Source organism: Lutjanus erythropterus, chromosome 8 (assembly GCF_056507025.1).
Source record: "Lutjanus erythropterus isolate fLutEry1 chromosome 8, fLutEry1.hap2, whole genome shotgun sequence".
Classification (NCBI taxonomy): domain Eukaryota; kingdom Metazoa; phylum Chordata; class Actinopteri; order Lutjaniformes; family Lutjanidae; genus Lutjanus; species Lutjanus erythropterus.
This window is the reverse complement of record NC_139324.1, coordinates 17,556,459-17,700,637: the sequence shown is the minus strand read 5'-3', so window position 1 is coordinate 17,700,637 and position 144,179 is coordinate 17,556,459. Positions and strand designations below refer to the sequence as shown.

Sequence of the window (144,179 nt, the reverse complement as noted above, 5' to 3'; positions counted from 1 at the left end):
GTTGCTGAGAAATATATAATTTCAGTTACTAATCACAATGTTGGTGAATTTAAAAGAGGTTGCATCCAGCGGAGGTCTGCTCTCTACTGAGTGACCTCTTCTAGTTTTTGCATGTGTATATTTATATTTTGAATGAGGTGGTTCCAGCTCTTCATTGAAGCTGTATGTGGTTTAAACTGTGGAGAATATACTATGTCAAGGCTCCATGTTTTTATGGCTTTGGACGCTTTTGGATAGAGATCAAGATTAAGTTTGTTGGGTTTGAGCAGCGTTTGGCAGCACAGAATGAATTTGTAATGAGTGGCCAACTGGTGGGCTGCTGCTACGCTAATTAATATGAAGTGTTCTAATTCACATTAAGTGTCTTAGACAGTGTCATGACATATAAACACATCTGTGACTGGGTTTTTTTTTCAGCCCAGAAACCCACCATTGAGTGTGGGTTCCTGGGTAACTGACGGCCTCAGTCAAACCCTCAATTTCTAAGCAGTCTATTGATATTTAAACAGCTTTGTGACTGAAAACACCATTCTGGAGACATTCCAGTCAGACACTGGGATGAACTAAACCACAGAAACCACACACAGCAAAACAGACATGCTGATGCCATCATTTCTGAGTATTACGGATCTATTATTGTGAAAATGTTGTGGTTAAGTGTGTCAGAAATATAACACTTAATGTGACTCAGTGCAACAAAGCTGCCTTCGCCCGATGCACTTCTCATTCTGCATGGAGACAATATACACAAATATCAGTTTTTACTTTCCTTTTTTCTTTTTCCTTTTTTCTTTCTTTTTTTTTTTTAAATAAATGAAATAAGTTTATTGCCTGTTATCTGTCACTGTCTGAACAGCCTCATGGTTGTGGTATTTGACAATTCTCCATGTTACAAACTAATGAAACTCATTACAGCAAGTCATTTGGGGGTTTTAAAGCCTTTCTATTGAGCTGAGGCAGATTTCATTTTCTGTTTGCATTCGGAGGCTGCTGCTGCGACTTCCACTGTGCACACTGCTATGTTAGATATAGTCAGTCTAATAAAGTCAACGATCACTCAAAGTTAAAAACAAAACCTTTAAAAAAAAAGCTCTGAAACACTTTTGGAGATTTTGGCTGTCTGTCTTTGGTGTGACGCACGTTTTACCACACAGGTACATCCATCATACGCAGCCATCTCTGCCTGTATTTGACCCAGAAGTGTTTTGGATAAAATATGAATCCAGGGTTCTTGAGGCTTTGAGCTTTCACTTGGAATTTTGAGATTCCAAATGTGACGGCAAACTGCCTCTAAACCTCCAGCACATTTGATCTCTTGTTCACAGAGTACACACTTTGCATTTTTATCCTTTAATCTTTTGAAGTTTTGCCCAAAAAGCTGGTGGCAGACATCGTGTGGTGTTAGCCTAATTTAGAGTCACAAGTTACCACACTAACTGTGTTAACGGTCTGATGTGTTCATGCTGCTTTGTGCTTGTTAATCAATTAATTAAAATGCTTGGTGTGCCTTTTCAAGGGCATATATAGCTTATAGCATCGTTGTTAAATTAATTTGAATTCTTCTTTGAACACAGGTGCATTTCTGGGGTGGCAAGCTGAACCTTTCCCAATACACTGTTGGAGGGCTGCATCTCTGTGGGCTGCACTGCCTGCAGTATTTTGCCTCTGGAGCAGAGAGTGAACAAAACAGTAAAGGACTGAAAGATGCTAAAATGTTTTGTAAAGCTGAGGAGGAACCACAAAGTCAGACAACATTTCTCTGTAGGTTTGTACCCAAACTGTCCCCTTTCACACTGCACTTTGACATCTGATCAAGTGTTAAGACAAGGATATTGATTAGAGCAGCTCTGACTATTCACCTGTTCATGTTTTACCACCTGCTGCATACCTCTAGGTAGGTGACTTTTGTGATTAGTTTGGAAGTGTCTCCATGTAGGTTGGAACAGAGAGATTCTTGACCTTGCAGACACTTGCCGAGGTCGTGGGAGAAAGATTCGAGTGAGGAAATGCGCTGAATGTACTCCTCCACCATTTAGCAAATTTGGTCATCTTTTTTTTATGGCTAAATAAATCAAAAAGCAGCTCGCCAATCCAAAAATGATAAGTACTGGGAGCTGGACAGAATTGCAAATATAAAGGTGTAAGAATCCTCACACCAGAAACTGCTCCTTAAAACATTTTCAATAGCAAATCTTAGATCTCTTAGGTTTTTTTTTTTTTTTTTTTTTACCAGATTTTCCCACATTGCAAGCTGTGCTGACATATTTATTGTTGGCTGAGGATGTGCTCCACCAGAGAAAAGGTATGTACATAAGAAAATTGGAGTCAAAGTGTAGACATTTTGAAATAGTAGTGAGAGCTTGAGATTTTCATGTCTACTTCATGTGCACCAAACAGGAAGTCCTCTATTTGTTTATGTTTATCTTGAATTACAATCTCTGTATGAAAAGTGTGTCTGCTTATAATCCTTACCCTTTCATTTGTATTCATGATGGACCTATCACTACTGGAAATATTGTATTAATAGGTAAATGTATAATTTGGCTAAATCTTAGCCAAACACCACAATTATCTCCAGAATAACCAATCCAAACACCTTTCAAATTAACCACACACAGTCAACACAAACAGTTGAGCAGTGGAATAAACAACACCCTACAGTGAAAATGGTTCAACAGCTGATTTAAACAGTGTCTCGGTCTGTCATTAAACTTGTTTTCACCCTGGAGACTAACCAACCCCTGCTTTGTTGCTGTCTTCTTCTTGCATCCAAAGGAGTCCAGCCAAGCATGAGATGGTTGTATAAATGTTATCTCACGTTCTGGTGACCTTTCTGGGGCATCATGCCAGGCAAACACTGCGGCTGAAAGCCCTGAATGGATCTGTGATGACCCATGTGTCTCCCCCCACCCCAACCAGTCGTCACACTTGGGTGAGTGCGCAGAAAGACCTTCTCATTCCAGGCAACTAATGGCTGCCTCTGGGCAGCCTCAAGCAGGAGGTCACAGAGATGCTGCAGAGAAAAAATGGATAAAAGCAAGCTGTAGCCTAGCTGTGATTTTGGGAATATATTTCCAAATGTCAGTTTTCCACGCTGCACGGTGTGTGTCATCAAAGAGCCTGAAATCAATCCGGAGAGAGAAAATGAGAAATCCAGGAGGCTGCAGCAAACTCCTACATCAAATGTAACCTCATACAGTACATTGGTGTCATGATTTTGTTCAGGAATGTCAGTGCACTGTACACTTCACCATATGTAGAGCATTTAAAGAAGTAGTAAGTTGTAGATGTTTTCACAGCTTGTTGTTTCAGTTAAACAGCTAGAAGAAATAAAGAGAAAAATAAACATGGTTTGGTTAAATATCTAAAGACCTTAAAGCAGTGGATAGAGGTTCAGGGATCTCCATGGGTCCATGGTACTCTGCCAGGGGCTTCATAACACTATTTTCTCTCCACAAACAATTTTATAGACCCTTTCTTTTCATGTTTTCTATGCGGCCTATTTTGTATTTTCTATTGTTTATATTTTACATATGTTTTATTGTTTAATATTTAAATCACCAGAATCTGCATTTTAGTTTATGTATCCACTATGCACTATGTTGTGGGTATTCAGTGTTGACCAGTGGTGGACAGTAACAAAGTACATTTACTTGAGTACTGTACTTAAGTACATTTTTTGAGTATCTGTACTTTATTTGAGTATTAGTTTTTTTGGAAACTTCTGACTTTCACTCCACTACATTTCAAAGACAAATATTGTACTTTTGACTCCACTACATTTGTAGGAAGGTTGTTGTTACTTTTCGACTGAGCTTTAAAGTCAGCTGTTGCTGTTTTTTATTTTCTAAAATGCAATTGGCCACACGCTGTGTTCCTCACAGAAGGAAACCAATCACAGTACCCGCTCTCAACTGGGACTGATGTAAAAGCAGACATACGTCCAGAAAGCGTAACAAGAACAAGCAAGCTCTCCCTCTTTCATTCAAACAAAACTCGGTAATGGCGACGGCAGGAGAAAGACATAATTAAATCTCAAGATGTTATTATAATTAGAAAAAGAGAAATAATTCCAGGTAGGCTTTTAATGTTGGTTTGTTTTTAACAACGTGAAAAATACCACATAATTACTGTAGACAATAGCTGTCCTTTTTGTTTTTGATTGTATTTCTATGGTAAAGTTTTTATAGGTGTTTCTATAGGCTTTGTGTAGCAGAGTGGTTCTACAAGCAGGTCAGTGCATCATTAGATGGTTTCAGAGAGTTACAAGCTTCTGTAGATGCATCATGAAAACAATACAGCATGTATTGATATTAGATATTGTACTTTGTACTTTTGAATGCTTAAGTAATTTGAAAAACAAGCACTCTGGTACTTTAACTTGAGTAAAATTTTGACTGAGCAACTTTCACTTGTAGTTGAGTAATATTTGACCAGGAGTAACTATACTTTTACTCAAGTACTGGGGTTGAGTACTTTGTCCACCACTGGTGTTGACACGATGCAAACATTTTTTATATATATCTAATATCATTGTAACACATTTTTCTTGTGCTGGTCTTTCACATAACAAAGTGAAAATGTAAAAAATAGACTATGTCAAATTATTCTGAGGGAGATACATAAGGGGTCGCTGATATATTTTTTTCTTTTAAGGGGTCCTTAGCTGAGAAAATATTGAAAACCTTTGCCTTAAAGGATAAGCCAACTGACATTTTGTATTTTTTATTGTAAATAAATTCTACTAACAAATACTGATTGTGCTGCTAAAGCCTGATTTACAGGATCTTATTCCTGTGTGCCATAGAGTTCTATTGTTGTCCAAAAACACGTCAGTGAACCGGACAGTTGCACTGAGTCACATCTTCCTTCATTACCAAGAACATGGGCTCTTGGTTTATTATGAGTCAGTCTCACATACACTGTGCTGCTTGCTGCTGCTCTAAATACTCACTAGCTCACTAATATGTGTTAATCCGTGGCTGAAAATACTCCGTGGCTGGGCACCACGAAGAAGGTAAGGAAGGCGAACAGTGCTGAGAGACTAACTAAGGCACTATGTTTGGTCTAATTATGAGATTTATTGACAACTAACCAATAAGGAAGTAGGAGGACTTAGACTGAGGTAGGATAAATATGATTGAAAATCAGTAGTGGACAATAGTGAAGTACATTTACTTGAGTACTGTACTTAAGTACATTTTTGTGTATCTGTACTTTACTTGAGTATTTGTTTTTTTGGAAACTTATGACTTTCCCTCCACTACATTTCAAAGACAAATATTATACTTTTGACTCCACTACATTTGTAGGAAGGTTGTTGTTACTTTTCGACTGAGCTTTGAAGTCAGCTGTTGCTGTTTTTTTCTTTTCTAAAATGTAATTGGTCACATGCTGTGTTCCTCACAAAAGAAAACCAATCACAGTAGTTCCTCTCAAATGGGACTGATGTAAAAGTGGAAATACATCATCCAGGCGCTCTCTGTAACAAGAACAAGCAAGCTCTCCCTCTTTCATTCAAACAAAAAGCGGTAATGGTGACAGCAGGAGAAAGACAAAATTAAATGTCAAGGTGTTATTATAATTATTAATTAAAGTTGGATTGTTTTATTGGGGCCGCTTTTATTCATTTATTTATTTATTTATTTATTTAAAGACATGTACTTTTAAATACTTAAGTATTTTTAAAAGCAAGAACTCTAGTACTTTAACTCAAGTAAAATTTTGACTGAGCAACTTTCACTTGTAGTTGAGTAATATTTGACCAGGAATATCTATACTTTGACTCAGGTACTGGGGTTGAGTACTTTGTCCACCACTGTTGAAAATACAGAGGTAGATGCAGCGCACAACAGTAACCAAAGTATAGAATAATGCCAGCCTCATCCTTTATAGCATTTCGAGTCACAACCCTCCAGAATAATCAGGATGGTGTTCATGACTCGACAAAAAATCCATACTGCAGAAAGTGAGGGTCATATTTCTGAATCTTGGTGGGAGCTTGAGGCTCTGCTGGAAACGCCTGCACGTTGTCAGAGGAATGTCCAAACTCCTGTTGGCTTGAGTCTTGAGCTGGAATTCGTTTTATGAGAAGTCACCGCTCCATTGTTTCATGTGATTTCTCATATAAGCACAACTGTGTGGCACCAAATGAAGAAGTTATGCGTGTGTATCCAATCACAACTCATATCCATATTCAGACCTGGTATTAACATGCATCATGAGTGACTCAGTCACAGAGGACATCTCTAGGTACTGGTCTGAACACACAGGACACATCTGAGACATCATTTGTTTCATTTCAATGCAAATTACACATGGGCTCTCTTACCTGCAGCAGATGTTTGTGAACACACTAGTAACCCCAGACTTCATTATAAAAAAAGTCACACTAGTTTGAAAGTTGTGTAGAGGGACTTTTCTAAACTTTATGAAACACTGTCTGTGACAAATTTCTAATTAATTTTGGCCTTCTTGTGAATTTGGCAAATGTTAAATATTAATTTAGGTCTGTCTCTGTGGAAAACAGATTATGTCTACGGTGCATATAGAGCAGGATATAGAGCAGGGGTGTGAAACAAACTCTCAATAAGCTGTGCCCTCTTGTAAATTCGGCATTAAATGCAACGCACAAAGTTGTTTCTTTCCTTCTAAAAAACCTTGTGTTGCTGAGAAGAGCAGATAGGAGACAGGCTCTGTGGTGCGCCGGGATGCACACCTCTCTGACTCTGTCATTAATGTCTTTCTTCATTATCTGTGATGTGAAAACATCAGTGTGTATCGTCCTGATCATAGTTAATTTAAAATCCCAGTGGACAACAGAGTTCCTCTCCTTCCAGGCTGCTGACATTGCAGGTAAAATATGAAACTAATGTCTGCTGATAAGAAATGATAAGTTTTGTTTGGAACTGAAAAAAATAAAAAACAAAGAATGAACTGCCAAATGGACACTAACAGACATTCAACTGACAAAACAGCCCTATTGTTTAATTTGAATATAGAAAAGAGAAGTGAGATCTGATCACAAGTGGTCAGTCAGACACATTATTATGCTACATGTGAACTAGTGTACTCAGAGCTGTCTGCTTGTGATCAGATCATCACAGAGGTCTGAAAGCCTCACAAACACACCAAAAAAAAAACCCTCTTCCAAGGCAAATTATATCAGCAGTGCACGTGATGTTATGTAAAAACCATTCCCCAGTTTAAAACATGCCTCTCATTTCCCATCATGCTTGCTGGACTGAGTTGTTTGTTAATTTTGCTATTTCATGTTGCAATTGCAAATAATACATTTTGTTAGTGTTTGTGTGTATGCAGAACACAGTAGTTTGTGTTGGTCATTTTTGTGATGGCTCATTATTTTAACAATTAGTGAGGTGGCCCGTTTTGCTGTTTCGCCCTTCTGCATTTTTGGGTCCACTATCTTCTTTTATTTTGACACACTGTGACAATTGGACAAGTGTTTCTTTATTATCATTTTATTATTTTTAGGGAGCACTGTATTTGTTCTGAGAGAGCAATAAAGTTGCAAACACCATCAGACGGTTAATAATCATTATTCACATTCAAATTCAGCATTCACATTCATGCAGACGTGTAAATGAAGACGCCGTTGTCTTCTCCTGCTGGTTATGCTGCCTCCCTGCTACACAGAGCTGTTCTGGCTGCCTCACCAGCTCAGCCTCCTCCTGTTCTGGTTTCTTATTGCCATGGCTCGCTCTGGCTTCTCATCTATTGTGCATTTCATCCCATTTCAGTGACACAAGTCTGTTGGGTATTGTTCTGTGTAGCAGTGGGAGACTCATTGTGCTCCCAGCTGAATCCTCCTCTGCTGATGGAATTCATTGTGGAGGAGCACCTAATTCACCATTAAATCATTTATGCAGTAAATGATGCAAGTGTCAAATGCAGGTGTTGGCTAGATTTGAGGTTTACCAAAAAATGACACAAGATTTCTTCTGCCCCTTCACATTTTTGAAATAATTTTTTACCCTCTGCATGTGTTATAAAGTGACTGGAGGAAGAAACTGAGACAGGTGATTTCTGACAAATGTCAAATTCAAATATAACCCTGAAAGTCACAGTTGGGCCCCAATCAGACAGATTGCATCTGTCAGGTTGCAAAGTGTGAGGTGAACTGTGCTGCCTTTTTTTTTGTTGAAGCTGTTGTTTTGTTTTTTTAAAAAGAGCAGAATGTTGTCAGGCCCTTTTCTGATATGAGTTGAAGTTTTTCAGCTCTAGGCGGTCAGCGTGCTCCTGCAAAAATGTGCTCCGAGCATCCAAACGTGAGGCGCTCAAGGCACATTAACAGTGCACAGGCCTAGTGCCCTCTAGCAGCGTAAGTGCCCTCTTGTGTACGCGCTGTAGTAGATATAACATGATAAAGTGCCCACTGGGGTGCCTTGAAGTGGAGAAAACAAAATGCAGAGCCGTATAAGTTGCCCTGCATGCTGGAAAACGAGTTGTCTACTTGTAATCTAAACAAGGGATTTTTGACTTTTTGCATGCTAATGCATCAACACATGCAGCTGATGCCCTTTTTATTTTTTTATCACCCCTGCTCTTCAGACAGCCTGAGTCTTTATACTGTAATGTATGTCCACTTCTAGAGTCAGTTTTACACGCGCAGGGCTTCGTGGTCAATGGCAACAATAATCAGGTGACCATGGTTGCATGTTGGTTAGGTACATTAATAAGTGTGTTAGTTGTATATGTTAATTTACATACAATACATGAATTAAAAAGAAGTCAACACTGACTCTGGTGTCACACAGGACAAGAACAGCAGTCTCCACAGGTGAAAGTCCTGTGTTTGTTTTACCCACTCATCCACACTAATGTCCTCCCCATGTGGATTTGCTCCTTATTCTATGTCATTTGAGTTTGATACTGTGTCAAAACGCTACAGGGACGCCAGATTTTAGAGATGACACTAGAGGGGTGCATAAAGTGTCAGAGTTTGAAGCACAGGGCCACTGACCAAGCTGGTGTATTTGACTCAGTGGGAAGAAGAACGGGCTGCACCAGAGGATGAATCCCACTTACGTTGGTGATCCTTTAATTTTCCAAAATTTCCAGTTATCCTGTGAAATATGTCAGCATCTACTGGATGGACTGGTACAACGTGGATAGGATTTAGGCTGGTTTACCATGAACTGGGCTAGTTTTAAAATACATTTAAAAAATACAGTATATTGTGTTAATATTTTCATGCATTATATTCCTTTAGTTATTCAAACCCATCCAGCACAACTTTTCTGTTGAGAGGAGATATGAGTTACCATCATTAATAACCACCTGCGCCACTGTTACATACAGTCAGGGCTTGTTGCAGTTTACCAAGTTCGATGAAACCTATTATTTCTAATATTAAAGAATGACTTTTTCAACTTTATTTTCAGGACAGGTAGCAGAATGAGAAAATATTTTTATAGTTACATTGTACAATATAACCTCCTATCTACATTGTAACACACTTGAATTGTTGTTTTATTATCATCTTATATTTTTAAAATGAACCACAGAACTCACATACTCTCTTACACTTTACATACTCACATTTTCTTCTGTTAAATTGATATTATTATCACTGGTGTTTCTTGTCATTGTTATCAAACGTTTTGTTACTATTAGTTTGTCATTGCCAGTTGTATTGTTTTTCTATTGCTCTGTATGTGTCTGTATTTTTTTTAGTTGTAAACAACTTTGTGAAATTTTTACTCAGGCAGAGGCTTCAAATAAGCCCTCTGGGGGGTTTTGCCTCTCCCTGCACTGTATATTATCCGTCATCTTTGCCTTTATGTGCATATTTTTTTAATTATGCAAAATCTAAAGCTAAAACAGTTGCTATTGTTAATTCATTCATTTGTATTGCTTATTATGAATAATATTTGGGCAGATTTTGAGCAGATATTTGCCTGGAAATCATCAAACCAATCTGGCAACACCGATCCCAGGCCATCGTGCTAAAACCAAGATGGTGACCATCGTCGACATCGTATCAGCTCAAAGCAGCCTCACAGAGTTACACTGAGTGTATCAGAGTAACAGAAATATGCAGTGCTTTTATAGGCATGCTGTTACCTCTTGTTATATCACAGCCTACATCATAATCATGGAGGTCTGTGAGGTCAGAGTTGGGGGCGTATCAGCTCTCAATGGTCATATGAGCATCATGCGTTCTTCATGCAGAATTAATGTGTTAGAGGCAAGCAGCCAGTGGGACTCAATCTGTTGTACCTTCCTAATTAGAGTAACAGCAGGAGACACAATTAGCTGGAGAAAACGGAACATTCACACGGACTTAAAGGCGTCTTGTGAGGCTTTCCTTTTTCTGAGCATGTGGTCAGGCTGTTTGTTATGCTAATGATGACAGAACAAGAATGAAATATAGAAAGTTACTGTGAAGCAATGTGCATGTAAAAGGTGTGTGGTATCTTGTCAGTTGTTCTTCATAGGAACAATGAACAACTATGGGACATATTGTCGGAACAACCGAACATACTTTTGTTCTGCGGAGCAAGATCACAAAGTTGTAATTTTCTGTAGTGATGAACATAATTTAAGCTGTGCTAGTATTTCGCTCTGGTATAAATAGATGTTATGGATGTTGAGCTTAAATCTGAATTCACTTCATTCCTTCTTCTGGGCAGCACGGCTAAATATATGACTGCCATCTAAATGCGTCCTATTACTGTCTTCCAATCTCTAATTCTGCTGAGCTAAATCAGTCCCTCTGTCTCTTTTAGTAGCGGGGAGTCTTACTCATTACCATTTCAAACCTCTAGTTTGGCTTCCATGTTCCCTCATTATATCTGATGGGGAGTCTGGCCAGTTTGGGGAGAAGGAAACAGGCATTCAGAGCCTACAGAGCTCAACTGAAATTACACAGTGCCGTTCTAAACCACACACTCATAAAGCAACAATAGTGGATTTGGTGTTCTATATGATGACAGTGTTTATGGATGCTTATGTGAGCGTCTTACTGTGGTTTTTGAATGCAGTTGATATGTTGCTTACATGTAAGTGATGCAAAATAAGCTGTGTTACTGCAAAATAATTACAACAGTGCTCTCTAGCAACACTCCACCACACTGGAAATGAATTATGTATTACCAACAACACTGACTACCAATTACATTGCACACGTCTGCTGCTTTACCTGTTGTGCTTTTCATGCTTCAGTATAACAAAATCAACTTGTGCTGGGAAATTATGCAAAAAGCAATTTCATTCAGTCCTCCACTTCATCTCATTAGCATTTCACGATATTTGTTTTGTCATGCAAATCCTCATTGCCCGAAACGGCTTGATGGATTAGACAGGTTCTTTGTCACCAAGGCTTACAGCACACAGCTGCATTACTCCAAGTGAGGCTACCTGTATCACAATATAATAAGGCTAAGCCTGTGGGAGGATCTCCATTATGGAGAAAAATTTTGGTCACATTTTATGTGAAGGGATGTGCATAAGACTGTCATTACACTGTCATAAACATGTCATGATACCTGCCATGAATGTGAAGGAGTCTTCATGAATGTTTCTGACTATTATTAGGTATCATTTAGTCAGTTATGTAATTCTTTTTAATGCAAAGTTGACATTGAGGTGTCTTTGTCTTTGTTATTGCAACTTGACATTAAAGGAGAAATCTGTAATATATTTAATATAATAAGTCATAAAATGACCATGACCATCTCATCAGAGATTAAGGTAGTCGAAATACTGACAACAATCACAGTTTGCTTCAACCACAGACTGTATATTAAATAGGATTTCAACTTATTTAACATACAGTCTATGGCTCCAACTCAATATCTGGACTGCAGTGCTCATTTTTGGTCACACAGTTCTTATTTCTCCTTTATCCATTTTGCTCCTTCAGAGATGTAATTAAGATAGAGATCAACAGATACTCTGCTGATTAAGTGGCCTAGGAACTTGGAGCATAGTAAAACAGCCACTACATAAAGGTTAACAGTTTCTTTAAGTCAGCTTGTCATAACAAAAGCCTCTCAAACACTGTCAACTTTGCATTAGAAATAACATAAATGCTCAGATGACACTAAAAGACAATGTTTAGAAACATTTATCTTTCACGTTCATAACTGGTGTCATGACATGATTATGACAGCGTAACGACAGTCTTATGCACTTGCCCCCCAAGCAAAGTGTTAACAAAATATTTTACATTCTGTGCTTAATGCAGACACACCTTGAACCTCAGGTGAGTGAAAAAATACATACTTTCCATCTTTAAAGTTTGATTTGGATTTAGCAGGCATGTAGGTGTTGGTGAGTGTGATCATGCTGCATAAAAACCAGGTTCCTCTCCGGTATGTGGGCGTGGGGGTCCTGCTCTTCTTGTGAATTGCTAACCAAAGCATATGGTGCCTGTGACCTGCAGGTGCTGAGTCGCAGGCGTGCTGAGAGTCCAACAGGAATGGAAGCACACTGTCGAACATACATTCACTCCGCTGCTATGTAATTACTGTTGGTTCAGCTATATTCTCTTTTGATGAGGCTGTGTTTATAAAAAAGTGAATTGTTAGTGGCTGTTTCTTAATAACCTGAACAGGAACCGGGTGATAACAACAATATGGTTTTAATATACTGTGCAGCTTGAGAGGGAGGATATGGGGAGAAGAAGTGAGAAATCTCATCCTACTCACACAGTAATCCTTTAAAGAGGGCTTTGCAGCCTCTCACTGCCAAACACTTTGATACATCCCTTTTGAAAATAACTGGAAAAAAGGCTGGAACAGAGTGATTTTAAGGGGATTCAGGAAGAGAGAGAGAGAGATTTGCAGTTATTTCACATTTCTTTTCAGCCTGAAAAAAATTGAAATGTCTGTTTAGAGGTAATGAAACTTGTCGGGGAAAAAAGAAGTTGCTCAGAGCAAATACTGATGGCAGTCTTTGAAATCTTTAAGTTTCACCAAAAAATGATGAAAGCCTTTTGAAACTGTTTTACACGTAAACTCATCATCTGACTACCAGAGATGGAAAGAGTAAATCTGCACTCAAATGCAAGTACTGTTACATTATTGAAATATTACTCAACTACGGGTGTCAAAAATACTCAAGTAAAAGTAATAAATTATTCTCCGACACTGTTCTGGTCAGTGGTCAGTGTCCCCTCTTCAAACTTGTGCCTGTTTCCAGTCTTTCTGTTTTGTTTTGGTGTTTTTTCATCCATATGTCATGGTTGTCATTGGCTCTATTGGTTACAAACATGCAGATGAAGGGTTTGGATATGAATTGAAATTGTAGGCCCACTCACTAATGACTTAGGATTTAAAACGGTGTGAACTACATTACATAGTGTAATGCATACTAAAATTTATTTGTAATGAAATGACTTGAAAAAAAAAACCACTCATAAAAGCACCTCCAAAATGACTGAATTAAAGTAACTTTTGCACAGTTGCAGTTCGATCACTGTATTGAGAAAATAGGAAAACAGTGTTGCACACTCTGGTCCCATGCATTTCTTTTATTTTTATTATGTTCAGGCTTTCAGTGAATCACAACTGTCAATTTCCAGTGACAAGAGCTACAGTCAATCAGATCACTTTAAATAAAATGACAAGAACTACTCATAACACAAAAAGAGATTTAAGTTTTACATTCAGTTATCTTGATGTTGGTAGATAGACATCTAAAAGATATACAGAGAAAGTTAAACATTAGGTCTGAATGAATATCAAAAAGAACTTTATCTGAATATCATATTATTAGAGGTACCTTACAGAAAAACACTCTCTATATCCATGACCATTAATCCATGAGGTGAAGTTTTTCCTTTTGGAAAACTAAATAAAACTTCCAGTCATCTTGTGTTGGGGTGAGGAATACCTTCTCAGTTATTCAACAAAATGTGCGGTTACTGGATAATTCTTTTTGCGTCTAATAGTGTTTCTGTGTTTGGCAATAGGCCTGTTCAGACTTATTGCTTAAAAAAATGTAGCAATACTACAATATAAACATACTTCACAACAGGTAAAAATCCTGCATTGAAAATTTGAGTAAGAGTATGTAGGATGTACTGTGAGTGAAAATGTACATCTGTACTGTATCTGTAATGCAGAAAAAAGCCCCTGTGAATGTTATAGTATTATAAGATATAAAACATTATTGGATTATAATGATGCATTAAAGGGATAGTTCATCTTGTTTGAAATGTGGTTGTATGAGGTACTTATTCATAATCAGTGTATTATTGTACCTACAGTAGACGGCAATCATCACAATCCCAGTTTGGAAAAGGAGAGAGGACGACCAGCATGGAAGCAATGAACTGCTGTAGTGTACACTGTGGAATATTTTCACCTCTTTACTTTGTTGTCAGACAGCCAAACATCGCTGTCTTTAAAGCAAAAAGACTCCTCTGGTAAAACAGTAACAGCACAGGAGCTGCCTCAATTTATTTGTGATATTGTGTGACTAAAGTGTTTTTAAAAAGTTAGTTCAGATTCATCCAGTAACACAATCACAAACTAACTAATAGATCAAGGCAGTGGTAGAGCAACTCCCATGTTCTGCAAGGTAAAGTGACTGTTATTCCTTAAAGAACCTGTTTTGGAGGTCGATATTTGGCTTATATCACAGCACTTTTGCATCAGAAAAAGGTGTCTGATGGATGGATGGATGTCTGGATCTAACTGAGGTCCTACTCAGTGAAAACGCCACACAGAACATAAATATGCAGAGCCATGCTGCAAGACACATAACAGGTTGCCATGTTTGAATCTGCTCTGTTTGTTTATATTCTGTGTGCTGTCTCATATGATGAAGCAAAATGTAGCAGACAAGCCAGATTTCACATCATGAGACCCAAAGTCTCATCTATCTGCACGTACTGTTCTGTGGATGTGTAGGATTGGATACAAAAAATATAATATAGGTGTTTGTACGTAAAAGTAGACACGCCGAATGAGGTGTGTGAATACAAGTGTTTGTTTTTCTACAGTAGCTTGGACAGTAAAAGCATCACAGTGCCTGTGTATTTACATGTAAAGTATGCGTATTCATTGTACATATTAATGAGTAGAGATGCTACATCCTGAGCATCCCGCTCAGATGACAGCAGAGGGTGGAAGCTCTCACAGCGGACCGGCCATCATACACAGACCTGTCCATCAAGTACTTGGTTGCCATGGAAACAACCTAGTTCCAAGCTTGCGCAAGGCGGGTGCAGATATAATGGAGGACCAGACAGAGCCGTGCCTGCCTGGGGATGTGTTGCTTTTAAAACGACCACCCTCATACTTGTCTTTTCCAGTTAGACAAAATGAGACTGGGGGAGAGAAAGAGTGTGACACAGTATCTGGCTGCAGCACACAAAACACGCACAGCCAGAAAACAAGCAGATGTCTGCACAATACAAACACACAGCACCTTTTTGAGTGGCTGTTTTTTCATTGAAATTAATACTTAGGCCCAAACCACATGACACTTTATCCACCGTTTCTCAGGAAATGATACTGAAGGTTTAGAGAGGTTTAAACAAGCGTTTCAAAGAGCTCAAGAAGGCTTATCTTATCAACAACATGTAATCATTAAAGGTATTACATCCAGCTTACATCAGTCAGATAAAAGGAAAGATTTACAAGCAGAGCCAGAAAATAAAAGAGAGAGTTTAAGAACAGGAGAAAAAAACAAAGTCAGAGTGAGAAAGATGGAACCATCTTTTTAAGGTGCTGTTAAAAATGGAACTTTAAAGGGAAACAATCAAACTTGCAGAGGTTATCATGGGATGGCAGTAGAAAGTGTGACTGAAACTTATCAATACAACGATGACTCATGCGATCAGACATAGAAACACTGCTGGTTTGAACCCCCACCAATGCACCAATTTTCTAAAAAAAAAAAGTGTTCTCTTGAATGCCTGCATGGTAGGTAAAATGTGATAAAGCGTTCTCCAGGGTGCCCCTTCAATGTAGAGAACATTATGCAGTGCCCTCCAGGGTGCCCTTTCAGTTGACGAAACGTGATAAATGCCCTCTAGGGTGCCCCTGCAGTGTGGAACGTTGGATGTAGTGTCCTCCAAGGTGGTCTTTCAATGCAGAAAATGTGATGAAGTGCCCTCCAGGCGCCCCTCTAGTCAACAAAACGTGATAAAGTGCCCTCTAGAGTGCCCTTCCAATGGAGAAAACATGATGAGAAAACATGGGTGCCCCTCTAGTGGGCAAAACATGATAAAGTGACCCATAGGGTGCTCTTTCAGTGCAGAAAATGTGATGATGTACCCTCTAAGGCACCCTTCCAGTTAACAAAACATGATTAAGTGCCCTTTTGGGTGCCTCTCCAAGGGAGAAAATGTGATGAAGTCCCCTCCAGGGTGCCCTTTCATTGTAGACAATTTGACGCAGTGCCCTGTAGGGTGCCCTTCCAATGGAGAAAACACGATGAAGTGCCCTCAGGGTGTCCCTCTAGTGGGCAAAACATAATAAATTGCCCTCTAAGGTGTCCTTATTATACAGAATCCATGATAAAGTGCCCTCAAGGCTGCCCCACCAATGGAGAATATTTGATGAAGTTCCCTCTGGGTGCCCTTCCAGTCGAGAAAATGTGGCACAGCGCCATATAGGCTGCGCTACATGCTAGAAACTCATATGGCCTTTAAATGATTGAATAGTTAATCGTCCATGTGAGTTTTTACTACAGAGGTGTAATAACTGCTGCACATAATAAGTCACATAATTAAAATATTTTAATCCAAATCAGGGATTAGAACGATTTCATCATAAATGCGTCATGGCGTTCAACTTTTCGCCTGCTGCATACAGCTGGTGGCCTTTTTATTTGTTTCCTGCCCCTCAGACAGCCTAAAAGGTTTGAGACCTGTGCAGAAAATAACATGGGGAGGAAATATATAGAGGAAAGCAAGCCTGAAGCCCAGGAGACACAAAGAGAGAAATAAAAAGAGAAAAAGGGTACTAAAAGTGACAAAAGGTGAGCTGATGGAGTCTGTCATTGCCGTATGTTGAAGCTGTGAGAACGGGGCCGCCATCTCCCAGGAAGTGACAGTTACAGTGTGAAGAAATCTCAGGGAAACCTCATGGGGTCCAACACTGCTGTGACAACAGCAGCACAAATGAATATAGCTGCAAGTGACAGAAACTGGCAGGTTCCAAACAATCTGTGGATCAACTGTGATAAAAATATACCTGGAAATGTGTTGAAAATTCCAAGTCGAAATGTTTCCATTGTACTGGCAAACTCAAATCTGTTTTCTGTTATCCTTTTTGGGTTTGTTACTTTAATGTGTTATTGGTTCATGACAAAAGGAGTTACTCACTCCTAGAAAATACTCCTCCTGGAGTGTCTCGAATGAGTAGTTTGTAATCCAGCCTTTGTTCTGTTACTTAATTATTATTACATAATATGCAGATACTTTGGAATGGGTTTAGGGTCTGTTTAGATTATTTGACATAGGGTTGTATGAGGTACTTATCGATAGTCAGGGTATTAGCTACAGTAGCTGGTGGTTGGCACGCACGCATTTCGCCAATATCACTTTCTCCAAACCAACCAAAGTCTATATGCAAAATCAGTAATTTTACACCGCAGCACACAGGAGTTGCAGATCTACCGCTGCCTCAACCTGTTAGTTTGTGTTATCATTCTATGTTTTATAGGGTTATTTCAGATTCACCAATATAACACAATGTCTCAAACAAAATAACCAATCATGGCAGTCAGAGTAGGCTGTCTGACCACAAAGTGGTGAAAATACTCTAAATATAGCACACACATACATACATTTTGTTGCTCACCCTGTCCACAGCAGTTCATTGCTTAGCTTCCTTGCTGGTAGTCCTCTCAGCTTCTCCATGCTGCAGGTGTGCCAACCTCAATCTACTTACTATATTGGTAATATCCCTCCCTCTTTAACCCGGTGAAGTTTCCAGCACTTTGGTTCTTTCACAGAAAAAGCTGTATGAGCAAAAGATGTTTTACATCACAGAACTTTACAGCTGCCACTGTGAGCTGCGCTGATGGATCCAGTGCAGCTCTATAATATTTTGATGTATTCACAGAGAGATTGAGGGGCAAGTCCATTTAAACATTTAAACACAAGCTTTACATACTGGAAATAAATAAGGCTTGTGAAGCTTAAATCCTTATATTTACTTCAAATGCGGCAGTGATGATACCTCATTTGCTTTTGTCCAAGATTTTCAAGGCCCATATTGCCAAGTCTCTCTGGCTCAAACTCAGCTGCTTACTCTTGCAGTAACATGCTGCATTTTTGCAGTTTCTGTTTATGTCTTTACATTAAAGGACCAGTGTGTAAGATCTGGTGGCATCTAGCGGTGAGCTGAAAGATTGCAAACACCTTGTCTCGCTTTTATCTCCAGAGAACCATCACCTTATCGTGGTGGAGAGGTTTGTTAGTCCCTGTGAACCTGGGAGCTGTGTTGTCTGGAGCCTAGTTCTCCTTGTAGGGACTCCCATGGCAAATTGGCCTCAGGCAAGGGTCCAGCCTAATAATGGTTCAAAAAGACCTCATACAAGAGTGGGAAAAAAGTAAAGTGACCCTGCCAGAGGAAGCCCAGCCCCACCGTTTAATGCCTGGTGTCCAGGCACGCCACGAAGACTGGCCGGGCACAGCCTGAAGAAGTGACATGGTTACTTTCATGTCCTAGAAAACCCAACAATTATGGGAAGAACTCCTGGGGTCGAGTGCATTGCCAGATAGGTGGCTGGGGAAAGGGAAGTCTGGGGTTCCCTGCTGGAACTGCTACCTCCATGACCCAATTTTGGATAAGCAGTTGAAGATGGATGGATGGATGGATAGTCTCACTTTCCCCTTCCAAGTGTGTAGGGGAACCTACAGTTGTTGCGAAACATACCAAAAATACAAAAGGCCATATCAAGAGCCAATGTTTGGCTTGTCAGTTTGAGGCTACTGTAGAAACATGGTGGTGCAACATGCTGGACTGTGTGGAAGATGACCTGCACCCTCTGTAGATATAAACGTCTCATTCTAAAGTAACAAAAACACAATGATTCTCATTTTCAGGTGATTAGACACCATTAAAACATGAATATTATATTCAATTTCTGTCATATTCTTCCAATAAAGGCAGAATATTCTGCTCAGGATGTTTTAACTGTTAACGATGATTAATATTCTTCTGTTGTGGTGTCAAGTATACAGAGGATGGTCAACAGGATGGTCACAGGATGGAGGAATCAAGAAGAATGGGGCCAAAAGCTACTCATAACTCCAAGGTTTGTGTGTAGAAACATGATGAATCTGCATTTACATCCATTTATTTTCAAGCATTTATTGTCCCTCATGAGCTCAAAGCTTGCCTAGTACATCACAACCAGGTAAGCTGTATAAAAGAAGCTGCACCAGTAATAAAAGGTGATTTGGCCAAGGGTTATAAGTGTGATTGAATTGTTTCAAGTAGCAGACTGTTGACTGAAGGAGGTTGGTTTATTAAACATGGCTGGACGAGCACTTTTGTTCACAGACCAAGCTAAAAAAAAGTATTTTTCTATATAACACTGGTTATTTTAAGGAGATCTGGGTCTAAATATGGGATAATGTTGCTTACTGCAAAGCACCGTGGGGTTCTTTGTGACATGTAGAGAGCATGGGGAGGTGTCAACAGCCTGCTCCTGTAATACTGAGAGCTTTTTCCTACACTGTCTCCTCTTGGGTCGTTGAGTTTATACAGCAGTGTTGAGGACTGGAGGAAACATGGAGAAGAGCAGGTGTAGCTGGTACCACAACACATCCATCATCCACTCGTCTTCCTAATGCACATGTAATATTTAGGGGGTACACGGTAGATACAGAAACAAAGGAAGTGAAAGAAAGAGTGCAGAAGACAGCCAAGAGCAGACCTTACCTTTGGAGTGAATTAATCTAAGAAACCTTTTTCTGTTTGTCTATTTCTGCCCGTTTGATAAGTTGCAGGAACATTTTCTCAGTAATGTGTTCTAGTCTTGACATTTCAGGTTTATCTTCAGCATTTTCATCCATGGTCACAGTGAGGTGCATCACTTTAGTAAGCAGTGTGGTTCTTCTTGTCAGAACAGAAGGTATGAAAAGTCAACAAATATATTAAAACACTAACAGCAAATGAAGCAGGCATAAGTAAGTCACTGAATGTTAAAGGGATAGTTTGGATTATATAAAGTTGGGTTGTATTAAATATTTATTAGTAGACAGTGTATTACCTACAGTTAATGTGACCAGATTTCAACAAAACAAATGTGGGCCAAAAGACCATGTATGTGTGGGACATGTTACTGACGCTGAAAGGTATCTAAAATTTTAAAAATAAACATTTCTGTTTTGCCCCTTTGCTCATAACATGTCTGTGCTTTGCCCTCTGGTTGAGTCAGTAGCACACAATAGACAATAAATAAGTCCTTTCCTTGTCTTAGTCATAGCATTTCCTTTTCTTTGTGGTAGTTGCCATCATATTTTACCTAAATCTGCATAGTTTGTGACTCGGTGGTGACTCACAATTTTCCCTGTTGGGTAGAGACAAGCAAAGACGGAGACAGGTTAATCTGCACTTCACCCACGTGTGCGCAGTTTGATTGACATCAAACACAGCCCTGTGATGACAGCCTTCCCTGCCTTCTTAAGAGCCACTGGATGAAAGACAGATTTTAGAAAATTATCTGTCTTACAGTTGTTTGACTTTTAAAAACTAGAGCCAATCAAAATGAGGGACATTGTCTCAATATATAGAGACAAAAACACTTTGCAGTCCTACATAACATGGGACACTTGGTCAGGCTACCTAGATGGTGGGTGGTACACCCCCCAGTTAGGAGAAGCAGAGGGTACCAGCGTGGAAGCTTAGCCATAAACTGCTCTGGTCAGCAACAAAAGGTACCTTAGTCAACAGCCTATCTGAAAAAAATTATTTTAAATGTATGCTAAATTTTGAAAATTTTCACGGCTTTTCTTTGCTGTCTGACAGCTTTTTCTAACAGGAAATGGCAATTACATAAAGAAATATCACTCTCTCCAAAGCAACCAAACTCTATAGATGAAATCAGTCATTTTGCCTTTCAGGTCACAGGGGTTGCTGGTCTACCACTGCTTTTAATTTGTTAGTTAGTTTGTGTTGTTGTGTGACTTTGTTCAATCTGAACTATCCAGTTAAAACACCAAAATCACACAATCAGCACAAACAAACTAACGTATTGAGGCATCGGCAGATAAGCAACTCCCATATTTTGCAAGGTAAAATTACTGATTTTGCCTATGGAGTTTGGTTAGAGGAAGAGATACTTGTCTTACATACTGGTGGTCTCCTGTTAGAAAAGGCTGTTTGACAGAAAAGTAAAGTGATAAAATCATTCTCAATATACCGTACACTTAATATTTATTTTTAGATGGACCTTTTTTAAGTGGTGAAAATACCCTCTGTTGCGGAAACTGTCCACAGCACTACTTTACTAAGCTTTCTGAGCCCCTCTGCTGCTCCAAAGTTGAGGCGTGGCAACGGCCATCTGGTGTAAGTAAAGCACCAACTATGGATAGGTACCTCATACAACCCCACTTTACATAAACTGAACTACCCTTTTAAGTAATTTTGTGTTTTGAAGTTTATACACTCGTCTTTTGTAAATCTGTCATACTGTGGACAGTTTGTGTTTATTAAGTCAGTGTGGTATCTGTCATCTTGTAGCGCTGGTGTCCTCATGGAGCTTTCAGCCCAAGGCTTCACTTTCAACATTTTCTATATCTCTTGGATGTTTTTGTGAGGTTTAAGTGGTTCCTGTGGACTCACTTGACTGTTGCCTCCTTCTGTTATGTCATTCTCTGATTCTCCAGCTACAGTCCCTCCGTAGTTCAGCTTTCTCTTTCTCGTGTGTCTTAGTGTTTGTTTTGTGCGGTAGTTGTGTGACAAGATCTACAGTAAATATGAAGGTGTGTGCAACCAATATAAAAATGCTTTATATTCTTATAATCAAAAATATTAAATTGTCCCTACTGTCGAGCCAACAAGTCAGGCTTTCACTTTATAATTTTCTCACAGGAAGTACTTTGCAGGATAAATATTTGATTATGTATCATTCATAAAACCACATCTCACCATGTCTAAAGGAGAAATCTGTAATATATTTACTGTAATAAATCATTCATTGATCATGATATATTATCAGAGATTGAGGAAACGTGAAACTGAAATACTCACTTCTCTGACAACACTACAGCCGTGCTGTTGTCCTTTCAAATTTCCATATCCTCTTGTGCTCCTGCAGTATGTTGGCTGCCTGCCTGAGCTTCCTCGAGTCAACGAATCAACCTCGAACAACTTGCTTTAACTATAGATTGCACATTAAATAGGGCTTCAACCTATTTAGTAAAACTTGAACTCATTATTTGGACTGCAGTACTCATTTTTGGATACACAAATGTTACACACTGCTCCATTAAGTCTAAACTCCCTCCTGTAAAGACGGATCATCATTACACCTGCTTTGCTTTTTCTTTGAACCAAACAACATCAGTATAATGCTGTCCAGTGTGCGATTTTAGAAAGCATCCCGGCATTTGGGAAGAAAAAGAGACATGACGTGAAACACAAACGCGATGGCGTCTAGTGTGATGACCGTCCTGCCAACTCACCCTTTTAACACACAGTGATTCGGCTCATTTACCACCTCCACTGCCGGCTCAAAGAACAACAATGCCCCCCACTCCATCTTTACACATTTGGAATTCCTGCCGTGAAGAGGCTGTATGAAAGGAACTTGAGATTCCTGTGACTTATGTTGACTGGCTGGTTGAAACCACAGTCTCCTGTTTGAGCCATCCATCCATCCACCCCACTTTCTCCATATGTGGACATTTCCTACATCCACCCCTATTGTTGCCTAACAATAAACCAACACATCAGTTGGAATAAGCTGCTTGCACATTCGACCAACACAACTGTTTTTTCTGGTGACGACACACCGGTTGATTATTATGTAAAGATTATTTGTTGGGCTTTCTGCCTTTATTTAGATAGGACAGGGGAGAGAGAGAGGGGATGAGCTGACAAGCAGCAAACGTGCCGCAGGCGGGAATCGAACCGGCAGCCGCTGCAGAGGACAGACAGCCTCAACACATGATGCACACGCCCCACCAACTGAGCTACAGGGGCGCCCCCTGGTTGATTATTTTGATCTTGTTAGGTAGAAAAACCAGCCATCTAACAGTCACCATCTTTTCCCCGTCTGAAACCCAGGTGGCACCGCTCCATCCTCTCAGTGGATGTCTGCACCACCCGAAGCTCAATCTCAACAAGAATGAGTTGTTCTTCCGTCTAGGGAAGGCATCTCATGTCTGGCAGGCTCTTGTCACCTTACACCTAGCACCTCTGCAACACTCCTGGCTGGTGTTCCTGTATTTCATCCAATCACTGCAGCTCATCCAGAATGCAGCAACCTTCCTCTTCAACTTCAACCTGCTCAAGTTCTACCATACTCCTGAGTACCCTGGACTGGGTACTGGTAGCTGCTTGAATTCAGTTTTAAGACACTGGTACTTGCCTACTGTCCTGTGAAGAGCTCGCCCTATCCTACATCCAGGACATTATCAAATCATACACCCCAGCCTGTGCACTACACTCTTCTAGTGCCAATCACCTTGCTATGCCCTCACAGTGAGGGGGGCCCAGCTACTCAACAAAATCTTTACTGTTTCCTGTCCTGGCTCTACAATGAGCTCCCCATTGACATCGGAAAAGCAGAAACTCTACACTTGTTTTGTCTCAGACTGAAACCTTCTTTGGTCATACTACACCTTGACCCATGATTAAAATTAGAGAAATGGGTTTTTATTTATTTAATCTCTTATTCTTATTGTTCTAACTGTAACATTTGAACCAATACAACATGTTTAATGCAGTCTGATTTACTTGATTTATGCAATTTTTGGGGTCGTATCCACATGGGACAAGACATTTTGGGAAAGGTAAAAGTCAATTAAATTGTCAGCTAAAGTTGAAATTGACATCTTCTTTGCTTTAACTTAGTTTTATGAAATAAATGGTAGTACAGTGTCATGGCTATAGATATATAATGTATACAATCCACATCTAGACTGGAAAGTTTCACTTTTTTCAATCTACCACTGGGCATGATTTTTTCTGAGAAATTTATGCCTCCATTATAGACTGAATGGACAAATAATAAATTTCAAATAAATATATCTTGATATTTTCCTATAATATTACTCCATCCCTATGTCAACCCCTCCTGTAATTACTTTTTTATGTGAACCAGAAGGTTAATGTTACTCAAACTAGGTTATTACATTGCAAGACACGTCATTACAAAAGCTTTCAGTTTACGACTTAAATGAGCACGATTCTGTCTTCTCTCTCATTTCCAAAGACATGTTGATCATTTCTCCATGAAGCTCTGTGGAAACAGAAAGCAATCAGGTGTTGTCTGCAGGTGCTATCTTTGCATTTCCATTTCAGTGCAATATAACAGTAACCAGCAGTGTTCATACTTTTCATTGAATCTATCAGACTGAATCCATCTATCTCACGTACTGTGTTCAACCAATCACATCACACAGTCATGGTGTTTATCCTGTCAGCAGTCCAAATCTTTTTACAACCTGTAAATGTAATTGCATTCACACTAGCCTCAGTTGTACTTTATGTTTAGTGCTAATTTACAAATGTTAGCATGCTAACAAGCTAAGCTGAGGTGCCAACGTCCCCGACGAACACCAGCATTTTATCAGTTAGCTCAAAGAACCACTGTCAAAGTGAAACCTCACAGTCTTCTAGCTTTGTTGACTCTCAGCACATTGGTATAACTTATAAACACATTTTCATTCAAATGTTTTTCTAAATTAACTTTTCAGTAATGTGTTCAAATGAGATGCACACTGTTGTAATCAAGTCCCAGCCATTACCAGCAGATCATTTGGCTTCTCTTTCTTATATATGCACAGTACAGATGAGCTCATCAGACCATCAAATGGCCTGCAGCCACCAGATGTAATGCTTTTTTTTCAGTCTGTGGGCTAAGTTGTTATTTCACTACATCATTTGCTGTTTACTTATCACCTTGTCGTGTGTGTGAGGATTGAAAATGAACCTAATAAAATGCTCTCAGAAGTATCATCCTTCAATGTGTCAACCGTTCATCAAACACCTCCACCAGTGTTTTGTTGACGTGAATGAGCCCATTAAGTCAGCGAGGCTTCTGTGATGTGTTGACTCTCGTAATTTCCAAATCAGTCGAGATATTGCGATTAGCAGAAACAGATGGCATGAAATGACCGGGATATTTAAGGCTCAAAACACCCGAGCACGTCAGTGTATCGCCATGGAAACGGTCACGCTCTCGCAGTTTTCTAATGACCACAATTAGTTGAGAGGAACAACAAAGTGGGGTAGATCAGAGAGATGGCCAGATGTTCAGATATGATTTTAGCGGTGGCACAAAGCTTTGACTGCTCTCTGATTCATCTTAATCACAGGTTATGAGTTTCCATGATGATTACGCAGGTAGTCATGATGAGGGTAGTGCTGGCGGTTGTGTTTTGATTTTAAAGCAGTGACAAAATCCTGCAGCAATGCACACAGAAAAAAAGCAGAGGGGATGTCATGTCAGTGCAGATTTACCTACCTTTTTCATAACAATATTACCTTTATTCTCATAAAAAGATTAGTTCAGCTACGTGTTCACAACAGTTAATTCAGAGAACTACTGCATCTTTAGAGGAATCGCATAAAGTTGATGTGTGTCTTAAGGAAAAGCAAATTAATTTAATTAAATACAACCACCTTAATTGTCCCAGAGGGGCAATTGCAGAGGCAGAGTGTAGTAATCAACAAGTACAGGAAACATAGTACAGGAAAAAGTTAATTATATGTTGTTGTTTTTTTAAAAGAAGACACAAACTGTAACTCACAGCTCATGCCTTGTATGACATATAGTACAAAGTTGGCTATATACAGTACATAAATATGGTGCTATATTTGTATAGTACTGTATACACACTATACGTACGGAGACTTAGTAGTTAGTTGTTTAGCAACTGTAACTAGACATGGCAGACTGACAAGCTTTCCTCAATTTTATCCATGCGATACAATATAAAACATTTGGAGAGCTCCTACCCTTTCAAAAACCAAAAACACAGGATCAGAAGTGTGAGTAATGGATTAAACAGTGTCTGTCCGGTCTCCACAACGCTCAGTACTGGAGAAAAGCTAACAGCTGTTAGCTGGTTTATGGTGATACCATTAGTGACCCATGTGTTTATTTGGCATTGATGATGGGAGACTTTGAAAACGCAGATAGTAGATACCACCTCCCCACCTGAACCAGGCGGCCAGTGGCAGGCTTATACCCAAAGTCTACATCTGGTAAGTCAAACTAGTCTGGTCTAACATAAGCTGCAAACATTAGCACGCCTGGTTAATTGGCTTAACTACCTACAGTAGTGGTATTACTTCAATAGCTTACGGACGAACTACATGGGGCACAGATGCAGCAGGTAAACTGGCCAGGGTGAGTTTTTTACCTGCTGCACAGACTCTATCATGGTAACGTGTTGAATGGCAGCTGTGTTTTCTGAGGAGGTTTAAAGTTAGTCACTTGTTTCACAGTGTGCATAATTTAGTCATGAGTTGGTCATTCAGGGTTTGGAAGCATATGCTGTATTAACTTAATCCTTTCTTTTTAACTACAGGATCATGGATACACATATCATGGATTTATTTATTCTAAACAAAGACACACAACGTTGCTTTTCTGCATCACATTGCCTCTGGTACAGGTTGTACTGTTTTTTATACAATTCTATTTAGTTTTTACCTGTTGGAGGGCCGTGTAGCCTCACATAAAGAGAACAAAATAGACCAACCGCAAGAAAAGAGATGACTAGCGCGATTCCCGCACAGCTGTATGCAGCATCTGTGGTTTGGGCAGCAGCTCCAGTTAATGGATGCTGCTGTGGGCATGCTACATGTCGCGGCATGCTGCATCTGTGCTCTGAGTATTTCAGCCTTCAAAAGCACATTTTTTTGTGGTTTAACTTTATGTCTCATTCAAAGAGTCACATTAATGTGTGGCATACCTACTGTGGGAACTGATAAAAAAACATGATAACTTACATAGTAATGATGACTCTGTCCTGCTCTGTATTACCACAGCCAAACACATAAGCTCCTGGGCTAGAATAGAATAGAATCAACAGCATTTATTATTATTGTATAGAATACAATGAAATTAGGAAACAAACAACTGTGCAATTTTATTTCTTTATTTCTTATCATTAAATACGGAGCTGCAAGGATGCCAACATTTTCCCTGGTGTATAATGGTGGCTGGTGCTTCTTTCTGGTGCTTTTAAGAACAGCTTGGAAAAATCTTACTGGTTCTACCTTTAAAGCAATAGTTCACCCAAAAATGAAATTTCTCTTAATATCTACTCCTTGACTTCGCAAACTGAAACTGAAAATGTCTCCATACTGCTCGTGTGGTGTAATCCAAGCCGTGACATTAAAATCTGACCCAAAAAGACACCATTTACACCATGTTTTTAGCCTAAATGTCAACTGTACCCTCTCAGACCTGATCCTCGTGCACATGCCTGAAGCGGGTACACAAGCTCTCGCCCAAGCAGCGCGGCTGCAACAAAGAAATTATGTTCCTCTTTTATGTCAAAGTCCTCTGACATTTTCTTCTTTGTTGAAAGTTTGCGAAGTCAACTGTGTGCATAACAAGTCACTGTTTCTGACCAGATCTCTTTCTGTTGTCTGAGTCACTTCCAGGTAGCATGTAAACACAGATGTGAAGGTATCGTGAGGTCTCGTATGTCTCGTGTTGTGACGCATGGGTGAGAGCTTGTGTACCCACTTCAGGTGTGTGCACGTGGATCATGTCTGAGAGGCTACAGTTGACATTTAGGCTAGGATTTTGTGGGTTTTTTTATGTTTTTTTTTTTACATTTTAAAACTGGTCACCATTCACTTCAACTGTACTGGATTTGGCTGCAACGCTGTTTTCCGCTGAGTGTTTGGTGAACTGGAGATCTTCACCCATCCTCACATCAGCACAGAGATGCGTAGATATTGAGTGACATTTCATTTTTGGGCGAACTATCACTTTAAGACCATGTTACAGGCTTCTTCAAATCAGCTCGAGATGTTTTTCGATCATCTCACAGAACAAACATTTATTACTATAGCTGGAGCTGATAATATCTGCCAGTGACAGTTGTCATTTCAGCCAGCAAAAATTGACAGCCTTGTAAATGAGAAGCTGCTTTTGCCTCCTCTTGTCTGAAATCAAAGATCCATTGTTTCAAAAAATTACCATAAACTCCAACTGGGAAATCTGCCATCACTATTACTGTAAACTGTATACATGCTAGAATGCTAGAATAGAAAGCTTGACAGTCACAGAGTCACTGGGGGAGTGGGACTTCATGAGGCGTTAATTGGTCCCTTTGATCACAGTGAGCTGCCATTTTCAAGGGAAAGAGCTCTGCAGCTGGGCTAAAAAGTGCAAGATAGACCTGCATGCACAGATACACATATACAGTCTTCTTTCATGCACACTCTTTCTCAAACCTTGTTACACACCTCTTTTCCTCATTGTGAAATTCCTTTTTGGTCATCCACTACAAAGGCAGCAGTATAATGAAGTGTGGCTGACTGACACGCACCTGCAGAAAGACGATAAGCACCTGAATCAGCTGTTGAACAAAGAGCTGCTGACCTGCTGGGGGGCTGCTGGGACAACTGTAGGAGACATTTCAGTACACAGGTCTTAACATATTGCTCTGGGCCATAAACACACTTCCCACAGCCCACTCATACTCTCCATTTTCAGTCATAGTCTCTGAGTACACCAGTGAGTCATCTGCCTCCAAAACGCCCCGTTATTGAGCCTCACTTTGAACAGAGAGAACAGCATGTGTGCAAAGGAGCCAATGCCTCTGGTTGCATTATTTCGAGGCAACATTTTTGGATATCCGTGCTACTCCATGTTTTCGTGTGTGTGCAAGTTTTCCACAGCTATAAGTGTCCCTCCACTGTTCTAAAGTGAGCTTCAGCAGCTAAAGAGGATCTATAAACGCAATGCAAGTTTACTTTCCAGTTGGTCTCGTGGTTCACCAATAGCTGGTTAGATCTCTTTGTGTTGTGATTTATTATTCATTGGCACATTTGGCTGTGCAGCAGTAATTGCAGCATGCAGCAGCAGCGCCTGCATCTGATGGAGCACAAATGAATAAATAAATCTAGATGGCTGAGCCATTTGAACGTTTGACATTTACTGATGAGGCAATTAAGAGAGCAGCACACAAACACACAACCTGCATCACACTGCCTGATCCTTGCCGGGCACAATAACAAACTACAAATTGCTCTCTCTCTCTTGCACACACACACACACACACACACACACACACACACACACACACACATTTATTATACAGAAAAAACCACAGACACTTCAAATGAATATGCATGTTTAACAGTTTCTTTGCTGCACCTAAAGGCCTTTACAGAGTGTAGTCAAAAAGTGATGGGTGGCTGCTCTGCAACAGACGAAGGCCATTTGACAAAACAGTAACATGTCTTGCTCCACTGCTTTTCTCTGTTTAACACACACATACACACACACACACACACACACACACACACACACACACACACACACACACACAAAGGCACAAACGGAAAAACAAAAAGGCAAACCCCGCACCAAAATTCAAAACACAAGCTTGGAACAGATCATAACTTCCAAAATTATATGAGGACTAAAAACAATAACCAGCCTTGCTTAATCCAGTTGAACTGAACCCTGGAGTATCTACCCCCCTGGTGCAGTTTTGTTTGGGTTTGTGTGAATACTGGACTCAACTTCTGGTGCAGCCCAAACAACCATTCTGTGGTCCTCCTTGAAAGGGTGGTCTTGTAATCCAAACTATTTGGCTTGACCACTGTCAAGTCAGCTCCGATGTGGTTAATTTCCGGTGTGAACGCCATACAAACTCATACTTTGGTTAAAAAGCATTTTCTTTTCCTGTTTTGATTACTGGTGAAGTAGTAGTGCTTTTGCTACTAAAATGGACAAACAAACAAACAAACAAACAAACCTGGACTCCCAATGAAGTGAGACATGCCTGCATTATTAAATTATGTAATATCTGCATTCTTATGAAACTTTCAAATGCACAGTCCTCTAAGATCTGCTGATAGCCCTAAAATCTAGTTTATTAAAGGGTTAATATTATTTGTAGTGATGTTGTATGAGGTACTTATCGATAGTCAGTGTATTATTTACACTTCAAAATTTCATTATTTACAGCCACTTTTATTCAAAGCAGCGTACATCTGAGAGCTGATACAGCATAAGCAAGGATTGCACGGATCATCTACTGTATTATCTACAGCAGATGCCGGTCAGCACGCTCCCAGTTTGAAGAATCAGAGAGGAAAACCAGCACAGAACTAAGTAATGTAATGCTGTGGACAGAATCAGCAACAAAATGTAAGGTCCACCTAAAAAAAAAATCAATATTGCTTTAAGTGTGCCCTATATTTAGGATATTTTCACCACTTTAATTTGCTGTCAGACAACTTTTACTGACCGGAAACCACTGTTATATGAGCCAAATATTGTTCTCTCCAAACCAACCAAATCTGATTGGCAAAATCATCATCAGTTATTCTTTTGTGTACAATGCTTAGCTTGTGTGCTGGTATTCCTCTTTGCTTTTCTAAACTGGGGGCATGCAGACCAGTATCTACTGCAGCTAATACACTCACTACAGATGAGCACCCTATACAGCCCTACATTAAATAATTTGAACTATCCCTTTGACTAAATTTATTCTTGACCTTGAACACAAACAGTCCCACCTCGAGGTCCATCAATTCACTGTTTTGGATTTACAAAATCATCACGTGGAGTTTGCGGCTGTTGTGGAACTGAAGCTTAGCTTTGTAGATTTCCATTTTTCTGGGCACTTCAACAGTTTGAGAGTTTAGGAAACACACTTATTCACTTTCTTGCCAAGAGTTGGGTGGGAGGATTGATACCACTGTCACAGTTGTAAATGCAAATTGCAAATTTTAGGCTCACGCCCGAAATCGCTTAGCTTAGCTTAGCATAGCATAAAGATTAGAGACAGCCAAGCAATGTCCCAAAGTAACAAAATAAACCTACCAGTGCCTCTTCTTCCTCTCTACTTTTGTAGTTGTCAAAGTCCTTCCTTCATTCTTTCAAAATGACGCATTTCCTCCTCAATCTGTAGTTACTACTGTAAATGTTCTGGTCAGTTGACCCAAAAGATTGCAGCAAAGCCTTTAACGAGACCAAGGGGACCAAATTACTCCACTTCTTGCCCCCCATCTTTGGATCCCTGTCAAAATTGAAAGTAACCTCTTCATATTTGTATATAAAGGACTGAAAGTCCAAATGGGCATAGTTTTCTGTACCCATATCACCTTGCAAGACATCTGAGGCCCTCTGAGAGTCATCTGTCCCCTGGTAACAGGGGATTCAGTTTCTCAGTTTTCAGTTTCAGCTGCCCCAAAGTAATGAAACTTGCTTCTTCTGTTTCATGATCTCAACCCACTGATGATTTAGTTCATGAAACCACATTAAATGAACCTTTACTCATTGGGTTTAATGGTGTCAGACTTGTTGCAACTGCATTTATCAGCTTGCAGGTTGAGAGTGTGACACTTGGTGTGTTGTGTGAGTGATGCTCATAAAATGTTCAGTTTTGGGGTGCCATGTCTGGGACTGGGGGCATGTTATCATGTCCCCTGTCTCTCTTTCCTGTCTGTCTTTGCCTGTTCTGTCAAATAAATGTAAAAGGCCAAAAAAGTCTTTGAAAACAAAACCAAATTTATTAAAGGAGAAGTGTGTGATTTGCAGCGGCATCTAATGTTCAAACCTTAGATTGCAACTAAGAGGATTTACCCCGACACCGCCCCTCTCTCACCATGAGTACGGTGGTCGTCAACGGACAAAATGGCGAGCGAAAGCTATCTCACAACAAACTACAATTATGTGTGTAGGATGAATTACCTGTCCAGCAGAAAACAGGCAACCTCGGCGTCACTGTGAAAACGTTTGTCCTCCATCAGCGATTTCCATCGTGTAAATGCAATGCCGATGTTGATTCGTGTTTTTGCCGTTTCCTGTCATGCTTGCGTTTACTTTCTTCGCGTCTCTGCTTCTTGGATGACGGGGATTCACTGTCCGCTGCTTTTTGTTCTGGTACAGTGTATGTATGATCCTCCATTTGTCAAAACTGTGCCAGTCAAGGTTCACAACGCTAAATGGTCTGCCAGCAATCACCCGCGTCTATCCTCCCGGTCTACTTCCGTGTTTACGCTGCGGCGTCTACGTAAGGTCGCCATGGGCTTCCCAAGAATCACTGTTAGTGCAGTTTGTCCGCTCTGCTCTGCCGTAGACGGCGCAGGATGATGATCTCCGTAAGTCGACCCGACCGTATGTAACTATAAATGGCTATTTCTGAAGTAACGGGAACATATAGATTATGAGTTTACGTTGATTGATAATAATAAATAACATACTTATATATAATATATCTCATGTACATAAATTCCTGTGATTATTATAAACTGGTCCTTTAAGTCTCTTTTCTTTCATAAATTTCCTATAAAGCACTCTGGATCAGTTAGTGGGGTTGAAAGTCCCTTCCAAGGTATCACAAGATGAATCTAGATGATTAATGTAACAAGAAAGTAGAAAAAAAGTTGTGAAATATTTGATCATTTTGCCTCTTCTGGCCTGAACTAATGATTCAAATGAAAAAAAGAAAGAAAACTTAATGCTCACAGCACATAAGCACATACAAGTAGTAGTGTAATGTGCATATTTTATTTGATATTTTCTTGTTATTCTCTGTGATTATATATATATTTATATTCTTGGAGCAAAAGTGACAAATCCCAATTTCTACCCTAAGGATCAATGTAGTATTTCTGATTTCTGAATTTGTGACAAGTTGCAACTCCTTCGGATGAGGGGTCACAAGCCAAAAGGTTGTGAATCACTGGTTTCAAGCCCCGCATAAATTAAGCTTATTTTGACTTTTTTTGCTCCCCAAAATCAATTATACACCACTGTGGGAAACCAAGCTTGTTGGCGTTATTGTAGAGAGTTCACAGTCACATTGGTTCAGTAAATATTAGGGTACCACCAGCATCATATTAGCTTAGCTTGGGAAAACTGTGAGCCTGGTTTTGTCCAGGGGTAACAAAATCTGCCTGCCATCACTTTTGACTAGTGTTGGGTAGTGTTAGTACACAAAGTTACTCGTTAAGAGTACTTTTGTGTTACCAGAGATGAAAACCCTAATTCCCTGAACATGTTGTTTACAGTGAAGTGGACAGGGGCATAGTACACTATAAAAACAATGAACCATGGGCTCGTTCAGCTCAAGACACATGCCTACATACAAGTAATAAAAATGTAAAGGCCTTTCAAATCATGCAAGTTCACCCAACCAGTGTAGTTTACTCTTTTGCATTGAATAGTCATTTCCTTCCTTCCTCCATCTCAAGACTCTCTGAGATACCCCATGATTTCAGTGTCTGCAGAGACTGTAGGCTGAGTCTGTCCTCTGTCTCAAATACAAAGATTCTCAGGTGCAGTTGTGTGTGTAGTTCCTGCAGTGGTGGAAATATGGTGAAATAGTAAAGTAATGGATTGCTAATTTCAAAATATAATTATATGCTGAGTATATGCTATAACTGAGTACTTGAACTGTAAAACTAAAACATTACATTGCTTGTTACAACAAAAAGTAAGTACATGTTCCAAGGCATGGGTCTTCAACAGGGGGTGGATTGTTTTGTAACTTCACACACAAGAGACTCTCACATACTCTCCACCTCAGAACAGGGTGAGCATTGATAAATGTAAAGATGAACAACATGAGATCTCCCCAAAAGTGAAGCCAAAGCAACTTGATTGCCCCCTGGTGGCTGGATGCAGTATAGGTCTCAAATCCTGTTGTTCCCAAAGATGGTTTCTGTCATTTTAAGTAGGTTTTATCACGCTGATGTTTGCTGAGGTTTTCATTTTTCTGATAAATTTGGTTTTAACTAGTTATTTGGCTTCATGGGTTTCACGCCATGACTGATACCTGAGCTCTGCTTGAGATCGAGCCGGTCATCTGTGTGGGTGGGAGCTCAAAATGGCGCATGTATCCAGGATATTTTGGCTTCAGCTTTGTACAGTGGGAGGAAGTGGAGCTGTAGCGTCCATCTTTATTTGTGTCAGTGAGGGTGAGGCAAGTGCTACATACGTAGTTATGCTACAACTGCTGCTGACTTAGCAGCTAAGGGTTGGCGCAAATGAGAGAAGACCTGAAAATATTCAGTGCAATATATGTAGTGGGGGGGGGCCCTGCTTTAGGTTGGGAGCAGTTGCCAGGCAACCAGCAGAGACACCAGGAACCCGGTGAGCACCAACTGGGATTTCAATGCTAATTTCTAGTTGAAAACTGGTTGATATTCAGTCTGAATGTCTAGGACCTCTTTTCACCCTCGTTTCAATCAGCTAAAATGCAGTTACAACACCAGTGTGTCACAAAACACATTTAAAAAAAAATCATTTTGATAACTTGTTCAGTTATAGGTTGAGAGAGAGACAACATTGATTAGTGTGAAGGTATTTCTCCACAGTCATATTTTACAGGTAGGTGTAATGTAGTCTATACAAAAACGTAATTTCAGTGCATTTAATGTTTCATTTAAATGTCATAAAGGCGAACTATACAGGCAGTGTTTTGCCAACAAGAAGCTTTGTACCATAATTTGAGAAGTTTTTAATGTAAAATAAAGATTTTGTGGCTCTTGCTGTAGCCAAATACACATGCGTATGTACATGGAAGTATTTGTCACAACTTCAACTGTTCTGAAGGTATATGGACCAGGATGTAGTATAAAGAGTGATGAAGATGCTCCATTAATCAGGAAAGTGTATTGGTTGAGTGGATTAAGTGTGGGACTTTCATCCTGGCCATTTTGGCTTGAGGCTGTCTTTTCTGGCTTTCCACTGAGAAATTTCAATGTAGTTAATTATTTTGGCTCCAAAATGATGTTACACGTTGATGTGCATGTTGTAGTGCAGTATTTTCAAACTTTGACACAATATTGTGACCCAATCCACAATAAGCCTTATCAATCAATTCTGGGAAGAGTTCATTGATTCATATATAAATTATAAGATAAATAAATTAATTTAGGCTACGTTAGCGGGCTCTCAATGTTTTTATTTCCTGTTATCAGGAAACCACATAAGACATCTTAGCCTGCTTTACAAATGAAACAAAATAAGTAAATTTAGACAGAATTAACAGGCTGTTGATTTTTCCTCTCATCAGTAAAAAAAAAAGCGACTTCATGAAAGGAGTATTGCAGATATAAATCTTAAAATTGCAGAATTTCTTCCATAGTCTTTTTATTATTTGAGAACCCAAATACCCGTGGGTCCTGACCCAGTCTTTGGGAATGACTGTTGTAGAGGATGAAAAAAGTCACTGTTGTGAATCCCGGTGAAATATAGTCTAAATGTGAACGTTCAAATGTCTTCAAATAGTTTTAACATCTTTTCACTGCTGACAATAGTTGTCCTAAAAACAGAAAAAGCTCGCTGAGGAAGTCACTGCTCCCAGTTTAGCCAAGCTAAAATAAGCTGCAGCCTTATATTTTGCAGAAGTGATAAGGGGAGTGGTGTCAATCTTCTCATTTAACTGTTTGGCAAGAAAGCAAATGATGGTATTCCCCAAAATGTCCAAACTCCCATTTGAACTGGACACACCTGCCGGGCAGTTATCAAATGTATACTAAACATGCCTCTCCCTCCATCCTTCCTTCCTTCCTCTTTCCCTCCTCTTCTGCAATTGACACACCAGCTGCTGCTGCCAGGAAGATATCAAATTCAATATCGATATATACCTATCTTCCTTCCTTTCCTTGCTCCCTTTCCTTTCCTCCTTTGTTTCCTTCCCTTCAGGCCAACGAGCCGCCGCGCTGCCTCTCCGTGCTGCCTGACTCCGCCCCTCAAACTCAGATGTGGATGAGAGGAAAAAGGCCAGCAACAGTGTGACGGACAACACAGCCCCTGCGCTCCGCTCGGCTCACGGTAGTAGTGGATGTCCTCGCCGTGAACGGAGAGCTGAGGCGAGTCGATCCGAGCCGCATGCTCCGCCGTGCAACAAGGCGAACAGGAGCAGAAATGGACCGGCGGACAGCAGCAGCAGCAGCAGCAGCAGCATCCAGCGAGGACCGACACAGTTTTTAGGTAAGGCTTTGTTCGCTTTCCGCAGCATTTCCATACAGATCTGCATTCGCTGCTCCAGAGCGCTTTGTGCAGGACACGGGGCTGCACAGGGGGGAGGATGTGCATGCACGATGTTTGGTCAAAACGACACAGCATTTCGGATTCATTTAGATCAAACCTGCGAACGAAGATGTAGTATAAAACCCTTTGTTCTTTCGTTACTTTGCGGGATCTCGCTGCTCATCACAGGGAGCTCATTTAACAGCAGCTCATTTAGTTTCTTCGCGGCGCTTTTTAAGGTTTAACACCACAAAATGGCTTTAATGAACATTTAATTACGAAGAATTACAGACAGATAGAAAAGACTGTGTGTGTATTGGTTGTTGAAGCTCTCCTGCTTGAGTCCTCTTTAATAGAATCAGGTTTGTCCACAATGAAGAGTTCATTCACAGCTCTCAGTGAAGCCAGGCCTGCCCTGCACGCTGCTCTACAACTTAAGGAGAAGATGCAGGGGTTAATTGTTCCCTTGACACTCTGCAGTTATTGTTAAATAGCTCCATGCACATTGTGTTACACATAACAGGAAACCCGTCCCATTTAACACAAACCATGTAGATTCCTGTAATATTACACTGATGAGGGAGATTGCATGCAAAGTCTGTCTCTGTACATGATGGAAATAAGCTGCTCTTGTGCTAAAAAGTTAATTTTTTTTTTGTCAGCGCTGTTGAAAGAAGCTGCTCCTTGAGATGTGTTCATTTCATATCACTGCACCTTCATATCCACAGCTGCACCGCTTCTCATCTGTAGCAGCAGGCTTTTGTTTGGAGCAATTTAATTAAGTGACAGATACCATCTCAGCTTTCGGACCAAGAAGTGGTTTAAATTAGACACAAAAGCGTTATGTTCCCTTATCGCCTTCACATCACACGATCTGAGGGCAATGAAAGCGTGTAAAAGAAAGGAGGGGCAGTAAAGTGTTTTTGTCTTGAAGCGTGTTGCCTTTTGAAGTGCTGCAAGTTGTCCTGATATCAACAATGTGTGTAAGTGGAGCTTTATCACTCCGTGCTGTCAGGACGTATCTCAATGTCACCTAAACACATCACCTTCAGGAGCAGCAGTGGAGGTCGAGAGAAGAACACTGAAACTCATTATTATAAGAACACACACATGCACACATACTTCAGTTTAGTCCACTGGAATCAAAGGCCCCAGTCTGTTCTTTGTAATTTTTCCTGTGCAGCATAAACAGCACAGGGAAGAAAATACAAAGCCTTTCACCAGGTTATAGTGACATTGCGTAAGAGAAGTGTCATGTAGTTTGTGTGTGCAGCTGCTAAATAATGATGTGCTCTCTGGTTTTCAAAGCTTTTTAGAGGTTGTGATGAGGACAAAAGTTAAATATTTCGGGCAGTGCTTTTAACCACCAGAGCCTGTAGAGGTGCGAAGTCCCTCATGGGGCTGTGATGATAACCGCGTTATTGCAATTCTGCAGTCATGTGATGCGTACCGCAAATTTTATTTTGAAGGGTCAGCCTCATGTTATTCCATTGTGCAGTGCACTCAAGATCAGAGCTTCACACGACAAGTCAGGAACAAAGCCTCCGATTGGTTGACACTTAACCCAAAGCATCATTGGGTTGGCAGTGGACGGCTAACAACAACGTCAACAGTTACTGTTTTCAGCAGGAGAAAATGGATAAATAACCACAGAAGACATTCAATGTTGCATTTATCATCGATGATTTTAGTTTGCCACATCTCCAAGAAGACACTTCACTTCAAGGCTGGATCACAAACCTTCTGGAAGGAATTCAATTGCACTGGAATCAATGTGGTACAACACTAGCGTTAGCATTAGTTTAACATAAGCCTTTATGGCTTAGTTTACTTCAGGCCTAACCTCATCACTTTTCTAGCAGTTGGGAAATAATAAACAAGACTTTTTTTCCTTGGTCTTGAGAAGGTGCAACATTTATTATTGACACACCATAATTTGTACCGTACATTTACTGCCAGAGTGCCAACTTACTGCTGAGTTTAAGCACCATCACTCATTAGCTGCTTGATCTCCTTCATTTGCACACTGCACGCATTTCACTCTGCCCTATTCCCTAAAGCAGCTGTGGTACTCTTTTAACAATATCCTTTAATAAAGTCGAATAAAATATAATTATTTGTGCAGTCTCTGTAAACCACAGTCCCATGGGACTTTTTCAGCATGTCAGAAAAATTCCATACAGTGACAGACCTAGCACCTCCCCTTCCATCGTGCCTCATGGGACCTTATTTCCATGAAAAATATGAATCGTGTTAATGATGAGAGACAAATATTTTTTTTGTTCTTTTTTGAATAGTGCCACAAAATTAATATCTGAGATTTGTTCATTTAAAAGTATGTTACGAGTTAAGAAGGTTGCAGTTTGTGGTAGGTTTGCTGTAATTTATTTTAGTTTGTGTGCATATGCTTGGTGAACTATATCTTTTGTCCCACACAATATACATCATATGACAAAGTAATGATTTCACTCAGGTGACTTTTGGGTGTGTTGTTTTTCTAATTCTTGTCTTTGAATTCAACTTTTCTTTGACAAGCTACAACTTTGTTCCCATGGTCCACTAGAAGGAGAGGGACTTTGCCTCTCTATAGCTGCAGAGACACAAATTATATAAAATGAAAGCATTTATTTTTTCCTTGTTAGAAAATTGTCTTGTATACTAAATGAACTATAGACATTGCTACCCACTCGAACCACTGCATTAAGAATGTGCTGATGGATACCTGATAAATGCACACACCCATCATCAGTGTGTGAAAAGCTTGCAGCTCTCACAGAACATCTGCATTATTGCTTTTACACATAACTATCTAATTACTGCTACACACTGGCTGGCACCTCTTTGTCTCTGCAGCTGTGTGTTTATTGTGTTAAATAGGGTGCCCTCCCTCTGTGTGTACAGACAGAGTACAGGTGTGTGTGAAAGCTGCTTTCTTTGTATGCACTAACAATGTTCCACTTTTGTCTGACCAAGGCGAGCTACCATACTGCAGACCTGCAGCTGCTTTCCACACGCACCCTAATTTCTCATATTTTCCACCAAATTTGAACAAAATGCAGGACTATCTTCACTACAGAGTTACTGGCATTTTCCTAAGCAAGTTGGTGGTGTTTAGTATTGGCCCAGAAAGCAAAGGGACTCTTCAAAAAATTAATGCAAAAGGAGAATTTTTTTTGCATCAAGCTCCCAAAATGTACATTTATTTTGATCCACAGAGACTTGGACAGGGAAGTCAGTGTTAACACAAAACAGGCTATACAGACAAAAATGACTGCTCCACCTAAAATTAGGACATCGCATGATTAGAAGTGACACTGTACTAAAAAAGAAATGGCACAGCAGAAATTACACATAATGTACCAAAGAAATAAATGTTGCCCATACAGGAGATATGAGATACACTTTGCCCAAAAATCAAAAACATGTCACAGAGAGCGTGGCTTTTTCAATATACGAAAGCTCACGCTGAGATGAAATGGTGTGTCTTCATGTTTAATTCTGAGTTCATCAGTTCCCCAACACCCTTTCTGATTGATTATGGTGAAATTGATGTGCACAGTGGTGCATGTACAGCCAGCTCAGAAGGGGTAACAAGGACAGATTAGATAGCTTTATATCTGATCTATTAGTAATGGTCAACATATAATAACTATATGAAATTATTTTATTCACGCTGACAGGTTTCATTGGAAACCACTACAGCAGTCAGGGATTTGAAAAGGACTCTTGGAGGTTGTTATTTTCCTTTTTAAGCCACAGCATGGCAGTGATGAAATCTAAAAATACTAAGTGATGAAGAGCATAATTGGTGTCAGCGATGATGACCCAGTAATGGAGTTAACTAGTTAGTCAAAACTGACTGCCCTGATTAGCATCGGACCAGAGAAGGTCTGAGAGCAAAGGGGAAAGGATTTTATGTGGAAGAGTGAGTGGTGACAATCTCAGCTTGAGTCTAGCATAAATCCCACGGAGGAGTATTAATTAAATTCCTGTGTTCACATTAGTTAAATTACTGAACAAAGCAAAAGAATTGTGAAACACTCAATTATTTTCTTACCTTTACAACATTAATGTAAAAATGGAAAATAGATTCCAGGACAGAAGAAGCAGGAGTTATGCTTCAAAGACACATTTGTTTACTGTTCGCAATTAGACTGCAAGGGGATACAGACTTTCTGTCTCTGAGAGACAGACATGTAGCGGTTGATCATTTCAGCAGCAGCACAATGAAGCACCTTTTTAATATTGCACCATTGCAACTTCAAGGCTGCTCAGAACAGCCTCATTGATTTAACCATAAGATGATAACGCCTGTCATAAGAATGAGGTAAGAAATTGCCAGCTTAAATGGGTGATAAATATGTTTGAACCTGCAATAACAGGGTTTTTGGCCACTTGGGGGTAACTGTTACAAGTGGTGAGTACATCACTGATATATCACCAATCATGGAGAAACATTATTATTCATTTGGAGCTGCGTTTTTAGCCACCTGGTGAATGTAAGTCTAATATTAACTCTTGTTTTAGCTCGGCTTTTGGTCTCCACCTACTCCTGAAGGGAAATGATTCACTACATTCATCAGCTGGGTCTTAACTGTGTCAGTTGTGCTGATTGTGCTTATTGAAAATTAAGAGCTAAACAAAGAGCTGCAGGTTCAGGTGATAATGATCTGCAGGGTCACCACTACAAACAACCCCTTTCAAACTATCACACAACCGCCTCTATCGTCTGTTGGTCCAAATGGGGGGCATTTTCAATCAGGTTGAGAAGAGTGGTGTAAACCTTTTGATAATTTGTGTAATTAGAAAATATTAGCGCCCGATAACCATAGAAACACTTAGTCCGATCATTTCTCTGTGGTTGGTCTAAATGTCTTTTTTCTGCGCATTCTTACCCCACATGGAAGTACCATTAGGTGACATTAGTTTCCAGGGAGGGACATACACATGACTGCAGCAAAACAAAACTGCTCTCTGCAGCTGTTACAGCTCTTTTTTTTTGTTGGAGGTCTTTAATGATTTAAGGAGGGTTAGTTTGACTCACCAGATGCACTCTGTGGTTATAAGCCTGCCATTGGACAACTAGTTGTAGTTGGCATTGTGGCATCTGCTTTCTACAGTTTCAAAGTCCCCAGGAAATAACAACCCCCGAGTTTGCAAACTACATTCTGAAAATGGTAAATTAGCACCTGGGAATCTAATGATACAAATGTAAAGAAGCTAACAGCTGTTACCTTTTCTTTTGCAGAGATGTAGTCATTTAAATGCAAAGCCTCACCTCCTGATGTGCAAATGTTCCACCATAACAATCAATTTATTTAGTATCTATATAAGCATTTAAGTTAGAATCTCTAATCAGAATGATTTTAGTTAGATTGAAGAAATATTGTCCATGTAACCACAGCAGTTGTCATCCGATATATTGCCATGTATTATAGATTTATTGCTGCTTTAAACATAGAAAATAATTTCTTCATCTTACTTCATATCAAAATTCAGTGCTCGGTTGTCTCACAGCCACACATGAAATGACAAGGCTTAAGTTTTAAGGTTGATACCTTAGCTTTTTAGTTAATCCTAAAATTCAGCTGAAGCCAGAGAGATATAGTTTCATTTTTATCTGTTCCAGACTGTATGTGGAGGCACGGTACAGTACAGTGCAGAGGAGGGGAGGGATTGCATGGGCAGGGCGCTCTGGGAAGGTGGAGGTGTAATTTCAGATGTGGGCTAACCGACCAGAGCAGCAGTTATCTGAGCTCAGCCTTCAAAAGACGGAGCGCTGGAGTCATCAAGACCAGCTGTGCCGCTCACTCCTGGCTGTGTGTGTGTGTGTGTGTGTGTGTGTGTGTGTGTGTGTGCGCTTGCTCACGCTCAGAGGACAGAGGACTCTCCAGGAGAAACACATGCATGTCCAGGGTTATTAACCGTCTTCACAAGATCGTAAACCTCCTGAGGGGAGTCGTCGCGTTGTTGACGTCTGGTGCTTTACTCCTTTATGTTGTGTCTTCTTAAAACAGTGACATGGGTTGTTTGAGCAGCTTATTGTGGCATAGCTTTCACAGTTGTACTATAAGTCTCTGATAGGCTGCTAATCTGAGTCTGTGTTTAGAAGCGAGTGTCCAGAGTTCAGAGAGATTATATAGAGGTTAAGCTGTCTCAAAATGGCTATAGAGCTGTAGATTAGTGGGCTTGTCCTCCGGGCAGTCAAACACGATTTCTTTTTTCCACAAATACTAAACTGCTAGTGTGTGAAACCCTGATACAAACAAATTCTGTCAGCATCTTTTTTTTTTTTTTGAAGCCTTAGCATATGTGTTTAACCTCTGAGATTTGCTGGTTCTAAGCCTCATCATCATCATCTTTGCTTCCTTTGTCCCAAACATGGATGAGCAAGCAGTTTAAATGCCACTGAATCAATCCCCACTTCAAAAACACATGGAGTGAGAGGGTCACTGTAGGTGTGAGGGTGACTAGTCATACACGCTGACACTACAAGCATTGTTATGTCCATTTGGCCTCCACCAGAAGGGGAAGGGACAGTGAAATGAGCTTTAAGTGGACTTTCTCTACTGTCTCACATCAAACGCTCGCCTGCTGTGGGCGTCAGCGCTCCCAGCTGTATTTATGGGCCATAATGTGAGGTGTAGAGCTGCATTTCCTTCATAGGACCTTGCTTTTGGCAGGCTGTACTGGAGAGGGCTCTGTGCGCCGTGAAAGCCTGTCATCAAGAAGCGCTGCCCTGTGTGATTTATCAGAATAGGATGTGCTCAGAAGGTCAGGATGATTCGATTCTTCCCGGCCACGAGTTTCCATCAGACGTCCTTTTCTTCTTAAAGTGGAGGTTCCTCTTTAAACTAAACATTGGCGTCATTTCTTTCCTTGCGACTGTGAGTTGTGAGGTGCTTTAAGTAGGGTGTTGTTAGGTTCAAACTTTTAAGTCTACCTCCTGTTTAGACGCCAGTGGATGTCTGATGGCTGATGACTTTCTCTTGTCCGTTACTCACTCGGAGTGAGTCACAGGCTTGTTTTCTCTCAAGGGCTGTGTCAGTAGTGCTGCTTTTAAATGAAACACGTCCTCTGCTCTGGTAATTACAAGGCGCATGAACACTTCACATGGTGCTGTGATAGAAAGAGAGGGGCTAATTGGAAGTGCAGCACCCTTGTCCAGGTGTGTGTGTGTGTGTGTGTGTGTGTGTGTGTGTGTGTCCAGATGTCACGCTCCGTGTTACGGTATGGATGTCTACACTGCTGTCTGCATAATTAAGGCTCATTGTGTGTGTGTGTGTGTGTGTGTGTGTGTGTGTGTGTGTGTGTGTGCGCGCGCTAGGGTTTTTCCAATACTAGGGGGTGCCACAATTTCGATATTAAATTGAAAAACTGAAGATCAAAATGTGTGAAATAGAAATCAAAGGCAGATTTGTGATTCTCCAAGTACTGTTTTTTTCTCCACCCTGGCCTATTGTGGCATCTGACTCATGTCCAAAGAAAAAACGGACAGCTTACTGACCATTATATCGCACAATCACAGAAGAATTTTAGTTGTCAGGTCAAACAACCAATGATCTGTTGATCTTTACAAATCAAGACTTGATAGTTTAACAGTGGCAGAGGCACCAGTGGTTAAAAAAATGTTTGAATTTAAAGTCAAAAGTCAAATCATAGATGTGGAGGCTCATGACACCTCTATCCTGTACCATTGTCAGAATGAGGAAATGCCTCAGACGCTGCCTAAAATGCAGAACTGAATGTTGAAATGGGACCCTGGAATTACCTGCTTTCCCAGGGCAAGTAAAATGCCATGATTAGCTAGTGATTCTAGCAATCACTTGCCTAACTAGTCAAGTGGTAAAAACTAATTTTATCTTTTAAACTATTTTGATAATTATTTAATTGGTTAAGTAATTTTTCCTGCATTTTTCAGCCTCTCAAATATGGAGATTTCATGCTTTTCTGTTTATTATAACATTAAACTGAACATATCTTTGGACTGACAAAACAAAACATCTCCTTGGATTTTCTAGATTAAGAATGACAATTAACTTTGTTGTTTTTGATAACCACTGATAAATAAATAGCACAGTTTGTATAGAGGCAAGTAAAACTTTTGGCAAGTACATTTCTGACCAACTTGCCTGATGGGGCAAGTGAAAAATCTATGTTGCACCCTGATACCTGGAGTATTGTGCCTAATCTGTTATTTAAGTCTGAGCACAGACACTGGTACTTCAGTATTTTATTTCTTATTTCAATCTTTATACACAGTAAAAGCCAGAGTTGACTTTTTAAATTATCTGTGTTTTGTGATTCTGAACTGTTCAGGGTTTGGTGTGGACTGAATTCTTACATTTTTTTTAAAACATGCACTGGTATTGAATGCGTACTCTGTATCAGATTGGCTAATATGCAAAGTTCAGGTGTCAGAATTGGTATCAGAGAGGAAAAAATACTATTGGAACATCTTGAGTGTGCACATGGATGTGGCACGGAGACCCCGTTGTCTTCCCTCTGCATTGTGGATCAGGTGTGAATTTTCTACAGCAGATGGACTGTGACAGGTGTGTGTGTGTGTGTGTGTGAGGGAGAAACTTCCGCCTCCCTGCACCTCCTGGCCATTACTGGGTGTAGTCGTTTCTTTAGAGCAAGATTAATGAGTGTCTAAGCGCGCCTTTGCAAAAATAGACATTTTTGCTCCACTGATATAATCGGTGCTGAGGTTGAAGGAGAATAGCTGGAGACAGGACAGAAGTAATCGGCCTCAGCGGGATCAGTCTTTAATGGAGTTAGTACTTTCTGGTCTGACCTTGCTGGGCTTGGTGTCACAGCAGCATGAAGCCATCCCTCATGAGTCTGCTACCACCGAGAGAGAATCAGAATGAAAGATGTCTGTTTTTTTGTTTTTTTTTTGACCATGTCACATAAATGAAGAACACGGTTTGATCCTTTCCTGTTTTTGTGTGTGTCTGCATCACGTAGGGAGGAGTAGACATCCTGTTTGTTTATTTTTTTACATATAAAAAGAAGATTCTCTCCTTTCAGCATGGAGTCAGTGCAGCCAAGGAGAGTGAAAAACTCTGACTCACACTGCTGAAAAGCAGATGTGTGACAGTTTTAAGGTGAACTAGTGGTCTGCTCTTTAGCCTGCCACAAACTTGTCTAACAACGGAAGCCCTCTTGGGCTTTCCACTGGCACTTTTTGCCACACCAAGTCAAATCATGTGGCACTGTGCTGCTGTTTGTACTTTCACGTATCTGCTTTATTTTACTGTTTCAGTTACTAATGATGAAACCCTGAATAAACACATTTCCTGATTGTGCTACTTCATAATAAAAGCATTTAAATAACAAACAATATGGGAAGAATTTAAGGAAACAGCATGTTTATGCCAGAGATGTATATGAACCATTTATCCACTGCTTTGCAGCAGCTTGACTCAAGCTTTATTGAACTTGTCTTCAGTTTACTGATGGGCCGACAAGGCTACTTGTTTCAAAGATCCAAAAATAAACTTAAAGTTGCCTCAGTCAAATTTTCATATTAACAATGGGTCAAATGCTTGTGTGAAATGTAATAATGATGAGCTGACAGTGAATTATCACCAACTCTGCAGTGACCTCAAGTCTTTATACAAGTCAGATATGTTCCTCAGTACTTAGTAAAGACAGAGCTGAAAAGAGTGTTAGACACGAACACGACTTCAAATGAAGGCTGATGTTGCTTCATGTCTGCTGCATGTGTCATTATTTAACAGTATGTACAGTATAGTTAGAATGACATGATTTTGTTTTAGGAGTGGTGCTAGACACATAAATTTGCTGGGCTAATAAATCACATTGCAGATACATCGAATTGGACAATTAATCAAAATATTATTGAAATTGCAGTGTGGCTATGGGCTTGATCCAAAACACAAGAGCTGCATTTATTTTCGATAAGGGTAAAATGTGTCACAACATAACATTAATGAAGGATTGTGGTGGTAGAGAGATGCCCGATCTATAAATCATATTCCCCAGGTGTGAGGGAACATGCTTGTTTGATACAGACTTCAGCAAAAATCACATCATTTTATTTTCAGTGAAATTCCAACTAAAACAGAGATTCATATTACAATCACAATATCTGTTAAAATATCACAAAATGTGTTTTTGGGCATATTTTTCAGCCCTACAGATGCATCAGTATCTGTGTATGTGTGTGTGTATATAGGCCATTAAGTAACAAATTGTTGTATAGAAATGCCTAAGATGTGTGTAAAGATTTTCTATTTGCTGCTGCAGCTTCCTCTGCCTCCAGTCCTACCAGCCCATTCACCACAGGGTCAGTCTGAAAGCCTGGTCGACTTACAGTTCCCTATAGCTAGCTAAGAATACTTCCCCTCTTGATCATTTTAGTAAACGTTTGGTTTATAAAATCTCAGAAAACAATGAAAAAATGCCCAGTTTGACATCTTGTTGGCTTGGTTCGTCTGAGCAACAGTCCCAAACCCAAAGGTTTTCAGTTTAGTGTTACAGATGTCAATTTTTGGCAAAAAAAATACTTTAGGCCTTTATTTTTGTGAAAAGTTTTCTGTGTTGCAGGTAGGGATGGGAATTGCAAAAATTTTATTTACACCAACACCATTATAAATTCTGCCTATTGGTCAACTTCTTTAGCGATTCTTTCATTGATTCCTGATGAATTTTCAGTGTGGGGGCACAAAGTGGGCTGACACAGGTTTTTAATGTCAATGCAAGTGTTTCACCTTCTCTGTGTCTGAGTACAGTGTAGAAACAGTAGGAAAAAAAGGCATGCGTGTGATTCAGGTGTGCTAAAGTGGGAGCTGATGGGCACGTCGAGCTGGCTGTAGCCTGAGAACTAGCTGTCCATCTGTCATCATCTAAAATGGATTTAACAAGATAATATTTGTACAGCATTCGTTTTTGTTTTGGCACTCATATGTAGCATGTCAAATTTGTGGCATTCCAGAAATTTAAGCCCATAGGGTAATATATTAATATTACATAGGATGACCATCTTTGATTTTGGATATCCTGATATGTCTTAGGTGTTGTCTATTCCTGGTTTGAAGGCTGGATTACAGTAAAGTGATGTAATTTTCTGAATTTAGCAGCTGTTCTGTTATTTGCCTTTACCAACTTAATTATTGTATCAATTTCACTGATGATTATTTATCAAAAATGTCATTGAGATTATTTTGTGGAAGCACAAATAGTCATCCCTAAATAATTGTTGCGATGTGGATATTGAGATATTAAGACAAAAGTTTTGTGATACTGATTTTGTTCATATTGCCCACCCATAGTTTTCCTGCAGTGTAGATGCATGAGTTTGAATTGATTGTTTTGCAACACGTTACAGACACGTACAGAAAAACACCCTGGCATCAATAAAAAGAATTGATAAGCTCGGTGGCATGCAATTCCGATGGATCAGGCAGTTTTGCATGGGCTCTCAACTGGAACCAGTTCTCGATTCCTGCCCTAAGCTGCAGGTGTGCTACTGTGTGGCTCATCAAAGCTCACTTTGATCTATTCGTTAACTGACAGAGGAGTATCTGCTTCATGAAAGTGAAAATGCCACAGTTAACCGTTAATAGTGAACAAGCAAAAAGGACTAGCCATTTTTTTGTGTCATTGAAGTGCTGAAAGCAGTGCCATCACACTGGAGAGTAACATTCATGTTGACCTGCGTTACATTCAAGCTCCTGCAAGTTGATTTGTAGTCAGGCAAACCTAGACATGTCTGCCTTTTTGTCTTTGTTGAACATAAGTCGCTTTATCTCTGTCTTCATTTAGTCTCCTTGCTTCCGAGAAGAAGGAACTGAAATTTAACCTATGTTTCACTGTGTTTTTAGCAGTAGCTTGAGCTCTGCTTAAGGATTCAGAGCTGCTCTGTATTTAGCTGTGTATCTGTGTGCGTGCGTGCAGTCATGCGATGACATGCTCTAGCAGTGTGTGTGATTGGCAGGCAGTTGGATGGCTGGAATGAGCTGTATCGCCTGCAGTGTGTTCTCAGCTCCACATGCTAGGTGCCAGTGGTGAGGAGCTGGTTGATCTACTGCTGGTACCAAGTCACATTTCCACACAAAGACTGGCAGGCAGAGCCTCAGTACAGTAACTACACACACAGATGTACACGCAGAGATGCAGTAGTGAATGCGATATTAATTCTGCTCTCCGCCTGTGTAAGGCATAACTCCAAAATCATGGACTTTAGAACAAACACATATAGACACAAACAGTCAGTGGAGCAGTGTCTGAGCTTACATCTGAATGCACAGCACCACAGTTAAATGTAGGTCACAGAATAAGTCAGATGTGGGGGAAGGAAAGAAGGTGAGCAGTGGAGGAGAAGGCAGGAAGCCTTTCATTATGTCATCATGTTGGAGCATTGGCAGGATTACGTCTTGGCAGGACATACAGGGAGAGTTTAACCCCTGAATTTTGAGCTTTAGCCTTGGAAATAAAAGGTAATAATTATTCCAACCATCAGAGAAAACAAAGACATCAGCCCTGTCTTGTTCTCCTCTCCTCTGTCCTGGAAACTGTTACAGAACGGTGTTCATTTCATTTACTAATAATCTTTGTCGTAGTTTTTGTGAACAACATTTTTTCACTGATGAAAATGAGACGATAACTGAATAAGAAATGATTTATGATGGTGGTCAAAAACAATAAAAACAAGATGAAAATGTAAGGTAGGGACAAGTGGGGAAGAGATCTAATTTCTGAGCTAAACACACGAGTCTCCTATTCTTTCTGTTTTTTTTCCCTCCAGTCTTTCCCTCCACTTTGTAGTGTTGCATGGTACACTGAAATTACGTTTTTTTTTTCCAATACTTTTTTTTTATTTGGTATTAGAATTTTCCATCATTCAGTTCTTATTGTGGGTCAAAACTGGAGAGTTCTTACAGAAAGTGAAGTGAAGTTTCGTCTCACACAGCACCAAGGGTGTGTGTCTGTGTTATGCTCAGCCTCTGACTGAGCTGCGCACTCAAAGACTCAGGTTCTGTCTGTTATTTCCCTTCATTTTTTTCCTTTTCCCCCTCGTCACTCTGTTTGTCTGTACATTCAAGAAGTAAAGTCCATTGGATTATTACAGAATCAGATGTGACTCATGGTATATTCATGTAATTTACGATGTTAACTGATGAATATTTAAATCCTTTTTTTAAGAATATGTACCAAACTGAAAATTGAATATCTTTATATCTTTGTTTTTTCATATATTTTTAAATATTGTTTGTTTGCAAATTTAGTGTAAACATAGTGTAGTGAACATAACGTCTCAGGCAAAAAGTTACTGGGCTGCTGGAGTTTTGTTTTTGTGGAAATGGTTTGTTGCTTTGGAACTATTCATAGAATAATATATGGGCATTGTGCCAGACAGGTCTTTCATAATGATGTATAGATTGTATAAATAATATTCTATGTAGATAATATGCACAGTATGTTAACATTTGGCCTATTAAGTATAACCATAGATTAGCACTTTGCTGTCATATGTATAAAATAAATCGACTAAAATCTTTTGATATTTAGTCGATTAAAACAATGTTAACAAAAATATGTATTGCATGTATGTATATGTATTTATATAAAGAAATACAATTTTAGTCAAAACATTGGCTAAAACTAAATCAAAATTTGCTGTTAAAATTAACACTGCTATAGAATTAGCAGCACTGGCAGCTGTGAAACATGGATGAAGTGAAATAAAACGGTTGCTTCTGGATTGTTTTACACTACGAGGCTTTAGCTTCGACATCCTCCTGTCTTCAGCTGCCCATTTATACAGCTTTAGGTAGCCAGCCATTCAGTCTACAGGCTATTCTTAACAGCTGCACTTTGGGGTTTCAAGATGTGATGAAGTGCACTGGACCCTTTGGAGCGCTTGGATGCTGGCAGTATAATTACACAGGGTGAAGTCTTGATGTCCTACATGGTAATAACCTCATTGCCTCCTGAGGCTAAAGCAGGCTGGACCTGTAGCAGAGGCTTCATTAAGTGAGCAGAGAGATGTGGTTCATTTGGTCTGTGCATATGCTTCTACTTTGAGCTCAGGTTTCCCTCCTCAGTTCAGGACTTCAAGTGACTTCTGATGTCCCCATTTCAGCCGGTCTTTGCTCTTGTCTGCGGTGTCTCATTTTTCTCATCTGATTTGCAGCCACACAAATTTCCATCTCTCTGTGACACGAGAAAGCAGAATGTGTTGTACAGTGAAATATTATGCCTTGTATTGGCTAAGTTTGGACAGTTCATATTACAGCAGTCCCTAAAAATGGCACAAGATCAATACCTGTATAAGTGCCTCAGCATTAATGACAGTTTTGTAACTGGAATGCTGTTTGTGAAAAATTATTTCCAGGATTAAATTACAGTCAGCAGTTACTTTTAGCTGAGAGGCACCTTTCAGAGGCAGTCCAAGAGTCTGAGGCATGTAGACGTATAAGTGTGTAATGAGGGTGTTAAAAAGATGGCTAATTTCCATGTGTGTGATCTGTCTTGTGCATAGCTGTTCAGATGGTGAGATGTATACGCTGTTTAGCTGCTTCACAAGTTTACACCTTGTCATGTAGCCTTGGGATTAATTTATGATTTCTTCAGTGGATACAACGGCTATACAGCCTCCCTGTTAGAATTATAATTTATTCAGGAAAGGTGAAGTTAAATTCACTCATGTGAAGTGGAACTTGTCAGAATTTCAGGAGCGGAGGAAACACAGACGACAGTATGGACTGTGTGGAATCAGGCAGACAATGAAGATGTCCTGTCCAATTTATTCACTTTAGGAATGCACTGTCAGTGTCTTCCTTTCCTTAAATTTCTGCTCAGGCAACTAAAGCACAATTAGGTTCAGGCAACTAGTTTAGACAGGTAGTATGCTTGAAACAAACTAAGTCGAAGTGTGTGGTGAAAAGCCTGCCATCATAGCTTCTTCCTGACTATCATATTGCCTCCCTGATCTCTCTCCAAAAGGAAATTCACACATACGGACTCAAACTCCAGACTGCCATGTATTGTAAATAGAACATCTAAAGAGTTGCCCGTCAGGTTCCTCCTGCGAGTCGAGACTCAAATGTCTAACTTGGTGCGACTTTGAGAAGTTGAATCATTTGCGATACCATACCGCTTCATATTAAAGTGATACGGAGATGCTTTATTAAGGTGATGCATTGTGGTGCACAGCACGTACCACTAGAGTTGGCACACGGCAATGTCCTCACCCGCTCACCACTGTAGCCGCTTCCCACTGCCACGCAGACAGAGCCTCCAATTGTCTCACTCCGCCAAGGAAACTCTGGCTACAATCACCAGCGAAGTAAGCAGGCAAATCAATTCTCACATCACCGCTGGGCAAGTATCCAACATACATCCCCATGCTGGGTTTTAAAGGGTCACGTCCAAAACTTTGTTGTTTTCAGCCACTGAAGCTTTAAACAAAGTTTGCTGGTTATCACATTAAGCCAATGAAAGAATAACTCAAATAATAACGGCGTTTAAAGAAACACAATAGCAGCAGCCTGCAGAGAGGAAACACAGCTGTCACCAGTGTACATTTGGGTTCGCTTAAGTGGGTGGGTTTAATAAGAAAATGATAATCGGGACATGGAGACAAAACATTGGTTCAATAACCAGCAACAACTGCTTGTTTTTATTTTATTTTCCTCATGTCAAAAATGTAACTTAGCCAACAGCTGCTGCTTTATGGCAGCTCTGAGGGGACACACTACCTCAGATACAGAAAGCTTTTAAATCATGTTACGATGGTGGTGTTTTTTTTTTTCTTTTTTCTTTTTTTTTGTGCACAAATACTGTCATACCATATATAGATGTGTGATAAAAGAGATGCCACCAAAGCCTAGTGAAGACCTGCGGGAGTAACAACCCAGAAACGGCCAACTGACCCTTCCCTAAACCCCGCCTCCAAACAGAACCTGTCCAATTAGCTTACATCAGCCAGGCATACATATGAAATCTGCTTGTGAGTCATTATTTTAGCCAACAAAATTCACTGTCATCAGCTAGAAATGAGATTCTGCTTTTGTTTCCTTTTTTGAGGATTCAGAGATTTCATGTTTCAACAATTACTCCCAATTTCAATGTTAAATCTGCCATCGTTATCACTGTAAATACAGTGTGAGAATGAAAATCTTGGCAGGCTTAGTGACAGTAAGGAGGGTGGTGCCTAGCAATGGGTCAGTTGGACTTTTTTTTTTTGATTTTCTCTGGAAACATAAGTTATAGCAGCTAAGCTGGTTCCAAATTAACTGTGGAAAAGCATTTTAACCAAATGTGGGAAAAGCTGGTCGATGCAGTAAACAGTTTCCTCATTTAACATGATATAATTTAATCAAGCCACTGGGACTTGTATTCAATTCTTTGATACGTTGTGTTTGGTAAATTAACTACTCTGTTTGAATGTGTAACGTGGTAATGAGGTAAACAGTATAAACACTGCATTCACATTACAAAATAATCCACCTGGAATGTATTCTCAGATTTATTCAGGTACCTTGACATGTGATGTCCTGCTGCATTACGGCAAAAGTTGAGCCAGGTTCAACTTTCGCTTTGCAACCCTGCATTGTTTTGCCAGACGACCCTCAGTTGGCTCCCTTGCTGCTCCAACAGACCAGCTAAATTCAAGTGAACAGTTACTCCTTGATTCCACTGAGCACATCATGTCTGCACCACGGTTTTGATTCTTCCTCCTCATGGCTTCATACGCCGCCAGCAGCATTTGAGAGGCAGAGCGTTTTTTCCGCCTGATCATCGCAAGTCTGCACAGGGTCATTTATTTTGAAAGTTGACCGGATTCTCTGACGTTTCTGTGTCTGACTTCCTGCCTGCTTGATCTGCTCTGTGCAGAAAGACACGGCATCCATCAAAAATAGACTTGAGTATTCTCTGAGGCGCAGAGAGCTGCTTCTGGGACACGCTGCTGTGCTTCTGAGGGAATCACAAGCGTTGTGTAGAATGGCCACAATCAGTTCTGTTGGCCGTGGAGCAGCTGTAATGCGACGCAACCGTGCCCAGTGAAATCAAGCCGTTACAGTATGATTTGGTTGCGTTAACCCAAAAAAACTCTCCACTTGAGCTCAAGTTCATAAATAACTCTGGGAAGCAGTAGTGAAGGTGCATACACCCACCACCAGCACCCACTTCTATTTCAAACTACAGCCTGTTTCTAATTGTGTCTCATGAAATACCTCACTGGAAAATCTCACTTTTCATACATGGAGCACAGACTGTTTCTGCATTTATTTCATGTTCTGTTCACCCAGTCCAGTGAGACGTGGCCTGGAATTTCACACTAGTTCATAAATGAAGTGAGAAATCTAAAATATCTCTTGAACACATAGTTCATGTTGGTATCTGTGGCTCAACAAATGCTTCGCCGACCTGGTGTTGTTGCCTCTCTGTAACCTCGCAGTGATGTATTAGTTTGTAGCTGCTTGAACTGCTGCAAGGTAAATATTAAAGGAAAACGGCTATATTTTTAGATTGAGAACAACTCCACTCTTGAGGCCTCAATATTTTATGAGGAACAAGCCCTTTGGTCAGTGTTGTATTTGAGAGAACGTGCACACTTGCATCCTATTGCCGGGTAGTGAGCAGAAAAGAGGAGGACAGCGTGTTCTTTTGCACAACCAGCCTGGTTTTGGGCATTAAATACCTCAGTCATCCGCTGCCTTTTTTTTGTAAGACCATCTTATTATTTCCTCTTTGTCTTTTAATGCCAGTGTTAAATTCCACAGATTAATGTTATTATTAGCCTAATCAGACTCTACCCACTCACTGTGAATTAACATCGGGTTTGTGCTTAAATATGGGCAAGCTTTGAGAACATGTTCCTGTGAGTTAACCTCTGCATTTACTTTGTATTTTGTGTGGACTTTAATGTGGCCTTTACTTTCCTATGCCAAGGCCAGAACCTCTAGTTCTGACAGAAACCTCTTGAAGTTGGCTGTGATTAAAGAATTCATAACAGGCCTCTCCACCCTGGTTCCTCAGCAGGGTACAGTAAAGTGGACTGAACAATTTTCAGTGTGATGCTGTGTGGCTGTATTCCCTTAAGGGTTGTCCAATCACTTACCTGGCAGTCAAATAGTAGCCGGAGTTCAGTACAGTCACCTCTGGCAATGCCTGTACTGTAGACGCATTGAGAATATTACAGCAGGCAGCAGCAGGGCATGCTGGGTATAAAGGAATGTGGTTACATAAAAAAGAATAATATCTATAAATACAGTGTCTATATTTTACTCGTATTTGGTTCTATTCTGGAGTCATTTTAACAGTGTTTGGCTGACCTAAAGAGATGCAGAATAGAGGCCTTAATGGGTCCAAAAATTTGAGCCTGAACCCAAAAAGACATGGATATGTATGTCTGTAACTACACCAGACTTATCTAAAATTTGAAGGCTGGGACACAGACCCCTGCAGAGCACAGACGCAGTAGTAGTCTTCTCCTCTGTGTCTGTCTGTGACACATATAATCCATCCTCCTCCCCAAGAAAGTTGGCAAAATACATCCAGGTTTGCTGTTATTCCTCTCTTACAGATTGAAACGCCATAGCTAATCCATTCTATCCATTTCATCTTAAAAGTCCACGGTCACAGTAATGGATGACAAACACATGTTCAGAATTAGCTGTGCAGTTTTTTTGCATTTAGCATAATAATGGTTACTTTGAGTGTTGGCCCTTTTGAACCTGTAATAATGAGTATGTCTTCATTGCCATGACTGCTAATGTTGGCATAAATAGTTTGTAGGTTTGTGGTCAGTCAAATAAAATCTTGGCCGACTGAAATTCTGACTACTCTTTGACCAGTCGTTTGGTCAAAAAACAAAAACAAAAAAACACCTAATTTCTAGATGACCTAACCCTAATGCCAAATTCAAGAGGATAACCTTCAAAATAAAAACTAAAACATAAAACATGACATACATTATAGTTTGTTTGAAGTCAAGTCACAGACAGAAAATATTAATCCGTCATTAAGCCAGAACAGTTGGCTACCCCTGTTAAGAAAGCAGTAGACGAAGTAAAATTCACACACATGTTGTCTGTTGTCTTTTTATCCACTCAGCTCTAGGGGTGAACCATTTTGAAAAAAATATCTAATTGTGATTATTTTGACTGATACTGCAACTCCAATCAGTTAGTTTGGAGCGAAGTAAATGTTCTGTAAATAGCCTCTCGCTAAAAAATGAAATACATCAGGTCTGCATATGTCCCGTCCCCCTGCCAATAACGAATTAAGAAGCACTTATTAAAGTAACACCAGTGACTGTCCGACCAGTGAGCATTTGGTTGGACATGAGCCTAATGACTAACCAATTGACTAACAACAGTGTGTCAGCCCTACTACTTTGTATCATCTGTACCCAAACCATAATCCTTTTCAGCTAAGTAATTTGATATAACCTCTCAACGTTAAACAGACCAGGGACCAGCAGGAATAGAACCGGAACCAACCCAGATCTGATTGACCACTGGGTTTTGGGTCTTAGGGTTTAGATGGACCCATGATACAAAGTCATTATATTATATTCATCGAGTATGTTTGTTTCAAGAGTATTGATATAGGCAATTGATTTTGACAAATGTGTGTATTAGACTTTGTCTGAATTTAGCTGTTTGACTTTGATGTAAATGTCTGTCAACGAGCTGCCAGACTGCCGCTGTTAGATGCTGACTGTCAAGACAGGCACAGAGGCATGTAAGATTATGTAATTGTGTGTAATCTGTAGTTGAAATGTGTTCCAGGTTAAACATTTGAGTGAAGAACTCCCTAACTGTATGATAGAAAATGGACAAAAACCAACGTTTCCACCTACAAGCAGTGAAGTCTAATAATAAAAGGTGCTCGGGAGTCACATCTCCAAAATACAACAAGTTCAAATAAGACCACGCACCATGCAGCAAAAAAAGTGATTTTTCTCAGGCACCTCTGAGATGCTGCCTGAGAAAATGTTGCCCTGCAGAGGTTTTCCTTTCCGTTTATCATGGTGGTTAAAATGTTCATTTATTGTTCATCTTGTTTCAGATAGGTGTTGATTAAACTTTAAGATCATTTTGGGAGCTGAAGTCTAATGCTGCTGAATTGTATTACATCACACTGAGAGATGTTCCTCATACTTTGACCACCCCCTTTATATCAGTGAAGGCAGACTAAATATAGATATGAAATAGACAGAAATAGGAGGAACTTAGACACGTATATTTAATGTGGGAAATTACAGACATATGACAAACAGAAATAAAAGTCAATTAGGGTTTGATAGAAACATACAACCAAACATACAACGGTATTGGCACCTAAGTGTTGAATGCTTGAATTGTAAATAGTAGTGTGTCTGGTACAAATAGGACCACAATCACTGCTGTCTGTTTCAAACGGTACTTTTAGATGCTTTCTAAGAAAACGTAAGGACTTTCTCATAGACACTTCCCACTGACTTGTTGGGTTACTTCTCTATTTTAGTCCATTTTTAGCTGCATTTACATATTCTCTTGTTCCTGTATTTTGGTCACTGATGATCAGAATTATATTTTGTTCACGTACCCGGCCATTTTTTTATCAACTATCTTCCAAAGATTAATTACCTTTTAACCAGTCTTCCTTGTATAATATCATGAATACAATTACTTTCATCAGAGAATGACTCAGGCTGATCATTTCAGCTTGTACCATCATGCTCCAACAATCTGTGCTCATTTCAGAGACAGAAAAGTAATCTTGATTACTGCAGAAATGTAGTAGTATTGTAGCTGCCAGGGATCATAATGTGGGCTGGCAGATACAGAGAGAAGCAGGTGTGCAGAACCTGTCCCAGACAATTAGGTACTGAAATGCTACTTTTGCCAAAAAATAGGCAATTGTAGTTTACAAGTGAGATTACAGACACCAACACACATTACTCCTGGTTGATGGCACAGCAACATGTAGCCTCGCACTCGCAGCGAGCAGCGGCAGCATTAAATCATACAGAAAGATACACAAGCAGTAAAAAAAATCAACATGCCTGCCGCTGCTGCTGAATTACATACATAAATTATTCAGCCTATGAATTCTGTCCGTGTACAACATCTTTTTATAACTGTATTTTTAAAGATGTGAAGCAACATAGTGACATATAACTGAGGTAAACAACAACCACACTCACTAAAATGTTTGAAAATGATTATTTATTATATCAAATAAAAGTTATACCAAATACACATGTATATAACAAACCCCCAAACCCCTCATTTAGCCTAAAATACTTTTTGTTAAGATGAGCTGAAACATACTCATATTTTGTGTTGTCTTTTGCCTCCACTTCCCAATTATTCATTTGGCCCACAGTATATGTTCCATTTCTAGGATTTCCTCTGGTTTTAAAATTTAACTGCTCAGTTTAATTTACTTGTTCCATTAGGTCCCTTTGTTTCTCTGTGTAAGGTCTTAGTTTCTGAAGCCATTTCTTGTTTGAAGTTCAAGAGCAGTTATCCTCATTATTCTATAGGGCTGTTGCCTACAAGTCAAAGATGTGAATCATTAGCCAGAGACCCTTCAGTCAACTGAGATTCTTCAAATCTCATAGTTTTTTCCCCCTTTATCAGTGTGCATAACGGTTACAAGGTAAAACGGATAGAAGTTTGCAAGATACATGGGGACGTGTTGGTGACAAATTATGAATAAGGAATCATAAATATATTTTTATATTAGCTGTCCCACTGACAACATGTGCTAGTGGTGCACTGATTAGAAAAGCAGAAACTAATGATTGGTAAACACGTTTCATTGTACACAGAGCAGTGCAACAACATGACAGGTTGTAAACTTTACAAACTGATTCTCTAAACACCACAAACCACAGAACTAACTGTGATGGAAGTGGAGACGAGTGATAGAAATGGAGCAGAGCTGAACTGGAAAAAAATAATCGAATATTTTTATTAAACTGCCAAATCTGGCTCTTCTTTTATACAATCACATCTGTATTGTTATGAAGCAAAGTCTGGAAGCCCAGAGATCAATTGAAGATTTGAACAGCCTTAGGGACTTCCCGGGACCGTGTCCGTTAAATCCATGAGTCTGCAGTCCAGAAAGTCTGAACATTTGGATTCGGCGTGTGTGTCACCACTAATGCCCTGTTTTTATTTGCCTGACATGTGAGAAGAATGATGTCACTGTAAAGTTTGTCATGTAGTGTGACAAAGGCCTGCAGGACATGATTAATCTCAAGGCAAACGTCCAGCACTTCAAAAAAGGGGATGGGAAAACTCTCTTCAGAGAATTTTCTCTTAAACAGCTGTACAAACACTGTACAATCTGCATCCACCAGTGTGAATAAAAAGTGTGTTCTGGCTTAATTAGCAGCCAGCCATGTTTGTTTACTTATTGGCTGGTGCAACCTAAAATGGAGGAGGTAACAGGAGCAGTAATCTGTGAGAATTTGTTGAATCTGAGCTCTTTTCATCCTTGAGCTCCATTAAATGCAGCGACTAGCTTTCATTCCTCTGTGGGAAAGAGGAGGATCATGAACAAACCAGCTGCCACTCAGAAACAGACCTATCATCTAGTGGTAAACAAGAACTAGACGCTAAATGTTGTCTCTTAATACTAGTTTTTTTTAATCCTTGCTAAGGAATCAAGGATTCAGGGTCATTTATTATCATTATACATCACGGGGTTGTACAATAAAATTAGTTGTACTTACTTCACGCTGCATACAAAATATAACACATACAAACATAATTAGATAATGAATATATCTGGATTAAAATATAAAATGAACTAATAGAATAAATACAATTTTTTACATGTATGCATGTCTGTGTATGTACCCAGTAAATAATTCCTGGTTCATTCCTGGTTCAAAAGACTTTGCAGTATTCGTGTATTTATCGGCTCCAGCTCTGATTGGCTGAGATGGAAATGTGACACCTGGGTGGACATGATTGCCTTTGGCCCTTTCCAGCTGAGGCGGGGATAGCTTGCCGCCTTCCATCCATCTACGTTCAGTTTGAAAGAGAGATTAAAATAAAACACATAATACAATAACCACCATATTGCCATAGGCCTCCCATGCTGCTTTCAGTATTTTGGCGTGTATGTAACATATAACATGACACATCAGGAATAAAAAAGTAACAAATGCAAACTTGTCTACTGGCAATGAGAAAGGACTCAATCATCTATTTTTTAGTGAGTTTATCTGTTTTAAAAAAAAAACCCTGTACAGAAATGAGTCTACTTGTAATTCATTTTTTGATCAAAAGCATTCCCTGGTACCAGCTTCACTGTAGACAGATTTGTTGCTTCTCTTTGTCGCCTGTGATAGAAAACTGAATATATCTGTTATGGGTGGACAAAATATGTAATTTGAATGTGTCCCTGGGGCTTTACAAAATTGTGGTAGACATTTTTCACTATTTTTTGTCATTCTGTACACGCAGGTATATCAATTTTTCGATAACAATAAAAATGATAGTTACTTTCAGCCCAAATAGTCACGCTACCTGGGCAAAATACTTTTCAATGACTGGTGTAATCAGCTACTTTTACAGCTGATTTAGTGTTTCAGTCATTTTTCAAACAATGCTAGTTATCTCGCTCCAGCACCCGGAGCATGTTTTTTTGTCATATATCATAACGAATCGCCTATCTATGGACAAAACAAGACATCTGAAGATGTGACCTTGAGATCTGTAAAGTTTTTCTCTCTTTTTTCTGACATTTTATACTAAACTCATCAAATAATAGAAAAAAATTGACCTACCTTGTATTGCCTGAGGCTTAATGCATGGTAGTATCTGATCCATGTACTGACATCTGTTCCTGTCATCATATAACATGTTTCCTCTCTGTTCACAACTGATTTGCTGACTTTTCCTATTCTTTCCTCTCATGCAGGTCATAAACCTCATAATTATCCTCCCGAGGGCAAATGACCTGCATACATTTAATCCATCTCCTCCTCCCAATTACAAAAGCTTTCTCTCTCCTGCTATCAGATCTTCACATTGGGTCTTGGTTTTGCTCTTCATTGTAGGAGATCTAAGCGTTACATTCTGTCAGGCTGCCTTTTTCATCACCGTCTCTTGCTAACTCCCACTAAGTCATTTAGTCGTCCTTTGCTGTCTGGCAGCGCCTCGCTTCCATGTTTCCCGTTTTGTACCGTTTCTTTGTGAAGCCCTCACAAGACTAGCTCTGTCCTCCACCCCCGCCTCTCCATCTGTGCCACACATTTATGTTGTTTCACTGCAGTTACTGAAGCACACATCCTGATTGCTGCCAGGTGAGGCAAACTAGCGGCGCGCTCTCTCACATGCATGCACGACATGCCTTCGGGGCACACACACATATTCACAGTGGGTTTCTATGGAGCAGTGGTGCATATAGATGGCATTTGCTTATTGACAACATTGTCACTGGGCAGCTGTTTTCTTTCCTGCTTGTTTTTTTTGTCTTTTCGGGTCTTTTGGGCCACTGTTGTTATCTCCAGGTGTTAAATCGCATATTTTCCACTGAGTAACATTTGACCCCAGCGTGGTACAGACATGTTGAAACTTCCACACAGGGGATTACTGTCTGACACCTACCCCACCTGTCTGTGGCCTTAAGGCTTTAGACAGAACAAGCTGCACGCTTTCACAAAGCATCACATTGTGTGTGTGTGTTTGTGCAGATGTGTTGGCCTGTGCGCTTGCATCAGTTTCTTTGCTGTTATTTTGTTTCTCCCATACCGTCTCTGCTCCCTCTGGCCCAGTTGCTCCCTGCTGTTTGACCGTGGTCAGCGGATGAGCTTTGGCCCTCTGTGTGGCCCCTGGACAGGAGGCCTGGATGTCTGGGTTTAGGTGTGGAGGGGGGGGGTGCAGGGATGCCTGAGATCACTCCTGCAGGACCCGGCAGCCACAGAGACAGGAAGCTGTAATTAGGACTAGAGGAGGCTTAACACTCAGGAGCTTTTTTTTTCTTCTTCTGCCTCTCCCTGCCACTCTCTCGAGAGAAATGCTCCCACATTAAGAGACCAAAGCTCATAATTACGTGTGGTTGAGAGGATTGTAGTCCTCTGATGTGAGGCAATTTAATGCTTCATTTATTTACCTTCATTGCAGTGTATTTCACTCTGTAAGCCATCAGTGAACCTAACGTGTTGTACACCAGGGTATTCGACTAAGTCAGGCTGATAATGAGTGTTATTTGTGATGATTGTGTTTTTTTGGACAGCAGTGAAATAAGCAAAGGTGATTAGCATGTGTATATGAAATGTTGGTCGGTGCAGGTTTTTGTAGTAGTGTCATAATAGTGTTTTAGTGGCTTTTACAGTGGTGACAGATAATGAAAAGCCAAACAATATATGATTACTGCCTTGTGCTTGTTGTCTCCGCCAACCATTCAGGTTTCCATCCATGTCTGTCCAGACTCTTATAATATAGTATGTAATGAAAACTTTAAAGGAAGAGCAGATGCATACCTTTTTTTGCAAATCAATTCATGTCTGATAAAGAGAGAGTGAGAGAAATTCCTTGATCAGTTTTTAGTTTGATTAGCCCACAAAGTATGAGCAGACTACATTTTTTTTCTGCAGTGTTTTATGGAGGATATTCACCACCTCACCTGAAATAAAGAGCGTCTTTGTTAGGACTGAATGCATGTGTCAGTTAATTTTTTATTTGATTGACAGAAAATAATCAGTTTTGATATCTGATTAATGTTTTCAATCATTTGTTCAAGAAAACATGGTAAACAGTAAATGGTTCCTGTTCTCAAAATGTGAGGCGATTTTTCACTGTTTTCCAACATGTTTTTAGATTATATTATTTTGATGATTCATCAGTCAGTCTTTTAGACATTAATTCATAAAAAGACTTGGAAAGACTAATTCATGCTTAAGGTGAGATGTGCGTACAGATACAGATGGAGGCTTCTGTACTCTGCACTAATATTTTCGGTATTTGTGTACGTTTCTTGAAAGTTGATGTACAGTATACACACAAAACGGACCAGTATCATCATAAATCATGTCATTTAGTGTAGCAGTGTAGCCAGTAGTTGTCAGAAACTTTCAACTCTTCGTCTTGTTCTTTGGGATCACTTCCATGCCAATGTAAAGGACACATGGGATTATGTCGGCAGTGACAGTTACATCGTTTGAAACAGACATAACTATTTTCTTTTTACATAAAGGGAGCATGAATGAGCCTTTAGTCGTAGCTGTAGTCTCTGCTAATGTCAGAAAATTAAATTTTTTTGAAATGTAATATTAGGCTTGTTAAGCCTCAGGGAAAATGAGCAGCATCACACAGCATTAAATACACGATTTTATGAGTTAGCTGATTGTTTAGTGCTGAAGATTTCATGAGGCGAGCTGTAAATTTGATTTCAGTTAATAGATGGTCCTAGTCTTAAAAAAGTTTCCTTTTTTTTGTTATGGGTGGAGAGCAGCCAAGTTCTGCCCTGCAGGAGGTGTTTCTCCTGTGGTGTGTCAGTGTGAGCAGTGTGTTTTCATGCACAAACTGCCTCATGTATGCATGTGCACTCTTGACTTCACTAATTTGTACCACTCTTCTTCTCAGGGTCCTGTTGTATCCTGGAGGACAGATGGACATGAAGAAATAAAAGCATCAGTTGAGGTAAGTGTTTCAGACCTCTACTTTTCTACAAGCGGCCATCAAACTGTAGTGTGGGAAGGACAATTAGACACTAAGAATAATAATATCAATATCAAGTGCTGTATCACTTTCAATATTATGTGAAATATTACTTTTAATATCATGTGCAGTGCTACTTTTTACTATTATTTTCCAATATCACTACCAATATTACTTTTCTATTTTACTTTATTGTAGCGCCGTTGAAGAGGACCTGTACCCTAAACATAAAAAAATGGATAATTCAAGTAGAACTTGGCAATACAGCTTATAACTAATATCTTGATACTTTAAGGCTATGCCACAATTTATGGTATATATTTTGATATGCACATTGTCTCTGATATAGCACACTGTAAATTCTCAAATAGTGTAAACATATGATGACCTTATGATACATTGCTGTAAATTAAACTATAATATTATAGGGATGACTATCTGTGCTTTCATAAAATATTTTCCCATTAAGTTTTCTGACAAATAATTAGTTGTTTGGAAATAAAGACTTAGTGGGTAAAAGCAAATAATAGAGTAACTAGAACAGTCTTCTAAGTCAACAACATTACTCAAAACAATACCATAAAAGCGATTTAACATGACATTTTCCCATGAAATATGATGTGTCTGCTGCATTGTTACAAATGAAAAATAAGCCTCCTTTTGTTTTTCTGGTTCCTCTGTAAGGATCACATTAGCGGTTTGAGTAGTAAACCCTGACTTCAGTAGCCCCGACAAATCGGTGGCTAACCAGCGACGAGTAGGACTCCTGTTTGCTGTTTTCATAGAATTCTGAAATAAAAAGCACAAAGGAATCGGGATGTTTGTGGCGTTGTGATTGTGTGTTGGCAAAGCCTTGCAGTATGGGGAAAAATGTAGTGGCCACAGGGGTTCCTGGAATATTTGGAGACCACAGATACCCGTTTTCCATACACATGAGGTGGCCTCGGTTTGCCTCGACCAATCAGCACAGCAGGAATAGAATTTGACTTTCAACTGATGAGGTTGAGGAAGGTAGAGTCGAGTGGCTGTAAAGCGGTGGATAAACACATTGTTTCTTTAAATTCTTCTCAATAAACGTTCCTGGTTATTTTGTTACTTTAACGATTTTATCATGAAGCAGCACAATCAGAAAATGTTGAATTGTTCATAATTAACACGACTCCTATACGGCTGAAAGCATACATGAAACTGTAAAATAAAGCAGATACTTGAGAGTAAAAAACAGGGATGCTGGAGAGAAACTAAAATTCAAGCCACAGAGATTCAGTTACAAGCCGAAGAAAGTTCTGTGAGCTGAACACACACAGACTTTTAAAACATGTTTCTTTCTGCTCTGCTGCACAGACATGAATTGAGTCTCACAACACGCGCTTCTTAAGGTCGGTTGTCAGGTGTTGGCTGTGGCCAGCAAGATATCATTGCAGCCCTCTTGGAAGTGAGTCAGGCTTGTTTTGGCCCAACTTCAAATAAGATCCGTTTTGGGCGTGACTCGGCAGGTTAAAAGTGGTGATGGAAATGCAAAACGGCGCTGCATGATTTGACTTGGTATGACGAAAAGTGCCAATGGAAAAAGCCCCAAGAGTAACTTTTTTTTGGCCACAGGTCATCGGGCCATGAGTAATGCCAGACCCTGCACTTTATATTTATCTCTCTACTGTTTTTATTCTTATTTTAGTCTTGTAATTTCTGAACAGTCTTTGGTAAAAGAATTTCCAAGGGGATTATACAGTTGTGTCTTATTTTTACTGGTCCATGTGTTTCTTTTGACTGTTAGCAGTTTCAATCTGAGCTCTCTTCTGTTACAGGCCCTCCAGCTGACCTCCGGGCTGCATCCTGGCCGTGGGGCTTTGTTGTTGGTGGGCCAGCTGAGCAGGCGTGTATGTGAGTGAGAGGTAATGAAGTCCAGTATGAGGCAGTGGCGGAGGCTGGTGCTGGTGGGAATGCTGGCCTGGGTTCTCCTCTTCCTCGCCCTCCTCTCTTACTTCCTGGACGCGCGTGTGAATGAGCCGCTGACCTCTGCTGGCTCTTTACTCTCCCAGCACCCTGACACCCGTCGCCTGGCCTCCATACAGGCCTCCCATCAACAGCACATCAACCTCGGCTCCCGACCTGACCTGGCTCCCACCTTGACCACAGCCTACCCCAGAGATGAGCCGGAGCCCTCTGCCAGCTCCACGACTCCAGAGTTCAGCCTGGAGGTGAGCCACAGCCCCGACAGTGCTCCCTATGGCATCTATGGTGGCCCAGAGGCCAGCCACCAGGACTACCTGGACCCACAGAGCCTGGCTGCCTGGTCCTCCTTTGGTACTGAGAATGTGGGTTCTCACTCAGATGCTGCGATCCAGAGTCGTGAAAGAACTTCCCAGACCACAGAGTACCAGAACCACGCCAGCACCACACGCTACCATGGTGGGGAGGAGGAAGAAGACGAAGATGAGAGGGAAAATGATGAAGAACTGGGAAACAGGATGAGGACTACAGCAGGCAGGAGGGCTGGCGGTGACTCTTCTGATCTGGAGGAATATTACTTCTCCAAGTCGGCCTCCGTGGTGCAGCGGCTGTGGCGGGGCCGCGTGTCCGCCGGCATGCTCAGTCCTCGGCTGCAGCGCGCCATGAAGGATTACGTCAGTGCCAACAAACACCATGTTTCCTACAAGGGCCATCGCCGGGCCGCCCAGAGTGCAAAGGAGCTGCTGTGTCAAATGAAAGCCCAGGCCCGGCTGAGGACAGTGGATGGCTCAGAGCAGCCCTTCTCCTCACTTGGTTGGGCAGGTCTTGTGCCGTCTCTTCCCCTGGAGCAGCTGAACAGACGGCAGGACCAGAGCGGCTTCAAGACCTGTGCAGTGGTCACCTCAGCTGGAGCCATCCTGCGCTCAGGACTGGGCAAAGAGATCGGTGAGTAGAGAAAGAGAAGATTCTGAGTAAGGCTCACAACAGGGGGCCACAGGGTCGTACCAAACCTATTAATACCTCTTTGGTACCAACTGAAGTATCTATATTTTTGATCAGACCATATCAAATGTAAAACCGCTACAAGGAAATTTGGTATTTTGTTGACTTTTAGAGCCCCCTGTGGACAAAAGTGGTAGTATTTCCTCCACAACAACCATAAAATATAATGTCAAAACCACAATTATCTCAAGGAAAATCTTTTCCTGCTTCTTTTTAACTACCCACTGTGACATTGGCTGGGAAGATGTAAACACAGGCTCGTTCAATTTGATTTCAAGGAGAATCCGACCCAGTGGCAGGTGAGTGGTCTCCATAGAGCCATCAGTATTAAACTGAGACTGTTTCATAATTGGGTTGCACACTTAATTGCAATTACAATAAAATTGCAATATGTCCAAGTGCAATATCCAAATCACAGAACCAGAACCAAATCGCAATTTTGTGAAAAAGGGAAAATGTATGAGTAAACAGCATTATACTGAGGCACTAAAGTGCTGCATAGATGACCTGGCCTAAAAATCTTGTTCTCCAGATAAAAGAAAACATGTTTGATTGGAGCAGGCCTCAATAAATATCACATCACCATTTTAATAGTTTTTTTTTTTTGGTGAACATGAAAATTTAAATGCAAAACTGATAATTTCCATTAATTGTATCGCACATCAAATTCACAGTTTTGGCCAAATTGTCCAGTCTTATTTCATAACCAGTTAAAAAACGCTTGTAGGAGCTTTAATTCATATTCCTGCTCGTGTTTGTACAACATTTCACATTTGAGATTTCTGGTGTCTTTTGTTTCAGGCAGTGCAGGATTCATACAGAAAGACTCATACAAAAATAATCAGCTCTCCATCTGTGCTCTCTTTTTTTCTCATTATGTTGCTGTGCTCAGGATGCTTTACCAACCCAAAATGTCAGTATTTCACATCATGGAAATGAGACTTAACAATCAATTGTCTTTCTATTGCCTTCACAAACAGCAACTGACAAATCCCACTTATTCTGCCTTTAAATGAAAAAAGAAAAGGGTTAATAGAAAAAGCATGTTTATATTCCTCAAAGCAAGTTTGGGAAAAAAAATGTTATTGTTGTACTAGTACCAAAAGTCAGGCATTTTCTTTGATGCATTTGTATCAAAAAAAAAAAAACTAAAATAATACCCGGCCCTACAGTTGAAAGAACAAAAGATAAAGGATAACACACTGCAGCCGAAGGTATAAGCTCAAAGACCAGGGTTTGAAAATATGCCGTTTGTGCTCAGACCAGGTCTGCTGTACAATACAGAAGTGTCAGACAGAACAAACAACACACTGATGATTCTGATGTTAGTTTAGCCCTACCAATTCTGTTCCTGTCATGAATGTTAGTGTGTTTCCATCCACCTGTTTTTATGGGCATTTTCAATTTCCTGAATGGAAAAAAAAATCAGTTTTTATACTTGGCTGAGATGGAGAGGTTGGAGCATGGATAAAAGTAAAATGCAACAGAGCAAATGAAACTTGGCTAATTAAAGCTACTGCAATGTAATACTGATGCCTCTATATGACCTACATCAGCCAAAGGAGATCATCAGCAAGAGGACTGGCCATTTCTGTACAGATCTTATTCATGCTCGCCACCCTGCTGTTTCACCTCGAAATCGAATGAAAGGATTTGCAGCATGCAGACCGTGAGAGCCTATGTTTGCATTTTCTCAAGCAAAGTTCTGTTATCCAGTTAAAAGAAAAGCAAGAGTTTTTCTTTAGATAATTTTATTTTTGATGTTATATTTTGTTGTTGTGGTGGAGGAAACACTACCATGTTTGTCCACCGGGGCCTCCAAAGTCAACACCCTGTGAAACAAACATAAACACCAGATTTCCATCATGTTCTCCACTGTTTGACTACTGGAGAATTAATGATACCAACTGTCTTGTCTTTATGAGCTCAACTGCTGATATTCACATAACAATAGTGGATGGAAATACTCATTTAAGATGCAGTAATTAATTGAGTTTCATTGCCAGGTCAGCAAATCACTGATGTTTGGGAAATGAGACTCGATATGTACTGTATGTGCTTGGACCTGTCACAGGCTAGAAGGAGCAGAAGTCTATTTTTTTGTCAGACCACATTAAAGGTTAATGCTTAAAGGTTATTATGGAAGTTTTGCCTAATGATGTCAAACATAAACTGCCGAACCCAGCTTTAATTCACATTTTCTTTTGCTGATTTCTGGAAAGTCTGTAAAACTTTGCCCTAAATTTGGATTGAAACATGACTAGTCTCAGTAGAGGAAACACGCATGTGGTCATTGAAGTCAAACGGCTTCTCCACTGAAGCGTGAATGTTTAAGCAAATTTTATGACAAGCTCTCAGAGCTCTGTTAGATTAAATTCAAAGCTGGGTAATGGACCTAAGAGTGGAGAGAAGCTCAAGAATGTCTAATATGGTAAGAACCCAACCTACAGGGAGCATGAATTTACTCAGTATCCTGCACGGCATTAGATTTGGATATTTTTTGTGGAAGTGGAAGAGTAGAAGTTTTGGCCAGTTGATGGAGCTAAGGAAAAGCTCAAGTATATATCTATTTTTGATTTTCTGTCCCTTTAATTTGCCCTATTTGCTGTTACTGTTATTTTGTAGCGGTGACAGTTAACACAAACTCCACACTTTTAAATCGGTTTCCAATGCAAACACTTTCTCCTTCTTAACAAAGTCTTTTATTGTAAGACTCCTGCAAGAAGTGTTGAGTTTCATCATGAAAACACAACAAAGCAGAGCCTGAGTGGAGTAGAGCTGTAGTTGAATAGTGCAGGTATAACAAGATTACTAAGATCCACGTTAAGACATTTACTTTGCTGGCCAACAACGCCAGCTGAACATAAGTGACTCAGGTAGTAGTTCAAAGTACTAGTGACTAAACGACATATATACTGTAAGTCAGCATCATGTATTCTAAGTCAAACATTTAGCTCGATCTCCTCTGCTTTGAGCAGAGTTGCGTGCCGACATGCTGAATTCAAAAGGTCAACAAATATCCGTTTGGATCAGCGATGATTGGCTCCGGTTTTCGCACGGCATTTGCTGATTAACTTGTCAAGCTGACTGTGAGCAGGGTTGAGTGTGTGCCTAGTAGGCTATACGTCTTTGTGTTTGAATGTGTGTGCTCTTGGTTTAGGGAGTTTGGCAGCTCTTTGGTTAGTGGGGAGAGTGTGAAGTCAGTGACAGATGGCTCACTCGAAAAAAAACAGAACCCCCTCTGGTAACCAATCAGCCTTCTTCACATCACGTATAGCTTCCTTGCATTTCTTTGTACATTCAGCTGCTCAGAGGAATCAAAAGCTTTAATATGAAGAGCTTTGGCTGTACTTTGATAATGTGTCTATATGCTGATAACGCTCTATAGACTCTCGCTGTCCCAGATAAAATTTTCTCAGACTGACTGAACATCAGATGCACGCAGGTGATGCAAATCTCTGACCTTGTGGTTGCAGTGGAATTAACTTATGGTGCTGTGTCAGTGAAAACATCAACACTGCAGTCTTTCAACACTGGTGCCCTCACTTGCATTAAGATGTGTTCAGGTTCAGTGAGTGTGTGTTGTTATGTATCTGTGATGAACATTAAGGGTAGGGCTGCAGCTATTTTAATAATTGAGTAGATTATTCCATTGATGACTTGGATAAGAATTACTTTTGTTTTATTAAAGAGCAAAAGCGAAAAAAAAGAAGAACAATTAATTGGATTCCTTTTTAGGAAAACTAACATATTTATTGCCTAGGGCTATCTGCCAGAACCGCACCAACCCTCCTGACTATACCTGCTGTATTGGATTGGTGCATTTTAGGCTCCAATTGTGAATTATAGGTCCTGATATTTTGCTCTCTGGTGTATTTTATGTATCACTGTGAGGGGTGTGCGTGTGCAGATGCATATGTGTGACTATCATGACACATTTTACAAATTGACTGCAGCATTATATTTTCTTGAGTAGACATCATAACTAACAATGATATCATGGTCTTAACTAGTCATTACATATAGCTACAATTAACATAGTTCCTCTTTAGCCCTCATCTCAACTAGCAGTCATATTGATTTACGTTAAATGCTAACGTTTGAACGACCTTTTTTGTGTCTGCTCCGTGGACTGGATGGTTTCTGCTGAGATGCTGAAGCAGTGACATCATGCTACTGTGGAAGGCTAATACGGTTACAACAAACACAGACTGTACAGAGTTTTTGTTTCAGCTTGAAATAATCCTGAACTTTGGACACTGTCATCTCGCCCTCACCTGTCTCCTCTCTTTGCCCCTCGATGTCTCATCTCGCTTCTTCCATTTTGCAACATGTGCGATCGAATCATGTCTTCTTCACTTCCCGTGTCCACAGAATCTTGAGGGACAGTGATTCTCTACTTGCACAATGTGCTGTGTTATGAGTTGGATGTTTACTTCCTGTCAATACTATAGTAACGTTAAGTGCAACCTATATTAACAATATGTACCAAGTTACCGTTTACAGTTAATTTGGTACAAATTAACAGTATTTAACATTAATTTTGTATATAGTGTTTTTGAGCATTTTTATACCTCAGTGTCTCTAACTGTTAGCACTGTTAGCTAGCTAGTTAGCATAGTCATCTTTATTTAAACATGACAGAAACAAAATACAATTCACTAAAAGCGTCTTGGCTCATCTTTCCACCACTCCAACAACCACCAACTCATGTTTGGCTGAAATAAACCCTCAATTCACCGCTTTAGGTGTGAAAATATTCCTGCTGTAGACGCACTTTCTCCCTGCGCCGTCTCTAATGTCACTCTTCTCTCAGTGACATTTTCACATCTAAAGCTGCGAATTAAGGGTTTATTTTGACCAAACCAGAGTTGGTGATTGTTGGCGCCGTGGAGAGGAACCAACAAATACATTTTCAGTGAGTTTGACTTTGTTTCTGTCGAGTTTGAATGAAGATGAGAAAAAACAAAACAAAAACAACAACAAACAAAAAACACTATCGGCCAAACAAATGGTAAATACTAATAACATGTACCAAGCTAACAGTGATTTTTGATCCTTTTCACAAAATTTGTAGGCAAACTACTGCAGTATAGTGTACTCACAGTGTGTATAATTATTAAACAAAACTTTGATGCAAAGAATTTGCATGAATGATTTTTCTTGAGTTTGTCAAGGAGCTGCTTGAGCACAGAGAGGCAGACTTCAGTTCTGGGCTCCAGGCCTTGGATTTAAACTCTGCAGGTGCTTCTAAATCTCTGTTGATGTATCATCATCCCCTCATGTTTGTTTTTAGTCTCCAGCCAATAACGTGACCCATATGCACGTACTCAGCACTAAAGGAAATGAATGTGTCTTTTCAGAACCGCAGTCACATCATTTCCTTTCCTATTTGAACAATTTAAAAAAAAACCAACTCTATGCCTCACATTCGACATCAGAGAGTCGTTACGAGAATACAGGAAAGTTGTCAAATAAAACATTGTAATTCATAACCATTTATTTTCTGAGGGCAACTCACCGACATCTTCATGTCAGACAGCAGCAGGGTATTGGTTCAGTGTGTCATCATCGTGGTAATCAGGTCTTAAAAAAGAGGTTTTGCTTGACAGGGGACTTAGTAACTTGATGAATGAGATAAAGGTTATAGAGGCGATTAATTATGGAGCAGCCTTACAGCGTTGGAAAATCTTGACTTTGTTACATTAATTCTCAGGCTCAGCTTCAACAGGAAATCAAACTGCATTGATCTTCTTCTACTTCCTCTCGCCGTGCTGTCCTTCCCTTAAGGCTGCACTGCATCAAAACATAAAAAACATTATGCAGCTGTGAATTGTGACAAAGACGAATGTGGAAATCATTCTGTGCCACTTGCAGGTGACATTTAGATTATGTGGTTTCTCTGTGGCTGCAGCATCAAGTTCATACTGTAAGAGCATCGCAGCTGAGATTTTGGGTTTGTTTACTCTAGTGCTGTGTGTGTGTGTGTGTGTGTGATATGTGGCTGACATCATGTGGTGAACAGGATGAACTACATCTCCAGTCCACAGGACACAGGATGGAGAAAAAACAGAATTATTCAATTAAATGCCCTGCAACAGATTTTGTCTTTGTGAAGTTTGTATTGTTTATTGTTTTTGACACAAGTTTTGAGTTAAATGGTCATTTTGAGATGATAGTTTGTGGTGTTGTTGAGTAAATATCATGTTGGGGATCCTTCAGTCTGTGCTGGTGAAGCCTTTGTCTTCTCTCCATCTACCAGTCGTCCAACATACAGTTTTTCTGCTTAATTTGGCTCATCTTTTTTTTTTTTTTTTTTTTGCAAAAGCAACTAATGTGTATTGTGGTCGTTTTTAACTATGATTTAGTTGTGCAGAATTTTAACATTTCTGATTTGGTGCCCCCTGGTGGTAGTCTTTAAAAAGAAACAGTGATAGCTGCCTGCAGATGTAACCTGGGAACACTGAGATATAAAAGTTTATAAGCAACACATTTCACAGTGATTGTGTTCTTTTCCTACAGCAAAAAATGATGACATGATGAGAGTAATTTAGTCAATGCTATGAATGCATAAATCATGGAGTGGCATTAAACTGGAACCAGATGTTTTCTTTTTTTCCGTACACGGTGTTGATTGCCATGCTGCTCTGCTGTTAGTTTTCACATACTAATTACATGCCGACTGAAACACCAAAATAACCTTAATGTAGTGTTATATCAGAAAAGAATTACTGTCAAAATGGTAAATTTTATATGGCAGCTTTGGAGGTGGACTTCTTTATAGCTAAACTTAAAAAATGTAAATTTGTGCTGTATGTTATGATTATTTATTATCAGTTGATGTGTCACCTCAGCTTCATTTGACATACAACAGAAAATAGTAACACCCATCACAATTTCCACAGAACCTGACACTTTGAAATCATGTTCTGACATTTTAAGAGGCTGAAACCAGGAAATGTGTAGATTTTTTTCTGAGAATTGAGCATCACAATTGTTGTCAATTTCTTTTGCTCATCTAATTGAATGATTTACGGATTGACTCAGCATTTCAATTCTCTTGTAAATAATAGTAATAATCTTTATGTGCGCAGCACATCTCTTAACTAAGTTTAAAGTGTGTCACAAGGAAGAAATACACGCAATAGCAACTTAGTCACATGAAACAGAAATAGAACAAAGAAAATTAAATTAAAAATAAATTGAAAAGATAAAATCAAACTGTAAAACCTGAACGTGTGTGTGTGTGTGTGTGTGTGTGTGTGTGTGTGTGTGTGTGTGCGCGTGTAGCTGGGCCCTACATGCTGATGTTGGATGTTGGCCAATTCTCATGCCCATTATGGGTTGACAGGTTAGTAATGTAATTGGAAAAAGGACATTTAATACCTTTTTTTCAATTCAGTTTATAACCTGAAGCCACAGAACAGAGGGAATCCTGTATGTTACAGTACATACACTAATTTAATGACAAGAGCCATGATTGATACCAGAATAGTGCAGAGGACAAAAGTGACTTAATTTCAAAAGATCCTTTTGACTTTGACAAAACATAAGAGTGGACAAGATTATTCATTTAATTTATTGCCAGATTATCAGGCAGCCTGCTTATGATACTGGCTGCTTCTGCCAGGTTTTATTTTTCGGGGATGGAAGAGGACATCAAAAAATCACAAACTTCTGAAAAAGGAAAAATGTGTGAGAAAACAGCATAATAATGAGGTACTGTAGTGCTGCATGCCCTGGCCTAAAACTCCAGATGAAAGAAACATGTTTGGTACAGATCAAAACACTTATCACATCATCATGATTGTAATGCAAAAATTACCTTCTCTCTATTGCAGTTTCAGTCAAAATAATTGTAACTTGACTTTTTTTTTTTTTAACCATGTAGCCCTAGTTTTAACAGTTCACTGGATCATCTGTTCAACTTTGGAGCACAACAAGGCTGCCAACAAGGTACAAAAGTAATATAACAAGTAACTGATACGTTGATACTTTAATAAGGGTAAAAAGAGTAAAACTTAATTTATTGCACTTCCTGTGTAAATTGTCCAACACTGGTTGTCTCACTGTAAAAACTTACAATTTAGCTCATTTTCCACCAGCATATGGATAGCAGACTTGAATAACTACATGACATGAGTCATAAACAGTGTCAACAACTGTGTCCAACCGTGTTCATCACTTTGTAGAATCACCTGGAAGCTGTTGTCTTCTGTGCTTCTTGAAGCGTCTCGGTATCTGGTTGTGTTTCCTCTGTTCGCAAGTGTTTTCTTAAGTTGCGGTGTTGATCTCAAACTTTAAAATGAATTCATGAACGTGAGAAGAGGAATGTCACTTGTCCAGCAAGGACAAGCTGCATCAACAGAGGAGCAGCGGTTTCAAGTTTAATCTCACGGACGCTGATAAATGTTCCTGTTATCGTAGAATTCAATTAATCAAACTCTTGACTGTATGAGGAATGGTGTTGTAATACTACAGTTCAATCACTGTACATGTCACGAGCTTCACATACTGAGAAAATACTGCTGATGTAGAGAGCACACAACTCACTGACCAGTGGCAATGATTTTCTTTTAATGAGCTCTCTTTCTCCAAGTTTCACAGTCTGTTTACGGTTAAATAATGCCAAGGTTTACTTCCAGCTATTAATATGAACAACTCACAGCTTGTAAACATGCTGATCTGTCAGTATATGCAAAATCACCCGGAAAATTAAAACATCTACTCCTTTGCATAAATACTAAAAGACAGGAAGATCTTTTATTGAACAGTCTATATAAGCTTTGTTTGTACTGTCACGTGAGAAGTCAAGCCTCGTAAAGGTTTTACTGCATTTTGATTAAATTGAATGTACAGTTATACTTAATACACTGGTAGTTCAGTATGTTACAATAAATGTAGTCTGATATTAACTATACTGGATATACTGTTGAGCTGATGTCCATGTTACTAAGTTTTAATACTGTTTTCCGATATAAGTGAGTGTCACTCATGAGAAATGGTAGACAGAGAATTGTTAAAACGGGGTGAGGTGGAATATTGATCCCGATCAGGTTGAGGTTAAATCAACAAACAAGTGTAGTGGGAGATGATGGGAAAAGATGTAGCAAACTCAATAGATTTTTAAGAAGTGATTTTTTTCTTTGAAGAGAAAACTCAGATGAGTGTGTGCTTTGAGAAACAGAGAGGCTCCTGATCAGAGTCAAAGATCAGATGGTCGAAAAAAAGTACTGATACAACTTATTTATTCAGTAAAAGTGGCTCCAGGCTCCAAAATGTACGCTTGTGTATAAAAGCAAAATGCAGCCCTCCAAAGGACATTTCTGCTGGCTACTTCTTTGCAACGCTAACTGAACCTCACCATGTCTCCAAGGTTGAGTCTCCCTCTCATGTCTGTTTCATCTTCTTACATCTGTCTGCATGACACGCACTGATGGATGCACCAAGGAACTGTGTTTTCTAGCTGATATTCATCCATTCAGGTTGAAATTGATCTTAATGAAGGCGGCATACAACTTTGTAAAAGGAAAATGATCAGTAATTCCCCCCAAATGCATGAAAATTAAAGCAACAAGCCTGTTTTGAAAATGTCAGGAGTATAAAGTACAGATATTTTTGTTAAAATATAGGGAGTAAAAATAAAACGTTATTAGAAGTGAAGTGAAGTGACGCACTAACACCTGAAAACTCTCTCTAAGTACTTATGGTAATCTGAGCTGTTTACGAGTTTTCAGAGGCTTGGGTAAATGTTTTTCAGTTCAGGGAGGATGTAGACTTGAAGATGCTTTGGCAAATAGAAAAAAAGGCTTTGTAACAAAATATAAAAGCTTGGAGTTAATTTTAAATTGTAAGATCTCTCCGTTTTTTTAATCTCGTGGACTATAAGGACAATTAAATGGTATGAATCTAGATCAGTTCTCAACCTGGAGTCCTGTACTCCTAATTATTTTAGTTAGTTGTGACATTATATAAGATCAATGCTATTTTTACTTTTTATTCTTCATATTTGGGCATATTTTTGAAATTTCTCTTTCTTATGAAGTTCTTGACAGTTTTAAACTTTCAGGTCTGCTCTGTTGAGGAACCAAAGAAATCAAGAAACACCCTGCAGCCTGAAACAAAGGTCATGAGGAGGACACCGCTTCATCTTGCGGGATCACAGTCAGACAAGACTGAGTGTCACTGGTTTGGGAAAAGAATAACAATAGAAATGATTTGTCATGAGCACATTTTGACAGGCTGCAACTGCTTCCCTGTGGCATGTTAAATAATTTATGACAATCAAGCAAAGTCTGAGTAGATTTGCCACCGTGAAGTGACTTACAGAGACGTTTCTATTAGCATTCATGAATAGGCTTAATTGTGCCCTGTCATTTACTTAATTACATTCTGTAAAAGTAGCAGTACAATAACACATACTTGTGGTTCTTGTCAAAGAATGTGCTATTAGAGCAGTGAATATTACTTTAAAAAGAGCCCAACCCAGGAGGAATTGAAATAGCAATGTTTCATAGGTTTTTATTGGTCCTAATAGCCTCCTGCATCACATTAAAATTATACTTTCATGGATTTAGTGGAACATCCTTTTTTCAAAAGCAAGATTTTGATGCTTTAGATTGACAGAGTCTGGGTGAGATGGTTGTAATTCTGAAGGGTGTCTGTACATCTATCCAACATAGTTGTTTTAGGGTTAATCTTTCCAGCAAAACACTTTTTTCCACAGAGGATATTGTAATGCCTTATACCTTTTTTTTTGTTTTGTTTTGCCAAATTGTTCATTTGAGTTGGTTCCTTGGTGCTGCACAGTGGCTGCCAAATGGAGAGAGTGAATTTCCCTGCAGGGATCAATAAATGATCATTCGGATAAGATAATTTGATCTTGACCTTTTGAACTGATTAAGAACAGGTCATATCTGATGGTTTTATGCAAAAGAACACCCTGGAAAACAATGCATAGACATAAATTATAAAAAAAATTGCATATTCAGAAAGAGAGATCCTCACTTCCTTGTGTGATATTATGACATGAATGCTTAAATTTTGACCCTTGAATTTACCTGCATCCACCAAGTATATAATATTATATTTTGAATGTGTCATGTGGATGTCTCTTGAGAAAAAGAAGGAAAAAAGACAGCCACCACAAAAAGTCAGATTACCAGTTACATACAACAGTGTTTCAGCCTGTCAACAAGCAAAACAAAAAAGCATGACAAGGAAATCACACGACTGGATATCACACAGTAGGTATTACGCAGAAGCACAACTAACACGCTAATGCTTGTTTTTGTGAGACTTAAATCAAGTTGTGTGTTCACCGTTCAGTAAAACTGACCTCTGATTGTTTTGGCTTTGGCAGCAGCATGCATTTCTGCTGGATGCAGACAAAGAACACGATCTCTTGGCTTCCTTTAAGAAAACCATCTTGAGAATCTGTCCGTGCCCTGCAGGGAACAGACGTGTTTACTGTATCATATCAGAGCACTGAGGGCAAACTCAATGTCAAGCTAGTGAGCATGTGTTGCGTGACTGTTTGCAGTAGGTAGTGTTGTTGTGAATGTCAATCAGTGTTGTAACAGTCAACTGGTGGCAGTGATGGAGGAGTATCAGATAAAATACTGGAGGAACATCCATTCTGGTGTCAGATCAATGCACAAGGAGGGTCTGTGGAAGTGACAGATCGATCCACTGACAGGCAGACAGCACAGGTTTCTAATTATGACTACAACCATCCATCAAAAGCTGAAGATCTCATGTTGGACGACAGAATTAGGGGTGAAAGTGTAGTGGTTTTCTCTTGGTGGCTTCAGTTGCACGAGATAACCACTAGAGAGCACTTTGGGAATGTCTGTGAGCCGGCCAGATGGTGGCGGTGATCAGAATTTATGTCACTAGAGTCGCCATGTTGTCATAGCGACCTCCGCCACAACCACCCGATGGTGCTGGGCTGTAATCATATGCAAACGACTGTGTGCCAGTTTCAGAGAGCCACAGTTATGTATTTATTTTTCTTTTTGATGTACCCTCCAATAGTAGGCAGCAGTTCTAAAGGACGGTGGTGAAAACATGAAGACTGTGTGACATTTGCTGCACAGATATTTGAAATTGATATTGAGGTATTTATTATTTCTGTCTCATTTATTCCTTATTTGCATTTTTTTTGATCAAGCATTGAGTGTCAAACTTCAGCTTTGTTAAACAACAAATTTATCATCACCTTGAGGAAAAAAAACTGCAAAATAATGAAAACTGCTCATAGTGATCATGGTTACTGTGAACAACAGCTTATATAGATTGAAAAGGTTTGCAATAATTCATTTCTGTACAAATCCTGTTTCAAGGAGTCACTTTGGCTGCATTCACACTGAAAAGAGTCCTCTTAGTTAAAAAAAAAAAAACGCTTCTTGAAGTTTATGACAAACTGCCAAAAACAAGCCAACAAGATGCAGCAGTGAACCTGCAGTAAACAGGGTTCATACAGTGCTGGAAATCTTTGAAAACACTTTAATGTAGTGTACTGAAGGTTTGAAAAGTGCTTGGATTTTGGATAAAGTACTTTAAACTGCTTGAAATTGTAATTTCAATAATAGTTGAATATTGGCTTAGGAGGATTATATAGGATGCAAAGTCTACTTACAGACCAGTGACACATTTTGAAACGTGAAACATGAACTTTGTTGTGTTTTCCTTTAATTTGTCGTTGGTCTGTAGAATGCTGTCACAAAACATAATTTTGACATCACAACAATACATACTTCAATGTGGTGAAGTGAACTTTGAGTATATGCATATAAAATATGTCATTTACTGCAGCTGCAAGGTGCTGGAAAAGCTTGAAAATGCACCTTAAAATTTTGATGTTGACTTTGGAAAAAAGGTGTAGGAACCCTGAGTAAGCTATATTTTATAAACAGTACTCTGCTGTATTAGTGTATTTGAAATATATACAGTACAGTAATTTAATTAGTACTGTAATTTGAAAAGCATTCGAAACAGCTGCACTGTAAATGGCAAAGCTGTTGTGTCATTACTTTATATTCATGCAATAAAAATGCAAATGTCAATTAGATGGTAATCTGCAACAGTTATAAAATATGATCACTTGACAAATGTGAATACTATAAAACCTTCAGGTGTTTGGTGGAGGGGGCGCGTCAGTGTGGTATGAAATTCAAAAAAATGACACCCAGTTTATATTTTCTTATTTTCCCATGTATTGTCATAATAACTTGCAGACCTCATGGTCAGTCCATCATTTCCTTCATGCGACTCTGTCTGTGGTTCCTCCTTCAGACACTCATGATGCAGTTTTACGGTTCAACGCTGCACCTACAGAGGGATATGAGAGAGACGTAGGGAACAAAACAACTATCCGCATCATCAACTCGCAGGTGAGTGAGGCTCTGGCCTTGTTCAATGCATAATAATGAATCATTAATAGATAAAGAATTCAGAGAGCTTTGTCACCTACTGAAACACATGTAAGACATACAGGGTGGCACATGATGAAGAAATAAATGATTTATAACTTGTATTATTTTTTCAAGAGTCTGATGCTAATATTGGGGAGTAAAAATTCAATTGTCAATATATATTGGCCGGTGTTATGTATTTATTTATTGAATGTAATGTTATGTATGTATGTATGTATGACCCTGAGCATCTTCAGTAATAAGCTGATATTGGCTGATTAATATCAGACGCTTATTTTCATGAACTTAATGAATGCTTATTTTATTTTGTGAACAGAAATAATTACCCATTAATAACACATTTGCTGTTTGCACATTCCTACTGTATAATCTGAATATATTTTAAAACTTATACATTTGCATGTTATGACACATTTTCTGACCTTCATGGTTGCTGATGTATTTAAACAAGAACTATAATCAGAACTTATAATCATGACTTGCTGTTTTTACACTTCTGTTTCTACACATGAAAAAAATGAGCCGGTCTTTTGACTAACAATGACCCTGGTGAAGACGTGTCGGTTGCAATGTGCTGCTCATTTTAACTAGATGTTTCCATGTAAAAAAAGGCATTTTGATTTTGCACAAACACTCCAGTGTGTCATTTTGTTGGATTGTTTTTAAGTGGGCTTCCATTTCGGATTTCTTTCATTGAGACAATATTTCACCCATGCAATGAGCCCTTCATAAGATGGAATAACCACAGTATAGAGCACCTGCATGTTATCGCTGCAAAAACCCACCCCCTTTTTCGCTCTGTGCTCCAATAACAGTTGAATAAACTTGGTCCCCAGTGTGGGACCTAAGTGACATATCGCATCAAGTTAGTTAACGTTAGCAAATGCTAGCCAACTAGCCAGCTAATGATAGAGCTGTAGATTAACTAGTGCTTTCCTAACATTAACTATCAGATGTAACTTGGTAGTAATTGATGTAAATTAGCCACTGATATATTATATACAGGATACCAGATGCAGAGATGGCGCCTATTCAATCTAATGAGGATTGCTTGCCTGACACTTAAGCCAAAAAAAGTCTGCTGGCATCAGGGTTTACTTCTGCAGGGGATTTTTTTGCTGCAATACTGTGAGTGGCCACCGGGGAAAATTGGAAGCAAGACTTAATGGCTACGCCTCTTGTAGGGTCTCTATTATACTATTGCTAAAATAAGATATCAGATGTAATTAGCTTTCTTACAGCTGATGTAGATTAGTTAGCCAGTTGACTGGCTTTTTGCTAACATTAGCTAAGTTATCTGACTATACATATGTTTCTTTTACAGGTCACTCTGCAGTATCTTTAAACCAGCTTCAAAATGTGTTTTTCTTTTCGACATAGACAGGCCTAGCACATAGCATAGGTGGCCTACAGGAAACAGGAAAAGAGAAAGTTGGCTGAGGTTTCGACAGCTACCAAGCTTGCTCAACTGTTATTGGAGCACTGAGCAAAAAGGGGCGGGGCTTAGGATCGGTCAGTTGCTAATACACAGTGTTGCTCAATACTCCGTTGCATAGAGTTTCTTTTGATTTTATACGCTGCGTGTTTCCATCCACAGATTTTGGCCAATCCTAAGCATCGATTCAACACAAGCTCAATCTACAAGAACGTGACTCTGGTGGCCTGGGACCCTGCTCCTTACACCGTCAACTTACACAAGGTATGCTTTTTTAAATGTATTTTTATTTGTTTGTCTTTTAGCAAATGAGGCTGTTGCTCACGAAAGCCATACAACCAGTTCATTCAGTGTCTGTATCCAGGCAGAGGAATTCATGTTGGCACGTGTGTTCAAAAGCATCTGTTTCTTGTAGCTTCCTCTTTCCTTCCTTTCTCACCCTCTCTTCCCCTCTTATCTTTGTGCTACCTTGTGATTATTATTATTCAGGCAATGGTGTGGTACCAAAATCAATCCTATACTTCTGCAGGGGTTAAAGTGTTCAGGTTAATAACATAAAAACCACCCTTTGCAAATAAGTATGATTTGCATGCTGAATGTAGTCTTTTCGCTGCATGATTTCCATTATTTGGCCAATTTCGATTATGTAGGAATATTAAAAAACATCCTTGTCTATTCTTAATGATTTTCTTTCAGGATTTCATTTTTCCGCTTGCTGATAATAGAACCACTTGTCCTTCTAATTGAAAGTTGACTAGGTTCCAGGCGTTATCCTTCAGTTCTCTGGGGGAGTTGTTATTGTGAAGCCTTGTTACCTCATTGTGTGACATTTTCCAGCTGCATTGCACAATGCAATGCTGCAAGACCCTTACTTATAACACAAATGAAGATATTTCACAAAAATGAGCGATCAGTTTATTACTGCTCTCATTCAACACATTGTTATGTGGCTGAACAAAGCCAACAGTGCCACAAAAAGGCTTCTTGGAATGAGGGAGATGGAATTTTTATGTAAGACATGACCTTTCTGATACTTGACCTTTTTCTATACAGTCCTGTCGCCCACTTCATTAACGGCGGTAATTAGCCTGTGGAAATACTTATTGGAATATATTGTGTCTGGAGTGTTGTGTCTTACAGCCTGTGGTGCCTTGAGGTCAGTCTGTTGTTGCTCTCATATAATATCATCGGAAATGTTCAGGTCCAAAAAAATTAACTTGTTCATGTTCATTTCATCATTTTTTAAAAATAAATTAAATGTAATAATTTAATGGATCCTCCTAACATCACAGATTATATGATGATATACTTATATACAGTATACTGTATATACAATTATATATAATTTTTTCCTGCCCTGATACTGATTCTGGTTTGCATGTCGGCCAAAACCAGGTACCAATCTGATACCAATGTATTTAAAAAAATATATATTATTATTTCTCTCTAGCTTTATACTCGAAACTCTGTATAGATGTGGTGAAATTACTATTGTTGTTGTGTGGCCTGGCTCAGGTTAAACCTGAACAAATGCATACAGAGAATGAATGCCACAGAGCATGATTTCACAATCCTAGAAAAAAGATGTACGGGATATGTCTTGGAACTACCGCAGCCCAATTTTGAGGATAATAAAATAAATGGTATCAAATGAGTGCATAGAGTCCGGCACTTGCTGATATGATACCATAATCTTTTATATTACATTATTAATTATTTAAAATTTTCTGAGGTATTTTCCAGTAGTGGTATCAGGACAATCCTGGATCCAATGTCATACTAAATGGTGCCCGATTTTTTTGTTTTTTGTATTGATTTAAATGACCAGGACAACATAGTTATAGTTATAAACAACTTTTAACTGGAGAAAATAAAGAATTCACACTACAGCAGACAGAAAACTTGAATACCAACATATAGGGGTGTGATGGTATGGATTTTTTCTTACCACTGCAAAAAAGCAATACGTTCCTGCAGGATGGCAGTTTACTGTGACTGCTCAGTTAATTGCATTTTCTTGGACTTTATTGAAGGATACTGTCATAACAGTGCATAATATGTGTGCGCAATTGTGCAGGTGAGGGAGAGCTGAGGCTGAGACAAATGAAGGTCTTGTTTGTTACAATCCCAACTACTAGAAAGTGATCAGCCCCAGGTATTTCTGGAAAATTCTACTATAAATAGAAAGTAGTTCCTATGCGATTGCTCAAAACAAGGTCTATGAATTATCTTGAGAAACCAGGTCATGATTTCTAGAAAGAGACATTACTGTTGAGTATTTCAAATATATTTTTTGTTGCATTGAGCACCACAAGCTGAGTGTCATAAAGTCCCATTATATTGGAGAGAAAACGGACATTTATGACCGATAACTCCTGCAACTCACTCCAAAAAATTCTAGGTGGATAAATAGTCCGAGAGGCCAGGGGAAAAATACATGTTTTTGATTTTTGGGGTGAACTATCCCTTTAATGGAACCACATGCTGATCTAAAATGCATTGTTAGATTGACCTTTCAAAATAAGATTTGCAGAGATGATGGTAATGAGCTCATTCCTGTGGCAGGAATCACATGACCACAGTAATGTGGGTATCATCACAGCCCTGTCAACATACTATTCTCAACTGGGAACACGCTGTGTTGGTGCAGTCATGCATAACACCGTTAGAATATGTTCAATTTCAGACAATATATTATTTATAGGTGGCATTTCTGCAGCATGTGCTCATTGTGCTCCAATTACAGCTGAAACAATTCATCGACTAATCAAATAGGCGACTGACGTGAAATTATTGGCAACATTTTTGATAATCGATTAAGTCACTTTTTAAGCAAAGCTTTAAATCACAGTTCTTTGTTTCACATAATTTTCTCAAATGTGAAGATTTACCGTTTTTCTTTGTTTTCTATGATGACAATCTGAATATTTTTTGGTTTTGGACTGTTAGGTAAAAAAAAGACTTTTAGAAAAGTTACTGCCATTAATTGTAATGGCCTTTTTTCACAATTTTCAAATGATTTTATATGAGAACATTTTCTCCCTTTATTAAAAAATACTGTACCTACACAGTTCATCATATTGGACTGCAGGCTGCATTGAGCCTCATGCATAAATTGCACATCCAGATGCACATATTTGATCTGAGATTATGCAAGCAAACAATTTAAGAGCTTTTTTGGCATTCATCAATACTTGAGATCTTCAGATCAAAGTTTGTGGAAGCACACAATGTGGCTGCACCTGCCGCATCCCTACAGAGAAACCTCTCCAATGCACTCATCTATGTCTGTTCCGTTTTTTTTTTTTCCTTTTACTGCCTTAAGATGGCATTTCCTTTCCTTTTTCTTTCTGTTCTTCTTTCATCTTCAGTTTAACAGTACTTCTCTAATGTCAGTGACTTGTTTGGTTTGTGGTTTGCTGATTTATTTGGGCATTTCCATATTCTAATTGCAAATTTCCTGGCATGTGCATCCAATTTAAAATTAAACACAATTCATCAACATACTTTAGTGGCTAAGACCATATTGTCATCTCACGTTTCACCTCATGTAGGATTTCGTTTTTTCCCCTCTTATTGCCATGTGCAAGAACAAATATCAGAGAAAAATAATAAATATTTCATGCATGAGGCCCAACATATGTATTTGGTATCATAAAAAAGCACGTGTAAAGGTCTTTGTAAGGTAGTCATGAATAATTTAAATCAATTATTCTGAATCTGGGGAAGAGCACAGTATTTCTTTGTACATGTGTACAGTATTAGAAGGAACAATTATAAGATGTTGCATTTCTTCCCTGAATCTATTATGACTGACCTTCATTTCATCAATAAGTGAAATGATGATTACATCACTGTGCTTCGGGTTTGATCAGTACAGTACAGTATGTTCAGAGGATAAAAAGACACCTTGGTTATCCACCAGAACAAAAAAGGTGTCTTTGTTTCACCAGCAAAAGCAGGAAACACAATGCCCTAAAAGCAATTAATTCAGCACAAAAAGGTGTGCAGAAATTGACAGAGCTTGAATAATTATGATTTCTGCTTCAAGGATATTTTAGTACTTTTTGATTAGTACATTAAGTGCCCTTGCTGGAAAGAATCTCTTGGAGTCGTGTCCTTATACGTAGTCCAGAGGTCAGTTTTCTCTGATAAATAATGGTGCTGGTGGTCAGCGGCATTAATCAGACAGAGCTTTTCTACACATCGGTGTGACATCTCAGCTTGCAATCTTCCCAGCTGTTTTGACAAGCTTATCCTGCTTGTTTTTATTCTGCCACAGTCAGGTTTTCATAACAGATGACATATTCCACACAAGGATGCTCTCTGTCAGGATGATGCACCGTTTTTTGTAAATATTTTGATGGCTCTCCAAAATCTTTTAATTTCCTGACATAAAACAGACTCTGACTCTGGTTTCCTGCTTATGAGTGAAACAAAAAAGATTTCTTTTTTAATCCATCAGGGAGCTACGATGTAGCTGCACAATAATCTCTGTTTGAAAGGCTGACCTGGTGGCATGGATTATTCTGGAGACAAATTTAGTAAGGTCCCTCACCTGTACAAAGGTTTAGAAGTGTTACTAATTACCTGTTAAAAAATTAGCCAGAACCTAATCCAAGTATCACAATATTAATGTAACTGTAACATTGCTGCTGTCTGTGTCCACAGTAGTATGTTTCTTATAGCACCTATGCTGATACTACAGCTGCTTCTTCAAATTGGTGTTGACCGTCCACTGTAGGTGAAACACTGATCATGCCTTAGACAACCTTACAATCCAAACTATCCATTTAAAGGCCCAAACACCTTAAAGGCGTCTGTTGCTCGTGTTTTCAAGTACATCCAGTCTTCTAAATGGACATGTTCTGAAAGCTTCTTGACACGTGTCAAACTGCTTTGATGCTCCCACTTATCACACTTGTCAAATGAGGCCCAGAGCTTTTTAGTCTGCAGCCACAGTACATGTTTGGGGAAAGTTAACAGGAAGAAAAAAGGCATGGACATGTGTGTGTTGATGGAGCTGTAGTTGATATTAAATTCTATAAAAACTGATATAAAATCTTATTTGATGATGAATCCTGATGTTACTGTACAGGTCTGTGGTTTACACACTGCAGATTAAAATATCTGTCTCAGTAACGAATAGACAGACGCTGGTCTCCTCCATTAATTGTCTGTCATTGTGCTGCACAATAGTAAGTCATGATGAGGAGTCCAGACACTGTCTCTTCCTCTTCATCTCCTTGGTGCGTGTTGGTGTTCAGTTTGCTGCCTGCTGTGATCTAAAACATCCACACTGATCTAAACTGAGTGACACTGATGTAAATTATCCTTCTGCCTTAATACAAAAACATGAATATCGTGCACCGTGTAGTCATTTTATAGACCGAGAGTAATTTTCCCCTTGGAGAACAATATTTTATTAAAGAAATAAAGGATTATTAACAATAATTATAATACTAAAGAAATAAATAGATGTTTATAAATAACGACTTTTTCCTAAAATACTCCTGGATCAGTGGTGTTGGAATTTTAAATCTGAAGCCTGCAGTGCACCATAGAAGCTTCGATTTATGCATGTCTTTTGATGCTTTTAGTGTTTTTGTCTTTAGTTGTAATTTTGTTGGTCATTTTCTTATATACACTAACTTTGTTGTAGTTCTATTTTGTTCAATGTGTACCATGTATATCATGTTTTATTTATGTTTCAGGGTAACAACGACATAAACCATACCTGAATAATGCAAATAAAACATCAGGCCACCAACTGTAAAAGGAAACATAAATTGAATCACATGTAGTGTGGTGCCACAGCTACTGTATTACCAAATGCACGACGCAGCACAAAATGGCAGTAAGAAATGTTCTACTAGACTTTTTTTAAATGTATTTTTTCAAAGAGAAGTCATAGGAGTCATAAAAGTTGAACTTCACATTCAGTGGCCAAGATATCATCTTGCATTTGTCATTTTTCAGTTCCTGACATTTGCAAAAGGGAACAGTCTCTATCGTCCTGACAGGAAGTCTCAGATACTGTCCAAAGACGATGCTGATGTCAGGAAACACTGGCTATGATGCAGAAACAAACATTTTAGTAGCTCTGAAGAAAACATACTCTTTATGTTCACTACAAAGATGAAAGATCTTTATCCAAATCAGAGGGCTGGCAGTGGAAGGAATGTTATCTCTAGCTTGTATCTTCAGCCTCTTTTTCTTTCATACATTTACACTCTTCCAACCCACCAGGAGTTTGCTTTTCCATGTCAAAAATCTCAGATGATCTCAGCAAGCGCTTCAAGGTAGAATCAGTAGCATTTGTCAAAGTGGTTCATAAACACACCAAAAAGACATCAGGATGTCAGATACCTACATTTTGGTAAATGTTGTTTGTTGTAACTTTTTAAATTAGCTGCTTTACAAAACACCCAAATAAGCATGTGACTGTTTATATTTAAGTAGGTCTACATGTTAATAAAATATAGTACAGAGGTCTTTTAAAGGTCCATGGTTTAAGATTTAGGGGAATTTATTGACAGAAATGGAATATAATAATATATAAATATTTTTTCATGAGTGTATAACAGATGTCATCACAGGTCCACCCAGGAAATGAGACCTGATCCAGGTTCAGACTGATGTTTCATGCAGTCAGTTAGATACAGGTCAGCTGATACCTGAGCAGATCCAAGAAGACCTGGCCGTCATCAGACAGTCCTGATCATGGTGTAAATGTTGCATGTGTGTATTGTCACTCAGCTTAGGAGGGGTCAGAAAGCAGAGGTCAGACTCATCGCAGAGACCACTGATGAGTGATGGTTACTGTAGTAAGGGTGATCAGTCAGAATTGATTCTGAATGAGTTGCTTTTGTCATCCGTCACCTTCACAGCAGGAGGCCCTCGAAACTGAAATAAGGATTGATTCGTCACCAGTGAAAATAATTGTTAGACACAATTATCTTCACAGCTGGTTGCCACTAACCAATTAACTAAATGTGCAGCTGTGTCTGTCAACTGGGTCAGGTTAGAAATTTGTCAATTCTGCATGGGTCCAGAATCAATGGGCATCATGCATGAATGATTTCTTATTTTTCTTTTATATTTGTTCTTAAGCAAAACAGTAAGAAGAAAATATGAAAATCCTCCATTGGATTCTTGAAATGTGTGCTGGCAGCCTCAGTCTCTTCTTACTCTCTTACCCCTATGTTGATCAGTAGCGTTTGACCTTAAATTGGATGCGTGTGCCAGGAAGTTTACAATTAGCTTATAGAAATGCCCCAGTATATCCTTATAAGGGCAGCAGAGTGCCGTGTCAAAGCTACAAAGCAACAAGCCACAGAAATTTGAAAGGTGAAATTAAACTCAGAAAAAAAGGGAAAAAAAAGAAGAAATGAAAAAGTACCAGGTACTGCCAAGAAACTCGTATTTCATGACTACAATATAGATTTTGTTTTGCCATTTTGAAACTGAATTAAAACGTGTTTATTGACCAGAGTCGGGAAGAGTGAAATGAGAATCAGAAAGTCCAGTAAGATTCATCCTGCCTGTGGGCTAAACTGAGGTGTTTGTCCTTCCTCCATCTCTTTCGCCATCAGTGGTATACCAGTCCGGACTATAACCTGTTTGGTCCGTACGTGGAGCACCGCAAGCTCCATCCTGACCAGCCCTTCTACATCCTCCACCCCGGCTATGTGTGGCGACTCTGGGATGTGATTCAGGGCAACACTCAGGAGAACATCCAGCCCAACCCTCCGTCGTCTGGCTTCATAGGTGAGTACACACACGTACATGCATACATACAGTCAATATGCATGCAGTGTATGTCTGTTCTCGTCTGTTTCCTCTGTACTCTTATCTCGCAATTTCCGTGCTCCTGGAGCAGATATAGGCACACATATACACACATGCTAAGAGATGATGAAATTTTTATCTTCAGCATGCACAGTGACATTATCAGCATGCAGCGTGGCTATGCTATGCACTCCAAAGCAGCACATCTGCAGGGGATGGTGGAAATGTAACCACTGTAAGCTCATCTTTGAGACTCTCCAGCATGTCAATATCTCTTTGACATGCTGGACAGGTTCTCTTTGTGTCGATGTCTGTAATTTTCAGACATTTCAATATACCTTTTCCCTCACACAGCAGTATAACAGAAAACATCCAATTATGGCACGAACATTTGCTTACCTCCGAGTGACAGGTCTTTATTATTATGTCTGATCCTCAGTATCAAGTGATATTTTCACTCCTCGTATTGATATATCAGGATTTTTTTATTGCCTCACAGAGCAATGTTAGGTTGTCACAATGTTTAAAGCTGAAGACACAAAATACACTTTGTTTTGTCAAGTTTTGTCAACAAAGTAAAACAAGCCTGTGTTTTATATTGTGTATTCATCCCTTCACTTGTTAAATGAATTATTATGTAACATAATGATCAGTGTATTATGTACAAAACAAGCCACTCACCACGTCTAGAGCCCAAGGAAACTGTACACATTTGTGTTTTCAGTTATATAATGCAGGTATATTAGCATGAAGCTATGAACTTATTTTATCACTGTAATTTAGCGCTAAATATCAAGTCTGTTATTAAATTATTTATTTAATAATTACTGTTATTCATTAATGTATTTGTTAGATATTTAATGCTTTAGTAGCAAGAGAGATGAAATGTACCATGCTAATATCATTATGGCAACATGCTCACAATGGCAATGTTAATATTCTGTTTTTTTGCTATTTGTTGGTAAGAAGAAGAATATTAGATGACATTTACCTTTTATGGCTAACTTTCCAAAGAGTTGCTTATTTACATATTCAGCAGTTACGGAGCCTCACTGTGATTCATTTGGAGTCACCCTCTCTAATGCCTGTAACTTCTAGTATGGGGAAACACCTGATGATGTGAAGTGGGCATTTGATAAGAAAAAAAAATCTGAACAGAATAAATGGAACAGACATAAGCAGGTGAAACACACTTTAACCACAGAGGTAACAGGTCACACTGTGATCTCCTGGAACTGAATCAGGCTGAAGGTGAACCAGTCCTGCTGTAATACAGCTCAGTATTCTGGTACAGTGGCAAAAATCAGTCACTGATGAGATGGACTGAATGAAAGGCAGCAGATTAAAAAAAAAAGCAAATTAAAAAAAAAGGAAAACTATTAAATTATAAGGCTTCACTGCCTGCGTTCATATTAATGAAATGAAAAGGTCAACATGAGTCTTTTGTTTCTACTCTTGTCATGTTACTCATGTAAGGCTACATGTACTGTATTTTTTTTTTTTTACCAGCTATATCACAGACACAACCCCTCTCTGTGTCCATTATTTGAAACTGTCTTCATTAGAAATTAAGGGACATCTTCTCAAAAATATTTTTTCTTTGTCACCCACCACAGAGTTATTAGGGAGTGCACATTTTCTGGTTCATTACGTTACACAGCATTCATTTGGCAGATGTTTTTTGTTCAGAATGATTTGCATGGGACGATTCCTCCTTCTGTGTGGATACCATGGCTACACGCAAAGTGCTCTGTAATTTTGTCATTTTGAAAAAAAATGCAGTCATTATGGCTTCAGGGGGTTGGAAGTGCACTGTGAATTGTTGGTACAGATGCCATTGGGGGGATTTTTCTTCCTTCTGGCACAAACACAAATCAACCTTTGTCCACCAAAACACTCTCATTTGACCAGAACAGAAGTTAAAATGTGACACCAATCTTGATGGTTAATGGTGATATGCAGCCATTTCTTATAAAAAAAATAAATCTTGTTCATCTCCCATAGAGTAGTGATTAACACAGCCTTTTCAAGATGAACAAAAGCACATGATTGCACAGCTGCTGTCAGTTTTATAAAAATATAATGTGCAGGTTTTCTGACATCTCATGATTAAACTGTTCAATTTCAAATCTCAAACAATGTCTGCTGCTGTTTTCAGCATCACTGAAAACAGATTTGGGCAGTATTTCAATTTAATGTATGTAAAATACATATTTAATTTTAAGTATTTTGTAAAAGCATGTATACGTGTATTTAAAATACTTAAAATACATTATTTAATATGCTGTTTTATTCTCATGTATTTATTTTCAAACAACAGATTGCTTGTAGTTGAATTAAATACATTTTCCATGCCTGTATTTTGTATTTGTATTTTGATACATTTGTTGAGCGAGTATTTGTGACCAGATACTTTTTCATGTATTTGTGACCATCTCTGACTGAAAAGACCGACAAGTGTGGCACACTCCTTAGACAAATGTCAGAAATATGGCACATCAGAGCCTCATGATTGTCTTTTTCTCAGTCATTGTTCATTTTGGTTTTCATACCATTCTCAAAAGAACCACCACCAACCTCTTTTAAAATACAGAAATGAACTGATTTTCTTCCACAGCAATACTATTTATTAAAACAATTAAAACCAACAATAAAATACATTAAATTACCCATCCCATACAGTCACTAAGGGGTTAGCATCCATTCACAGCTGGAACTGAATCATCAGTTTCCACACATACTCATTTGGCCTCTCGTCATCAGCATCCCATCACCACCCTGCAGTGAGAAGGTCAGCCATCGCTCTTCTACAGCGACGCAACCACAAGTCCCGTCCGTATCAACCGTGCTGCATGATGCCATGTGAACTTTTCACTCAGAATTAGATTTCAGCAGTTTGTCACCAGCACGTCTGTGTATTCCAATTCCCCGATGTTGCATCCTGTGGAGAGATCCTCTAAACCACCTGTCAGCCGTTGTGAAAAGCTCGTGCGCACACTTTTGCAAATTCCATAACTCAGCTCTGTGAGTTTGTTACATTGCAGCTGTTTCCTCAGGCACGGTTCAAGTTCCCATCAGCCATCACGTAGTGTTTTCCTGGCAAACCACCAGTCTTTGGCTGAGACCGCAAGTGTGACCAGTAATTGTTTGCCTCTCCATGATTTCAGATTTTCAATGCACGAAGAAACATGCAACAAAATCATGCAATAACCAAAGTAACTATCAAAATAGGGCACACTAACACAGAAATAAACGCAAACAAAATAAAAGCCTACCCTGCAGACAAAAAATAAAACATTTTAAGCATATACAAGTGTAAAGATAAATTCAGGATGAAGTCTTTGTGTGAGAATTTTTAGGATTCTGCAACATTTACCGTCAACGTTAAGTGATGGATACATCAATCCACTTAGACACTGATTGAAGAAGCACAAATCCATGATTGACTAGCTTTGACATTTACAGCAGCACAATGACAAACTGACTGAACAGCAACAGAGAATAGGCACTACTGCAGGTTTTTGTTGTGTAGAAAAGAAAAAAAAACAGAATACATATTTCAAAAAGGAATTAAGCCAACAAATAAAGATATTTTGAAATTGACTGGGATTATTAGTTTTTAGTGATCACATTGTAAGGGTATAAAAACAAATGTTATCATTGTAAAATGAATTAACCCTTGTAAATTTAGTGTGCACCAGCAGAGTTTGAAAATCATTGTTTAAAGAGTTTTGATGAATCACAATTTTTTTTAACATACTTCAGCTTTTACATATCTGTAGAGGTCATTGTCCAAAACATTTTTACCCTGATTCCATTGTAATTAAGAAGAAATGCACTTCTTTGATGATAACATTGGCCTGTACTTCCTTTAAAACTACAATTTTGAATTGATCAAACAATAAATATTGAAAGAAAACTATTTCCTGGACATATAAACATATAAAACGGGGGTGAGATACACTATATGGCCAAAAGTAAATGTCCACATACTGTTTTGAAGGGTTCAACATACAGGTTTCTTTTTTTTTTTTCTTCCACATGCCCGGTTGGGCAAGTGAGTAACAAATTCACTTTTAGGTACACGTTTAATTGCCCAAATGTTTTATTTATAAGCAGTTGTCAATTAACCGCAAAATTAGCTAGCATTTTCAAACTGATATACGCTGTGGTTATCAGTTTTTCAATTCCCTGCCTTGCCCTCAGTGCTCATGTTTCGTACAAGCACCGGTAAAGACCCAGAGGAGGGGTTGTCGGCAGCCCTCTTAGCTGTCATGAAAACAAGATTCTGTCGGCTCTTGTTAAGGCACTCCAGCAACATTTTTCAGAAATTTGAGCTGTCTGTTATTTTTTTATTCACCTTGCTCTCAAACTTGCAGCAAGCTCCATTTCAGCTATATCCTCTAAACTGAAGCACAAACAAACAGTTCACTTAGTTTAGTTGGGTGGCGTTAAAGTCTTTTTTCTCCTCATTTTCTTGCCTTGGCTACTTCCATCATCAGCTCAGGAAAAACTGTGTTTGATTGTTTTTTTGCTACTTTCCAGATCAGGCAAGAGAGTTGCTAGTTTTACTGGCCCATATTGTTCCGCCCTGTTGTGTACTTAAGGTCAGGAGCTGTTTTTCATGGTTTGCTTTTTAGTTCCTTTAAAGAAGGTTTTCAGAGTTTGGTGTAAAAGATCTTGACTGGCCTGCAGAGACCTCAACCCTACCAACACTTTTTGAGATGAATTTGAAGCTGACATGGCCATGAGCCAGGCCTTATCACGCAACATCTTGTCAAGTGATACCAGATGGAGATCTTGCAGTGTCATCGTCTAGGGGTTTCTCAGTGCACAGTGGTTGCTTGAGTGGCCACTAACAAACCTACCTCATTACATTTTTTCAAGGACATGTCTTACTGGACTCTACGCTCTTCTGCCATTCTCCTTAGTGGTAGGCACACAAATTCTGCATGTAACCACCCCAGTATGAAGGCCCACCCTAACGGCTTTGGGATGGTCCTACAGTGCATCCAGTTTTAGCAGTGAAAGCTGAGGAACTGCCCTCCGACTCTACTGAGCAAAGATTTTAGAGACCAAATATTTAGAGATGTTGTGTAGACTGCGAGTGCCCAACCTCTCATTGTAGCTGAATGAGAGCAAATCTATGCAGCCAGGTTCCAAAAATGTTTTGCAAACTTACTTGGAAAAGTAGATGCTGGTATGGCAGCTTATTGATACCCGTCGTTTAGGACCATATAGTGTATATAAAACATGTATTTCTCCAGACTTGTAGTACTTTTGTGTCTTGTGAATGTCAAAACAAAACTCAAGGGACACAAAAAGATTCCTGTCTGTACAAACACAAGCTCACACATTAAGCACATTTACTTTCTAAATGCGTCATGCTTTAGTCCACATTCCACAGTAGTTGACATTGTTGAGTGTTGCTGTCAAGCCGGAGCCATTCCTGTTTCTTCGTGACTGTTTCCTGTCTGGTCGTGCTGAGAATATCCTGGCTCAGGTTGTGACCTCAGGTGGGGTTGTGTGCTTGGTGGCCGGTGTGCTGCAGCACTGGTTTAGAGCATCAGTTGAGATCTGGGCAGTGCAGGCCACCGTGTTGCTGTAGACTCTGCGGTTCAGCTGGATTACCGTGGTCTTGGAGGGCATCGAAGTGTTGCCGTTCTGCGCTGACCAGTGGTCACAGTGAAACAGGATCAGGAAGCACCTGTAGAACTGAGAAAGACATGGAAGGAAAGATACTGTGAAGACAACATGCCAGCTCCAGCTCAGAGTTTTTGGAATCATCCAACGTGGACTTACCTACGTTTGACCTTCTCAGAGAGCCTGAGAGAGTGGTACAGATATGTTTGTTTGATTAGGCAGAAATCATGTCTTAGTGCACTTTCATGTCAACAGGTAGTGCCAGTTGAGAGGAGTAGATGGTCCCCTAATGGCTTTGCACTTGCAGAGAAGAGGGCATCTACCATTTACTGGTTAGTTGGACCTGAGAGGTCATTTAACACATTAGTTGAAAAAGTCTGAGTGCCTCTCTCTAAAATTTAAGTGCCTGTTTTTTTTTTTTTTTTCGTTTTTTTTTTTTTTTATCTGTTTCCAGAATATTGCAAAGCACTGAGACATGATGCCATATATGTTTCTTGTTTGTCGTTATTCTTCGGTTCAGAATTACACTCAGGAAAAACACTTTTGCTCCCATTTTTCTTTAGTTAAAGTTAAAGATCTAAGACTTCTTCTGTGCACACCTTTAAGGTTTATTTCTTTTGAATTTTGTTCACATAGCACAAGTATGCCTTGGACTGATCACAAAAGGGCCACTATAAAATGTGCAATTTTATCTTGAAACTGCACTGAACTATGGCTATTTCACACAGGGCTACAGACAACATTTTTTACCCTAGGATGGCAAAGTCATGACCCGCCATACTCTGTTATTACCCTAAACCTAAGCAACCCAACCCAATGAAGGCAACAAGTACTAACTAATCAGAGTCAGAGTAGTGTGGGTAATGACTTTGCCGTCCTGGGAAACAAAAGTGGTATCTGTTGCCCAAATTTGAGAGAAACAAACCTTTTGTGTGCACAGAAGACATCTTAGATTTTTCACTTGAACTCATGAAAAATGGAAGCAAAAAAGTGTTGCATTTATATTTTTATTGAGTGTAATCTGTACACCACAAGGCAGGTCTTGTGCTTGAACATTAATGGGACCCATTATTGAAGACAAATGCTGTTAATAAAATTGGATATGAGTACCTTTGTTATGCAGCTTTCATGCAAACATGCCCATTACTTTAGCACCATTTGCTGATTCTAGATGTGTATATGTGCAAATGTGGAAAGCAGTGTAAAGTAAAGTGAGCAAGAGTAAATTTTAATTTAAAGTACAAGAATATCTAATTAGAGTGAAACTTTCCCCCCAAAAAACATGTTTTCATTGCTTTTGTAGGACTGTGTTGTAAAGGCTTATGAGACATACTGTAAACTGGTCTGATGCAAATCATGGCAGGTGAGATTTAATTTACAATTCATCTGTTTTTTTTGGTTGAGAAAATTAGTTCTGGAAAGGACAACATCTGTGGTAAAACCTCTGGAGAAAACCATGTGTTTGTAGGTCAATAGGCTTACAAACACACTATAAAGAAAAGACTACAGCAAAGTAATGCAGCACATGGTAAAATGCTACACTTACATATCCTGCAGGAAGGATTTTGCTTGGTTATTTGTGATGATTGTTATCATGCTGAGAACACCAATAGAGGAGGAGGAGAGCTGCGAGAAGAATAACAATGACCAGAGAGAAAATGATAGAAACCGGCAGCGATGTACAAAGCAAGGTGGAATGAAAAACAACAAAAGGTAACCAAATGTATGCAGGAGCTGGCCGCTCTCTGTGTTGGGCAACATGTCACAATGTATTAAAGACATCATGCAGAGCATGCTGAGGCAGGCAAACTCACCACCTTCATATATTATGTATTCAGTTCTATTTTTATCTTTATCTAAAGTAGGGCTTTTGCTGAGCGTGCTCTTTTTCTTCACAATTTAACATCACATTGACACTTACAATCAAACTTGCTCCTGAGAACTGCAGAGTGTAACTGCAAAGCCCGGCTTTTGACACTATGCAGATCTAACTGATAAATGCTTTTCTCAAAGGAGCATGTGCAGCAGATACTGGGGAAGACTATTACACCTTTACTTTCCCTAATGAGACTTGCCCTACTTAGAGTGCATTACAGTATCAATGTGTACTAATAATACTAGCCTATATGTGGACATGTACAGTACATGTACAGTGAGCTGTAAACCATACTGATTCATACTGTAACGATACAGTTGATGTACTAGTCAAATGTGTATTCAATGCAGTACCTCAAAATTTAATGAGACTTCATGTTAGCTCATGCAAAACACACAAGTCATATGGCCTCGGCTGTTATCAGCTGTCAGCATGATTGAATCATTTCTAATTAGTCACACACCAATCACAGCCCATTCTCACACCAAGGTGAAATATTTAACACTTGGTGCACCCTCAAAAAAAACAAGCCCCTTAAGCTCCCTCATACACATTTTTGTGTATATCCAAATAAATATAAAAATAAACATATTAAGAATGTATTTTTTCTTTGTTTTTTGCTTTTTCTTTTTTCCAACTCCAGTTTTAATCATAAAAATCATTTCCATCATCAGTTTCAGAATTTTAACCCTTTAAATGCCAGTTTGTTTACAAGATGCCCCTGTTTTTTAAAATGAAAAATACACAATAAATGAATTAAAATTAATATACTAAATGCAAAGTGGATTTTTTGAGGGGGGTTTATTACAGTCTAGTATATGTCAATAATTAACAACAACACTGACTTTGATGCATGGGTATTTTTTTGTGCAGGGTCAGATTTATAAATGACTCCTATTAAACTCCCTCGTACACATTTTTGTGTATATTCATATGAATTTAAATATAAGTATAATAAGAATGAATCTTTCCAATTTTTTTTTCTTTTCCATAGCGTGACAATCTGAACTGCCATATTGTTTTAACTGCCATATTACCCACATTTGTTGCCATTTTTCTGTCACTATTTTGTATCAAATGTATCTACACTATTACTTATCTACTGTAAGTAGAAAGATTGTTAATCCTGTCTACTATGCTGTTATACAGTAGGTAGACTGTTTCTCTATCAGTGGCCATCAGACCACTTACTGAACAAATCTGTGATATGGACAGTGATTCAGTCTGGAAGCAGGCTGCAGATGCTGCTTCATATTGAACAGGAGATATGAGAGCGCTATTGATCTTCTTATCTAACTCTCAGCAAGATTATTCCATTAACCCCCAACTTCTCCAGAGGATCAGACTGTGATTGCACTCGGAAGCTTTTCCACTGTGAGCATGTAACTGAGTGAATGTGAACAGAAACTTCAGAAAAAGACTTTTAGAGGCTGGCAATCTTGGAACTCATCAGTTATTGCCTGATGACGGTTTAGCCTCTGAGTAGTCTGACTCACCGGATGTAGACTGTGGATATACGGTAAGCCTGCTACTTGCTGCCTGTTTCAGGCAGCATCCACTATCTGGGGAGAAAGGGACAATGTTTCAAGGCTTCCAGTGTAGCTAGTGGATATTAGGGCCAAGACTTCATCTTCTGTGCACTGGTTGTTTGTTTGTTTATGGAGATTAGGTAGCTGCCAATAAACAGTCTCAAGTTGCTAATCAGACTACAGATATGTGCAAGTGATACATTTTAAAAAAATTGAAAAAGCTAAATTGTGGTGGCTTGTTAGCTCAGTTGGTAGAGAGTTTGCCCAATGTGCTGATGTGAGTCCTCTGCATCCTCCATGGGTTTGACTCCCCCCTATAGCTCATTGCTGTATGTCATTCCCTACTCTCTCTCCTCCTATCCTGTCATATCTTCAGCTGTCCTGCCAATTAAAGGCATTAAAGCCCAAAAGAACAGTTCAAAGAAAAAAAAAGCTAAATAACTTCTTTTTCTTTCTACACAGACCTGAATGTAACTGAAGCCCACTGAAACCTTATTGGTCAAACAACTGCAAACAGAAAACCAGAACCAAAATTCATGCATATGCGCAAGATGCCAGCCATTTTTTGGTGATGTTATTTATCTTAGGAACATGTTGACATAGTTTTCAAACTTTCAAACAAATTTCTTGGACTTGAGGATGAACTGATTAGATGTTGGTGGTCAAAAGCCACTAGTTCAAAGTCACTGTGACCTCACATCATAATTCTGACAAAATTTCTGACCCAAATATATAAAAGGATAAAATGATGAAGAGATGACATTTTATAACCAAAAGATCAAAGGGCAGCGTCACTGTAAAAAATATTCTCTCAGCGAAGACACCATGTGAATCCAGTGAAATTATTTACCAGAATCATACATGTTAATATAAAATACATATGTTAACTCTTAATATATTATAATAACCGGAGCTTGACTGGTTGTTGGAGGCATACAATGGCAGGGAGGTAATTCTATTTTTTTTTTTTAACCCTACCTGGTTTGCAGTTGTGAGTATCAACATGTTTTAGGGTACATCAAGGAATATCTGTCAATATGAATAGCTGAACTTCTCCCTTTCTCTGTTGCCATTGCAGGCATCCTCCTGATGATGGCGTTGTGTGAACAGGTGCATGTGTACGAGTACATTCCCTCCATGAGGCAGACGGACCTGTGCCACTACCACGAGCGTTATTATGACGCTGCCTGTACTCTGGGTGCCTACCATCCCCTCCTGTATGAGAAGAGCCTGATCCAGCGGATCAACACGGGCCCCGAGAGTGACCTGAGGAGGAAGGGACGGGTCACTCTTCCAGGCTTCAGCACCGTTAACTGTGACATCTGAGATATGAAAGCTGACCCTCTGAGTCCGAACATAACACACACACACTGGCCTTTTCTGGCTGACTAAGGGAGAGGTGCAATAAAGCCACTGGAGACAAGGAGGCTGGAGCTTAGAAGTTTCAAATTACACCCATGAAGAACATAAGCCATAGCCCTCCAGGGAGGGATCACTGTGGAGGCTTTTGAAAGAACTTGTCTTCATTAAGATGGTTTACTAGACCAGAGACTAGCAGCAAGAGCCTCCAAGACGGAGCGTGAAAAGACGTTTCTCTCTGCTTTAGCTGAGCCACGTTAGCTGTGGAGCTGACTAGGGTAGCAACAGATCAGTGTTTTTAGATAGACAAGTGAATTTTCAATAACTGAGCGTGTTTCAATGGTGTAAACTCTGTGTTTTTCGATAGTATGGGTGGTTCTCCACTAAAGGAAATGCCACTGTTTATAACAGTGGATATTTGTGAGTTTTTTTTTTCTTTTTTACTGGTCCAAAGGGTTGTGAATAAGCAAAGAAGTCATCCACGCTGAATGTCTCACAAATATACGCACACATTTACAGAAATATCTTACTGTACATTTCATCACGATGCAGCAGGTGTTCCTGTCTGACATTCCTCTGATATCTTTTGACATCAGAAGTTGTATTTTGTGTCGTCATGGGGGGTTTATTTTACACAACTGATGTTTTTAAGCTTAAATTGCTATCCCGTGCATGCCAGCTCACCACCAGTTTCTCACTCCTTATTCACATGTTTAGGATGATTCCTCGGTCGCAGTTAACAGCCCACAGGACAGAAATCACTGGTAGTCCCTTTTGGAGTCATCCTACCTGTAGTAACGTTTTTTTTACTAATTAAATCAAAGTTAATGGGGCCAAAATGGATCTTAAGAACAAACCGGTGCTCAGAACAGCCGTAACCCTGTGCCTAGTGGTCAGCTGAACACTTCCCTTGGGTTGCCTTGTGACTGTTCAGATACATGCAGTACACACTGTGGCAGGACTGCAGTAATTGCCGTGTTCAATTGCCGTGACAAGTGTTGAGCAGTTGATATTGCTGAAGTGAGCCGCATCAGGGGATTCTTCTGCTCTGCACTCAGCGATCACCAGCCCCTGTTTTTTGACAGTTCACTCTTTTATTGAATGTAATTTTACCACTGTGTGTAATGGCCAAACCCTCTCTGGAGCTCCACTGCAGTATGGTGTCTGTCTGCATTTGTGCAAGGTTCTTTGTTTTATCTTTGTCACGTAACAGCATGAAGCTCATTTCCTACCACTATAAGTGTCTCATATTGTCTGAATCCTCTTAATATTGGTCCCTACCTGTCCACAGCTCAGAGTGGAGCCCATTTATTAAAGAGGAATTTGAACCGCTAATATCATCAGATTTGGTTTGTCTCCGGGTGGGATGATTTTTATGTTTACAGTCAAGTCTGTGCCATGTCTGCAGCAAGCTTTGGAGGTATTAATTCAGCGTGGAGTGGTGATTTTTTGCTGCAGACATTTAGTCAGAAAAGTCTTGCCTAAAACAGAGATTTTTATCGCTAAGTGTGCTATTCTAAAAAAAATGTTCTTTTGCCATTGATTGTGGTTCGTGAAAAGATGTGAAAACTTGTCACAGAAATGTTGCTCTGAATAGTCTGATGTATGTCAAATTAGATGGTTCTCTTGTAGTAGTTTGTAGATGATTTTGGGGCTACGCTTGTTGAGTAGGGCTGGGTATCATTCAAAATATGTTAGTATCACTACAAACGTGTTCTGTGCTGATTCTGAAACATCAATAACATTTTTTTTTAAACTGTCTTTTGTACAAAAAAATAAACATTTTTTATACATGATCAAAGGAAAGAGACCAAGGTACCAAGTATTTGGTTCCAGTTTTCAATACTTAACAAACAGGGTCAGCAATATTCATAAAATCTAATATGTTATTTTGTATTACAACATTGATATATATACTGTAATTATGGTCTAATACATCTAAAACAATGGTCCTGCAATAGATTCATTGGGGAAAAAAAAGGGAGTGGATTAAATATTACTCGGATATATCACTATAAGGGAGTATGACTCAAACTGCAGCCTTCAGAATGACCACAGAGTTGAATCAGTGGCTCTCTAAAACAATTTCATCATGACCTTCTTCAAGGGGGGATTTATTACAGGGCTGCAGCATTGGATGACATTAAGCAAAGTGGAGCTCATGAAGTGGTAACTGAGCACATGTATAAATGAAATAAACAGATGAGAATGACTAATTCAGTGAATTACATACGTGACAAAGATGTTTCATCACATTGATGCAAAGTCCTGTAAATCTAATATTGTCATAAAGCAGTTCTAATTGATTTGCAGCTGCCTCTGTAGAAATCGTATGGAAATATATAAGTTGGTCTTGTGCTATATACACACATATATAGACTATGGTTGTATTGCCCACCCCTACTTTACAGTTTTTTGCTAAAAATGCAAAAAGTAGTGAGGTTTGATACCCAGCCCTAGTTTTAGGTGTATTGCTTGGCATGTCATTAGAAGAGTTTGGGAACAAGGAATGCAGTATTGTGACTGTTAGAGGACTGCAACAGAGGTTTTAAAAAAACAGACCGTTTTTGAAGCTTGAGGAGATTTGTCATTCATTTTCAGTCATGCAGGTTCTCGGCTCTGCTGTAGGTTTTATGTTTCTCTGTTGAGACAAACGATCAGTTGTTTTATTGCTTGTGATTGTAACACACTGAAGGTGCAAAAACCCTGAACTTATTGTACATGTATATTTCTGATAGAGTTACTTTTCAATGCACAGAGCATGCAAAATCAGGATCAGGGCTAAGAGTCTTAAACTGTCTGTGCTGTACCGTGCTGCAAGTAGACACCATTGTCATTAATGTTGTGAGAGGAGATTGTGCTCCAAGGTTTTTATTTTATTTCTTAAGCGGTGTTTTACAGATTTTAGTGCATGCTTGTGGACAGGGAAGTCACATCCAGCTGCGGTGCGGCTATTAGTAAGTTCCCTGGGAGCACTTGATTGAGTGCAAAGCCTTCTGGCAACTTCATGTTCACGACTTGACATTGTGCCAAACTCCATTTTTAGTTACATCTCAGCAGGGTGGGTTGAGTGTGGGATGAGGACTCAGAGTGAGAGCAGCACTTCTAAGGTGCTGTTGCTTCTCTCTGGGATGCTTAATGTGGAATTTAATTTAATTTTCAATCCTCCTCAAGCCAACAATTTTATTGCCAGTATTAAATACAGGACACTGTACTGAACCTTTAATGTTTGACCAGTGGTGAAGTGTTGAGATGAGAGAGCATATTTACAGATCCTGTTTATTACATTTTGCCCTTTCAGCCTCTGCGCTCTTTTTTCTCGAGACCTGTTCATGTCTTGTTTTTACTCAGAATTGTGGGAATTGCTGCACCACACTGCCTCTAAAGGATTGTTCAACATTTAAAGGAGAAATATGTAATATATTTACTGTAATAAATCATAAAATGAGCATGACATGTCATCAGAAATGATGGGGACATGCCTAGTTGTCTCTGACAATGATGCTACAGCCAGTGTCCTCCTTTGGAATTTCCATTCAGGCCCATAACTTGTGTTATTGTTTGCCCATTTCATGTTAATTAGAGTTCATGTTAATGCTGAATGTTTGCCAAATGAATAAGCGTTGGTTCTTGAGAAATAAGAAATCATTAAAAATCTTTTAGAAGCAGTAGGTGTTTATAACAATTAAATTGTGCAATATGTTCATGGAGTCTGGCAGGCTGGACAGGCGGTCGCTCAACTCCAACTCTGGAGTGTATATTTTCAGAGCAGTGCGTTTTTGTTTTCAGGATAATAGGCGTACCTTTATATTGACAGACAACGGTTTGTTATAAACAGCGTAGAGTGTAGGACTCATGGCTTGTTATTGTCAGTTTAAAATGTTGCACTCGTCTTGCAGCTTGTCTGAGCTTTCTTGCGTCTGGGGAGGAGAGGGCGGGGGACACAACTCGCTTCAACCATATATCATATATTAAATACCTATTTAAGAGTACTAATAATAAGTACTAATTTTTGGACATGCAGTTGTTACATATTGCTCCTTTAAGTTTTATATTTCCCTCCTGCAGTATTCCTGAAAAGAGGAAGAGAAAAGGAAGCATCCATGACTGACTGAATATGAGTGAAGGTCCTGTTTCACTTTCTACAGCCTTAGGGTGTTTTCTTCTTGACTTTGATTTGTCAGTGAATTCTCTTCTTTTTACACTTGAATTGATATTTAAATAGACCATTTGTATGATTTCAGCTGTTGTACTTTGTCTTTTTTTACTGTGTAAATAAAGCTGTTGTACATGTCAAACTGTCGATGACTCACCTGTTTATTCATGAGTATATAGATGAGAGGGTTGATGACGGTGCTGCTCTTGGCCAGCAGCGAGGGCACCACGCTGGCCACAGGACTAATGATGTTGGGTGGGCCAAACGTCGCCATCATGGCCACGACACCGTAAGGCATCCAGCACAACAGGTAGCAGGCCGCTGTGGTCAGAACCATGAACAGTATGTGGTACTCTCGCCTGCGGGCAGCAGTCTTTCGGATCTTCCCCACCTGTGGAGTCAGAGAGGGTTGATGAAGCAAGAGCAAAACAGTCAAATTGAGATCATTCGTTGGTTTAGATCTCGTGTTCTTGAAGCACCCTTCACTTAAAAAACTTTCTGTTAAAAGCATGACAGCATTGATTAATTCCGACTGTCTAGGCAGGCTGGTGGTTTCCTTTAATTTCAGTTTCAGTGTGAAAATGAACATAAACCTTGACAACATCAAAAATAAATGTTGTTTCATTATAAAGTCTCCATTTGTGTATTCAGTGATGCTCAAAGATTATCTGATTTCATGAGCTATGTTGTCTCTGTCATGCAACAGTAATACAAAAGTGAAATAAAAATAAAGACAATGGTTTGTTTATTGTGATGCGCTTACAATGGTGAAACTGAATTTGGCATTGGCTGCATAAATGGAAGAAAATTTACATAAATCATCAAACAAAGAAACAAAAACGTAATACTCCCACACTGCTTCAGTACCTTTTCTCATTCTTCCTCTGTCACACAGACATGACAATGTTTCATCCATAGATGGTCTTCCCCAGGAAGAGAGGAAGATAAATGAGAAGACTGTGCAGGTAAATGCTACTTAGTACCTAAAAAGAATTTAGTTGTGTGCGTGTGTGTCTTTTACTTAAAAATGGATACAGAACATAAAGGGGCAGTTCACTTGAAATATAAAAAGATGTTTTCCTCCTACCTGTGGTGCTGTTTATCTATCTAGATTGTTTTGTGAGTTGCAGAGCTTTGGAGACATTGGCGGTAGACGTGTCTGCCTTCTCTCAAATACAATGGGACAATAAGACACTCTTGTCTCTTATAGTGCTCCAAGGGCCTAAAAAATACATCTGAGCCTTATTGTGAGATGTTTTTAATGATGGAACTTTTTTTTTCTGCAGTAGAATCTACCAGAACTACTTTCTTTCTACAAAAAAGAAAATAGTTCCACAATGAAATTGATTAAAAAAAAAGGAGGGTTTGTGGATATTTTTGTGGATGTAATGTATTTTTTGGTGCTTCAAGCACCACAAACCATATATTCCCATTATATTGGAGAGACATCTCTACAGCCAACACTCTGCAACAAAACCTCAACCCAAAACAATCTTAATGTTTAAGTGGCACTACAGGAAAAAAATTAGTATTTTTAATTTTGGGGAGAACTGTTCCTTTAAAAATATGTAAAAGTAGTGTAAATTTACTGTAAGTCAGCCCACTTCATAGGTATACAGTAAAGATCATGCAGTTGTTGGTGGTTTGATGTGTGGCACATCTGTCTGTCTTTACTGGCTGTAGCTGGCTAAGTTTTAAAACTAAGTGAAGATATCATATAATATGAAACTACATGACCTAAGGTGTCCATCAGAACAAAAATGTCAGCTTGTCACTGGACTGGAAACGTGGAAATTAGTGAGCCCAATTGTACTTGTGTGTGATGACATTATGTGCGATGTCCACATAGTAGCCAGTTTTGTAGTGAGACCATTTTTTGAAAATGAAACATGATAGTGGTTGAATTCAACTCAGGTACTGGATACGATCTTATCAGCTTCATGTCACTGCTTCCACTGGGACATGCAGGCTCTGATCCATGCGATTCAAAAGTGGGCTCAGCTACAGAACATATTTATTTTATGTGTTTTTGCTTCTTTTATGTTACTTTATGCTTGCTCTTTGATCCCATGGTTGCATGGTTGGTGTTTTTCAATCTCACCTGCATATTTTTTTCCTTTTCTTTCTTTCTTTTTTTTTTGTTGTGTTGTGAGAATTACAAAATGATCCATGTAAATACAGTGCCTGGCCAAAAAAAGTCACTTCCTGGATTTAATTAAGCAAATAGGTACGAGCCTTCAATTGGATAATTACTACAGTGATTAATATGTTTCAGCTGGCAACAAGTTATTTAACCCTAACTAATGCAGTGAGCAGCTTCTCATTTCTTAAACAACCATGTCAAAAGACATACCCTGTAGTCGTGGATGAAAAAATGTTACTCTGTTTCAGAAGGGTCAAAATTATTGGCCTGTATCAATCAAAGAAAACAACTAAGGAGATTGCTGAAACTAAAACTGGGTTAAGAACTGTCCAAAACATTATTAAATCCTGGAAGGATAATGGTGAACCATCATCTTCAAGTAAGACACATGGTTGTAAAAAATCTTGAATGATCGTGATCAGAGATCACTGAAGCATTTGGTGAAATCAAATCATAAAAAAATCAACAGTAGAACTCATGGCTATGTTTAATAGTGAAAGTAAGAGCATTTCCACACACAAAATGTGAAGAGAACTCAAGGGATTGGTGCTAAACAATTGTGTAGACTCAAGAAAACCATTTATCTGTGAGGCTAATTGGAAAAAAAAAAGCTTCAATTTGCTAGGAAGCATAAAGATTGTACTCTGGAGCAATGGAAAAAGGTCATGTGGTCTGATGAGTTCAAATGATCAGCTTGTCATTAAGCTTCTGCAGAAGCCTGATAACAACCTGATCATTTGAATCAGGTGTGTTGTAACAGGGAAACATCTAAAACATGCTCGGCAGGGGTCCCTGATGAACAGGGTTGGGAAACACTCCCTTAACCCCACTGAGAATGTTTGGGATGTGCTGGAGAGGACTTTACTCAGTGGTCCGACTCTCCCAACGTCAATACAAGATCTTGGCGAAAAACAACGGACAGAAATAAATGTAGTGACTTTGCATAAGCTTATCAGAATGATACCATGGTGAATGCATGCTGTAATGAAAGCTAAAGGCAGGCCAACAAAATATTAGTGTCTGACTTTTTTTTGGTCAGGCAGTGTACAATAAGATACAACAATACAGATATTAAAATTAGATTTTGACACAGAGACACTCTGGAACATAGGATCAAAACATTGCATAATAATGACACAGAAAGGAATAAAAGTCCCCATTTATGTAACATGCTTATGCAGCAGCACAGCGCAAATGCAATCAATATCTGATTTTATTTGCAGCTTCCAGCTCAGCAGCTCCAAAACATATTTGGGACACCTCCAGGTTTAAACTATTTTAATTGTCTTTAGTCTGACTTGTAGCTGCTAACTAGCTAATGTTAGCTTCTCATATTGTGGACTTCCTATTTCTTTTCTGTGGCAGCAAACACAACGCACAGCTTAGCCACACGCTTTCACTGTCTCACAAAACCATAGACTGTGGCGGCAAAAACAAAGTATGCTGTCATGGCAACACACCAGTATTGTCTCAAAATGCCATCAGTCTCTAGTGATTGGTTAGGGAAAATCTAATTCCCCCCTCCCCCAGGAAAATCATTTAGAGTAGAGGCAATGTCAGACTAAATGTGGACATGTGTGTAACGAGTGGACTGTTCAGTCTGATATCAGGCTACTTTTATTTGGCTCCCCCAGCAGAAATAGTTCCACAACTGGACTGGTACTGGACTGGTGCCAAGCAACACAAACAGTTTCCTGCATGCTAACATTAGCTTGCTGGCTACTTTAAGTAGGTCTACATGTTATTGAAGTAGAGCTCTGCTTTAATTGCTTGAATGGATCCATAAAACTGCAGTTTAAATAGGAATACATTTTTTAGTGCCTACACCTGCAGTACACATAAAGTGCAGAGTTGTGTGAGACAACAGCAAACCAAGACTGTGAGCTTTCATTTTGTGATTGTGTCAGATTTTGTCTTCAGTTTTCGGGCCAAATACAACTTCAACTTTTTAGCAATTTTTATTGTACAGTGAGTCATTCATGGTGACTCCAGACACTGATCCCTTCAGGGATGATCATATTCATTGGTCTCAGAAGTAACAGACCTTAGAATGCCATAATTGATTGAACAGAATGAAGTATTTAACAAAGCCGGGTAAAATGGTTAAGTTACCATCTACATGATGCAGTTATGTAAGGGATTAAGTTAAGTAATTGCAGACAGATACCACAGGGTGATCACCGGGGAGTTAACATTAGATCAGTAAGCTCAGCACGCTAATATTTTCATTTTGTAATTTGCTTTCATCATTTCCATCATTCATTCTGCTACTTTTGTCTGTGACCTATTATCTCTCTTATAAGCTATTATCAAACTAAGCGGGTGAGAGGAATCGGCTAAATAATAACAGGCCTAATAATTCCAAAACCAAACTGCCAATAATTTAGTTTAATGGACTCTTTATGACCCATTTGTTGTAATGTAATGTTTGTAACGGTTATAACAAGGTCCGTAAAGCAGACTGATAGATGTAGTTAAAGGTCTCAGTGCTAAGGCTGTGTGTTGTCATGAATCTGGTGCATGTGTCACGATACAGGGATTACAATTCAATATATTGCAATATTGTGATACTGTATGCAAGGTGATATATTGCTATTTGTGTTCATCTAACTTTACTAACTGTTGTATAAAGAACACCACCATATACATAAAACCTGAGTTTAAAAAGTTTTTTATGCAATCAGACCAATGAGGATAGATAACAACACTATTATCTAGCAGTCGGGGTTAAAAACAACACTGCCACACATGCGTCCATGTATCATAATATAACAATACAGTGTTTTTGAGAATTGTAATTGACACCCCAACCCAGTGCAGTTACTATTACAAATAAATTCTATGGACAATTCAGTAGTACCTGGACTCTACACAATTCTGCACCTTATATAAAGCTTTTGAGGTCCCAAGACTCTCTGAGTGTGCAAGAAATGGCAGAGATCACAAAAAGTATACTCTTTGCACCTACTTATTTATCAAATTCAACAAATCTACCTTCACTACTTTTCTCTTGATCTATGTTTTAAGTAGGATTCATCAAGCTGCATCTTAATTTTAATCCAACTGAAGTTATCCTAGTATAACTCTCTGGATCTCCTCATAGCTGTTTTTTCTTTAATCTCAGCCCTTTCTTCACCCCTCTGTTATGTGGATGAATTAGCTGGAGTGAAGTGGGGGAGTTTTCCCAGCTCTCTGCATGACACACTCAAATGCTCTACACAGCCCACTGAGCCCAGTGCTTTCTCACAACTTTATCTGAGACTCCCGCACATTTAATGCAAATGACCCAAAGTTTTAATGACCTCCAGCAATTGAACTGGACCAGTGCCACCTAAAACTCAGCTCTGCTCATGGATCCGATGACTTAGGAGCATTAGGAGTTCCTCATGGAGGAGAGGCTAAAAAGCACCATTATTTAACGATGAAGTTGACCACACAATTTTACCCTTTCTCATGTAACACAAATGCTTTGCTTGATTGTCAGAATTTTCCTTGTTCAGCTCTTCAATTGATGATGGCTGTAGTGTAGTAAAATACCCCTTTAGGACAGGTGTGTGTCAGAGCACATGGAAACAGAGAACAACAGTGTTAGCTGCAGAGAGCAAGTGATGCCTTTGTCTGTATTTGCCACAACAGCGTTCAGTAAATGTTCTTAACTTAACACCTTCTGTGTGGACCTGAAGTTATTACAATTGTGATGAGCAATGCAAAAAACAAGTTCTGAATTAATCCATGCCAAGTGCACCTTTTAAATCCCTCCTGCAAGGAAACAGCATGGTGGACAGACACATGCCAGTCACAAAAAGCATTGCAAAGCACAGCTGAAAAGTTGATTTTCCATGCTAGCTCTGATGCTAAAAACAACCCACAGGAGCTGCCAGCCTCAATACTAATGTAAACAAAGGGAAACATGCCGAATGAGAATGGACCTAGCTATCAATCAAGCATAAAAAAATAGACTTTGCCTGACAAAACACCTGGCTACACTTGCAGAACTGCCTTCCTTTCCATGTAAATCCAGACCCTGCTTCACTTTCTAACAAATGGAAAAAATGGATAAAGGGATTTGACACATTTCTTGTTGCACCTAATGTTACAAGTGCAACAAGGAAGAGGGCAATGTTGTTATACTATGCTGGAGAATAGGGACAAGATACATTTGAGACATTTTCAGAGAAAGGGGAACCAAATGAAGCTCAGCTAAGTTCAATCAATCAAGGGATCATTCAGAAAGCAGACCAACACCATGGGTTTCACGTATTGGAGCAATGCCAAAATCCAAGAACCCAGATAAAGTGCGTGACTGCGTAGACATGCTTCTACCCAACACAGCTGTCCAGAGAGAGCGACACATCGCACCCACAATTGATGACATTGTGCATGACCTCAATGGTGCAACCATGTCCTCAAAGCTAGACCTCAATACAGGATATCACCAAGTGGAACTTGCACCTGAACCAAGATACATCACAACATTCTCAATGCATGATGGACTAAGAAGGTACACAAGACTCATCTTTAGAATCTCATCAACAGCGGAGATTTTCCGACATACATTTCAGAATGTGCTGCATGGAATACCGGGAGTTCGAAACTTCAGTGATGATGCCATAATCTTTGGCACAACACCTGAGGAGCATGGCCGCTCCCTGGAGTCAATCTTTGAGAGACTACATGAGAACAATCTGACAATCAATCAGACAAATCTGAATTCCACAAAACATCACTGGAGTTCTATGGATACATCTTCTCCAGTGATGCCATTTCAGCTGAACCAAACACATACACGCTGTCTCAACAAAATCCAAGTGAAGTCCGAAGGTTCTTAGGAATGGCCAGTGCACGCTTCATTCCTGACTTCTCTTCAGTCACCTAGCTACCGCAAGAACTGACAAAAAAGGGCACTGAATGGTCATCGGACACCAAACACAGAGACGCTCTGACCATGCTCAAACACTGGCTAGTCAACAAACCAGTAATGAGCTACTTTAACCAGGAGAGACAGACATCATTGTTGATGTTAATGGATTGTTGATGCCCCATTGGTCTTGCTGCAATCCTGGCACAGACAGACAAAAAAGACAGGCAAGACACACATAGTGGTATATGTGAGCAGAGCCTTAACACCAGTAGAACAGTGTCATCTGGAGCTGAAGCTGATCAGGGCATAGTTGAGACCAAGCAATTGCTCAGAGAGAAAGTCTGGTTTCCAGGAATAGACAAACAGGTTGAAGAACTGATTTCACAATGTCAAGCATTTACACTCAAAACTGAGCACCAGCCACTGCAGATGTCAGTGCTCCCGCAAGAACCTTGGACGATGGTGTCTGTAGACTTCTGTGGACCTTTCCCTTCAGGTTACTATTTATTGGTCATACTGGATGAGTACTCAAGATTTCCATTTGTCGAGATAACCCTATCAAGTTCTGCACACGAAGTACTGCTTATACTGTGGGGATACCAGGAGAAGTAAAATCAGACAACAACCCCCCATACCCGAGCACGGAGTTCTCAGATTTTGCTCAGTACCTGGGTTTCCATCACAGAAAAATCACTCCCCATTGGCCACAAGCTAATGCCGAAGTTGAAAGACTGAACAAAACACTCAGCAAAGCAGTCAACACAGCAACACTAGAGGACTCTTGTTTACATTTGCGCAAAAATATTTTTGTTTGAAAAATAGCTAAAACATTTAGATTGTGTAAAGCTACACTGGTGATCTTGAAAGTGATCAGTGAGACACTTTGTTTATCTTTTTTTCATGTTCACTGAGTCATGTTAGACTGAGAAATGTTTAAAGGGATGTGTGTGTCAGAACATGTAGAAACAGAGAACAAAAGTTTTAGCTGCAGAGATCAAGTGATGCCTTTGTCTGTATTTGTCACAACAGCATTCAGCAAATGTTCTTAACTTTATATCTTCTGTGTGTACCTGAAGTCATTACAATGCCCATTGATTTGTTGGGATACATTCATGCCTCACAATTAGTGACTCATTGACCAGTGACCTGCTGCCTGGCAACCAACTGGCTAGTAACACCCTCATTGTATTCATACAGTTGCGCACACAAGCCTTATAATCTGACACGTCTCACTAGTACTCACTGATATGCCTCCTCCGTTACGAGGACCTGCTCTATATGTGCTGAGCTTTTGCTATTGTTGACTTTACTAAGATCCAATGTTCATGTACTGTATGTATTTGCAAAGGATTAGTTGTACCAGCAGTTGCCATTACTGTCTGGATTTGTGTATGACCACACGAATCCAGCTATGACTTAACTATGACAAAGGTGTTCTTTACTGAATAAGCCACAGCTGATGTGTGACGATGTTTTTCAAATGCCCGTTGAAAAATCGCACACCATGAACTGGTTCACTCTAGACGCTTAAGTAATGCATGTGCATTGCGATACCTGATGGTTTTTATTTCTACACCGATATTAAGAGGTTAGATTCAGAGGATTGCCATTTTTTATGCATGGCATGCACGGTTCTCACCAGAAATACACAACTGCTGACAGGATACCTTGAATTTCAAACTAATTATGACTCTATTATAGCTCATTGATTAGTGGAGTTTATATATCTGTAAAACTTTCCTTGAGCTGATAAAAAAAAGACTTAAGTATATCCATGATATCAACACAATGTAAATTCTATGGGTCAACTGGGAACTCCCAGGAGGGGGCACTGTGCATATTCAGTGGGCAGTATATCCAGGAAGTACATCTGAAAGGTAGAAAAGTTTTTGGGGGGCGTTTATACACCAAACAAGCTCATTGGACTGAATGGGCACCATCCTTTTGGGCTGTATCTCGTTCATATATGACATCTATCTTAACCAAGTAATAAGCTAACTGGCTAGCCCAGCTAGACTGCCCTGTATAACTGTGAAAACACAGTTAACATGGTTAATTTGACAGTTGATTAGTATTCACACAATCACACAGAAAGTGTGCTGATCTTGTTTACCTATTGTCAATACATGTGCATTCCAAACAAAGATACAAATTTCTTTATTGCAACAGTTAGGCCTGCATTATAAAAAGACAAAAAAACTGAGGGCCAGCTTTAGGAGCCAAGGCTAGATGAATGAAAATGAATGGATTTGAATGGATATGAATGGATAGCTGCTCAGATTTGGCTGCTCCTTGACATAATCACAAAATGAAAGCAGTTTCTAAATCCAAATGTTGTTTCATGAGCCACAAAACACCGCCAGTGAGTGACCCTTAATGCACAGTTTGGCAATGACGCACATCCAGTTTCCTCTCAATGCCTCTCAGCCTGTCAATGATTCTCTTGTCTGGGTTAATAATTTGTTTCATGAAACCTTGAAAAGGCGACTATTCATAGTTTTCACGTGACTGAAATCCATATTATACGATATCCTGTATATTTGTACAACATGCATTAATGAGTGAATAATCATTTTTACAGGGACGTTTCATGCACTGAAAAATAAGGCTCCATTAAGCCATGTGATAATGAGTCTCATCCTGACTTCTTCTACGGTCTGATAATCTATTATGATGATTTAACATAATATGCCATCCTCTTTATGTCCTTTGTTAACATATTTATTTTACATTACTGGCATGTCCACTGCCTCCTGCTTTATATTTTGTGTATTTTCATTTTTCTGGAGAATTCAAAAAAGAAAGTTTGTAGAAGAACAATGGCAGATGTATTGCACTGGTTTTAGATGTAATGTAATGTGTTATTTTTGTACTTTTGCATTTAACCATATATATTGATTGCTCTAGTGTCTCTGAGCTCACATGTAGCTTGTGGTCCCCTCCCTCCGTTTCTCCAGCTGATGCTGCATTAACTCTAATAAGGGGAAGCCACTTAAGAGAACCCTTGTACATGTGTCATGTGTCTCTGATGAAAACACAGTGTTGAAATGTTAGTCCGCCAGTAAATGTTTTTTGCCTGTAAAATATGTGTGCTCCAGTGGTACTTTGGAGAAATCATCTGAAGTTTGTCCTCACATAAGAATGTCCCAATCTGAGAAGCACCAGACATGCTGATTGCTGCTGCTTGTAGATTGGTTTGAGTGCATCTAACGTTTTTCTTTATCCAGGCACCTGCTTTATTAAATGGTCAAACTGCAGTGCTTGTGCACCCTGGTAGATCACTATGGTAGAGTGTGCACACCATGCACTCAGGCTGAGTCCTTATCACAGTGGCCTGCGTTCAAGTCCTGTCCCTGACCCATTGTTCAGTGATGATTCAGTGGAGTAATAGAGACTCGGTGAGTGAATTCCTGCATTTTTCATTTCCAAGTGACTGAAAGCTCAAGTGAACTGACTGAAAACAGATAGTTTCAAGTGAACCACTTCAGTTCATTCACTTTGAAGATCTGTTCTTTCAAACAAAACATTTGCAAATGACACAAGGCACAGTAGAAATTTCCCTGTGTTTCCTTTCGTGTATCTAACTTCCAGTTTAGCCTCTGCTAACTTGAATGGAATAAAATGATTTAATCATGTATCTCTGAGAGTTTCCAAATGTTACTGGACCAGATGGATCAATTTCTGGTATTCAAACGAGTCATGTTGTGGGAATCACAGTCATTAGAATTCTTCTGATTCTTTTAAAGTGTTTTTGGAGAATTATGTAACATAGTCTACACAGTTTCACCACAAGGTCAAATTGGCTTCAAAGCCTGGTGCTTTTCCTGGGAGCATGGCCGAACCTTGTTGAACTTTCTTTTTTTTCTGTTCCCTATGCTATGTGGTAGGCTCATTTAGTCCAAATTTTGAAAAAGGTTAGGTTAGGCTAACGTTAGCAAAATGCTGGCTAATTAGCTAGCTCAGCTAAATCTATCATTAGCTAGCTAGTTAGCAAAACACTAGCTAACTAACTAACTAACTAGCTAACTAATGATTTACATTGATTTGCTAGCTAGTTAGCTCACTTTTTGCTAATGTTAGCTATCAGATGTAACTAGCGATTGATGTAGTTGAGCTAACTAGTTAGCTAGCATTTTGCTACAGAGCAAAACACTAGCTAGCTACACATTTTGTGTGCCCCCCAAACATAATATAAAATTCACACATTATATTTTAATAATCCACTGTCCACTTTCATACTCTTAATAGCCTACAATTAATACACTATTCATGTACTGCTGAATTCAATGCTTGAGGAATTTAACATTAACCTATGAGACTAATCACAAATCCTACGACGAGTTCATGGGTTTGTCTGTGTGGCCCTGAAACATATGCTGGCTCCCTAATATAGCACTCAGTAGTCAAAACTTTAAGAAGCTCCGATGTAGATTAGCTAGCTAAGTAGCTACACTTTTACAGTTCACCAAGCAACATTGTTTAATCTTCTTCAAAACTGGGTTTTCTTTTCAGCATAGAAGAGCCTTGGACATAGCATATCTAAATCCAGGAAACAGGAAGGAGAAAGTTGGCTATGGTTCCATGGGGGCAGGACTGAGGAAGAGTCCATTGTATGAAATCACACACTGAGAGACAATGTGATCTTAACTTATACAGTCTGAAGTGCTAACTTGTAGCAATGTCTGTTTTTTAGGACTGAACAGGTGGTTCAAAGAGTGACTGAACAAAGATAATTAAAATGAAGTGAAACCAATTCAGCTATTGTGACCCACACAGGGGTAATTATAGATGTAGAGCACTTTATGAAAGCTGCTTATTGATACCAGATGATCATTAAAACAAAGACTATGATTAATTTAGGATAGAGCCATCCAGCAGTCCAAGGACAGCACTGACCATTGGTGGAAACCCCAGATTCTGTCAACAGGAGCATCTCTGGGACATGAGACATGCTCCTGTGGAGCTTGACAACAGTGTCGGTGAAACATTTCCTCCTCCTTTTTTAGGGCCCAAAGATTGTTTATTGTCTTTCTCTGTTTGTGTAATGTGTAGTCATCTTCTAATAATCTTTATTTGTGCAGCACTTCAAAAACTGAGGTCCTAAGCGCCTTACAAGACATCGGATTAAAACGACTAAAGAAACAAGGAGATGACCGAGTGGGTTTAGCTTTGTCACAGCAGCTGATCTTCCTGAGGCATAATGCTGTGCTCCACTCTCAGGAATAAATCACATCATCGCTAACCCTAAAACAAGTAAAGTCCCTCCCCAGAACTCTACAAAACACATGTAGCAGTACTTTATGGATACTTTAAATGTGCTTTAAAGTTTAGACATCTAAAAGTCCAACTATATAAACTCCTACTGTCCCTTGAACAAAGATGTGTTGGTCTGACAAGAAAGCTCCTTTTTATACTACAGGGTTTGCAGGAGTCCTGACCTCTTCAAAGCTATTTAGTGCTTCAGTTTCTATCATATATTTTTCTGCCTCTTTTATTTGTGGCTGAAAAAGCAACAACCCCTACTGAGGCATTTCATTGTGCAGGAGCAGCAGTCTCAGCAGAGTTCTAGCACTACTGTCTTTGTGTCTAGTGATTCACAGGTGTATATTACATGTTTTGCATTATAAGTTAGTTAGTCAGTTACAAACAGATTTAATTATTTAGAAAAGCCACTTTAGAGTGAAAAATAAAAATATGACACTTTCCCTTATCTGCCTCACCAAAGAAAACTTCAAGTAATCCCCTTATTTTGCTGAAACAGTTTCCACAGTTGGAGAGAGGATGAGTTAAGTTTCTTTGCCCTTTTTGCTTTTTTTTTTTTATCAAACTTGAACAAATAGGCAGTCAAATAAGGTCGCACACCAGCTGGTTCATAAACAATTGAACAAGACTGACAATGTGTCCTCCAGCTGCACTGTATTCTAGTCTATTAGCTGAGAGGAGAAAAGGTAGCTGTAACTTTTCTTTAATATATATTTCATTGATTTATGGACTGTCACCCAAACTTGTCATTTGCTGTTGATGTGTTTAGACAGAAAAGTCTTTAATCAAACTTCATTGCAAAATGAAAGACATCAGTGATGTCACATTATTACATCATGTCATCTGTCGGCTTTCCTCACTTCTGTTTGTCTGAGATGAATATTGTAATCCCTTTATGAGACATAAGAAAAACTATTTGGTGAGTTGAGGTGTCTGAGGAAAGATGCTGCTCTGTATTCTGATGGTACGGCAGTGGATACTTCTGTATCTCTTGCCAGGCAGCAGTTGGGAGAACAGGCTGTGCTGCGGTCGGAATTATCCTTATAATATCTGCTGGGATCTGCTCATCTCACTGATATCATTACTGGTAGATTAGTACTGATGATATTTTGGGCTGTTTTAATTACCAGTCGCAGTCAGTTTCCATAAGAAATACTGCTGTTTCTGAGTTTTCTTCACCAGGGTGCAGATGTAAGACGTCCATATCAGGTTCTCTGATTCCCATGAACCTAAAATTGTTCACCCGCTCCACCTCAGCACCACTGATGTAAACAGAGATCTTTGTCTTTGCCTCCTATTCTCTACAATGAATGAGTAGTGATGTTTTTTCTGATGTAACTGCATGTACCAAGAATTTCTCAGGTGTGTTGTCAGCTATGCAGTCAAAACAAATGGATCGATCAGACACTACTGTATGTACAGGTTATGGATTAGTTGTGTCCTTGCTTGCTTCATTTTGTCTTCATTTTGTCATTTTGTCTGGTTCTGGCTTGCAGTTCATGCTGCAAAACAGTGACACCAAGGAGCTTCCTTTGTTTTGTTTTGTTTTGTTTTTGAGAGAGGGAGTGAGAGTGTGCCGCTGTGTTCATGTAAGGTAGCAAGTGAATGAGGAGAAGAAGGGCTGGTGGAGAGAAAGTCAGTGAATAAAAGAAATAAAACATTATTTACTGATTATTTCATGGCCGTTATGTTCTAAGCACAGATAAACACCCACTAAGCACCCACACTGTTGTACAGCCCTGCAGCTAATTGCTTCAATGCCTAATTGTGAATACAGCTCAACTCCACCACTCCTGCCACTCAACTAGGAACCGAGTGATTGCAGTGATTAGTGATAATGTTAAAAAGAAAACAAAAGTTTTAAAGTTGTTGCTGGAGGATCTATACAGACGACATCTTTAGTTAGGTAATGTTAGTTAATCAGTTAATTAAAATGTTAGCTATCTAGTTACAACTGATAGCTAATTTAGCAAATGCGAGCAGATTTGCTAGCTAATCTGCATCAATCATTGGCTGGCTAGCATTTTGCTAAAACTTAAGGTGTGACTGTATATGTTGCTTTTCCAGGTCTCCCAGTAAGATCTTTTAATCATCTTCAATATTTGTTTTTCTTTCCAAAATAGATGAGCCTAGCATACATCACACAGGCATAAAACAGGACAAATCATTGTGGCCATGCCCCCTTTAGGTGGATAGGAAACAGATGATCCTATTGATAATAATGCACTTTCTAATAATTATGTTGTGAATTTGCCTGAATCTGAAGGTTTGTGATATATTAATAAATTAAGGTTGATCAGTCAACAGTCAAGTCCAAGTCCAAGTGGGTCAGTGAGCCAACACAGTGGCTAGACACTCTTAATATTGAATTACCAGGTGTCATTCAGCTAAGTGTTGCCTGTAGTGTGTAAATAAAAAGAACCTGTTTAAGACTGTTTGATCTAAGCTAGGCAGAAATTTAGAGATGATTGTCTGATCCTGCTATACACCTTATGACTGAACTCCAGCAGCCTCCCACTTGAGCTAACGTTAGCTCTCCATCAGTAGTAACAGTCAGCAACATCATTTATTTATTTACCACACTGACAATGAATAATCTCAACGTGAAGGACCTTGGTTATTAAAACAATTGTTTGTAGTTACTTATTTGGCATATTTATACAACAAAAGCTATTTGATATTTATTGTCATAAAAAATGGATTAACACTGCTGTCAAAATACACGATTACTGTTTTCTGGGCTTATACAGTCTTACTGTTCTCCTTTTGGGATCCCTTTCATTTTCATGAAGGATGGGCAACCAGAGATTGTGATAGTTTATTTATTTTACAACCTGCTACACAGAAGCTTTCTGGCATTCTGCTGTTTCTCTCATTATATGATTTGTAATCATTACCCCAGAGGGGGCGTGACCTTGGTGAGTGAGGGTTGATGACATATTGCCAGTCTGGTGTATTGCTAATTACAGGAAATACGAAAGAAGTAAGCTGACTGAGGTTCCAGGATTGCTCTACTGGTACTGAAGCACAGACCAAAAAGGGGCAGGACTTGGTCAGTTGGAACTGAGTTGAATTCAAACTAACCACCTGCTGTTCTTTTTTGAAAAAAAACAAACAAACAAAAAAAAACAACACACTTTTTATAGCCACCTTTCAAGCCCAGAGTGTTTGTTAACTGCTTTGGTTGAGGATCAGTTTAAGCATTCTGTGGTTTTGCTGTCAACACCTGACAGGAAAATAACATCAACATTTTCACACATACACACTTTGAGGTCTCTGTACCTGTTTGACCGCCAGTAACAGCCTGCCATAGCAGTAGATCATCACCAGGACAGGTATACCCAGGCAGAAAGTAAAGAGGCAGATGATGTAGGCATGAGACTGGGCTGTCTTAACTGTCCAGGACACAGAGCAGCTGGTTCCTGCCCCCTCTATGCCATAGCTGCTCCAGCCCAGCAGAGGGGGCACTGTCCAGAACAAGGAATACAGCCAGGAGCCCCCGACAGCCAGCAGGGGCTTGCGGTAGTTTGGCCCACGCTTGTTGTATACAGTCAGAGTGCTGTAGCGGTCGTAGGATAGGATCACCAGAGAGATCAGTGAAACAATACCTGAGGAAGACAGAGAGATAGAGAAGTGAGAGCGGGTAACTGTTAGTCATTTAGCTTAACAGGACAGTACCATCAAAAATAAATACTAAAATTCTGAGTAAAATACTTTGTGTATAAAAGTCTACAACCACACAACCAGTTCTGTGAAATTGAACTCAGTGAGGCTTTGGGCTAACTACTAACATCAACATGCTAACATGTTCACAATTTAGCAGTATTTTTGCAACATTTGGTTATAGCAACTGACATAAAATACAGCTGAGGCTCATGGGAACGTCATTAGATGTGCAGGTATTTTGTCCATGAACCAAAGTATTGGATGTACTATATTTTTGACCTTATGATTGACAAGGAAAAGTTAAGATCACCAAAGTGATTGCAATCCATCTGGAGTGGGAGATCAATGTCTGAAACTAAATTCCATGACCATCCATCCAGTAGTTGTTGAGATATTTCACCAAAAACCATAAATGTCAACCTCATGGTGGCACTAGAAGAAAAGTCAGGGGTTCATTCAATCATTAGTGTTTATACCCTGGGGCTCATGAAGGTCTGTACAGATTTTTATGGCAAACCATCTAATAGTTTTTTGACATGGACAGGCTGGTGGTGGACCACCCAAAATCCCTGGAGTCAAACCACTAGAGTGGCCACACACAAGGCAATGCAAAATCCTAAAACTATCACGATTTCTAAAATTAAATTGACAGTTCACCCCCTAAAAATGCACTCTTAGAAATAAGGTTTCCAGAAGGGTTCTCCGGAAGGCCTGAGGTTCTACCCAGAGCCATTTGCTTCTAAAGAATCCTTTTCTGAATGGAGGGTTCATCAAGGGTTCTTTGTAAGACTAAGTGTTCCATTAAGAGCCCTTTTCATCCAGAGAACCCGTCTGTCAAGTGTTCTCTGCATCATAATAAAAAGGGATTGGGTGGGTTACAGATAAAACCCCTGGAATATAGAGGGATTGTTGGTAGAATCCCGCTGGGGGTTCTGGGTGGAACCGTTACACCATAGGAGAGTTCTTTGTGGAATTTCTCATAGGGGGTTCTTGGTGAAACCTTTCACAGAAAGGTCAACCTCTCTGAAAGGGTGGAACCTTTCTTAGATGTTCTGCCAGTAATCAAAAAGGGTTCTCCTATGGGACCAAGCTGAAGAACGCTTTGAAGTTCTTTGTATTGTGACATAAAAGGGTTCTTGGTAGAGCCCTCTAGGTAGGTTCTAGAAACGATTTCATGTTAGCCCTGTGGAAGGTGGAAAAGTTTGGGATAGAACCTCTCATAATAAGGCTGCAAAATGCATGGACTTACCACCTGTAACAGCTGTTGAGGATTAAAATATACAGCAAATCCTTTGTTGCTGTTGACAGACTCATTTTTATATACATTCACCCAACATGTGATCTGTAAACATCACTTATGTGTCATCTTGTATTTGCAGTACACATAATCCTACTCTGAATCCCTGAAAGCAGTGTTGCAAGACAAACAAGCAAATATCATAACTACTCTATGACTGGAGCTATCCAGCCCTGTTGTGCAATGATGTAAATAATCAAAGACAACAACATGAAGAAATCAGAAGAAAACTACATAATGTTCCTCGCACTCAGTGACAATAATTACACCAGTCCAAGTCTGTGTGTGCATGTGTGCACACGTAAACATCTATCGCATGTGCCAGGCCCACAGAGATGATTCTGACTATAAATGAGGAAAAAGTTCCCTTCTAAAGTCTTTGAGACTACGCAACTCTTCCTGACGTTCAGCATGAGTTCTCACTCTCAGGAATCTCCCAGGAGTGCAGGAAGAGAGGAGCTGGGAATACAGTTGTATAATACTGATACATGCAAGTCCTGTGTCTGCCTTACATTCATATTCAGACCTTACACAACTTTGGGGCCCAATGGGAACACAAAGTCAGCTTCAAACATTAATCCATCATTAAAAGTCCAGTATGTAAGATTTCATGGTATCTATTGGCAGAAAATGTGGAATATAATATTCATAAGTATGTTTTAATTAGTGTACAATCAACTGAAAATAAGAGTCATGGTGTTTTTGTTACCCCAGAATGAACTTTTTATATCTACTCAGTTTGCGGGTCCTCTTTCATGGAGGCTGCCATGCTGCACCACCATGTTTCTAGAGTGACCCAAAACAGACAAACTTAATACTAGCTCTAGACACAACTTTTCACATTTTTTGGAGTCACCATCGTCTCTCCTTCCCACAAGAACAGGAGAGTGAGGCAACGTGTGTGTAATCTGCAAGCTCCCTGCTAGATGCCACTGAATTCTACAAACTGGTCCTTTAACACACATCTCTGCATCTCTGTATTGCACAATGCAAATATTACTTACTGTATACATACTTATATATATGTGGATACACACCCTGGCCAGTGTTTTGTACAGTCCTGCGCAAAGTACAGCTGTTCCATTTAAATAACAGTAATTTGTACATATTGTAATTTATTGCTGTTATAATATTTTTTTCTTTATTCATTTGTTCTCTTGTAATTGATATTCACCAACATGCCAAAGCACATTCCTTTTATGTGAAAATCTGCTTGGCAATAAACTCAACACTTCTAATGGCAGCATTTCATTTGGTCTTGATTCTGATGTATGCAACCATTTTAAAGCAGAACTGAAAATCCTGATCACTAGTCCTAAATTAAGTGCACACTGATTGTACACACAGACCAGACCCATAAAACAGCCAGAGGGAGTTGTCACGGTGCAGATGTGATCATCTGGGTGATGAAATTGCTGCATATCTTAAAAAGCTGAAGCACAGCAACCTGAATTGACATGCTCATCACACTGCACTTGTGTTTAGCTGCATACTGAAGTATCAGGAAGCCATGACAGTGTGATAGTGAGGCAGCATGCACAATACCGGGGCTCTGAAAGTGAAGCAGCTAAATGTAATTCAGCCATCATTATTTTATTACTTAAAGCTGTGCTTTCCTCACTGTGACATATCATAATGTCTTCTGTGAAAAGAAAATCATGCATCCTATCATGAATGATGATCTGTTGTGGCCTGTGGCTGAATGTTTGGCTATTAGAGTGCACTGTGTTGCAGCAGCAGTAGATAATTGTGGTTTTACTTCCATCAGGCCCAGTTTTAAAGCTAGTGTGAAGATCTATGTGGAAATAAACCATATTGTCAACCTCTGTTGACCCCTCGAGCAACTGATTAGCTGTGGGCTGAGTCTATTGCTTGGTGCTAGGTATTTGCTTTTCAGTTTTCAATAAAGTTGAAAGCAGTAGACTTCTGTTCTGATACTGTGTAAATGTTCAGTGGTTGAGCCAGCCGTAACATAAAAGTGGGGGCTCGTCCAGGATTCAAGCCTAGTCCTTTAGTTTCTAGTTTATGTGGCCACATGAGTCAGTTTGTTGAACTTTCCCAGATCAGTAAGCCAGTGGGTGCTGGAAAGACCAGCACCACTTTGTTATGTGCCTGTGTGCGTCACTGAAAATAAGATCCTGTCTTAAGAGTAGCATGTGGCTGCCTGTGAGGACCTGTGGGAGGCCTGCTTTGTGTGAGAATGAGCTGTAGGTATTCAGGGTTTAATGTTGAGCATTCAAAATAAATCTGTTTCTCTTGTACTTTTTGGGTGATGCTAGTTAAACAGCCATTTTGGACTGTGCTCATGTTTTGCTTGAGCAAGTTTTGTCTATTGCTCTTCTCTTTATTTTCTTTATTCTCTTTTATTGTTCTTCTCAGGGTATTTAGTACTAAGAGTACTTTAGTTTGGAGGACAGTTTCTTGAATGTTTGTTTGTGCTTGTTGGCTGTACAAGCAGCTCCTTGGCAAGTCAGGACAACTTGAACTGAATTAGTTTTTATTCTTCTATTTATAGAAGAATGAAGTTAAGTGAAATTGACATGTTTTTCCACATTAGCATCACTTTTTTTTTCAAGTGTTGAGTCTGTTTTGCTTCAGTGTGGCAGTGGTTAAGACTGGGTAATAAAACAATATTGATGTTTATTGCCAATAGACACTTCACTGACAGCAGTAAGAAAATGTTCAATAAAATGTTCATATGTTCAAATAATTTCACTTAAATGCATTAAAGACAAACTGCGATGAAAGTATATAATGAATATGCGCGTCATCCCCTCTCTCTCTGCCCCCTTTCCTGTCATATCTTCAGCTGTCACTATCACAATCAAGGCAAAAAGCCCAAAAATAATCTTTTTTTTTTTTTTTTTTTTTTTTTTTTAAAAGTTGCGTTTACATTACTTTTACTTTGTTCTTGAAAAAAATCTGGGCCATAATGTTTATTCAATTTTTAAAATCTGTTTTTGTCTTTTGCTTTTTTAAAAGCACTTTGCCATTTGTGTTGAATAGAGCTCTACACAAACAAAGCTATTAATATTATATTATAAGTTTTGAGCCATGCAGCCTAATGTACAGATTGGGATGATTGTTAAGTATCAGAAATATATTTAGATTCTCGGTTTTTGTCACATAGGTTCTCTGCCTTGATTATCTGTGGCTGACTGTGGGCTGCAGGATGTCACTGGTTTTTACACTGTGCATGGACATAGTGATTGAGCAGTAGTCACCGCAGGGTCCTAGCACCAGCCTTATTCATATGTAATTTACTGTGTCTTTGCATTATAAATTGCAGAGAAAAAAAATATGTTAGTTAAATCAGCAACAGTAAAAAATTATAGTGGGCTAATGCTCTCTGAAATAGCCCAGGAAAATGCCTCTGCTGATCTTTTCAAATTCAACCCTGTGACCCATCTGCCACTGCATCTTCCTCTCTGCAGCTCTTGACCTTTCACATTTTCCCTATTTCACAACATAATGATGTTACCAACAATTACCACTATAATTCAGCAAATCAAGGGAGGATTCATAACAAACCCCATGTTGTACTGAATGTATAAAGTCATATTACTACGTGCCATTGTTCAAAATACTCCATATCACCATCTGGCATTCAAGGAATGGGGAGTCAGAGAGCATAAAATCCCATGTCTCTTGAGAAGAAGAGAAACACGTCTCACTGAAACCAGGCAGACAAGCAACTTGAAGCATGAAAAATGTTTGAAAACATCTTTTCAGTGTTTCTTGTGCAGATTAAAATGAGGCATTTCTCATAAAAGGCAGACACAGTTAACAATATTAGACGTCTCTTTGATGTTATTCAGGCCTTCAAACAGAAATATATAGACGATGTTGTGCTTTCTCTGGATGCAGAGAAAGCATTCAACTGAGTTGAGTGGTCTTTTTTATTCTACACATTGACACAGTTTTGTCTCAGTGATAATTTTGTCAAATGGATTGAAATAATTTATAATGATGCACAAGGTGCCGTTTTAACTAATGGGCTAAGGTCAGACTATTTTCAGACGCATAGAGGAACTAGACAAGGTGGCCCTCTGTCGCCTCTCCTATTTGCATAGGCCATTGAGCCATTAGCAGAGGCCACAACGTGGACACCCTCTATTCGTGGATTACAGATTGAAGAGGTGTGTCATAAAATAACTTTGTATGCTGATGACGTGTTAGTGTCCTTATCTGACCCTGAGACATCATTCCAGCTCTCGTTAAGATGATTGACACGTTTAATACATTTTCTGGCTATAATCTTAATTTAAACAGATCAGAGGCAACGCCCCTGGGTACTTTTACCACCATACCTAATAACACACCATCCTTTGCTTTCAAATGGTCTCCCTGGTTTTGTCTGATTAGGTATTTTTGTTACCCCATCATTTAATCAGTTGTACAAAGCTGATTTTGCTCCATTATTTGGCAAAATAAGACAAGACTTAGAGCATTGGTACTCTCCTCCTGTTTCCTGGTTAGGATACATAGCCTTGATATAAATGAATGTGTTGCCTAGATCCAAGCAGAAAATATATATATGTATGTATATATATATATATATATATATATATACACGTATATATATATATATATATATATATCTTTACATTTGCTGCTAGAAAAAATATATTATTCCAGTGGATTAGTGATAAAGGCCCTTCTGTCAGCGGCTGGCATAAAGTGATATTTGAATTGGTCCCTTTGGAATATCTTACATATAGTTTACATGCTAAATTAGATCAATTCTACAAAGTATGGCAGCCCTATCTGAATTATATTGGATCTGACTTCTCCTCCACACAAGGAGTCTCCTGAACATGAACCTTATATTTGGTGATTATCCTTAACATGGACTATTGGACTATACTCCTGTAACCTCCTATGTTTGTTGATATGAGCTGTTTTTTTGTTTGTTTGTATTATGATTGTTATTGTCTTTGTGGAAAATAAGAAAACCCAATAAATATATTGTGAAAAAAATGAGGCATCTGAGGCCATATGTTTAGAGGACCATTTCTATAAAATATATTCACACCTATGTAAGCATTTTAGAGCTGCTGTAGATTGAACTAACCTGCATGTCATAAGCATGTGGGGAAAAAGTGGAGGAAACCTACGCAAAGAACTGTTCACAGCAGATTCCCACCTCCTGTCCAGACCTAGGGGATGTGAGCCATTGCAAATCACACTTACAGTTCACATGTTAATATAAAATGTTCCAGAGTTAATTATGTCAGATCAAAGGATGCTGGAGAGGCAGTGTGTCAGCTGATTCATCCTACCCTCGTGCAGAAGCTTTACCACACCGTGTGAACTTCCCCACACAGAACATAAAGATCCATAAGAAGTGAAATGAGATCATTTCAGAAAAAGGACGATCTTTCTCTGTAGTTCCTAGTGGTAGTGGTAGTTCCCAGTCTACATGCACCTCACTATCAAGATGGCTTGTGTATCTGTGGTGGCATTTTTTTACTTGACATGGGGTAATAAGGGCGTGTGTGCAGATACAGCGTGGATACATGGAGTGAGAGTGACCCACTGTGATGAACTTTTACCTGACAAACCACATCTGACATCCCTTCCTGGTCACTGCTCTCCTGCAAATGTGGGCCTCGGTTTGTTCAAGCAGCTTAAAAACCTGTATTTGCATTCAGGATCAAAACCTGAAGTAGTGTGACATTTTTACCGTACTTCAAACAGTGTTGTGTGTAGGGCACCAAGTATTAGAGTGGACACCTAAACAGCCCACATACTGATTTAATAAACTCTGGAGGGATGCCCTCATCTTATGCCCATTTTACTGTCTTTTAGAAACTATAGCAGGCTTAGTTTTTAAGCTAGAGAATACAAACTATCATAAAACCTAGAAGACCTAAGGAATCCACTGGTACCAGCCATGTCATGCTTGTTGGGAAGGCAGGGCTAAATGTGTTAGTTTGTTAGTTTTTGACAACAAGATGGAGCTGACTGGCAAACTTAACACTCTGGTCTTGAGTACCACACTCTGCCACTGGATATTGGACTTCCTCACAAAAAGACCACAGACATTTTGGACTGGCTGTCTCACCTCCTCCACTCCAGTACTCCACACAGAAGCCCTCCAGAGCTGTGTGCTTAGCCCCCTCTTGTTCATGCTGTACATCCATGATTGCATCCTTTGACATAGAGAAAACTCTATTGTGAAGTTTGCAGATGACACCACTATCATTGGCCAGATTTTATAATGAGTCTTCAGAGAAAGGAGGCAAAGACGTACACCCCTGTCTACATCAGTGGAGCTGAGGTAGAGCAGATGAACAGTTTTAGGTTCCAGGGAATCAACACTGAAGAGAACTTGTCATGGACATCACACATCTACACTAGGGGAGTGAATCTCTGGGTACCTCACAATTCGATTTGATTCTGATTCAGATGCAACGATTCAATGATAAAACAATTGTCAGTGCATCTTGATGCATCTTCATAAACCAAACTTTTAACCTTTTGAGCCAGTGGTGCTGGTTGGATTTTATCAGTGGTGGACAAAGTACTCAACCCCAGTACTTGAGTCAAAGTATAGATACTCCTGGTCAAATATTACTCAACTACAAGTGAAAGTTGGTCAGTCAAAATTTTACTTTAATTTTACCCGCCCTCGACCGTCATCCTGTAAGGGAACGGGTTGCGTTCAGCCAGAGGAAGGCTTAGACCTTCCTGGTGCAACAGGCCCCTATGAGTGTTCTACACGGAACACTCAGGCTACGAGTACGAACATCGTAGCCACAGGCCTGTTGACAACCCACCCCAGCGGGCTGGCTTATCAACAGTGTTGGTGCAGCAGGTCCAGTTGTGGACAAAGTACTCAACCCCGGTACTTTAGTCAAAGTGTCGATACTCCTGGTCAAATATTACTCAACTACAAGTGAAAGTTGCTCCGTCAAAATTTTATTTGAGTTAAAATACACGAGTACTTGGATTTAAAAATACTTAAGTATTCAGAAGTACATGTTTTTAAAAAATACTTAAGTATTCAAAAGTATACATGCTGTTTTGTTTTCACGATGTATTTACAGAAGCTTGTAACTCTCTGAAACCATCTAATGATGCACTGACTTGCTTGTAGAACCACTCTGCTACACAAAGCCTATAGAAACACCTATAAAAACTTTACCATAGAAATACAATCAAAAACAAAAGGGACAGTTATTGTCATTTTCTGATGTAACTGTATTAAAATCACATCATAACATTAGATTGAAGCTAACTGTAAGGAGTTCTCCAAGTCATAACATCTTGACATTTAATTTTGTCTTTCTCCTGCTGTCACCATTACCGCTTTTTGTTTGAATGAAAGAGGGAGAGCTTGCTTGTTCTTGTTACAGAGAGCGCCTGGATGATGTATTTCCACTTTTGCATCAGTCCCATTTGAGAGGAGCTACTGTGATTGGTTTTCTTTTGTGAGGAACACAGCATGTGACCAATTACATTTTAGAAAAGAAAAAAACACCAACAGCTGACTTCAAAGCTCAGTCAAAAAGTAACAACAACCTTCCTACAAATGTAGTGGAGTCAAAAGTATAATATTTGTCTTTGAAATGTAGTGGAGTGAAAGTAATAAGTTTCCAAAAAAAAAAAACAAATACTCAAGTAAAGTACAGATACACAAAAAAGTACTTATGTACAGTACTCAAGTAAATGTACTTCACTATTGTCCACCACTGGATTTTTTTTATCCGCTGCTGCTCACATTCAGTCATCTCCACCAAAATTCAAGAAGAAGCCTAGTTTAGAAGTAAACATGATGCATATGATACATATGGGAGGACGATCTTTTGTCTGATTTGATTCAGAATCACCCAGTTGCACCCAATCTGTGTAACAGATGGTGTCAACCCAAAAACTACTGCAACAACTTATGAGACATAATTGAGCATGGGAATGGCCATCATATGCTTAATATTCTTGCTTGTGCACCAGTATGTCTGTGAGTCTGTAATGGTGGACACTGGAGTCAAATAGCTTTGCTCACTGCGTGTGCTTCATGTTTGGAGATGCTAGCAACTGCAACATAAACACATAATCAGAAAAACACTCAAGCCACAAAAACATAATCAAGGATCTTTTATCAACACTGATGAGCGCAACATGTTTAACTCAGTACTTTATCAGGCTGGGCCTAAATTGCTCGTCTGAGATGGCGAAGGCTAGTTTGGTCCTCTGATTGGGCCTTGTTCTTGTTTCCTAATCCCAACTAAAAAACAGTTTCCTGCTGTTCCAGGAAATTGCTTATAAATAACTCATAAAATGAAACAATGTATTTGTGACCTTTTTTTTTGCTCATGTCTTAACTAGATACTGAGGGGCTTGAGGCTGAGTGCTACAGACAGGGTATGGGACTCAGAAAGTATTGAGAGACAGACCGAGGCATTGTTGGTTTTGGTCTTTTCAGGGATTTGTTGACAATAAGAAAAATGCCAAACTTATCCTTTAAGCACAGGAGCAGCAGATCAGGTAATGCTTATTTAATTTCAGATCTGTTATGCTTGTGTATGAGGTCAAAACACAATACTGTCTGAGTGCACTGTTGGTTTGAATGTTTGGTTTTAACAGTCAAATTCAAGGGCTGTTTGAAAGGGAATAATATTGATGGATCCTTCACTTAGATTAGTTTAACAAAGGATCCTGACATTTTCCGGGTTGCTTGAATGCTACACATACTGTATATTCATCTAGTGAACAAAAAACAAAGACCAAAAAACAGGGCTCTTGTCTCAGTGAGACACAGAAAATATAGAATCCTGGGGGATGTTTTAATGTATCGGGTTAACACAGATAATGATGATGATAATCATCACCATTGACAGGCAGAATTAATCATGGAATTAGTTTGTCTGAGTGGAATTAATATGAATTGAATCTGGATGTTGATGAACCATATATTAACCTTTGAAAACATCAATATGGAAAGTTTCCATCCAATCCTCAGCCATTTAATTGGAAAAGAAAACCTTTTGACACATTGCACAGTTTAATGTATTCCTCATGATTTAAGAGTAATATAATAGTATAATAGTATAATAGCTCCTGGTACACCCACTAGTACACAGAGCTCCTTTTGAACTCTTCATTATGTCTTTATTTACTTATTTATTGGATTTGGGTTTATGGTCTGGACCTGCTCTATATGAATACAAAGAAATTGAACTGACTTGAATTTACACTGCCTTTAACTCCCATAGTGGTACAATGTTATTTTTGCTATTGATATTATGTTTGTTTACACTTTGATTTATAGCTATTAAAATGACCAGAGTGAGGTGGTGTAGTGAGGAGCGGGTTGACTGTTATATGCTATGAAATTGAAAACATAATAAATAAAAACCCAGGGGGGCTTTCTATACCTTCACTGTTCTCTGCAATATGAATGTCATCCTTTATGAGCCTTTTTAAAATTTGATCCTTGATCTTTGATCCTAGCCTCAGGCAGGCTAAGAAGAACATGTGATCAATCATGATATTACATGATGATGTGAGAGTTTGTGCTCCTGCAGTGACGTACAGAAGAGGCTGCTCCACTATCTCATCTGAGGGAAAGACAACAGGGTGGAGATGTATAGATGAAATGAATAATCTAAGTCAGGCATTAATATGGCTGTGTGCAGTTTAACCAGAGCACTTAAGAAAGCGTTGCCATGCACCAACGGTGATGTGAAACAGACGATGTAATGTTCTTTTAACAACAACACCACTGGGGGAGAACATGATGTACTGGCCACTGTGAATGTGCTGTGGATGCAATACATGTGGAGACACAATGAATAAGGTATTTCTTAGAATTTCAAAGCGAGATTATCTGTATACAGTGTGTTCATAATAATGGTCTACAATATTACTTATTTTCCCCTATGCTCCTACCTACCAGTGTTTGTCTAACAAAGGTTAAGAGATGAATGCTCTCTACATTATATCACCAATTCAATTCAGACCGCTTTGTTATTCTAGAGTTGTATACCTGAGGGTATTTCTGAAATCAATGCCTCATCAGTGTCCAGTTTCTTGCCAAATCCTGCAAGGACAACATCCACAGGTGTCATGAAGTAAGCGTTGTATATGGCTGCTGGCTGCTGGTGCCTGTAACTGAATCACTGAATAGCAGCTGTCAGTGACATGAACACTATCAGCATTCAGTACCATGCTGAGTCTATTCCTGTATAACGGCAAAATCTATCGCCACAGTACAGGAGCCCAAAGGGGAACAAAGCCAAAGTAAACACCCGCTGATTTTAAAAACACAGTATGAAGTATATTATCCCTTTTTCAATAAAATGGAAATTCCTTTTTATCAAAATTCCTCTTTTTATCCATGAGGCATAGCAGAGCACAGCAGGTGGATAAACAGAAGCAAAACTTCACAAAACAAATGTACATTGAGAAGAAAACACATTACTGTCAGACGATATGAAAATACAGAGTCAGAGGCAGTGAAAAAAGTGAAAAATAAATTAACAAGCACTGTGAATTGGGCAGATTATCTATCAGCATTTATCCACAAACAACAAAAACCAAAATGACAAATAGTAGTTACCTGGTTGTAACTCCAGCTCTATGAGTATATGTGCCCTCTAACTTTGTTACTCACTTATTGTTACAAAACTTATTTGCACTCACTGCCCAATCAGGGGGTAGCACCCTTGTAGAACCCACCATGCCAAGACTACAAGGAGCGCTGTGTTAAGTGACAGAAACTCCAGGTTGGGCTGATCCAGAGGCACAAAAGGTGAACCTGCAAGTGCGATCAGCACTGTTTGGAGGTCCCACTGAAGAATTATCAAGTAGGGGGGCTCAGACTGCAGGCCCTCACAGGAAGCACTTCACCAGTTGATGGCTATTGCCCATGTTGTGGTCCAGACTGTTGCAGCCAGCCATAAGACAGCCACGGTTGCTATTAAATAGACCCTGCGGAAAATCCAGAATACCCTGTAAAGGGCAGAAAACGTGGACTGAGATCTCTGGCCTTGCACCAGTCTGCAAACCACCACTGTGCCATGTAGAGGGGTAACTGACATCCACTCCTCGAGCAGAGCGTCTTTCCCTCTGACTGTCCACCCTGAGGGACAGAGGGACCGTGCCATCCTGGCAGGCCTTCGGTTAACAGGTCAGGATGGATATCATCATCCTGTGCAGAGCCAACAGAAGTTGTCTGACCATCAGCAGTCAAAAGGGCCTCTACGAAATGTGGGAGTTTAAAACACACAAGTCCAGTATGGGTCTCATGGTCTTACAAGGCCCCCTCTCAGCAGGGATGAGAGGTCTGAGTTGTGAATTGTGCCTCAGAATGGGAGGGGCTGCCAGCAGAGTTGCAATGTGTAATTTGGAGCTGGAAGGCAGGTTAGGATAGCTATTTTTCACTCGCACATTTTTACCCCAGGCCTGTACCAATCACACTGCTCTTAAACTTTTCCTGGGTTAAATGTCTTGTTGGTACAGCAACTGATGTAAAGATTTTAGAATATCCTGCAATTTCTCCTTTGATCTTTTAGCTCTGTTTCACTCTGGCAGCTTTTACCCCTGGGTTTTGTTGTTTTTCAGGGGATAACCCTGCAAACTTGCTGCTCTGGAGCAGGGCCAGCAAGCCCTTAGCTGAAGTTGGGGTTAGCCCACTTTGTGCCAGGATTGTGCCAGTGTGAAAGCCTAGAGCTAACATCTCCCTTAGCCTGGGGCTAAATGCAATGTGAAAGCTCTGTGGTGACACCCCACCTCAGGAGATGCTATGCCTGAGTGTCACTGGGGGTGAGGCAGACCCTGACTTCATCCTCAATGGCGGGCACTGCCTGGTCCCACTCCTAGCTGTCGATAGTGCAATAGAACCCATAAGCCACTTCCAGGGGCTTAGCATTCAGCAGCGAGGTCTGCTCATGCTGCGAATATACGAAGATGGTTTCCATCTTGGGGCCGGCACCTCCTGCAAGGCTAGGCAAGGACTTTGGACAGGCCAGAAAGCTCATTCAGTAGGGAGTGTTGGGCTGCTGGTGCGTCATCATCTCTGAGGAGGGAAGCATGCAGAGGGAGCAAGCAGACTTGAAGAAGTCCTCCTAGGGGAGTGCGAGACAGGACTCGTGGTAGTCAGTCAGCAGCACAGGTGAGACAGAGGAGATGGGAGACTTACTAATAGATAGGATGAAGTTGTTTTAAGTGGATCGCAGGATAATCCATTCTTAAGGTGGCTGAGTAAAGAAATGAGAAGAGCAATGCAGGCGCTGGGGCTTTATAGCGTGCAAAGACTTTTTTCTCAGGTGATGAGATAAGGCTTCGTAAGGGTAGACCAACAGCAAACCCCTTAGAGGGCGGAGCATGTACGACAGAACTATCTGCAGTGTTTGGTGTAATATTTTTGGGAGTGGAATCAAGTGTGAGTGTCCAGTACTGTATATGGTCTCAGTAGTATTACTCAGTGGTGGACAGTACATTTACTTGAGTACTGTACTTAAGTACATTTTTTGAGTGTGTATATTTTACTTGAATATTTGTTGGTTTTTTTTGGAAACGTATGACTTTCACTCCACTACATTTCAAAGACAAATACTGTACTTTTGACTCCACTACATTTCCAGGAAGGTTGTCATTACATTACTTTTAGGCTAAGCAGAGCTTTAAAGTCAGCTCCTGCTGTTTTTTCTTTTCTAAAATGCAATTGGCCACATGCTGTGTTCCTCACAGAAGGAAACCAATCACAGTACCCGCTCTCAACTGGGATTGATGTAAAAGCAGAAATATGTCATCCAGGTGTGCTCTGTAACAACAAGAACAAGCAAGCTCTCCCTCTCTCATTCAAACTAAACTCAGTAATGGTGACGGCAGGAGAAAGACAAAATGAAATCTCAAGATGGTATTATAATTAGAACAAGAGAAATAATTGCAGGTAGGTATCAGGTGGTTTCAGAGAGTTGCAAGGTTCTGTAAAATGCACTGTGAAAACAATATACAGCAGTGTATTGATATTAGAAAATGTACTTTGTAATTTGTACTTTTGAATACTTAAGTATTTTTAAAAGCAAGTACTCTAGTACTTTAACTCAAGTAAAATTTCGACTGAGCAACTTTCACTCACTACTGGGGTTGAGTACTTTATCAACTACTTGTATTACTGAGTATGTATCTGAGTCTGTATGGGAAGACCAGAAATAAGCAGGTTTTGTAGAAGCTTGTACAACAAGCATGTGAGTCGAGTGGAGTACCCAGTACAATGTATGCATTTGCCAGGATGGTCAATTCAGTGGCTCGATTTGTCAGAGCAGCTCAAAGGACATGAAGCATGTTTGTAACAGTGGATTAAGATGGTAAAGCTTCCAATCACAGTTTGTAGTACAAAACCCAAAACTACACACTGTACATAGACGAGTGCAAATCCAGAAAGAACTGCTATCCAACTGAAGACCTGGCCAGCAGGGCTCAAACTTGAAAATGCAAATGCATGTACAAATGTTTGGTTTAATGTTCAGGCTATTTTATATTATTTAACATATTTCTTATTCTAAAGGAATCCTGTGAAAGGACAAAAACAAATATCTGTTAGTCCCTCTCTTTCTCAGGTGTGTTTTCAGTAGTTTACAACAATGGCACACGGGAATATAATGTATATCTTAATATTCCAACCTTTGGTCTCCCAGGCAATACTAAGAAAGATAATTACTCTGGGATTTGTCCACTATAATAAAAACAAAGAACATCTTTGGTCTTTGAATTTAGCAACTGTATCGTTGATACAGAAGAATCAGCACCATGTGTCTAAGGTGTTTGTAAATGCACCAGAAAGATAGTTTGATGTTGTGTCTAGTTCCTGGCACATCAGATAGTGACATTTTGGATTGGCAAAAACATCCAGAGCACATTTAAATAATTAGAAATACAAGCATGTTCATGTTAATGTTCATATGAGTCTATACATTTTTTTTTTTTTTTTTTTTGGGGGGGGGGGGGTATCTTTTTGTATACTATCTTTTACTAAAGTAGTGCACATATCTGACTACATAATTGCTGTTCTGTGGAGAATTTTGCATTTAGCTGGAAAAGGTCAGAATACAAAGTGGAGCTAGACTGATGAATCAGTCAGGACAATATTATTGCAGATCAGAAGTATGTGTATTGTGTATATGTTGTCCATTAACAAGAAATTGTATTACAGAAATGCCAAACTAGGATGATATAAGATAACATAGGAACGATGTACCAGTTACATAGTTTGTCCACCAGAGACCACTGACAACTTGATTTTTCAATTGTAAAATACCACTCCAAATGTAAACAATAATTCTTTTGATATCTCAGCTTGTATACATTCTGGGCAATGTTGAAAACAGCAGCCATTTCCAGTCTTTCTATTTTATTAATAGAGTGTCTTAAAATATAATGCCCAAAAATAACCTAATTACGTTTGAGCATTAAAATGAGTCAGTCAGTAGTCCCAGCAAAATAATGAGAAGACAAGATAATACAGACAGAAGACAGTGTCCCTGCAGATACAAACACCAACACACACTTCTAGCGGGTCATAAGTGATGATTTACAGAATTATATTTACATGACTACATTATTTCTTAGGAAAAGTATACATAACAAGCCTTTAAAAACAGCTAAAATTCAATCATTCATCAAAACTCTTGTTCATTTGTTATTTATTGGGGGAATACCATACAGTTAATTTCTCCACATGCCAACTGAAACAGTTTTTTCGCTCAGTATAATAAATATATAATGAACTCACCAAAGCAGGAGTTGATGAAGCCGTACCAGCTGCAGCCGCTGCGTCCGAGCAGCCACCGTCCGCGGATACTGGAGGCGAAACTGAGCGTTGTGCCGAACAAACACACCAGCATGTCGCTCACACTGATGTTCAGCAGCATCATGTTCACCGGCGTCCGCAGCTTCTTGAATTTACAGAACAGAAGTAGCACGACGAAGTTGTTGAGGAAGCCAAAAGTCATGATGAAGCCCAGCACCACGGACAGCACGACGAAGCCGGTCGGGGAGAGCTTTCCGCTGCCCGCCGGCGCGTCCACCAGCTCCTGGTCATCGCTCAGGTTGAAGCTGTAATTCAGACCAGCCTGACCAGAAAACATCCTGCTGTCCATTCATCGGAGCTCGCCGTCTTCACTTTGGAGCCGTGTCGGTCGTTGGAAAGTTTCTGGAAAGCGGCTTCCTGCTCTCTTTCTCCATGCTGGTTGTCCTCTGGGACATGAGTCCGCTTCAGGTTTTCAAAACGCACATTCCTCCAGTGATGATGAGGGCTGGAAAACTGACACAGAGGCTGAAAATACAATAAAAGGCTACATAAAGGACCACTTGTTACCAGCAAGTTTCAGTGCGCACGAGAGATTTTGATGCCTTAATATTTTGACAAAAACTGTCACTATTCATCACAGTTTACATCTTATGTTAACTGTTGTTTCGTGTTTGTGAAGTCTGTCATCTTCTCCCAGTCAGCATGTTGAAGATGAATTGTAATCCGCGCTCACTCACAGTCGAGACTCCCGGTGGGTGAACAGGGTTGTGTAAAGTGCGCTCTGCTCTGCATCCAGCATCTTTTAAAGGGGACTCTTACGTCATGAGACGTTGGTTTGACAGGGGCCACGGGGGAGGTGTGTGTGTGTGTGTGTGTGCAGGGTTGGGTCAGATTTTTTTTTAAATGTAGTTAGTTGCTGAATACAAATTACATTACTTGATTACATTACATGAAAAAAATAGTAATACAATCTCTTGAATTACTAATTATGTAATCTAAACTGAACAGGGGAGACCTGGGAAGGTATAACCAGGGCCATGCTCCGTCACTGCCACAGTGGCCTTGACGCCCTGCCAGCGCTGCCCCAACTGATTTTGTTTTCTCTTCTGCCTTGGTTTTTATGGTTGGGTATCATTTGTGAATGGTGACCAGTTTTCAGACGTAAAAAGTGATGACTGAATTTTCATTTTTGGGTGAACTATCCCTTTAAGGTATATTAATAATTTCTATGGACGTAAAATCATTCTTTGTTTTTTTTGATGGCCTTTTTGCACTGGCATTTGGCCTGGATGTCCTCAAAGAATTGACAACACTAAAGGACATGTGGTCTTGGCCCTAAAATGATGAAAGTCCTGGCTTGGTAGTACACTTTATTTGCTTACAGGCATAAGCTATTGTGTGTGTATAAAAATAAAATAAGTAAAATTAGTTGCACATTTAATTACCCACACAAGAAAAACCATCAAAGTATCTGTCATAGTGGTATGTGTCTTACTGAGCGGTGGCTACAGCCACCATATTGTGTATTATTTATTAGACAATTGTTTTTTAAAGTCTATTGATTGGATTTTTAAGGACAGGAAATGTGTACATGTCACTGGCAGCACTTCGTAAGAAACAGAGAGGTAAGATTAAGTCTGTAATAATCATGTAATAATGTCCCTTTAAAACAAAGCACAAGGATTGAAAAACACATACAATGATGGTAGAACAAGCAGCAAACAAAAAAGAGACAATAATTTACATTTTTAAGCAATAAATATCAAATACAAAAAACAACCAGAAAACAAAAAATAAAACAAATAGCAGCAGTGATCTCAAAATATGTGAATGTGATGCACCATGAATAAAACCTGATCACATCCTGTCAGGCATATGAGGTATACCATTGAGTTAATTCGACAATCCTTAATCCTACATATTGTTTCCGGTCATGCCTCGGTTTTGGAAGCTGAAGAACATACATGAAGTCCATATGAAGGACAAATGGAGTTTTTCTTCTAAACACAGTATATGTCACAGTTCTGCAGGCCCAGTTTCCCTTGACCTGTTCCCCTTTCTCCCAGTTTCCCTCCTGCCCCTATGCCTCAGTTATTTTCCACTCTTCCTGCCTCTGCTCCACTCTACCTGCCAGCCACTCCCACCTCATCAGCCCAACTCTACCCACCTGCAAGCTCAGCTGCAGCTCATCCCCAATCAGCCCAGTATAAAGCCTCTCCAGCACGCTCACTCCTTGCCAGACTGTTCTTCAGTAATTCCCTGAAAGACTCTCAGCCCTTTTTCCTGGATTGTTTTCCTGTTTGCCTACCCTGCCCGCCTGACTCTCCTGCCTTGCCTGGTTCCTGGATATTCACCAAAGCCTTCTGTTCCTGACCGTGAGTTCTGTCTCTACGTTCCTTGTTTTGCCTGCCTGTCCCTGTGGCTGCTTGGTGAGTCCGCCTGTCATTATTTCTCCACCTGATTCTAACTTCCCTGCTGCTCATTCCCAGTCTGCTCTGCTGCATCATCGGCCTGCACTTCTGGTTCTGGACTCCTTGCCTTGTCGACCTTGTCTCCTGCAAGCCCCTCTCTGTCACTCCTGCCTGCTGTGATACGGAATGGTATGGGTCCGAGGGTTCACGTCCTCCCCTTCAGTTCCGCGTTCAGGCTCAGCTCGACCCAATCCCTGAGTCTGAAACCCCGAGACTTTGTGTGGGCCCCGAGCCTGAAGAACAAACTGTTTCCTGTGTTTCCTCGTCTGCTTGAGTTCCTGTTCTGCTTGTGTGCTTCATTAAATTTCATTACCAGCTATCCCAGTTTCCTAGTGTGCTGCTTTTGGGTCCTAAATACACCCATTATAGTACACATGTTGGAATGCAGTTGCAGAAGACACGTTAAAGACTGAGAACTATGTAGTACTGAACTGAGTTAGTCCAGACTAACTGGTCCAGTTAGACCAGTAAACTGTTAACACTTTCTGTGTTCAGGATTTTTTTCGGTGGATCTCAAACATGGCTCAGTGATGTGATGGCGCCACGGATTCCCAACACTATATAAGCCCCACAAACCAACATATGAATAACACTACCTCCATCTCCCTTTCCCCTTACCTTCCCTAACAGTTAGTTATGAACGTACTTTGAAAACTCTCAATCCTAATAAGCACAGCAGTTCACTTCAGATCCAACAACCTGACATGGACTGGGGGGGGGGGGGGGGAGAGAAAAAAAAAAAAACATCCTGTTACTGTCCTCTGGTGTCCAGTGAAGCTGTTAGACAAGTATACATGTTTCAGGTCATTTTCAGGTAGCAGTGGTGTTTGACACTGAGACAGCAGAGTGGACACACCCCCAGCATTTCAGAACAGAGAACTGATCTTTTTTGAATGATTTTGAGACCTAATTTTCTATACATAGCTATTTTTAACTATTTAAATTTGGCTGGGCGATTAATAATACATGTTTCTGTGGTGTAACAAACTCAGGACACACAATTATTGTTGCTTTACAGTATCTTTAAAATAGTACCTAGTAAATGGCAAGCTGACTGAAAAACAGGAACTGCATGGTTCTATTTACAATTGTTTTGAATTTTATGCTGTGAAAATGAATAATGCAAGTTATTCTTAATCCAAACTGCCAGTGTTTGAACACACAAAATACAAATGTCTCTCACTCTACTGACAGTGAAAAAGTTTTATATTTGGCTGATATGTTTACTTCATCAGCATGATCCCCAGATCATTTGACTCATCACAGACAGAAATGCAGATGTGGAACTTGTGCATATAAAAAAATAAAAGAAGAAATATACAGTAACATAAAAAATGCATGGGTGGGATTACCCCTGAGGGCTTGTAAAAGGAGCCCATTGAACATTGCAATTAATAGCAAACTATGCAGGATTTTCCCAGAAAACCAAAAATAGACTCATACAAAAATAATCTGTCTCAATTATTGTCAACAACCCACCAGAAGTTTGTGGCAGCATCTGTCCACAGGGACCCGCTGTCCTCCTGTATCTTCTTATTCTCTGAATATCCAGCCATGCTCAGGACACTTTACCAACCAAAAACATCAGAATTTGACGTCCAGGGAATGAGACTCAACAATCTATATCGAAAGCTGAATTTTCTGTTTACAATAAACCAGGGGTGTCATCAGGGTAAATCCTAGTGAACTCAGTTTATTACCTCTTTGAAATTGGGATGATGATTTACTCATCTGTTTTCAGATCAACTGCATCAATAAGAGGGGAAATGGTGAGTAAACAACACCTTATTTACCATTACACCTCTACATGTTATAGAGTTCAAATAGCAAATTGGAGCCATAGACTGTGCATTAAATAGGTTGTTGGTTTTTTTGTATTTAATAGGTATAAACATCTCCAGCTTCTCTGAGATCATTAATGATTTCTTATGACTCATAAACAGACACTCACTCAATCTGTGAATATCCAGCATTAATTTAAACTCTAATTAACGTGAATCTTGCAAACAAAAACAGTTATTCCGGCCCTGAATATAAATTTCAAAGAGTAACAATGTGGCTGCAGCGTTGTTGTCAGAGAAGCAAGTATTTCAAGTTAACATGTTGAATCGATCTTTGACGACATACAGTATTGTGATATGATTTATTACAGTAAATATGTTAAAGATTTCTCATTTTATATTGCTATTGTCTTTTGATTTTCTCAGTATATGATCAGTTTTATTTCTGTATTTGGAATAATTAAATGATAATGATAAAAATAATAACATTAATGATAGGTTTGTCCTTGCACTTATTTCAGTGCAATGCAGCAAGTACAATAAAGGCAGCAGTTGAGGTAAATACTGTTGGTATTAAAACAGAGGCAGATTGAGAATAAATAGTTTAAACAGTGGAATACACTATATACGGGTGTATATTTTTAAAGGTTGGTAGTGAAATTAAAGCTTAACAGATCCCTTTCACAGCAGATTTGTCAATCATTTGTGCAACCACTTGTGTAACTACTATATATTGTCATTTTCCTTATTAATTATTTGCATTGTGTGCACTGAAAGCCAGAATTCCTTATATGTGTGAACTTACAACAACTAACATTTAAATATGACTCACTTAATACATAAGAGTGTTCATGCATTGTCCCCTTCAGTGGACAGTGCAGACTAAAAATGTCTCCAAAGAACTGTCTTTGATGGATGAGTAGGCAGCTAGACTGGAAATAGCGCTAAAAGAAAAAAAAAAACCACACACACACACAAGGGACTGTGTTGGTGTGGGCACGGGAGGCTTCAATTAATGAGAGAGGACGCCCAGTTTGAGTCATACATTTATTCGTTTAGAGGCTTATCAGAAGCCAAAACACTGTAATACTATGGGACTGGATTCTACAGTTCTGGAAGGTTATTATATTGAAAATTGTTTCACCCATTAATGACCAAGGAAAAGCCCCACAGATTTTTTTTTCTGATAGAAGTGGATGTACAGATTTTGTTGTGGAAAGTATGTTGACATGTGGCTACACATGACAAAATCAGAAATTTTGATTTCACATATTTATCATGCCTTAATTGGTAGACAAAGCTGATTTTTTAATTAACATTAATTTGCAATGCTAAATGTGAGATTTACACAGGATAAAAGCACCTATTATTGAAATTTAAGTTGTTTTGAACCCAATGATAACAAGTGTTTGATAAACCTCCTTGTCAACCTTGTAACTTACTATTTTCAATCATGAGTCACATAAGGTTACTCATTTGATCGTTTTTCACAAAAACACTGGTGGTGCAGGTTATTCTGATCACATGTACAAAAAACATGTATGCACTTAATGACCAGATAGACTCAACTAAGAAATAATCAAAAAAAGATTTTCCAATCTAAAAACCCATATCATCTTTTTACAGCCATTGCTATTCACTCAGGGACGTAACTCATGCCACTTTCATGCTTTATGATACATTGCTGGTAGTTGTAGGTACTGCTCTGTTGATTTTTTTTTCTTGAGAAAAGCGAACTTTCCCCTTGAAACATTGTCTTAAAATTATCCACAGATGGTCATGTCCCTCCAGAATAGATTTCTCCCTCCTTCTGTTAAGGAAAAGAAATTAACCTCTTCAAATAGTTAATTGAAGCATTACTGACATTACACAGCGCTGCCTTGATCGCTGTCTGGCGGTTGCTGTTGTTGTTGCTGTTGTCACTACTACTGCATTGCATTGCTGTAAATTTATGCCAGCATAGTGTCCAGTACTTATATACTGTAATATTTCTGAATATTTTCAGAAACAGTATGCACCTCACGTCCTATTAACTTCATACTAAGGTTTCAGACATGCTAAAAAAATCTCACCTGCTGCTTTGCATATCTACAGGGGATGCACTTTGCTTCATGTTACACTACCATGTTTCTACATTAGGACAGAATGGACATGTGAGTTTTGTGGACACCATAGTTTATATGCACTGGGAAGGAGAAAATGAAGTGATGTATTTTCATTCTGCAGGTTCACCATTCAACGCCACTAAATCCTACACACTGGTCCTTTATAAATCCTTTAAGTGACAGACTTCACAGTCTCATATTAATATTGATCCATTCATAATCAAATGTCACTCCACTCAGACATTTCAGTCGCTCATTCATACGTCCCTTCACTCTTCTCAAAAAGAGGACCAGTTGCACTTGTACACTTTTACACTCACCAAAGCTCTGTGCAGTGAATGTTGTCGTAACCTGATGTTTATCAAAGAAATCATGTTGAAAATGTGCAGGCTGCTGATAACTCTGCTTCCAGAAAAGCCCAGTTTCCTCATAACTTCAACTTGGAATGAAACATGTTTTCTTACTCCATTTCCTTTTAGAAGAAAATAATTCAAAGCAAAGATGTAAGGCAATTCAAAGCTGGAGAGCACCACTTTCCTTCACAGCCAGCATCTTCTGATTGCATTTTGAAGGCGTTAAATGTGCAATTTAAATATGTTGCAATGAAAAGTGCAAGCTAAGCACAACCCAATAGCACAGCGGCGAAACCTAGCCTGCTGCAATCACAGAGCCTGAGGCATTTAGATAAATTATGATAATAATGATGCTTAGCTCCTTTCTGTAGTCAGTGACAGTTTGTAGAAAAAATCAAGATGAATGTTATTACTGTATTTAGAGGCTCTTGTTTTTACTTTAACTTATAAAATACATATACTGTGACATAGCAGCAAATGAGCAGTAGATAGAAGGCTGCTAAGTCTCTGTACTTACACATTGAAGGAATATCATAATTTTGTTGTTCTTTGTTATCACTGTTGGGTGGTTTTTATAATGCAACAGTCCTAAAGTCCAAACATTCAAGCTGCTGATGACGTCTAGTAGAGCTTAACGATAAAGCAGATCATTATCTGCCTCACTTTGATATTCTACAATCAATTTAAAGTAATCTTTTCTGCATTTTCTTTTCACCTCTCTTCCACAGTTTGAACCTCAAGGAGAGATAGTAAATGTCTAAATCAAAATCATATCTGCTCACTCTGGTTGGGGCACATAGTTTACTCGTAAAATGGTTGAAAAAAGAGGTCAAAAGGCGAATGAATGAGGTGGACATAGAGTACAATGTCCATGATGATTCCAAGCACAAAGCTGTCTCTGTTCAGAAAGATGAAAATATTTCAGATTTCATGACTCAAACCAGACAGTCTGCACAGCACCTGAACATCAAAGGATGTTTTATTGCTAGTCATTAAGCATCGACTGTGTACTTCTCCCCAGCAGGGTTTTGTTATACATGCAAAAAAAATATAAACCCAACACTTTTGTCTTCGCTTCCATTTTTCATGATTTGAAATAAAACTTGTAAGATTTCTTCTGTTCATACAAAAGTTTTGTTTCTCTCAAATTTGTTCACAAAATCTGTTAAAAAATCATGTTAGTGAGCACTTCACTTTTGTCAAGATAATCCATCCACCTGACAGGTTATTATTATTGCACAGGTGTGCATGGGACTGGTCACAATAAAAAAGCCAGTCTGAAAGGTGCAGTTTTATCACACAACACAATGCCACAGATGTTACAAGCCTACTGTTTCCTGTGAACTGAATGTTCAATTCATTACATAAGTCTCCGATGTCATTTCTGAATTTGGCAGTACATAAAACCAGCCTCCCAACATCAGACCAGGTGTAACCACGCCAGCCCAGGACCTCCACATCCAGCTTCCTCACCTGCAAAATCATCTGACAGCAGCCACCTGGACCACTGATACAACAGCTGGTTTGCACAGAGAATCTCTGCTTAAACCATCAGAAACTGTTAACATCTGCATATTCCTCTTTCTCATCAGGATGTTGAGGTGGCTGCAGTTTGTCATCGTAACCAACTTGAGTGGACAAGCTCTCACTTTCAGTGGTGTCTGGCACTATGAAGAAGTGTTCTCTCCACAGACCTGGGCAGATGGCAGACAGTTGTATCAAGGTGTCAAGGTCATTTATTGTCAATGTACAACACAGGGTTGCACAGCGAAATGAGAGTTGTTGTCACTTCATGCTACAATATACTGTAGATGCAGATAATTAAGTTCAGAATAGAATTGGACTGAGCATCGGTGATATCAGGGAGGTGAGGTGCCTGTGCAGAGCCCAGAGGATACTAAAAAGCAACACCCGCTTCAACCACAGCATGTTCACTGTGCTGCCGACTGGCAAGAGATACTAAGATATCTGCTGCCACCAGACTGAAGAGAAGCTTCTTGCCTCAGGCTGTGAGGCTGCTTAATTCATCCTCAGCACTCCACCATGTAAAATAGTTTGTTTATTGTTATCCCTTCAACTAGTCTACCATATAATTAGCAGCAAAGAGGGAACTACATCTAAATCTCACTGTACAACCTGTTTGTAGAATAATCTATCTTGTATCTTGGTAAAATATAAAACAAACAAAGCAATACACACAGTTATTTATATATACATACACATATACACCCAAGAAAAATTGATATTAATGGAAACTAGCACGGGCAGAGATACTATGTCTAGATTCTGGGGCCGCTGGTTGAGCC

The 144,179-nt window shown here is 39.4% G+C and overlaps 2 protein-coding genes across 2 annotated transcripts; one reads left to right on the top strand and one right to left on the bottom strand.

The window, feature by feature from the left end:
* Positions 1-36,075: 36,075 nt before the first annotated feature.
* On the top strand, positions 36,076-100,936 carry st6gal2a (ST6 beta-galactosamide alpha-2,6-sialyltranferase 2a). Its single transcript, XM_084724754.1, has 7 exons — positions 36,076-36,309; positions 62,925-62,981; positions 64,805-65,894; positions 79,248-79,345; positions 80,985-81,086; positions 88,418-88,592; positions 98,740-100,936. The coding sequence occupies exons 3-7, from the start codon at positions 64,895-64,897 to the stop codon at positions 98,985-98,987; spliced, it is 1,623 nt and encodes a 540-aa protein (XP_084580880.1). The 5' UTR covers positions 36,076-36,309; positions 62,925-62,981; positions 64,805-64,894; the 3' UTR covers positions 98,988-100,936.
* Positions 93,362-135,921, bottom strand: tmtops2b (teleost multiple tissue opsin 2b). The gene is made up of 4 exons (XM_084724755.1): positions 135,146-135,921; positions 118,725-119,050; positions 103,334-103,567; positions 93,362-94,328 (listed from the first exon to the last, which is right to left on the bottom strand). The coding sequence occupies exons 1-4, from the start codon at positions 135,510-135,512 to the stop codon at positions 94,113-94,115; spliced, it is 1,143 nt and encodes a 380-aa protein (XP_084580881.1). The 5' UTR covers positions 135,513-135,921; the 3' UTR covers positions 93,362-94,112.
* Positions 135,922-144,179: the final 8,258 nt, after the last annotated feature.

Bases quoted from the DNA above. Each gene is read 5' to 3' on its own strand.
- st6gal2a (XM_084724754.1), top strand. From the start codon at position 64,895: ATGAAGTCCAGTATGAGGCAGTGGCGGAGGCTGGTGCTGGTGGGAATG. The intron at 79,346-80,984 runs GTGAGTGAGGCT...TTCCATCCACAG, and splicing joins TCCGCATCATCAACTCGCAG to ATTTTGGCCAATCCTAAGCA. The intron at 81,087-88,417 runs GTATGCTTTTTT...TTTCGCCATCAG, and splicing joins ACACCGTCAACTTACACAAG to TGGTATACCAGTCCGGACTA.
- tmtops2b (XM_084724755.1), bottom strand. From the start codon at position 135,512: ATGGACAGCAGGATGTTTTCTGGTCAGGCTGGTCTGAATTACAGCTTC. The intron at 119,051-135,145 runs GTGAGTTCATTA...TGTCTTCCTCAG, and splicing joins CTTCATCAACTCCTGCTTTG to GTATTGTTTCACTGATCTCT. The intron at 94,329-103,333 runs GTGAGTCATCGA...TGTCTTTCTCAG, and splicing joins ATATACTCATGAATAAACAG to TTCTACAGGTGCTTCCTGAT.